This window comes from Camelus ferus, chromosome 4 (genome assembly GCF_009834535.1).
Source record: "Camelus ferus isolate YT-003-E chromosome 4, BCGSAC_Cfer_1.0, whole genome shotgun sequence".
Lineage (NCBI taxonomy): Eukaryota > Metazoa > Chordata > Mammalia > Artiodactyla > Camelidae > Camelus > Camelus ferus.
This window is the reverse complement of record NC_045699.1, coordinates 4,037,760-4,150,358: the sequence shown is the minus strand read 5'-3', so window position 1 is coordinate 4,150,358 and position 112,599 is coordinate 4,037,760. Positions and strand designations below refer to the sequence as shown.

Here is a 112,599-nt window from a genome sequence, read left to right as displayed (position 1 = left end):
GGTGAGGGGTGAGACCCCGGAGGACGTCCTTCCTGGTTCAGAAGCCGGAGGAGCAACTCCTTGGCTCTAACTTTCTTCAGACACAGCGGCAGGGAAGGGGGCAGCCAGGGGGGTTCCTCCTGTTCCCTCCTCCCTCCTACCTTCCCCGACCGAGTTTCTGGCTGGAATACAACTTCCCTTACCCCTCTTTCCTGCCTGGGGACAGCCCACCCTCCCTCACAGGATCTCTGGACTTCCCCTGATGCTCAGCCCACAGAGGAGGACGGAATTCAGGGGACCCAGGAGCGTGCTGGCACGGGTTAGCTCTGTAAGGAGAAAGCAGTTACCTGGAATCTGAGCTGCCCAGGGCCCTGGTCAGAGCCCCCAGGAGACCTAAGGTGCAGGGAGGGCAGCAGGCCCAGTCTCCTGTCTGTGTCCCAGATTGCTGAGCTCTGCTGGTGGCCACAGGGATGTAAGAGGAGGGGGGACCCGAAAGTGCGGTAGTGTTGCTCTGGGCCCTGCATCTTTTGCCCTGAAGTGGTCCCACTACCTCACTTGCGGTGGTCAGAGTCTTTGATGTGTGTGAGAGGGGGAGGGGGCCTGGCTCTGAGGGATCTTTCCCCAAGGCATTCTGTAGCAGGCTCTCCCCTGCCCCCTACCCAGCTGCTGAATTCTTTGAGCATCCATGATCATTTCATGATGCTGGAGCAGAGCTGACTCCTGTCTTGGAGTAAGGAACCTGTCTGTGCTCCCTCACTCTGTCTGTCTTCCCCACCCACTCTCAGCAAAATCTTCATGGAGATCCTGGCCACCACAAGCACAGAATTCCAGGCTTGGGGCAGGAAGCCTGGTCCAGCTCACCCCACAGAAGCATCCTCAACAGACCCTCAGCCGAGGCCTGCAGCTGCTAAGGGCCATTTGCTCCACTTACAGGCAGCTCAGTTGAGGTCTTCCTTCCTATTAAGTGAAAAATCTGCCCTCACATTATTGGCCACCTTCCCCCAATAGGTGACCCCTCAACCACAGCCTCGGCAGGGCCGAGGGCAGGACCTTAGCTGAGAGAGACAAGCTGAGGAAGGTGAGGATGGGGAAAAAAGAGTCTGGAGAAGAGGGAAGCAGGAAGAAAAGCGATTATCTCCCTCCCTGACCCTCTCACACCTTGGTGAGCGGCCCACCACCTGGAGTACCATCAGGCCTTCCCACCTGAACTCTAGCTGTCACCCTCCTCTCCAGAGTCCTTCCTCCTGGTGACAGCCTGGATGGCTCTGGGAACGGGGTATCTATTAAGCACTGTCCACCATTCCCACCCTGATGTGAATTAGTGCAGATAAGCAGTGCTCAGCCTGCAGATCAGAGGCTGCAAAGGGGCCCAAAGAGCCTGGCCTGGGCGCTGCCGAGTTCCCTCCCCCAACCGCAGTACCGAAGCACTTAAACCAGCAGTGTCCACGTCCCCCGATTCGTCATTCATCGAAGCCAGAAACTTCAGGAGCCCAACCTGACTGGTGCAGGGGAAGCCAGCCTGACTGTGAGCAGTCCTCATCTCTGAGACTTCCATTTCTTACTTTGCAAATAATGATAACAGGCCCCAGCATTTATCAGTTGCTTACCAGGTACGGTACACTGTGCTTAGTTCTTCACAGAGCTCAGAACTCACCCAGGTACTTGTGAAGCACTTAGCATACCTCCTGGGTGGTGATTATTACATTCTCAACACTCACACTGACACCTCAGGTGTTACTGCTGCCACTTTTAGAGATAGGTAGGCAGACAGGTGTCACAGAGAGGTGTCATGTTGGTACCATTTTCTAGAACTGAAAACTGAGGCTCGGAGCAGTTGAATGCCTCGTGAGGGAGGTCAGCTGGCTGGCAAGAGAAAGGAGCAAGCTAGGAATCCAGACTTCTCCAGGGCCTGAGTGGGCACTGCCACCCCTGGGTCGCTTCCCAGGAGGCCCTGAGCACACACGACGGGCATGGGAGCCCGTCCTCCCACCCCAGGTCTCACTGCTGACCTCTGTGATGGCTCTGGCCACCCTGCCCGACCCCCGTCCACTCCCTGCCCTCCAGGGCTCTCCTGTCTGCAGCCATGTCCACTTGCATCTGGAAGCACTGAGATACTTTCCTGTTATTCAAAGCTTTTCCAAGGCTGCCTGCCAAGTACAGACTAAAATAAGGCTCAGTGTGGGTCCCAGACTCTTTCCCTCTCTTTGCTTTGTCCCTGTGATTTCCCAGTTGTCCCCCATTGGGAAGCCTTCCTTTTCTCTATGTCCTCCCTTTCTCAGTCATTTACCTCAGCATATATTGAGCACCTGCTGTGTGTTTGCTGAGCAGTGTTGTAGTGATTGTGCACTTGGCAGCCCCAAGTCTTGTGGGCTCATATTGCAGTGAAGGGAGACAGCCACACACATAGTGGACTGGGCACCACAGTGCCCCGGGGAAACCGGCACAGGGTGGGGGGGTGGGCAGAGGTGGAGAGCTCCTGAGCTGACCCGGAAGCAGAAGCCTGGAAGGGGTGAGGCAGGGAAGGAGAGTGAAGGGAACTTACTCATCAGGACCCAGGAAGGTGGGGGATGGCCTTGGAACTCTGCTGCCCTGCCCTCAGTGGCCCCTGCACGTGGTCTGCGCCTTGCCTCAACACCCATCCCCCAAGTTCACCCCATTCCCCAGGATGCAGCACCCAGAAATCCATGCAAGCATCAAGACCTCACCACCCACCGCAAGCATCCTGGCATGCCGTAGGGGTGAGTGGGGTGGGCTCCCCAGCTACGCGGCCCACGTGCTGCCCCTCCACCCTGGTGCTCTGGCGAAGCATGACTGTAGCACTGCACACCCCGCAGTGAGTAGGTCTGAAGCCAAGACGTATTTTATTCACCTTATTACCCAATGGAAAAGCAGCGTCTCCCAGTATGTGTTTATTCACTCACCTATTCAGCAAAATGCAGGTGCGAGGTTTGTTTTTGTTTTTCTTTAACTGTGGTAACATGCACAACATAAAATTTACCATTTTAACCACTTTTAAGTGCACAGCTCTGTAGCATTTAGTACATTCACAGCGTTATGCAGCCATCACCATAACGTATCTCTGCAACTTTTTCCCCTCTTCCCAAACCGAAATGCTGACCCCACTAAACACTAACTCCCAGGTACCCTCTACCCCCAGCCCCTGGTGACCTCCATTCTACTTTCTGTCTTTATGAATTTGACTACTCTAATGGCATCATACCATATTTGTCCTTGTGTGATGTTTATTTCACTCAGCAGAATGTCCTCAGGCTTCATGTGTGGTGTAGCCTGTGTCAGAACTTCCTTCTTTTTTACGGCTGAATGACACCTCATTGTGTGGAGAGACCACATTGGGTTTATCTGTTTACTGTTGATGGTCACTTAGGTTGTCCCCACCTTTTGGCTGTGAGCATGGGTGTGCAAATATCTGTTCAAGTCCCTGCTTTCCCTTCTTTGGTGTGTATACCCAGAAGTGGAATTGCTGAATCATATGATAATTCTATTTTTAACTTTTTGAGGAACCACCATACTTTTTTCCAGAGCAGCTACACCATTTTACATTCCCACCAACAGTGCACAAGTGTTCTAATGTCTCCACGTCTTCATCAACACATTATTTTCTGGCTTGGGGTTTTATTTTTGGTGTTTTTAAAAAATTATTCTTTCCACCCTAATGCGTGTGAAGTGGCATCTTATTGTGTTTTCCTTTGAAGCAAAAAAATTTACTTTGATTTTTTAATGTATTGCCCAATATGATGCCAGGTTTTTTTGGCGGGGGTAATTTATTTATTTTATTTATTCATTTTACTTTTAGAGGAGGTGCTGGGGATTGAACCCAGGACCTTGCACATGCTAGGCATGCGCTCTACTGCTTGAGCTATACCCTCCCCCATAATGCCAGTTTTTAATGGCAAAATATTGGTTCCACTGAAGCTTCATGATCACTGTGATTTGCTTTGCATTTCCCAAATGATTAGTGATGTTGAACATCTTTTTTATGTGCTTATTTGCCATTAATATACCTTCTTTGGAGAAATGTCTATTCGAGTCCTTTCCTCATTTTGTATTTGGGTTGGTTGCTTTGAGTTGCTGAGCTGTAGAAGTTTTTTTATATATTCTGGATATTAATCCCTTATCAGATATATGATTTTCAAATGTCTTCTCCCATTCCGTGGGTTGTGTTTTCACTCTATTAATTGCTTGTGTCCTTTGATGCACACAAGGTTTTAATTTTGATGAAGCCCAGTTCATCCATGTTTTCTTTTGTGGCCTGTGCATTTGATGTCATATCCAGGAGATCACTGCCGAATCCAGTGTCATGAAGTTTTCTCCCCTATGTTTTCATCTAAGAGTTTTATAGTTTTAGTTCTTAAGTTAAGGACTTTGATCCATTTTCATATTAATTTGAGAGACTGCTTCTCCATTTCTGCAAAAAGCGCTATTTGATAGGGATTGCACTGAATCTGTACATCACTTTGGGTAGTCATGACAACTTAACAACAGTAAGTCTTCTGATCTATGAACATGGGATGTCTTTCCATTTATTTGTGCCTTCTTTAATTGCTTTCAGCAACGTTTTATAGTTTTCTGTGTACAAATATTTTGTCTTCTTGGTTAGGTCTATTCCTAGGTATTTTATTTATTTGATGCTATTGTACGTGAAATTATGTTTCTAATTTTCTTTTCGGATTGTTCATTCTTAGTGTATGGAAACAAAACTGATTTTTGTGTGGAGTTTGCTAAATTTGCTTTTTAGTTCTAACAGTTATTTGTGGAATCTTTAGAATTCTTAAATCTTGATGACTTTACATGACATAAGATCATGTTATCTATGAAGAGAGAGAATTCTTCCTTTCTAATTTGAATGCCTTTCATTTCTTTTTCTTGCCCAATTACTTTGGCTAGAGCTTCCAATAGTATGTTGAGTAGGAGTGGTTAAAGTGGCCATCTTTCTCTTGTTCCTGATCTTAGGGAAAAAGCTTTTTTAAAGTTCTTTCACCATTGAGTAGATGCTTGGTTTGGGCTTTTCATATATGCCTTTTACTATATTGAAGAGGTTTCTATTCCTAGTTTTTTGTTTGTTTGTTTATCATGAAAGGGTGTTGAATTTTGTCAACTGCGTTTTCTGCATCAGTTGAGATGATCATATTTTTTTCCCCCTTCATTCTGTTAATGTGGTCTGTATTACATTGATTTTTTTTTTTTAAGGATGCTGAATCATCCTTGCATCCCAGGAATAAATTCCACTTGGTCAGGGTGTATGATCCTTTTAATATGCTGTTGAATTTGGTTTCCTAGTATTTTGTTGAGGATTTGGCATCAATGTTTATAGGGGAGATTGTTTTGTTGTTTTCTTTTCTTGTAGAGTCTTTGGCTGGCTTTTGTATCAGGGTAATATTGGCTTCATAGAAAGGATTAGGAAGTGTTCTCTTCAGTTTTGGGGAAGAGTTTAAGAAGGATTGGTGTTTATTTGTCTTGCGTAGTAGTACTTACCAGTGAAGCCATCTGGTCCTGGCTGTTCTTTGTTGGAAGGTTTTTGAGTACTGACTCAACCTCCTTAATAATTATAGATCAGTTGAGATGTTCTATTTCTTTATGATTCAGTTTTGGTAGGTTGTATGTTTCTAGGAATTTGTCCATTTAATCTAGGTTATCCAGTGCGTCGGCACATAACTAGTGCAGATGTCATAGCAGTGAGCAAGGCAGACACCATTCCTACCCCCAAGGAACTCATATGCCAGAGCAAGAGACAGACAGTTAATAACTGTCGGAGGAGCGGGGTGAGATGTCAGAAGGGAAATACTACTTCAGAGTTGTATGTGTGCTTCTGTAGCAGATGAATCCATCTGGTGAATGCAAAGGGAGTTCTAAGAGAGGGTCCTCTTGGGGTTCCTGGACCAAGCTGATCTGATCCAGAACTGACTGAAATGAACAGTGACCCTGGGAATTTTAGAAGCTTTCTGGTTTTTTTCTGATAGGTATGAAAGTGTGCCCTTTCTTGTTGTCCATCTCTTGGATGGTCCTGTGATATTTGGAAGCAGTTGAGTTTGTAGACAAAAGCCCCTCAGCTGGGGTTTATCCAAAGGGATGCTGTCAATAAAACACCAGAACAGGGGCAAACCAGGCTCTTCGGTCAAACTGGGACCAGGGTGGCCCACCTATAGCCCACACTGGGGTGGGTCAGGTCTGCAGGGAGGGACATGCACGAATGCCAGGAGAGGATGTGGCATGATGGGGTCTGGCTAGGTCTGCCATGAATGCCAAGACCTGCCAGGCACAGTGGGCTAAGTCCATCCAGGGCACCCACCCTGAAGCAGCTGAAGCTTTGCCAGGGTAATTCCCATCTGGCCCCCCAGGCCATTCATCAGACAGACTCCTTTCCTCTGCGTTTTCCTTCACAGAGCCTATTACCATTGCTGTTGCATTTTGACGTGGATTTATTTTTTTCTCGTGTGCATTTTCACATGGCTGTCCGCACAGGTGAAAGGACGCAGCATGGAGAGCTCTGTATTCTGCTCTGGCTGTCTCCTCGGGAGTGAGCAGAACACCAGCCCCAGCAGACCCTCAGCGAGGTGACCCACAGGTAGACAAAAGGACTGATGGAGATGCAGGAGTCTCTCTATGCAGTGGAGCTCCAAGAACTTTCATTCCGGATGCACGCGTTTGGGAGCACTTGTGGAGGACCCGTCATGGCCACTGGGTTAAATACCAGGTGAGAACAAGACCCTCAGCCTGAAATCAGCCCCCACCTGTCCCAGAGACAGGATCGTAGTCCTTGCCACCAGGCCAGTTCATTCCACTTTGGAACCATTGGCATGCAGGCCACTTCCGGTCTCTGTTCTGGGTGTCAGGAAAAACGACGCAATGCAACCAGAGCTAAGTCCCATCCAGCTAAGGTGGTGGTGCCCCCCCCCCCCCGTGGTTTCAGAGACTCCCGCAGAGCACAGTCTGCACTTACCAGAATGGCGGCTTGCAAGGTGTCTCAGCTTCCTGGGGCTGTCACATCAAGGCACCACGGACTAGGTGACTTAGGACCAAAGAAATGTGCTGTCTCAAGAAGTCAGAAGTCTGAAACCAAGGTGTCAGCAGGGCCATGCTCCCTCTGAAGGCCCTAGGAAGGGTCTGTTCCAGGCCTCTCTCCAGCTTCTGGTAGTTCCTTGGCTATGGTAAGCATCACTCCAGTCTTCACATGGCCGTTTTCCTATGTGGGTATCTGTCCCTGTGTCCCTATTTCCCCTTTTTATAGGGACCACAGATTGGTTGGGTTAGGGCTCACCTCACCCCAGCATGACATCCTAACCTAACTAAATAGTTCTGCACCCACCCTATTTCCAAATAAGGTCCCACTCTGAGGGCCTGGGGTCAGGGACAGCAACATATGAATTTGAGGGGACACAATATAGTGCCTGCTTTGGCCCTGTCTGCTGGCCTTCCGATCACCTATGGCCTGAGCTGCGCTAGGGAAGCGAACATGGCAAGGAACAGAGGACAAGCCTTGGCTCACGTAGTGGGGCAAAGGCAGGACTCTAGGCAAAGTGGCTTCTGCAAGGTTCAGTCTACCAAGTGGGGATTAAGGAGAAAGGGGGCAATAAATCAGTCATTCTCAGGAAATTTGAAGGTAGAATAAGGTCACTGGAAGAGAGAGCTACTCTTGAGGACACAACATCAGGAAAGAACTGGTACCAGGTGTGGTGACAGGCTCCCTCTGGGGAGCGAAGAGGAGAGGGAGGGTGCGGAGGGAGGTGTCGGGAGCTCCCTTTGTCCTTGCAGGCGATTATATGGATGAGGGTACAAACAGTGAATTATTTCTTAACATTCTGGCTTTGGCCTGGGATTTTAGAATTATGAAAGAGCCAAGACGCTGGACATTCTCTACCACTTGGAAAATGGTAAGCTGAGGGCACAGTAAACCTAAGAAGGGATATATCACCCTTGCAGGCAATCAAAGCAATGAGATGAAAACCAGAAACCCATTTTCCCTACCATTTTTGGCCAAGAGTCAGGGTCTGGTCAGCACCTGGGACCAAGATAACCTTCCCTCACCTCCCACCTTGAGCTGTTCCTTCTCGTGAAATGCTAATTACCTATAGGGTGTCACCTGCCTCCCAGTCAGCGGCCACCTGGAGACTGGTCACAGCCTCCGAAGGGCCAGCAGCATGCCCTCACCCTGCAGTGCTGGCTTTTCCCCTCACTCAGGTATCCTCTTCATCCACTGCTTCCTGGCCCGGGGCCTAAGCCTGACCCCAGTCTGCTCAGACCACCATCCTTCTCATCCCCGTCCCAGAGGCCCTTCCTGTCAAGCACCCATCACCTCATTTTATTGTCATCTTCTTGTTTCTAGTAGTCTTATTTGTACACACGTGTACTTCCCCCAGCCCACAACTGTAAATGCCTTGAAGGCAGGGCCCTTGCTGCCCTCTGAGCCTAGGGGCCTCGAGCAATACCCAACACAGGTGCTCCATCAGCTCTGGAGGGGGCCCAAGTAAAGCCAGGTCCAGCCGCACTGGACAAGCAGGTACATCATGGTGCAGCCACCCGCGGAGTTGTGGGACCTATGACAGAAAGTAGAATGGCAGAGAAGGATAGCCCTAAAATGATGCTAGGTGGGGTAAAAATGTTACAAAGTAGGTTTGATGGCTTGATTATTTTCTGCAAAAAAGTTAAAAATTGCATAGGGAAAGGCAAGATAAAGACCAAATATTAACAACAGGTCACCAGGAGGGTGATTTTTCTTTTCCTTTTCGTTTACCTGTATTTTTTAAAGTTACTACAATAAACATATTACTTTTGAAACAAACAAACAAAAAAATCAGTAGAAGCTATTCTTTAAAAAGAAAAAGAAAAGAAGCCGACAGCCCGGGAGAGTGTGTGAGTTGTCCTAGGGGCCAGGCCGAGGTCAGAATTTGGTCCAGAACCTCAGCGCACCACGCAAGGCTGCTGGCACCTTGCTATCTCAGGATGCCACCGAGGCCGTCCCCTGAGATCCTAGTGCTGCGGGAGGGATGGCCAGCGTGTCCCCAAGCAAGCCTGGTGCCCTGGGCCTCCCTTTGCTTCCTGCCCAGGCCTGTGCCTCCGTCCCTCTTCCCTCTCTAAAACACCAGGCTCTTCTCTAAGAGGGTGGACCTGCCCGAGAGAGAGCAGAGAAATGGCAGGGTAGAAGGGGAGAGGGTTGCGGTTGTCTTGGTGGGGAGGCACTGCTGGCACCTGAGGTTAGAAGCTGGTGGCACTGAGCACACAGCCCTCCCCGCAGACTATCTCACGGAAGAACCCTAACAGGAGTTTGCAAGTGGACGCTGGATTAAACGCGCTCCCGGCACAAACCAGGTGAGCCGTATGGCGAGTCTTCACTGGAACTGTGATTTCTGTAAACTAGAAACCCACCCTGCTCCCAATGCCTCCCACAACGAGGGCAAGCAAGGGCTGGGGGCAACGGGGGCCCTTGGTACTGTGGCCCAGAACATGATATGAACGTACAGGAGCTCAAACCCACGTCCCTGAGGAACGGTGGGGCCAACAAGTGTCAGGAGAGGTATGGGTGAGGTTCCTTATTTCCTCCAAATTCGGAGCCACAGCCTGTAGGAGCAGAGGGCTAACCGCCCTTGGAGTCGGCACAGCTGCCAGAACCAGAAGAACTCTCAGGGCTTGCGTGGAACATACTGGCTCCGGACAGCGCCTGAGTCCTGGGCACTGGGGACCGTGGCCGGTCCCTCAGGGGCGCAGAGCTCCAGGTTAGAGGGTCGTGCGGTGCCGGAGCGCAGCCCAGAGCAGGCGGGGGTTTTCTGCGGTCGGGCTCCAGGAACCTTGAACTTGAGCGCTGACCGTTTGGGGAAGCCCCGGCCCGCCCTGCCCGGCCCTCGTCGTCCCTGAGGATCTGGTCTGAGTTCTGCAGCGCGGAATTCGGCTGCGGGCGCCATCGGTGTGAACCCCGAACCGGCCTCCGCCGACCTCCCGCGGCCGCCTCAGGGCCTGGCCCCGGTAGCAGTGGCGCAGAGCCGCGCGGGCCTCGCGGGCCTCGCGGGTGGGAGGGAAAGGGCGCGCGCGCACCGTCCGCGCAGGGAGGGAGTGGGGCGGCCCTGCGCTCGGCCCCGCCCCGCCCACGCCCTACGCAAGGCCCCGCCCACGCCCTCCGCAAGGCCCCGCCCTGCTCCACGCAAGGCCGGAAGCGCGCATCCCGGGCGCGTCCGCCTCCTACCAGGAAGCGGGGAGGGCGGGGCCCTCGCGGCGGCCCTCCCTCTCCGCTCCCGGGTTCCGAGTAGGCGGCCGGAGCGGCGGCCCGCAGACCTTTCCTCGGTGCTGCTGCGTCTTCTGGCCCTCTCCCCCATCCCGCCCACCCCGTGGCGGCCAGCACACAGCCCCACCCTCCGCTCCGACCGAAGACGCGGTTCCCGAGGAGCTGGGCGAGCCAGGCAAGGGGACCAACGGACCAAAGGGCGCCGCCAGGGCTCCGAGTGTGGGCTCCACGGCACGAACTCAGATGCTGTCTCCCCCGCTCGCTAGCCTCCGATGTGTGGCCTCCGATAAGTTAAAAATCTTCGGTGGTGAACTAGTGTCATCCAGATAGCATTGCGGTGAGCATTAAATGAGCTAAAACATCTAGAATAGCGCTTCTAAAAAAGCATGTCCTATTTTAGTATCATTACTGAAGTTGTTATTAGAACACGAGAGATTTACAGTGGAGGCTTACAAAACAAGAACCAATAAAATGTAGTAAGTACTGAGCGTTCACCCCTGTCCTGTGCTAAGCACTCAGAACTCAACGACGTAAAAACATGGGGAAATGGGGGAGAAGAGACGAAACTGCCATACACGAGAATTCTAAGTAATTTACTAGGGATAGATACTCAAGCATGACAGCCCACTTCCTGAGTGTGGGCTGCGTATGGTGACTTCGGAGGAAGGGGCTGGAACTTTACAGAGAAGAGACCTGGCCAACACACAGCCGTATGATCAAGGCCGCCATCAGTGGTGATAAGGCGTGCTCATTTTACGTAGCCTAACCCGAGTCTACTCATGAATAAAAAAAAAAAAAATCGGGCATCACAATTGAGGGGCAGTCAAAAAAACATGTGACCAGCACTCAAGACTGTCACAAGGTCACCAAATACAACGAAAGCCTGAGCAACTGTCACAATGGGGAGCCTAAGGAGCCGTGACAACTAAATGTAATGGGGTAATCCTAGAACAAAAAAGGACATTAGGTGAAAACTAAACCAATCTGAATACAGTATAGATCTGATTTTAAAAAATAAAAGTTATGTTTTGTCAAGATCAAGTGTATTTCATTCTTGGGCTTTTTTTAAAATTAAGTTTCTATTTCTAAGACTGCTCTATCAGAGAATGTCTTTTTTTTAACTATGAAACTCAGACATCAGTATCAGCATAACTTGCATATTAGCCATGTATGTTCCTTTAGAGCTGGAACCTGGAATTACTTGCAAGGGGCAAAACATTTCTAAATTTTGGTTATTTGACCAAAATAGCTGTTTCAATTTGAATTAAATCTCGGTAAAATGTATGTTTTTACAAGGAATGTAAAAGCCACACCATCTTTATACTAAAAGAATAAAGATTTTTATTAAGCATTGTAAGTTGCATTCAATAGCCTTCAGATACACCACACCACAACCCATCTACAATCAGTCAAACCCAACAGCAGTTCATTCTTGCACAATCCATGAGTTAGGGCAAAACTCCCTTCAACTTACAGTAAGATCCTACTCAGGTCTTGCGGGCAGGGATTGGGGAATTACATCTCATTTCTGATCACTAATGTGTGATGAAGAGCATCAGGAGAATTATATGAAAACGAATAAGAAGTGATTCTGATTTCAAAGTACATTGTTTGGAAACATTAACAAAAACATCAAAATGATATAAGTATACCTGCTTCTACTAAATTCTTGATGGGAAAGTTCTCAAGAACAAGCAATTTGTTTCCTGCTACAGAAGGGGGGGTTGTTTTTTTTTTTGTTTTTTTTTTAAAGATCAAAGGGATTTTTTTTTGTTTTTCACAGAATTTCATATTTTGCTAATATGAAGGCATAAAACAGCAACAAAGAACAATAATGCATACAGCAGTGAATACACCAGGGTAATGTTGATATTCGAAACAGCTAGATAATTTGGGGGGGTTTTAGAATAAATGCAACAGAGGTCAATAATCACAAAATTTTAAGGTTAGAGCAAGATCAGTCAATGACTAAACAGAGTTAACATCTTTTATAGGACTATTACTGATTATTAGCATTTTTGTTTTGCAAATGGGCACATACTGGTAAGAATGGAAGAAAGGACAATAACATGCATAATATTAACTACACACTTTAAAAATTATGAACCATGCAGAAGTTTAGCTCAAGTAGTAGCACTAATGGTCTACGTCCGATTCAAAACCACATAGTTCATTGATCACAGATGCATGGTATTAAGTCACGAAAAGTTTCAGAACACATTGTGTTGATTTTGAAAGGTCATTTGCATCTTCTATGATTTCAACTTTATCTCCATTTAACTTGCTTGTAAAGTATGTATGATGTACTGTATATTTAAAATCAGCAGAACGGCAATAATACTCTAATTTTTTTTAGTTTTGATAGTTGCACTTTTTTTTTAAACACAAAAAAAGAACCACATCAACAGTGATGAAATTTAAGTAAGAAAGAAAAACTGTGGTTGTGCCTTATTTCTTTCATAATCATAAAATCAAAGCCTTAGACAAAGCTTTCTTGTGAACAGTAATGCAAAATCAAAGATAATGGCATACATATGGTGCCAAATGCTAAAAATGATATTTTAAGCTATATATACTTAAAGACTGCCAAAATTTGTTTTCTTTATAGTTCAAGAAACACAACTGTAGGCTTTTGTCATAACCAGTTTAAACTTTGTGTGTACTTCATTTTAAGTGTGGGAGTCAAATGCTCTTCATTTTCTTTCTTTCTTTGTTTTATTGTAGCATTTTGACTACAACTGGTTAAAACTAAAAATGTGTTGTTTAAATCTCTGATATCAAAGAGGGATCCGAATTTCCAAAGTCCTCATTTTTCACTTACGGAAAGGAAAAAATGTACATAACTGTAGGCTCTCTTTCTCTCCAGATATTCCTAAATCCTTACCCTTCCAGCATCCTTCACCCTCTATAAAAAATAAGTTTACTCTTCTTTCTTTAAGACAGCCGCCTCCAGAGCATCGGCCCTGCGGCAAGCACTGTCTGTACTTAGTGCATTTAAGTGAGGATTTGTATTGCACGTCTTAGAGTCATTGTTCAAGGCACTTTCCGAGTGGCTGGGGGCCCTGGCGTCGCCCGCGCTCCCGTTCATCTGGGGAGCCGGCTTCTCCTCAGCCACCGCTCCGTTTTCAGCCAGGGACCCGTCTGAAGACACGGCGGAGGACTTCGATTCCCCGGATCTTGACTTCAGTTCTTTGGCCACTTCTTCTGCTGAAGCAGCATAAGGAGGCTTGCCCTGTTCGAAAGGAAAGACAGGCAAGCGGTAAGGCAGCTTTTGATTTAACAGCGGGAGAGAGGGGACACCAGCTGGGGCCTGATGACACTCGCTGCAGATTCAAGAACAGAACGCAGCGGGGGCGAGGCCGCGCCCCTGCTGCACGTACCCTCTGCTCTGCGCGTCCTCTTACATACGCTACACACGCTCTATACATTTGACCCTTGAACAACACGGATTTGAGCTGCACAAGTCCACTATTCTGGGGGCTTTTTTCAATAAATACGTACTATAGAATTACAGGATCCTCAGTTGGTTGAATCTGCGGATGCGGAACTGCAGACACGGAGAAGGGCTGACTGCAAAGCTGTACGTGGATTTCTGACTGCGCAGAGGGCAGGCGCTGTCCGCGGGAGAGCTGTACCCTCTACCCCCGCAGTCTGTGTGCATTCTATCATCTACACTCTCTCTGCATCCTGTTCTATCCCCTGTCCACCCTATAGTCACACCCAGAGTGGGGCTGGAGGTACCCATCCCCCTCGCTTTAGATGCACTCTCTTGTAACCCCAGGGGTTCGTGTTCCTCATCCAGGCTCAATGTCCCACAGTATCTTCTCATTTTGGTTTTTACTCCTACAGTTCAGAAACACTCATCTTTTCGGGAAGTCAATACTACTATCATCCTCTTGGAACCCTGAACAAAATAATTAATACAAAAATATAGCAGGGCCAAGAAGGGGAGAAAAAGCAATCATGAAGATTTCAAGTCCATGCTTCCCAACCTTAAAGCCCTCGCTCCCTCAGGGGAAGGGCCACTTACTAAACACACACCTGCAGCAGCGCTGCACTGGTCACGCAGTGGTTCCCCCGTGGGCGCCTGCTGCAGGCAACGTGTGCGGCGGCCTGTTCATCCTGGAACCTCGGGATAGTCACTCCCTAGGTAGCAATATGAGGGGTGTGCGTGAAGGATGCAGGAAGACTACGAAGGAAAGCCAGCCTGTACCTGTTTGGAGACAGACATTCCCTCTCTCTACAGCCACCTCCTCCCACAAGCCTGGGCCGCCAGGAGGAGCCCCCATCACCAGATGCACCACCAGCACAGGGCAGCACGGCCTCCTCGGCCCCGCTGACACATCCCCTCAGAACTGGTCCCACCAGGATGGCAACAACAGAGGCCGGAAGGTCAGAAATGCTCAGGAAACAAGCAGCCCTTTGTCACCTGTCTTTCTTAACGTGCCAGGACACTCATTCACTTAAAAACAAGTACCAGAAAGTACTAAGGTGAAACTACACATTATGCCATTATAAGAAAATAAAGGATGGAACAATGTCCCTAAGGACAATGAAATATGTCTGAAAGGCATGTCCACAGAAGACCAAGACTGCTTGCTCTGATCTCAAAACAGGCTGTGACAGGACAGGATGAGGAAGAGCAGCACAGATTACACCAGGGAAAGCTAGAAAGTGAGGTGGAAAACTTAGGGAAGAATTTAAAAGAAACATAAAAAAATAATTCCCAAAATGAACACTAAACTAGAAGAAATACAACACCAAATAAACATCATAAAACTTGAAGAAGGTAAAAGGAAAAAATTTTTTAAATCAGAAAGAGACAAAAAAAAAAGGGAAATGCAAATCAAAACCACAATGAGATACCACTTCACAGCCCCTAGGAGGGATAAACTCAATATAACACGCGTAGACAAGGATGTGGAGAATTGGAACCCTACACATTGCTGGTCAAAATGGAAAATGGTGCAGCCACCACGGAAAAGTTTGGTGGTTCAAATGCTTAAACACAGAATTACCATTTGAGCCAGAAATTCACTCCTACCTATATACCCAGGAGAACTGAAAATGTGTCACAAAACTTGTCCACAATGACTATAGTTAACAGTACTCTATTGTATATTTGAGAGTTGCTAAGAGAGTGTATCTTAAAAGTTCTTGGGGGGAGGGTATAGCTCAAACGGTAGAGCACACGCTTAGCATGCATAAAGTCCTGGGTTCAATCCCCAGTACCTCTTCCAAAAATAAATACATAAATAAGTAAATGTAATTACCTGCCCCTCAAAAATTAAAAAAAAAAAACTTAGAAAAAAAGGTTCTCATCACAAGAAAAAAAATTGTAACTATGTGTGGCGATGGATGTGAATTAGACTTACTGTGGTGATCATTTCACAATAAATGCAAATATTGAATCATTATGCTATACACATAAAACTAACGTAATGTTATATGTCAATTGTATCTCGATAAAGCTGGGGGGAAAACCAGACTTGGACATGTATGTTCACAGCAGCAGTATTCACGATAGCCAAAAAAATTGAAACAATCTAAATGTCCATCAGCTGATGAACAAATAAAGAAAATGTGGTGTATCCATCCAGCGGAGCATCACTCAGCAATAAGAAAGAATGACAACCTAGTATATGTCACAACACGTGCATTTACATGAAATGTACAGAGGACAAATCCAGACAGAAAGCAGATCCGTCAGGGACTAGGGGGGTGGGGTGTGTGGCTGCTCATGAGAGTAAGGAGTTTCTCTGGGGGTAATGAATGTTCTAGAAGAAGTGGTGACTGCTGTATGGCCTTGAGAACAGACTTGACTGCACACTTTGAACAGGCGAACTGCACAGTATATGAGTTACAGCTCAAAAAAGAAGGGAAGAGACAAAAAGGAATGAAGAGTATACAAACACGGAGGGACTGAACCAGAAGGACTAGCACAACAGCCGCACCAGAGACGAAAATAGAGCAAAGAAAAAGAGCTGAAATGAAAAACCAGTGACTCAAGAAAATTTCCGATGTAAAACAAGACTTGAAATTGCATTTGGAAAGAAGGCATCATATACCAAGTATGTTGACCAAGAATGACCAGCAGCTGGGCACGTCACTGAACTTTGATGGAAACACACACACAGTTTAGGCATTTAGGCCCAAACAGCAAATGACTTCAAAGGGAAAGACAATTCAATTATTATCATTCTTTGACGGCAAAGCTTTATGACAGAAGAAATCGCATAACACGTGTACGTTACTTGAGAAGGAGATGTGAACTGACATTTGCAATTACTAGGAAAATAAATTGTTTTCAAATTGAATGCTGTTTCCCTAAGTCCTCCCTGAGGAACCCATTAAAGAAGGAGCCTCAGAGGGACAAAATGGACCAGCAGACTCCAGGCTGGTGGGCCACGGGGCAGTCATCCACAGGCCCGGGACAAATATGGCTGAGCGTGTACCTCGGACAACGCCAACAATAAAAGCAGAGCTATTTTTTTTAAATGTGACAATGTTGGGGGAAAGATGGGGGACATATGCCAACATTTTCTTTTAACTGTTCCCCGTGATTGTGCTGATGGCAGTAGTATTAGCTATTCCTAGCGGACTGTGTACGCAATGTGAGAGGAAGTAAATGATGAGTTAGGGGACGTTCCGATTGGACCATCATCTGGGTTCTTGGGAACCAAGGTTCGAAGGATGGAAGAACGGACATACTGATATAAACATAAAAGTCAAGTTCAAGTCTTGAAGTCCTAAATTTCAATTGGAGGAGTCTATATAAACTCCTACGGTATTTAATTAGGGGAGGAAAAGGCGGCAGACTGCATGCGTGTGTCTGTGTGTGCCAAGTACATGTGAGTGAGCACATGCACATTTTGCCCCTCTAGCTCTGTTCATAGGAAAAATGAAGTGGTGATTTGGCATGGAAGAAAGGACGTATACAATTAACAGAGAAGAGGCTAAAGGGAAGCCTTAGAGTCCTCAGTTTGAATTGGAAACATCAGTGTGAATTCATGAGAATTGTTTCTTTAAAAAATGCAATAAAAAGCATATAGGTTGTGTGTATAACGAAAAAGGACTCTGTGTGTCCATGTACACAGAACACTAGGAATAGTGACTGACCCCGTGGAAGCCAGAGTGTATCAGTGCCCCTACTCTGGTCCTGAAACGCCGTTTCCCACTAAAGAAACCAAGAAACTAGAAAAAACGGCTGTCACAGGTCTGCTGGACTGGGTGATGCTCCGGACAGGAAGCTACTGAAGATCAGAGGTCACAGTACAGGGCCCAGTGGCCAAGGACGGGCAAGGGGAGCTACAAAGCCATGTGCTGACCTCGCTTTCCTGTAAGGGTTGTGATATTTGGGCACCAAAAGCGATAGGAAGAAACTTTTTATAAAGCACTCCAATAAATAAAGAAAAAGAAACGATGGAATGAGAGTATCTTTACTTTGCAATCCACAGTAAATGAATGGATCTCCTCACTGAGGCATCAGCAGGTCCTAACATGTAAAAATAGGGAAGCAGATACGAAAGCACACAGCTCCACTACATCCTGTCTCAGGGACAAACCCGAGTCCAAGCAGCATCCAGATCCAGCCACCACACGGTGCAAGAGAGACAAGGTCAGAGCCACACGGTGAAGAGCGCCATGAGTGTGCGCCTGGCAAAAGCCAGAAGTCTGCAGGTGAAACAGCCTGGGTTGTCCTTCACTAGATAAAGCGAAGGTAAATGAAGGGAGGGAGGGAAACCTGCAGAGAGACTCAGAAGACATAGCAAAGAAAAAGAAAATGAACAAAACTCAACCACGCTGTCTAGGAATGCACACATGAGAGATAAAACCAGAAAGAGACAAGGGAGAAATAACAGAGATGAGTGTAAAATTCCAGGGTGGTGGTTATTTCTGTGCAACTGGAAGACAGGAGGTTGGTATTGAGATCTGGCCCACGAGGGGCTCTTGGTACGGCTGAGAAGATATAAACCATCACATGGGTGATGGCTACATGGCTTTCTTCCTTTTAACTCATTAAGCTACACATTTTGTGTGTGTGTGGTTTGGGGTATCTAGGTTTTATATTAAAATAAAAGTGCTTAAGCAATGTGGGGACACATATTCCCCACCACCAGCTCAAGAAAGGCCCCTGCACCCACCAGGGATGACCATAACGCACAACCTGGGACACTTTTACAGAACGAGCTCTGGGCTGGAGAACCAGTAAGAACAGGAGTTCTCCTCCCTCTTGTAAACCTGCCAAGGGACTGAGAGTGTCAATGGCTCACAAGGATGTCTTTGTGAAGGCTGAGGAAGGTCAGGGTGGGGCCCCAAGGGGAGCCAGAATGAGCGGAGTACCTCCTCCTTGCTGGATGCTGGTTCCTGGGCCCGCTCTCAGGGACGGGACTGCCTCTGCGCTTGACTCGTTTGAGGTATTTCATCAAAAAAAAAAAAAAAAAAAAAAAAGGCTACCAAGATGCTAAGATCACCTGGTAAAGGCAGAAATTTTATTTCCTCTTGGCCAATTAACCTTTCAAATACAGATTATTAATAAATGAGTCACAAGAGTGTACTTTTAATGTTTACATGGATAGTATGGGGGAAGAAACTGTTTGCACTTTGATTAAATATCATAACTCAAGTGAGACAACACAATACGGTGTTAGGACTGATCGGTATTTTTAAAAGCTCGTTCTCAAGAAGTTCACCAAGATCCAGGTCCTAAAATGGAACATCCAAAGCAGAAGAAATCTCTGGCTATTTCATGAAGACAGGCACGTGACTTTATTTTCTCATGGGCTGATCCTTTCAGGGAAGACCTAGTCAAGATGGACCAGGAGGAGGAGAAAAAGATGCACTGCCCCTGTATGTAAATTTTCTTTTTCAATCCTACATGCAATTTACCTAAATCATGCTTTATAATACAAACAGCAGGAAGAGTTCCTGGAACATTCTCAGCTAACGTCCTACACACAGCACGTGGACGTGAGATCGAGCTCTCGTCACCACAAGCAACGCTCTAGCGATCTGGGTCGGAGGGAGCGTAAATTTGGTAAACACCACGTGCCACCACTGTGCTGGGCGCTCAGCCCGACAGCCCTCCTGTCTGGACACTGGCCCCGGAACACCGGCCTGGGCAGACCAGCACTTGGGAGTGAGCTGGCACTCACGCTACATCGTGTCATTACCTGAATCGCACCCTGGTTTTTATAGCCTCTGCCGTAGTACCTTCCACCTCTTCCAAATGTTCTGATCACTGGCGTGGAAATAACCCCTCTTGGGCGCCTAAACACGTAAAAGAGGACAAAAGCAGACAGACTTGAATTTGTTACAAACAACATTTAAAATAATATCAGATGGATTTAAAGGTGTCTAATCTGTGCTATAGAAGGCAGACTTTATTAAATCATGGTCATACCAAAGATTGATTTCAAGTAATCAGTCTTTTTTTTTGGGGGGGGGGGTCCCTATATCTAGTGGGTTCAATTTGAAAAATAATACACTTCAAAAATGTTCCTTTTTTTAAACATTAAAAAAATGGTTAATTGAATCATTTGTGGATAATTCTTTAATAATGGCTTAAATAATCACATAACGCTGTATGTAATGGAACCCTGTAAACTACTAAGAATAGTGTTAAAGAGGAATGTATTTAATGACATAAAAATGTTCCTAGTAAACTCATGATTAAAATAACAAGAAAGGCCTTTTTTTTTTTTTTCTTAAAAAAATACAAATATGCTTTCACTGTTCAAACTTACCCTCTTGCTGGTCCTCCGACAGAAACTACCTGCAGGGGGAAAGGCCCCCGGCCCCCCCGGCCCCGTCTGCTCCCAGCCCAGTGGCCGACCACGGTGCCAGCTATTTCTAGCTTCCCTCCCTGAGAAGGTATAGGTTGGATCCCTGCACAAAAATAGATGAAGAAAAAAAATCTTTACAATCACAGAATTAAGAATAGCAAACAGAAATAAGCAAGCTATTTCTTTTCAAATGTGGTTTCTATTATTTCCTCTGAAGCCCCTTTCTCTTGCTTTGTGGAGACTTCTTGTTTGTTATGTAAACTGTCTACGTACACACGATTGGATTTTAATGGCTTTAAGCTGTTCTTAAAAATACAGCTGAAAGTAAGAGGTGTTGACTATTCAAAGAACCCACGAGAACTAAAACAGGTTACAACCGCAAAATGAGTGTGGCTTTTAGGTGGAAATACAGCCGAAGTATTGGGTGCTTATGGCACCAGCATGGAAACCTGCAAACTCAGAATGTTTTTCTCTTCGGGTAATTATTTCCAAGCTTACTACCTCAACCAAACACTGCAGAAATGAATCAGTCAGTCTAGCCTGTTACTTCTTATTGTGTTATGAAATGAAAATTTCCTTAGGCAGGGTCACAAATATCCACTGTGCTCACTAACTTCTATTAATTGCTGGTACCCTGCATAAGGTCTTCTGACTTCCCTAAGAAAAATTTCTCAAAACTTCTGATAAAAACAAAATAGAACAGAACCTCAAGCATCTTATTTTCTGGCAGATGGAATGGATAATAAACTTTCTATCATCTTGATGTTAGCCGTGGTGATTAACAGCCAGACAGCGCTGTCCAACAAAATCTACAACAAGCCTTATGTTTCCTAGTAGCCACATTAAAAAAGTACAAAGAAACATGTGAAATAAGCATTAATAATATGTATTTTATTTAACCCAGTATATCCAAAATAATACTAATTTCAACAATGTAATAAATGCAAAAACTATGAATGAGACAGTTTGCACTCTTTTTTCTGTATTAAGTCAGCTCAGCTCGGATGAGCCACAGGTTCAAGTGCTCCAGAGCCACGTGTGGCCAGTGGCTACTATACTGGACAGCGCAGATCTGAGTTCCAGATACAATCTGGAGGTTCCTCTTGTCATTTCAGACTAAAAAACCCACTCTGACCCCACAATGTCCACAGTCCTGACTCCCCGACCACTGCCCCCCCCCACCGCAGTATTTTATCCCAACTACAGGCCAGCATGAGTTTCCAGGCAAGGGTTGCAAGAAGCTGAAGTTGACTGTGAAGCAGAGGGCACACGTTCCTGCGCGCTGCACAGGCGCAGGAACAGACGGGAGAGCGCCCCGGGCAGCCGGGAGAGCTGGGGCAGGCGGGACGGGGGCGAGCGAGTCCAGGAGGAGAGGAGGAACGGCTCCTGCAGCTCACTCATCTGCCAGTCTGACTGCTACAAAACACGTCTCTCAGTGGCTTCTGTAAGTACCCAAGTAGCTGAGCTGGAAAAATATTCCTGGTCAAGAAAGAGAGGCGTGCCTATGCTAAAAGTTCTTCCAAAAATGTACCTGAATAACCCTGTCATTCAGACTTGATGACCAGGTTGAGATTTGCAGGCCCCACACATGGATTTAATGACAAAGCCACAAGTCACGGGCTTCAAGTACAGCAAAATCACAAGACATTATTTCAAAACTAAACGTTAGGACTTCTTTTTGCTCCCTCGCAAGCCTAGTACAAATGAGAAGAGAAGCAATGGAAATTTAAAATAGACTACGTATACATCTGATGTTGGATACGTCTTTAAAGCTGTGATAAACTTTTCTATGCCAGGAACTCTGCGTTGGTCTTAGAATCTTCCACACCAGCATCATCCCCTTTACCTGCCAGGGGCTTGTTAGAGAATACGGAAGGAAAGGGACGACACTGAGCGCCCCTGGGCGGCCTGCTCTGTCGCAGGAGGCAGTGGTCAGGGGGCCGGGGGCAGAGAAGAGGGGCTGTGTGCGGACACGCGACGGCCCCCGCCGGGAGGCAGGGGCGGGCCACGGCGAAGCTGCTGGGAAGGCCTGGGGGCAGGCAGAGCCAGGAGGAGACCTAGCAGAAGGGACGTGGCGCTGGGGTGATGACAGCCGGGGAGAGGAGGCGGGAGGCGGGGAAGCTGCTGGCGGACAGAAGCCCCAGGAGGAGGTGTGGCATAATTACCGCCCTGCGACTTGCTAGTCCTGCTGCTGTCACTGCCTGAGAAGGCTCCGCAGTGTCCTGCCGCCGTCGCCACACGGAAGGCACGGTAAGCGCCTGTCGCTACAGTGTCCCCATAGGGGCCTCCAAAGCCACAGACTCCTGTGGGACCCGAGCGGGGAGAGACGGGAGAAGCCGTGAGGAGCCGGGTTCAGGGAGAGCCACCAGTGGGCTTGTGGGAAGAGCAACCCCCGTGTCCCTCCACCGCTGGTCTTACACCGCCAGTCGCCGGGGAGGGGACTCCCAGCCCCTGCTGTCACCAGCGATACTGAAACGTCACCCTGCCCGCTCTTGGAGGAGCCTCCTGAGACCAGATACTATTGCCAGGGGCTCTGCCACAGGCCTGGGGGGAGGCCTTAGAGCAGGAGAGCTCGGCAGGCTGCACACAGGAGAGGATCTCAAATCGCAAACGCGAGCAGGATTTCAGCTATACTGACCAATTTTAAAATCCTGTTTCTGCAACAACTTTTGCAGCTTCCTCTCCCTTTCCCATAATCTCTTCTAGGATCAAGTTTGCTCCCTTCTCACATAAGAGCTGTCGGTGCAAACTTCGGAACTAAGCGTGACAATCAATTACCTGGTCTCAACACGGCAAGACATGGCCCGCCAAGAAGGCCTGCCTGCTGGTCACACGCCTGCCTCCCCACACCGGCGCGTCCCGACACGCAGTGGGGGGCACGCTCACCTGCAAAGCCCCGCCCTCGGCCCTGAGCTGGAGGGATGGGCCCGAAGTGACGCGGGTACACGGAGGCAGGGTAGAAAGGCAGCGCCGCCGGCGGTGGGAAGGGGAGCGGGTGGCTCTGCCGGGAGAAGTTCAGCCCTTCCAGGATGCTCTGCCGCATCTTCTCTACCTTGGCAGCTTGCTCGGCCTGCAAGGCAAGGACTGGCATGTGACAACTTGACTCACTAGGTCTCCACTGAATTGGAATGAACAAGAAATAAGTATGACACACAGATCACTGTGCCAGGCCTGTTTGTTCTCCCGCAGATAAAACAGTCAAACTGCTCAGCAACACTTGTTTACAGCATGCAAACGTGCAAACAAAAATTAACAGGTGCCTCTCCATCTCATAATCTTAATCTTGTAAATCAAAAAGAATTTAAATTCCTACTTTCTCAGTATATCTTCAGGTGAGAACTATTTACTATGAAAGTTATTAACTAAAAATGAACTTGGTTCTCAGAATCCATGTCTAAATCCAGACAGGTCACTTCAGTCTTCCTTCCAACCGTGGACCACAGGGAAGATGATGTCTAGTTCACATCTTTAAAATTTACTTTCCTATCAATTTAATTTTAGGTCAGAAATTTACTGTATTTTATAGAGAAGGAACTGAAGCACAGAGTGATCAATGCTGCTTAAGGGAAGCCTGGGGCTCTCTGAGACAGGACGGGACAAGAGCCCTGCTGACCCGTCTGTGGGGCGACCTGCACAATGTGGACAATACAGCTTGTGTGTGTCCAACTCCACCGTGAAGTAACATCAGAAACGTTCAACCAGAGTGTCTTCTGTTAATAAACACATACATAATATATACACCAACAACCCATCTTTAATCAGAGAAATTAAAAATCCATTTACTCTGTAAGTCTGTCTTCAGACTGAGCTTGACTTAAGCAGCATGTGGGAAAATGTGTGTTTTATAGTCTAAGATTTAAAAGCTTGAAGCACATGTGAGCATCTTTTATGCAATGGGACAAGATAACCTGATAACCTACTTCACTTTATTTTTAAATTAAGGTTTTAAAATTACAGCCAGTCTTCATCATGCAGGAGTTTCACATTTGCAGAATCACCTACTTGCTAAAATTTATTTATAACCTCCAAAATCAACACTCATGGCATTTTCATAGTCATTTGAAGACATGCACTGAGCGGGATAAAGTTTGAGTTGCCACCTGAGGTTGCAGGAGGCACAGCGTGGCCTTCGTGTTTCAGCTTTCATACTGTAAACAGGTGTCCTGTTCACTGTGTCCCTAGTGTTGGGGTTTCCATGTTTTTGTGAATGACTTGTGTGAAATGTCCCCAAGCACAGTGTTGAGTTCTGGCTTGTGTTCCCAAATACTGGGCTGTAAGGTATCTCATGGAGAAAACATACGTGGCTAGTTAAACGAGCTTTGCTTAGGCTGAGTTACAGAGCTGCGGGCCGTAAGTGCAATATGAGTGAATTAACACTATATCTATGCATTAAGAAGTCTTTAAACAGAAACACATAAAGGAAGGTTATGTGCTGACTGGTTGATGAAGATGTTGTGACGGGAGGCTCACAGGAACCTAAGCCTGTACTTCCCCTAAGAGCAAAGGTTCACTATTTGCTAATTCAGTGTTCAAGGCATAGTTACAGAATATAATTACTGTGAATGAGAAGCAAGTGTCTATCCTGAGCACGGCTCATGTGGGCACTTAACTGACACCTGGTTACACAATGGGCTGAGCCTAACCTACATCAGAGTGCTGTCTCACATGCTCATTACAAATTCGGTCGGAAAGATGACAGATTAGCCAGTGAGCACGTTATTTCATTCCAGCCGGAAGTCGCCACCCGCTCCTCCCTGGCCCGCCCACCCTCTTCCCTGCAACTGACCTGACCATCACAGAGGTCGATGAGTGGGGTCTTTTCCCGGCTTGCTTTGAGGAGTTTGGACTGGAAGAGCTTCCCATCAAAATACATCCAAGGACAGCAGTGTTCCCAGGGCACTGGCTGGCCACACGCGTCGTTTGCAAACAGGGCCATGTCCACACCACTCATGAAGAGAGCTGACAGCTGAATGCCTCGGGGGTCGAGGTTCTCAATCTTTAAACGGAAAAGAGTGATTTCTATGGAGTAAGAGTACCACCGTATCTAACTCTTGCAATGTCTGACTACAGCTCTCCACAGTTATCGAGGACACCCCTCAACCAAACGCCCCCCTAAGCAGCCCTGTCCCTACTTCACAGTGACTCAGCACTGACCTGTCCAAACAGAAAGACCTTTTACGTTATTTAACAAATTTAAATTTAAGAGACTGTTTTATAAACATACTGAAATACTTCAATTCGGAATTTATAAAGAGTTACATAAGTGTAAAGTAAGTAATACTGTATTTAAGGTGGACAGTTGACAAAGTACCAAATTATTAAGTTTCCTTAGCAGTTAAGCCCACAATTCATTTATGAAATAAAATTTTCCATCTCAGATTCTAAACACTGGCAATACATCAACAGAAATGTTGTAAAAAGGAATATTCTATTCAGATTCTGCATTTTTTCAGGTAGTTATCTTAAAAAATGACTTGGTGTAAGTTCATTCTAAAGCGTATACTTTACGTTTACAGCATTTTATACGCTAATGTTTTAGATAGCAACTTATTAATGAGACTGTCAAAATGTTTTAGGAGAAATGGATAGCTTATAAATGAAAGAACACAACAGCAAAAACACTGTATCTGAACCATGCACACTATCAGCATCTAGAGGCTTGCATCTCTGGCGTCTTCTCACTCACACATTAGTGCTGTGAGCCTTCCTGGGCACACACAGCCCTCGCGTCTAGCATCTGAAGCAGCGGATAAGAAACACTGCCAAATACAGTCAACTCTTGATTATCTGTGAAGGACCTAGTTTGTGGATTATCCAGGACTGAGTCTTAACTGTCCTGGTTTCTGTCTTCCCATCTTGCACGCTCATTTTCAAAGGTGCTGGCATCCCAAGAATGCAGTCTTTACAGGTACCAACCTGAGTCGTGCCTAATGGTGGCAGGTAAACTGGCCTTTCATTAAAGAGAAAAAAGACAATTTCTGTGCCCAATATTAATGAATTTGTGATTATCTGACGTTTTGTGCTGTCAGTGTCAACACTCCCCGTTATCAGCCAACACTGTTTTTCAACTTTTTTTTAAATAAAGTTGAAGTCAATGCAGTGAAGAACTTAACCCGTAGAAGTCTGTCCACCCTTCCGAGCCCACCCTCCTGGCTCCTGCTTCTCCAGTGTAGCGTCAGAAAGCAGAACTAAACATGCTCAGTCGAGGGCAGGTAGGGATGGGGTGATGGAATTAGATGCAGTTTTATATTTCTAAGCAGAAAGTGGAGAAAGAGAGGGTCAAAACGGGAAAAAAAAAAAAAAATCACCTGACTTACTTAGCGCCTCACTGGCCCTGCCTTTCTGTGCACTGCAGAAAGGAAGTGGAAGTCCCTTCTCCGCTGAGAGTCTTGAGGCAGAAAGAGGGAGGTTCCCCTCCCGGAACACTGGCGCTGTGGGGAGGCGGCACCGCAGTGATGCCAGCCCGAGCCTGGGGGCTGCCTGCACAGATACCCCTCCCCTGGCCCTCTGCAGGGACAATGGCAGCCAGGTGTCTACTGCGCGCGCTGCGCCAGCCCCCAGCCTCCCAGGCCAGAGGACGGGAGACCTGGGCAAGGCTGAGGGGAAGGCAGTGATGGCGCTGATGCTGCCCTAAGGATGTAAGGATGTGTGCTTCGTAACAAAGCGCCAGCAGCGCGCTCCTGGGGAAGTCTGTACTGCTGTCATTTCTTAGTCCCCGGTGGTGTTGGTCACAGCCACGCCCAGCCCTTATTTCACCAATACAGCTCAAAACCAATGTGGGCAGTTGGCCGCATGAGTGCTGAGGTTAAGAAATAAGAGCCAGTGTGTGGGGCCCAGGAGCACCCCAGTTAGAACAAGTGACCCTCTAGTGAGCTGATGGGAGGAACGGACGAGTCTACGGTTCCCACACACATACATATTTATTTTAAATGGCCTCATCATTAGCTGAAGAACGGTGTATGGGTTTAAAAAACGATGTTCAAGTCAATTAGTTTTAGAAATGACAACTATCACTGATTTAACGGAGAAAAATTCTTCAAATCAAAGCTGGCTAAATAATGTGAATGAAATCTCAACTGCTGTGTGGATTTCGCTTCATTTGAAAAATGTTTTAAGTACTTTACATGGTGTTTTATATTTCTTTCCCTAAATGTGAATTATAAATGTAAATGGCTGCAATATTCCTATTCCAACCTCATCCTCTTATATACCAAGTAAGATAAAATATTCGCCTTTATTCAAAGTTCCTCAACTAGAGAAACGGTGACAAAACTTTCTGCCCTTACAGGAAATAAAAATATGGAATGCATCTCTGGCCAATGCGCTCAAGAACCAAATTCCAGTGAGGTCACTCTGTCCAACTCCTAATTACTGGGCAACAGATTCTTCACTTTGACTTGTCATATTTACCTATATGCACAATAATTCCTACAGGTATCACAGACATGCTGCAATCCCTAATACTGCCTTTAAAGCTCTTCATTTTCTATCTTTTATACTCTGCACTTGGCATGTGAAACTGTTAAAAGAATCTGAGGCAATTTCAGGGATGTCAAGAGCAAGGGAGAAAGAAACTGGACAAATACTAAAACTGTACGAAGGCCCTTCTCCTCATCCTTTACCAGCCCTCCTCCAAGCACAGTGTCACTGCTGATTTTCCCTCAGTCATTTCATTTGTGCTGGTGACCTAGGAGAAGGGTCTAAAAAATATACCAGGGAGAAAGTGAGGGCGGTCACTCAGTGTCACCCGTCCTCAAAGAGCCACACAGAACGCTCGACTGTTCAGGGTCGTGGCGGGTGGACAGAGAACGTACAGGATGAAACTCTTGCAAACTCGTTTAAAACAACGGTTTTAACATCTTTCCCCAGCAAACCTCCCGTCAGAATAGCTAACAGGAGGTCAAACTGCCAAAATTATTTTCTTTCTCTTCTCTTTATTCTCAAAGCGTATAATGGACAAAAATGGGAGGAGGAAAACAGGATCTGGGCAATCCACAAACTGGACAGTGGCCCCTAAAACAACAGCAAAAATCAAGAGTTGACTATATCCTAAACAGGGAAATGGTGTTTTGTAGGAAAGCACTGTCACTGCTTTTGAAATATCAAAACGACTTTAATGGTTAAATGAAAAAAGCAATGTCGAAATTTACTTTTCTATCACTGAATTTGGGGACCCTCAGCTCTGCGCTGGGATTTGTGTAGCACTGAAATAATGATTATTCCTGTCAGTTCTCAATCTGACAGCTGAGAGGCTCTTTAATCTTAAAAAAAAAAAAAAATAACCGACTACCTTCCCCCCGCACCCGCAGCGAATATGCTATTAGCTCCCCTTCCGGCTCGTTCAGAATTTATGGTGCTCGCGAATGAAGCACTGACGGTGCAGGCTGCCCTTGGTGGAGGGAATGCAGACCCCCCGACCAGCAAGACCCACAGGGACAGTGGTGGGCCTGAAGTAACTGCACATAAAACGGGTCCTTCTCAACGCCTGGCTTTAGATGAAGAAAAAGGAGAAAAATCATGAAAGCACTAAGACCTCAAAAGAACCAAAATGAAAGCTTAGAGTGTGACTGTCTTTCAAAAGCTATATCCTATGTGTTGATCCAAAAATGAAAAGGATATGGGAGAAGATGAACTTGGAGTAAAAGCAACTTGATGGTGAATAAGGCTTGGTGGGCATACCTGATACCTGGCGGTCTGATTTTCAGAACTGGGATGTCAATACTGATGTAATAATCTAAATAAGAGAAACAGGAAGTAGAGGTAGAGGGATGGCACCACACTCTGGTCAAAGTATTCACAACACCCCTGAGCACAGTTGCTGCTGAAGACGGTGGTGATGGCACCACGCTCTAGGACACAGGGAGGGAGGGCCTGCACTCAGTACCAGCCTCTCGGGGGACACCCAGCCAAACGTTCTAGAACGAAAACTTAAATTCAAAACCATTTAAAATAACCACAGTTTCTGTCTAACAAACAGAAAAGCTTAATCTACAAAGTAAAGAACACAGTTTGAGGTGGACTCTCCTAAGTTCGGTTGTCTTTAGTTTAGCTTGTTTCGAAGTCATCAGAAACCTAAGGTGACCACGAATGTGACATGGGTTCCACACAGCTGCGGGTTACTCAACACTGAAAAACTGAGTTTAACTCAATCATTTAGGGGAAATCAGAGATTTATTCAGCCCCAACTGCAGAATACTGAAAATCTCTCAAATGAGCCTAAAACTCTTCTGCGGGGAAAGAACGCCTTCATAAAGAATGGCCAAAAGATCTAAAAGTGAAGGCGATTTTGTCAAAAGAGATTACCTGATTACAAATCAAATTTTGTAAAAAAAACAAACTAACAAAAAAACCAAACCAATGGCAAAGAAAAACCCAAAACCCTGTACAATAAAAAGAAAAAGCAGATCCACTCATTTAGCTAACTCTGGAAAGTCTTGAACTTTCTAAAATTTAGTGTCGCAATCAGGAAGCAAGTACAGCTATGTGGACACAGTGACTAATAAAAGTGCACTGAAAAGATAAGCACACCAAAAAATCAGGTGACAACATGGAGAAAATTAATATTGTCAAAACAATTAAAGAACAAAAAGAACACTAGAAGGGAAAATTAAAAGAAATACGATGTTAAAGGCTGACTAAAAGGGCACAGGGATGATGACATAACATTGTTCTTCAAGTGGTTTTTTTTTAAAAGGGATTTATAATACCAGGAGGGCAAAGTTGTTTTGTTTTTGTTTTTGTTTTTTTAAAGAAAACGAATGTTGTAATTAGGAACAACAGAACGAAATAAGAAAAAGAATCCTGGCCAGATGTTAGTCAATTCTTAGGACCAAGCCCTCCCAGGGTTTGGGATCCCCATCTGAAATAAAAGGCAAGTTTATTTCCTGATATGAAAAACAAGAATAAACACCCACTGGTAAACAAGGGAAAAATCTTATCCAACAAAAGTAGGCTTGACTGTTTTCATAACTGGGAAGGAAATCCCTTTTGCCCTGAAGGCTCTCAAGTTCACCTCATTAGTACTACGAGTTTAGTGCACTGAGTGACTGCTTAGTGAGGTTAGCTTTGTCTCCAAGAACTCCAAAACAAGGCTTCCCAAGACACGACTTCCCAAGACAAGGAATGAGGCTTGCCAATTACCTTGAGCTCCTGCAGCTGATCAGGCTCATAGAGTTTGGGGGACAACGCCTGAGCCAGGAAGGCATCCAGCTCCTGCCGACGCAGTATCCGTGCTCCAGGCCACTGCACCATATACCTGCAGGGGGTGGACAGAGAGGGTTCTAGCGTCAGGATGCGGCCGTCACCGGTCAGGTGCACAACCTGGTGCTCCGGTGGTAAGTTCCGCTCAGGACGACACAAGCTAAGGAGGCCTATATGGATTTCTCACCCGGCTTTTCTATCTTCACTGGATGTTGCCAATTACAAGTACAAACCTCATCATCTGGACTCATCAGAATGATTTCAGAGGAATGAAAAATAGCACGCTAAGTCTGTACATACTGTAAGCCAGCTGGTAAGTGATTTTTGATATAACTTTACTCTTTTGAAGTGTTTAAACCCTGAAAATATATTTTAAGCACCAATGTATAAGATTTATCTATTTAAATTCAAGACAGGATACCTGGGAGGCAGGACTTAAGTCCAAACAAGAAAGATTAATCTCCCGATGAAGAGTGCGTGTGCGAACCGTCTGCACAGAAGGGGCCCTGGCGGTGGCAGGGGAGTGCCCCAGGATGGAGAGGGAAGGGACAGCAGGGACAATGCCTTAAGCTTCAGCCTTCAGAACTGCTGCAATCCCTGGGGACACACAGACTTCCTGGGGCCACCCTGGTATGGACAGCTGTAGGGAAATCCATTTCTAAGTCTTCAACTTCCATTTGTACTATCTGCCTATGGACCGTCAGGTGTCTGCATCCCCTCTTCTCTACAAATCCTTTGCCCTGTACTCACCTTGCGGACAGCACTGCTCCAGTGACAACCTCCAGGACGCTAAGCAAAAGCTCAACTACAAGGAGTATTTGGGTATGAGAGAGTGAAAGGCTAACCACTAAGAACTTGTCTCACCGCATGGCCAGTGGTTCCCGATTCTCTGCATTCAGCAAACCTGACCTAGCCAAGTTGCCAACTGATCACCATAAATAACTGCTGGCTTAAAAGGAGTCCGGAGAACCATGACATGCCTGACAAAGCTCTTTCCAGGCCTGTCTGCCGAGGAAGTTATCTCAGCGCTTCAAATTTAAGTTAATAAAACTCAGGATCAGAGTCGGTGTTGAGCCCTCTCTCCCTCTCTCATTTCTGTAATAATTAATATTCATCCACAGGAACATAAACTAATAGGTAAAGGAGGTTCCACCTAGCTGATTCAGAGAAGTATTTTCAATAAAAACCCCAGTAGAAAAATCTAAGTGCCCACTGGGTGCCAGGCACTGGTCTGAGCATTTACCACACATTAACATCTCGAGTGGCCACAGCAACTCTGAGGCCGGGACCACTACTGCCCCATTCTAGAGATGGGGAAGTGAAGGCACGGAGCTCATTTACTTCATGGTAAAGCTGTACAGTGAAAGTTGAAAGGAAATGCAATTTCAAAGTAAACCAACAGTGGATGTTAAATCTCCACGGTATTTAGATATAATCAGAAATATGTAAAAGAGTGATGCAAACGTTTTATTTCATTAAATTGTCAATGTTTGTGATGACAAAAAAAAAATAGCACCCTTTGTAATTGTTTGAGTGCCCAGAACCTTAAATAAAAGAGTCTTCGTGAGTTTTAACCAGGGCTTGATGCAAGAAACAGCAAATAGGAAGAAAGTACCCCTACTCTTGTCTGAAAAAAATTACTGTGGAAAAGTTGTGCTTGATATGTGCTTTGCCTAAGTACCCATGTTATACGTCCCTTTATCTTTATTTCTTATTTTTAAAAAACTGTGGTAAAATACACATAACATGAAATTTAGCATCTTAACCATTTCTAAGTGGACAGCACAATGGTATTTATTAGATTCACTCACGGCGGCTGAGCAGCCACCCCAACGACTGACCCCTACCACAGGTTTCATCCTGCAAAGCCATGAAACACTCACTCCCCTCCCTGGCCCGTCAGCCCAGACTAGATGCTCCTTTACAAACTGTGAATCAGAAAAAAGACTGTGTCGGGGACAGGCTGGTTTCCCCAGCAGCAAAGGCTCTCAGCGCTCGGTTTAGCTCTGACGACAAATAGTCTTACGGGCTTAGAAGACCTACTGTGTCCTCCATTTGGCTTCCTATTCACATTTTAACAAAGTTACCATTTACCTCTTGCTCAATGTACGTCCCCAGAAAGACTTTCTGGATGTAGAAGGAGTATGAAGTGTGTACATGGAGAGACGCACGCCCAGAGCAGCTGAAATCCCGGAGAGCCCCGGGAGATGTCAGATGGCACCAACGGCAGAGGTGAGAGCAGCAAGCATCTCCCCTTGACCATCTCGTGTGTTCGAGCTATTCCTGTCGGCGCACTGTCTGCGCACGGACAGTGTTTTCAATCCCTTCGGATTTCTCAGTTTTGTCTAGACATTCTTTTCCGTGACTTCTCCGCTGCCAGCCTTAAGTTTCCTGCCCCGGAAGTTGGAGGATCTCTGGGTTCTCCCTTTGTCACCTCCCCGCCCGCTGCCCTTCAGAAGCAGGTCTCCGTGACACTGGGACCCATGAGGTCTGCCCGCGACGGGCACAGGTAAGGAGCGAGACCCCGGCTGTGCTCCTCGGGGTGCTGGGACAGGCTGCGCTGACTGTGTGAGTCTTGTTTGGGGCCCTAAGCCCTCCAGTCCCCTTAGTTTATTCAAGTTCCTCCTTCTCAGGAGAATGTGAACTCTCTGGGCTAAGGACCTGCTGCTGCCTGCTCTCAGGAAGGCTGCTTTCTGTTCTGCTTTGGACGCTTGCTTCACCCTCACTGAACCTCTGCTCAGACGCAGGCCCCTCCTCATCCCCATTACAAGGGTTCTAGAAGTCTGGCTGCCGTCCTCCCCCCGTCCTCCTGATTGCTGCTGCAATGTCACACTTGGAACGCACGTCACATACGGGTGCTGACATCACTGTGAAAGCAGACCACCGCCTCCTGGCTGGCGCATGCCTGTCCCCAAAACAGAAACGCAATCTCATCACGAAGGGACACCAACAAATCGGGACTGACAGTCTGCCCAGAGGTGGCCGCCTGATTTTAAACACAACTTCCTGGAGCAGCCACACCTGTTAGTTCACATGCTGCCTAAAAGACAAACGATCTGCAGGTCTCTGGTCTGGGGAAAAAAAAAAAAAAAACCCAGTGTTTACTCTCTTCAGAAAAGTCCCTGCACCGACCCAAAGAAACCCGAGAAGTTGTCTTAGACTGGAGGAGACATGGCAACTAAACGCAAGCACAAGCCAAGATTCTGTTGCTAATAAAGGAGGTTACCGGGGCAGCAGGTGAAACCTGAGCAAGCTCTGCACATGAGATGCATCAGTGTCACTTTTCTGATTCTGATAATGTCCTTGTTTTTTAAGGAAACACAGACTAAAGAGCTTAGGGGTAAACGGCATCGCACCCACAACTTCCGTTCAAGGGATTCAGGACACACACACAGACACACGGAGAGAGAGGACAAAGCCGCTGCGGTACAGTGTTCACGTGTGGGGAACCTGGGGGCGGGACGGCCACCCACCAATCAAACAGGGTGCCCTCCTTTACCTGCTTGTCCCTATGGCCCCAGAACACCCACACAGGTAGAACACATGCTCTTAGTGGAGGCGCACCAACCCGTTTACTGGTGACCTGGCCTCAAATCCTTGGGACCTGTTCCGTCACTCTCCCTCATCTCTCCCCAACGACCTGGCCTCAACAGGCCCCTCCTCTGCAGGATCTGAAACTGTGTGAGTCTGTCCAAGCGGGAAACTCCACAGCTCCAAGCCCACCCCACACACGACAGTCTGCACAACCAGCCTGTCCTCTGGCCTCCACTGGGGTGCCAAGAAGCGGGGAACCCGCAATGAACTCACTGTAGCTTCTTGGCAACACAGACATGAGCCCAGGAGGTGGTTCCCTGAAACACAAGATCACTAGTTGCATTTATTAATCTTTTCAAGTTCTAAAATGAGTACGCTTTTTAGAAACAACCGTAAAGAAATCACAATAAAGACTGTCTGAGAAACAGGGACCAGCACAATCCTGAAATCTGGGAAGACTTACAAAGGCCATCTGAACAGTGCCTACCTCCTTCTGGGGTAGAAGTCGAGGAAGGGTCACAAAGACCAAGACAAAAAGTGGGGCCCAGTCACACTGTCCAGTCTGCACGTGCCCAGCATCCCAGTGCCCCACGGGGCCAAGCGCATGAACACACGAGACGCGAAGGCACCGCCATCCCAAGGAGCGTGAAATAACGTGAGCACCGTATTCACATCGAGACAACAGTGGCTGCTCCCACGCTAACATACAGCTGCTTCTGTCCAAGGGGAGCCAAACAAGCCTCAGGTGCAGCACACGCTGTCCTCCCTCAGGGCGCCGGGGGATCTTTGGGCCAGGTGTACGGTAGACAGCTAACTGAATTAGAGGCCACACATCATTTTAAACTTGGAAGAGAGACATATAAACAAATTCATTACTGCTGATTTGATCTCAGAGCCCTCAAAGTCTTAACCTTAAAGTGTTGGCTATTATAAGGCTTTTATCGATAAATGAATTCTCCATCAGAGGAAACTAGCCGAAGATTCTAAAACAAAAACAAAGAACTTTCCCTCCAGCTAACCCTCAACAGAGATAAAGATAGGAAACTGACACACTACGCTCATTTTCGTTAACCTCAGTTTAACTAAGGAAAGGCTTCTAAGTAAGTTATTGGCCTTAAAGTCTGTTATGAATTTACGAAACTTCAGGAAATAAACACCTGACTGAGGCTGTCTGCTGTTCTCAGTCAAGCAGATGAGATCCAGTGGGGATCAGGGGCCCATGGAGAAGGAGCTAGCCTGGGGGGACAGGACACACAGGGCTGGGGCAGGTGACGGCCTGGAAGACAGCTGTGCCCCAGGCTCTGTTTGTCACAGTCTGAGGCCACACACACGGGAAAAGAGAGTTAGGATGGGCAGGTTGAAGGCACCAGAAGCAGAAGTCCACACACGTGCAGGTGTCTGTGTCCATAAGCGCACTGGGAAGGCCTGGGAGCAGCGAAGAGCGTCGTGTCCAACACCAAACCCATCGCTAGAAACTAGGGCTTCTGGGAAAAAGGCGGCATCCAGAGTGAGGCCAGAACATCTCCAAAGAGAAGTAAGGAAGTGCTCACAGAATGACGAAGACACGTCAGAAGAACACAGAGGCCAGACTGACAAGGCCCCCACCTGGCCCAACACGTGATAGTGAAGCACCAAATTAAATGAGGGCAGTAGTGGGCCGCAAGCCACTGAAGCAGCCAGGAGCCCATGCTGACACGAATGCACTAAAGTTGGAGGTGGAACAGAATGTTTAAACTAAGTGCCTCGCATGAAATCGTATTAGTTACAAGGGGACAGAGTGGCCTCACTGGAGAAGCCAGGCAGACGCCCCCTCTGCCAAGTGGTCAGGTGCAGACACACAGCCTGGACGAGACACGGAGGAGAGGACAGCTCCGCGCTCCACCAGCACCTGCTGGAGACCAACAGGAGTTCATCTCCAAATACAAAGAGACGGTCTGCAACAAACCTCAAGTTTAGATAGAAACCAAGCCCCGATGCTGGTCGGTCCCGCTGGCTGTACTGTGATCGCACAGGACAGTGTACTTGTCTGTTGGCAGATCACACTCCAGTGTCTGTTTTTTAAAAGCTCTTTGTATTATACAACTTTTTCCTTAGTCTGAAATCGGTTTAAAAAACAAAAACAAAGCCCTCAATTTAAAATCATTATGTTTACATAAAGTGTAGGTTCATCAAACACACCTATTTATAAACATGCTATATTGCATCAATTCAAATCCAAATCAAATACAAGATGAGGACTAATTTCAATCGGCAAGATGATTCATCTGGCGTGACCCCCAGGAGCATCACACAGAACGCATCCTGGGGAGGCGTCCGCACAAGCACACGCCGGGGAGCCGGCAGCGGCCGGCTGCACCTACCGTAGGACGCAGCACAGCACCGTGAGATGAGTGGGCACGCTGGCTGGGTTGAGCATGGCTGGTGTGTCCGACCTCATGCAGGCCAGGAAGGCCCTCATCCTGCGGTTCTTGTCCTCCACCGCCTTCCCCAGCCAGAGTCTCTTCAGGTTGGGGCAGGTCCACTCCCTGAAGGCAAGGGCTTCCACCAGCTCCGGGGTCTGGGGAGACTTCCCTTTGTAAGCTGCCCACTCTTTAATGATCACTGGCGAGACTACAGGAAGGAAAAGCAGAGGAGAACCATTTACGCCCCATCGTAGCCGCCTTAAGCCTAACAAAACCCAAAAGCTCTAGTAATTATAATTTGAGGATGTCACCCCTTGTATAGCAACGCACTCTCTCATTAGCAAGCCCTTGGTGATCAGTCCTCCCTCTGAGACACTTTTGTTCCCTACTCCACGCACCTTAGTGACTCATTCGGATTTTCAGTCAGGCCACCAATAAATTTCTTCTCAATCAAATCAAATCAAACTGGATTTCTCCATATAACTATTATGTATAAGTCAACAATGTTAGACAAAATTTGTTTTAATATTTTAAATCCACTAATAGTCTTAGTAATAACAACTGGTAACATTTAGAAGTGTATGACTATCATGGAAACCAGACAGTGAAGCTTTTTCTATATAAATACTTTTACTAATCAGATTTGAGAAATAATTTGCAATTTGGCAGCCACTTTACTCTAGGACCTCCTACTTTAATAAATATAACTGTTAAACTCTATTTTAAAGATTAACAGGGACAAACTACCACACAATGAGACCCCCACAGCCCAGCAAGGCAGCAAGCGGAAGCAGTATTCCATGTTTCAAAAATCCCAGGTGAAGTCGGCACACAGTATTTCTATTCAGCAAGACTGAAGACAAACTGTAAAATTCCCCATTTCACCTCAAAAAAAAAAAAAAAATCAAGATGTTCTAAGTTGGTATCATACAAAACAATGACCTTTTATCCACAGTGGTTTTACCCCTATTAGCATCAATTAATTCTTAAAACACACACAAACATGCACATTTTCCCATGTAAATTCCAGATTACTTAAAGGAGACACTATGATGGGACACGGGGAGGGAGGACAGTGAAGATAAGGCATACTGCAGAGAAGTGCAGTAAAACTTCTCATCAAACTGCACTGATGTCAACAATCGGGCGGGAAAGTCTGGGTGTGCGTTTAGTAAGTTACAAAGAGCTCACTTTGATCAATAACCATCAGAACCGAAGCAGGGCGCCCCTGGCCCAGGGAGCCGCTCGCACGCCCTCCCGCCTCCCCACGTGGCTGACAGCTGGTACAGGAGCCAGGATGGTGCTGTGATTCTAATGTGACCTTGGATGTATCAATTTTATCCAAATAACAGTACCCCACCTGGGCTCATTTTCCCTAAAGTAACACCCAGGACAGACTGAGCAAATGGAGAGACGGTGAAGAACCCGAATCCTGACAAAGTTAAACGATTAACTGGCCCACCTCTAGCTCCACCCCAAGTCTGAACAGAGTCAGGCAAGACAACCATCTCTTCCAATGTCACGAAGAATTTCAGGAGTCAGATACTTGGATATATACACAGTGTGTCAGCGACAGGAAAAGCAAGCTTTGGCACATTCAGCCCCAGTCAAGTCAGGTGACAGTGAGCTGCAGAGGAGCGCCATGACCAGTCATTCTGCAGGGACCCCCCCCCCCCTATCTCCCAGGAGCAGGCTGCTTGAGCAGGGATGCAAGTCAAGACAGTTTCTGAAAATGTTCCTCTTACAAAAAAGTTACTGTTTCAGTCACTGGGAAAATCCCTTTAATTTACATTTGAATATATTAGTGTTTAAATGTTAAAGGCAAAATTTAAATACTTAAAATGTTCATTTTAAAGTCCACCAAGTCAAAACAGAGATATACATGTATATATAAATACATGCTTCTTGAAATTTATCTATTTTTATGTGCCAAACGCAAGCTCACAAAGTCCCCATTGTTCAGCAGACCCTGTCCGTGGACTCACAATCTAGCCACCCACCCCCCATGCCCACCCAGCTCCAGCACACACGGCTCCACACAGGGCCTGCCCATACACCGGGGGCGCAGGTCGCCACCGCGGGGTGCCCCTGGGTGCCCTGCCTGCCCTGCCTTTGCCCCAACTACAGTCTCAGAGGCTGGCACATTGTCAGTCCCAACAAAAGAGGTGAAAGGAGGTTACCAAATAACCCATTAACCAGTTCGCTGCATTTCTATCAGGTCACTCCACAAAGTGCATTTCCATGCCTCCAAGAGCAAAAACGCATGAATCTGTTTTTCTTAGGTAACATCTTTGTTTTGCTGGCAAAGATTTATTTAATGGAACTAATTATATTTTATCTTTGGTTGTTAATCTAGGCTCTCTTATTTTCTCCCCCCAAAACACACACACACACACCACACACACCATGCACGCATGCACACAGAGCATAAGTTTACTACATCTTAAAAAAACCTCAGGATACACCGTCAGAGACTCCTTTGAGCTTTCTCAAGAGAGGCACTCTTATTAAAGCTTCCTTCATCTCCATTTCTCCCCCTTTTGTCAGCTCTGTTCTTGCCTCTTTTAATAATTTTTAACAACCATTTTATTTTGTCTTCATTCTAGAAATAAATTTTTGGTGGAGGATCTTCATTCTGAAGCTCAGAATGCTTAGACCTCTACATGCTTTATGGTCTAAGATACAGCGCAGGTAAGTGGAGGCTGGAAGTGCCAGTGGCCCCTTCACAAGCGTCTGTTTACCCGAGTCTTCCCTGAAGCTGCCCTGGACAGCTGTCCACACTCGCGGGGGCTCCGAAGGACCCAAGTGTGCCCGAGTTTACCTGGCATGGTGCTGTGTGCTCGGCTCCCGTACAGCCCGCAAAGGCTGCAGATGAGCACACGCTCATGCCTGAGGACTGCCACCTGACGTCGTGAGCTCACGTCCCTGGGGAAAGGACTGCCCCAGTACTAGCAGGGACGTGCCGTCGGTTCCCACAAGGAGCGCAGCGCAGCGCAGCGGAGAGCGCAGCTGTCAAGGTGGTATCGGATGTCTTAGCTTCCTCTCATCCTTCCAAGCATTTTTGTTGCTTCTCTGCACTACTCAGAACAAGAATGGCTCAAAGGGGAGGGGTTCAGGGCGGCAGAACAGAAGGAGGCGGGGCTCACCCTCTCCCACAAATACATCCACGTGTAGAACATTCTCAAAGAATGGCCCCCAACTGAATTTAGGAAATACATGTCTTTTTTTTTTTTTAAGTTTTCCGCCACTAATCACTTAATTGCAAACATTGTCAGGATGATGGGAATATTCTACTCAGGCAAATTTGTGAAGCTCAAGAATTAGGAAATAAATGTCTTTATCAGAGAAAATCAATGTGCAGCAATGAAAAACTGTTCCAAAAGCAAAGATGCTCCTGATTGGCTTTATTTTTTAACACGTGTGTATCTGTTTTTGAACAACTGAACACTTGGAGACCTTCTGTGTACACTGCCACTCAGTAGCTGTGGAAACTTTGGCCAATCACCTAATAGATAGGTACTAAATACCTGCTATGTACCAGACTGGCTGGGGCACGGGTGAGGCAGGTGCCAACCCCCGCGTGCCCAAGCTATTAGCAAGGGTCTCAAATTCTGAGGACTGGGCCCCTCACCTGCCTCACCCCAGCCCAGCCCTGGGACTAGGCACTGAAAAAAGGAGGCCAGCCACTCACTCTGCAGCACAATCCAGATGAGGAAACTTACAAAGACGCCTCACACCCCTGTTATGTGTTCACGACTGTGTGAGACCAACCTATGTTGTACAGACTCATTACATTAGATTAATTAAAGATTCGTGTTATATAAAATAATGAATTCCAAGGGACATCCCATTCTGGGGTTGACACGTGGCAGCCTCTGCATTACAAGCTGCCTGACAGGGGTGGCTGAGGCACACGCAGCACCTTCCCTCCCTCTGGCTCCGGGCTCCTTCTGAAGTCGCTGCTGCCCAGGAGGGAAGGCTCAGTCTCTAACTCAGTGCACAGGAATAAGCAGGTGCAAAGTAGCCAGCTCTTAGCATTTTCTGCAAAAACCACCGGTTATACAGGGATTTTCCAGATGGCATGGGCAGCTGGATTACAGGAACACCCTGAGCGCATGTCTGAGTGCCCACAGACACGAGCACTGTGGGGTAAAACTCTGTGCAAAGGTACCATTTTAGAAAGACATGTTCCTGCTGCCTTGTTAAAACAATAAGAGAATTCCAGAAATCAGCTAACCCAGTTGCTGTCCATGAATAAATCTGTGTGTCACCATCAACAAATATTTAACTTGTCTTTTCTACCGACAGGAAAACTCCCAATTTCAAGTAAAGGTCTGAGAAAAAACTGAGTATCAGATTGTCTTTCTGACCTGAAACTAAACTGAATTTTCATGTTGGCAAAAGCAATTCTAAGGCATCAGTTTTCCGTATTCCTGGAGGCTAAATTTATAACGTACTTTCTTTACTAAAAGTACTTCTTCAAAACACAATTTCAGGACACAAAACACTATTATGCTTAAGCTGTCAGTAAAAACCCAATGTTTTCCACCAGACATTAGCCATGTTCTACTATCTTCACATTTAAATATGTGACAACCAGCTACCTTGGAAATCTGTTATAATGCTGATTTCGGGATCCATCCCAGACCAGGAACAATGAACACGTTTCACTGGGTCAGCCTATTCTAACTCACTGGTAGTGGCCGGCTCTAGTGCCATCTGCTGAAGTATATGCCTCTAAGCTCAGTGCCAGAACACCACCAGCACCGAGCAGTGCAGCACTTGGGCGATAAGGTTACAGGTAAGGAAAAAGATGGAGACAAAAAACCTCCAAGACTGCAGCCAACCGGACCTTTGGTCTACATCTCTGTGTGTGTCTATCTGGGCAGGAGCCACTGTTTTACTCACTGAGCTTTCCTGAGGTTATAGAAAAAAAAAAAAAACAAATAAATAGAAACAAAACTCTAGTTCCTTCGTATTAGGGCAGAAACAGAAAAATGGGTGCAATGACAGCTGGTCTACCCTTCCAATAGGAGAATGGCTGGTTAACTTTCGAGCAGCACAGTGTGCACCCTCCATGACTCTCAGAAGTAAAAGGCTATCAGTTCTTCCCTTAAACCTTTCATACCTGAGACTGGGGGCATCTTACTATCTACAAAAATATATACGCTCAGTAGGCCACAGGGTACACAGAAGAGCACGGTGTGACATGGTGTTCAAGGACCCATGACATAAATAAAAATCTGAAAGAGTGCCATCAAGCACTGGCCTGTCACACAACACTGCCTTCTTCCTCAGCTGACTCTTGAGCTTGGCTGCTCAAAGTTTTGTGAGGAAAAGGCAGTTTGCTAACGCTACTTCTGGAAAGCTTTGAAGGATAAAGAAAGTCAGATTAATACACAAACATCTTCCATGAAATCAAGAGAAAAAATGTTTATGGTAGCCAACTGTTACACAAATTAAAACAGCACACTTGTGTTGGTCATGTTGAAGTATTCTGTTTTATAACGTAATCCACAATGAGCAAATGTAATGTATTTATTTTCAGTTAGCAGTCCCAACTATTAGCACTAACAAAATTCCTAAAGCAAATTGGACCAAGAGGAGAAAAAAAAAAATCAATGTTCCTTTTGACTTTTCCTGATAGTTTAAAAAGTAGAGGAAATATGGGAAAATACAGATAAGCATAGTACATACTACACATAGTACATAAACGTGTTTCCTATTCCATAAATACAATTCAGTGTGTCTATAATTTATGTCTCATCTATTTTCTATAACTCTGTTTCTTTTACCTAATCTTGAGGTACCGGGAAGGCTTAGAGAAAACAGAAGCCAGTTTTATTAAGTGGATAGTAATTTTAAAATGTGCAAATCGCTTCCTGGATTTTTTTAACTCTTCAGGTATAGCTGAAGTGACTCATTACCCTTGTAGTCTTTTTAGAACCTGACCCCTTTCTTGCGGCCCCTCCCATTCATCCTGAGGGAGCACCTGGGGGGGACCCCAGTGCCTGGGTGATGGGGGAGCGCCTCCCCGCCCCAGGGCAGCAAAGGCCAGAGCTGCTTTCAGGGCTGGAGAGTGTCTGGAGTTCACACAAGGAGGCCTCAGGGCCAGGGCTGGCTCAGACCCAGGCACCTGTCTCCAGGCCCGGCCTGTATTCCAGCAGCTGCAGAGAAAGCTCCCCGGTCCTGCGTCTCCCCACAGCAACTGCCACTGTCACCATCTAGCACATCTGGGAGAATCTGCCTGTGCCGGGTCAACACCTTCTGCTTGCCCCACTGGCAGGACTTTGAATTCCACAGTAGTTCCCGCAATAAAACAAGTATTCTGATGAATTTACCAAAGTAAAATGATAGAACCTAGAGATGGACAAAAAGGAATAGAAAACAAACTGCCAGCATGTGATTCATCAGGACCTTCAGAGGCTGCTGTTTTTTTAAGGATCTGATTGTAGATATCCTACTGTAACCATATAATGACTTTAAAAAGAAACTCTGGTAAGTCCCACAAAAATCCATTGTTGCTCATGAACACTTTATCATGGGCCTTAATTAAGAGACGAGATTTCCAAATGGACACGTCTTACGTCTAGTAAAGGTCAAGTATTTTTGAACAACCCTTTAGACTTCAGTGCACCCTTTGACTCATTCGCTCGGACAATAAAGCCATCTTCAGGGAACTCCTGATTGTCCCAGTAACCACACCAGAATCATGCATCTGTACGCAGAGCGTTCTGAAGCCACGTTAGATCAGAGCCCTCACATTCAGAAGCGGCTGCATCACCCACCTGAGTAGGTGGGTTTACCCGGAGCCCACCCAGCTCGGTCCTGGTTACCGGACCACCAAAGTGCACGGCAAAGCCAGTGGGCGTCCGAAGGACAAACCTGTCCCAAGGACCGCGTGGTGCACTGTCACGTGGTTTACGAATCTCCGGCAAGGTGCCACTCGTTTCATTTCATCTATGTATGATCTAAAAGGAAGCATCAGTAAAACAAGATTTCAACATACTCTCAAGTCTTGGCAACCAAGAACTCCCAAGAGGCCGTTCAAGGTCAGCCTCTTTTCACATGACCCGACATTGTCATTGTCCCATCTCATCCAGGCCTTCAAGAAGCGTAGAGTATTTTCTTCACAAGAAGAGTAAAACGCATAGTCACTTAGTAGAAGCTGCAGGCATGGAAACCTAAATCAGTACCATCATTAGTCAGTGTTCCCCACTGGCCAAAAGTAACAGCAGTAACAGACAACTGTCTCCCATCCTTAAAAGTCAGAGGAGAGAGGAGTCAGTGGAGGCAGAAGGAAAGGAGAAAGACACGCCTGCTGAATTCTCTCTGAAGCTACGGCCTTCTCCCATCCACCTCACACGGGTACACCTTCCTCCTCCTTTCCTTAGTACTCCCTGGGGCCTTCCCCATCCAAATGAGGTCAAGCCACCTCCGTCCGGTCACCCCAGACCCTACCATCCTTCTTCTCTTTTCTTCCCTTGATCACGCCACTCCCCACGCCCTCCAGCCCCAGCTACAACTGGCCTGCCACAGGCAAGCTGACCCTGTCATTCCCCTTGGAGAGCAGCACCAGGCCCTACTGTGTGGTCTGCACACTCAGCCCTTCCTCACAGTTGGCCTCTCTCTGGCTTATGCTCAGAGGATGCTGGTCCATTTAGTCAATACCGTCCACTGGCTTCTGCTTTCCAATACTATTGTCTGCTAACAGGCCAGCCTCTCCCAGGCCAGCAGGACAAACTACAATTAGGCAATGAGGGAGTGAGCGTGCTGTGTGCTGACAACTGTGTGTTTGTCCGACAATGTTTTAAAACTGCAGACGTGCAGCAGGGCGGAAGAGACCAACACTCCTACTTCCCGAGAGCACCTGGCACCTGAAGCTCCCTGAACTGCAGGGGACACGAACAAGCACACCAGACCTGAGGGGTGCACACCACCCCCTGCGGAGAGCAGGAACGGAGCACACCAGCCATACTCACAAGTACGGCAATGGGCAGCCTGTCCTGGGAGCTACCTGAGGGCCCCCAGGATGGGCTCAGCGGAAAGTCTGAGGCGCCTGCTGCACAGCGCTACCCGCGCTTCTGCGACACACAAGCAGATGAAAGAGCAGCCTTTCGCCAGCAAAGCCACGGCGGCGTCACAGAGCTGAGGACACGGCAGGAAGCGGGGCTGCGCGCGGCCCCGCAGCACGCAGCGTCCTAGGCCCGACAGAGACCCAGCGGGGCCACGGGGACGAGGCTGGCCAGGGCCGGCGGCGGACTGAAGTCAGGGTCACAGCACAGAAGGCTGAGCAGCCCTGTGCAAAGTGCAAGAGGTCCCTCCTTCCTAGCGAATAAGCCACACGCTGTGAGAAAAGAGGACGTGTGCATCCGGAACACACCAGGCCTTTGAAAAGTGTGTCCACTGACAACACTCGTGTTGCACACGGCGTCCCGAGCCCTGATCAGGGCAGCCGACGCATCACCTCTACCAGCTGTGGTCACACTGACGGTTCGGCAGCCACTCTCAGTATGGCCACCTTCAAGCGAGGGTAGTACCAGACGCTTCATTTTAAAGGCTTACAGAATCACAATTTCGTCACGGTAATCGGAAACAGAAAACTTAAAATCTACTGAACCAAGCTTTTGGCATTGCCAGGATCTCTCTAGGTCTGAGTTCCAAGGGTAAGACCCACTCCCACACTTGTCCCTGAGCTGGTCAGCTTCACCCGGGTCAGCAGGCCTGCACTGACCTGCCACACAAGCAGGTGATGTGTCACTAAATATCCTTTGTTTAGAGGATGATCTAGTAGTCTACAATTTCCACAGTTCAAAATATTATTTTAGACTGCATGTTTTGGGAAACTTTTCTCTATTTCCTACTGAAGGCACAGTGACTGTTACATTCCCTACATTAGTAGATAAAATCACCGATAACAGAAAGGCATGATTTTCCCAAAATATTACACTGCCCACGAGGAGAGCGAAATACTCCGACTTCAACTTTTGCCAATGTTCAAACAACAGTTTCTGTCTTCCCACTTCCCCTTCCACCCCCAGAGTCGATCAGCTGGAGGCCTCCAAGGGGGATCATCATTACAAGTCCCCTCTCAGCTTCAGGGACTGTGCGCAGCGACACGCCAACAGCGCAGAGCGGCCCAGTGGACTGGCGGTGGGACCCTCCCAGGAACACTGGCTTCTGGAAAGAGCGAACCACATCTCGTGCACGCCAGAGCAGACCCTGCTACCGCTCTGCCTGCGACATGCTAACCACAGCAGGACAGCAATCGTCGGGGCTGTCTCCAGATCAACGTGCGGTTTAAAGCACAAACCTGCTGTTTTATCATTTTGCTGAATAACCATCACTGCTGGTATGTCACTGAGGAAAAAAAGCCCGTGGCGTGTCCTCCTTTCCTAAGAGCCCCAATGAAGCCCACCTCCTTAACGTGGGGGCACTCAGGGCGGACTCAGTCACGATCTTTCTAAGGCTTTAGAAAATGCACAAGCGATTACGAGGTACCGAGGAAAACAAACAATGGATTTTACAGTACATACATTCTGGTGGAAGTCTGTTCTTTCTAAAAGCAAGTCTCTCAGTTTTCTTTCTGCTTTCTGCCAAGCTAAACAGGACTCCGTAAACATACTGACGAACTGGCCTATAGAGCAGGGCGGCGGGAGGCAGGTCTTTGCTGGCTTCATCTTCAATAGAAACAGCAATTTTGATTTCACCCTTTGCATGGAAGAAAGCAGAATAATATTGCACATTTTTCATGTTGAATTTACAATAAACTCACAGAAATATACTGTATTATCTCCAGTTAATGAAATTGCAATTCTATTCCAAATCAATTGCTTAACAAGTTGCCTACATCGAGATGTTTAGGGAGAGTTCATTTAGCAGGTTGTAGTCAAAACATATGCTCAAAGAGTCAAAATAAAATCTACATTGTTTTAGTTTTAATCTGGAACCAAGAACAAAAGAAAACCATGTAGATGATCCCAAAGTCTTTGAAGCAATCTAGACAGATAACATCAGACGACAAAAAGAATAGAAAATGCTGAGAACGGGCAGATTTTATGTACAAGTCAGGATGGTCATACGTAATGAAACTCATCATTTTCAATGACCTATAATATGAAATTCACGAAATGAGCATCCTGAAAATAACACGGTCAAATTTATCTTTTTCCCTTCCATAAAAAATTACCATGCGCAAAAATGCTCTACCTAAGAGAACTCTCTTAAGTGTCACTCATTTTTAAAGTGTTCGTCATGTTTAAGGGCTCTGCCCTAGTGCAGCAAGTACCTGACAGACGCGTCTCACTGAATAAGAGGGCATGACAGCCCTCAGGGGCAGAAAATGAAGGAAGCCCTGCTCTGTTCACTCCCGCACCCCCTCTGCCAACATGGCAGGGGCTGTGCCATGGTGCAGGACCATGCTTCCAGGAGACAGATGACCGCAGCGACCACCTGCACTCGACACCGTTGAAAATGCAGTGGTCCTGTCTCAGATATTTCATGGCGTCAAGGTACGTCAAGAGATTTTACAAGGAATTTTATTTACGTATGTTCATAACATATAAATAAATTTATGACCTCCAATGTCTATTAAATTTATTGATATATATACTCTGAGTAATTTCGTTACATTTGCTTTTTCTTTCACGTAAATTTAATTTCAAAATTGGTCTTCTCCCTTAGCAGAACCTTCATACTCATTAATCTAGCAGCTGCATGTGGTTAACCAGCTCATCCCACAAATATTATCTCTCTCAATACTATGAGGATTTGACCTCTGCATTCTTACTATGAAGCTTCACTTTATTGCAAATGTCTCTGCCTGGACAATTTAATACTAGAGCTACTCAGCTCCCAGGAAACAGCAAACATTTTAATCTAAACTTTTCCCCTAGGATATCGAAAAATTTTAGGTGGCACTTTAAAATCTGAAGACAGTCAAGTTTACTTTTCTCAACCACAGTCATTTAATCATCATTTGCCCTTGAAATCGGTGAGTACAGAAGAGGTGGACAGGCAGTTTGCATCACTCAGACTGATCCCCAGGTCAGACCCACCAGCGTGGCAGGGCACAGCCAGCAGGGAGTCCAGGGACCTTATATTCCAAACAATCCCACAGAGCAAGGGCACAATCTTCCCAAACCTTGGTCCCTTTAAACTCAGCAAAATCCTTTTCCCGCAGTAGTAACTTTCACTTACCCTTATAATTTACGTTGGACCTGAAAAATAAAATGTTTACTTTATAACCATAATCTGAAAAGTGATACCATACATGCATACCCATATCAAATTACGGGTGAGACTTGGACGTAATTACAATTAAAAAATAAATTGAAGGACTTGAATAAATTCTACTCGTCTTCATGTCCTTTATTTTATAAAATACAATACTCTTCGTGTCCTTTAATTTATAAAATGTAAAAGTAAGCAGTTCAAATTAGTCAGTTAACAGTTCAAGTGCAGCTCAGGAGTGCTGTGGGATGCGAGTGACTTGTACTTAATGACTCCATTTTACAAACCACAGACAGACTGCAGAAAGTAGGGAGAAAAAAGCCTGATCACACGTGGTGGGATGGACACTAACGAAAACATGCTAAAAATACATAGAGTAATGAATTAATTCTGCATGAGAAATCTGGTCACCAAGGTAGCTTATTAAATTTGGGGTCTATGATTATAAACATGAAGACTGCAAACCACTGAGGAAATTTAAATACACATAGATCTACTCAAGACACCAAGATTTAGAAACAGTTAATGGCACACTGTGTGTCAATTTTAGCATACACTTGGTAAAATACTAGTAAAGTGAAATTTTATGTTGTGCTACAAAATCCTGTATTCCATTTTTGCTGTGTTATTCAGACTGTACTCGGTGAGACAGAGGAACAAGCGAAAGTACACGAAGCGCTATCAGCCACTCAGAAGTGGGGTATTTCTGGGACAGACGATAAGAAATCAGATAGCGTAGGTGACATCAGTTAAACCTGACACTACGGCATAAACATGGTGCAGGAAAAATTGAAATGAGAGGTAAAAAGAATAAAATTACAAGTCAGAAAATAACACGATGCGTCAGTAATTAGATGTTTCAAAATATTTTGCATTAAATTGAAGAGGAAAATAGGACTTTTCCCAAGTTCTTTTATTGTGTTCATGGACAGAAATATCCATCTTTTTTTCCTCACAGTTTAGAAAGGAGAAAATGCACTTCGTTTCAAATAGCTTGTCAGGTAAAAAACAGTTCCAAAAGGAACACGAGGACACACTCCGCAGGAATGAGCGCTGGGAGACGACGGCCACACCCCCAGCCCCTGCGCGTACCTTTGTCAGGACGTGGAAGATGTAGGGGTACATGAGCCCCTTCTTGTGCCGGTGCTCGGCCACTCTCAGCACCTCAGGCGCGACGGGGGGCAGGGGCGGGGTGGTGATGTCCATGTGGTTCCTGGTGGGCATGGACAGGAGGCATGGAATTGGCTGAACAGTGCCAATCTGGCTCCCCTTTCCTTCAGCAAGCTGGCTGCCAGAAGAGGCAGTGGACGAGCCTTCTGCCTACAGAGCAACGGGGGAGAGGGGAAGACGGGTTCATGGCACGTTTCCACTCCTCTAACCCGTCTATCCACGTGCGGCACAGCGCCCTGTCCAGAGAGCCGTGACTGCGACTTCACCACCGAGCACACGGCAGCTCCGACCCACTCCTCAGACGGGGGGACGCCCACTGTGCCTGTGTTGGGGGTGGGAGCCCGGAGGACCGCTGCAGCTTCTGCTGGGTGACCCCCACCCACGATTCCTCCCTTGGGCCCCCCAGGGGGTGAACGGCTTTCTGTAGTTGCGAATCCCTGGACAGCCTTCCCCATCCCATCTGGCTCCCCATGTGGCCAATTCCTGTGTTTCGCTTTCTGGGGAGACTGTTCCTAAACTAAATAAGCATCATCCTCTCTACAGATGAAGTAACCAGTGCTCCAAGAGGATATGTCACTTGTCCTCAGTAACGAGACCAGAAGCTTGTGGAACTGGGACTCAAACGTAGGTGCGGGTCAGGCCCGCTCTTCACCACCACCACCAGCTGGTATTTGAAGAAACAAAAATCCAACCTCAGGCATTCTCTTGGGTATTTTTGCTCACCAAAAATTAAAACTAAAGAGTAAGTTAATCCCATTAAAAATGATGAGTCAGATCAATGTATACTGACATAGAAATACATGCATGGTGAATCACCAATCACCAAAATACAGGCTCTATGTACATGAACAGGAAACAGTGTGGACACCAAATGACGACCTCAGTGCTGGATGGCTGCAGAGCAGCAGGACCAAGGGAAGGGAAGGCAGAGGGAGACCCTTAGTTTGTTCTTTATAAATTTTATTAATTTTAGCCAAGTCTGAATTGTTTACCAAAGCCGCCATTATTTTCACAATAAATTTTTTTCTCACAAAAATACTGGAAATAACAATTGCCTATTACGTGATTCTCTGGCACCTTAAAAAATAGACATTTTTCTATTTTGGAACAAAATGTATTTTTATAATAGTATGTAATGAGTGCTTAATTTTATCCTTTAAGACACAAAATGCCAAAATCAGTCTTAAGAATAACTCGTGGATAATTCATGAGTGTTTTCTATACTTTCCATTCCACAGAATGTAGACATAACTGAAAATAATTTGGAAGGTGTTTTGCAAACAGTAGGTATCCAGAAAGAGCCTCTGTTATTTATTTGCAGGATAGTCATTCAACAGTCGAATATTTCAGAGATTTACACAGATCTCTGATATTCTATTTATTCTATGGATTCCATTCTGTGGATGGAAGACAAGCCCTCTTCCCGGCAGAGACCAGCTCATCCTCAGTGATCACATGTGGGGACAGATGTCCTTTCGTAAGTTAAAAAGGTATTTCCAGAGATCGATATTGATAGGTAGAAATAGGGGAAAAAAGGGGAAGTAAAATTAGTTTACTTTTGTTTTTATTGTATACATCTCAGGTGCTTTCTCAATCATCACAAAACCCTACAAAAAATGAGGGCTCTGGAAGGCTCTAAGTTCTTGACAAGACTATGCAGTCAGCAGGTAGTGGAGGGTCACCACAGGCCACCACCCTGCCCTGTACAAGAAAGCTGGCTGATGGCAGCACAGCCCTGGGGCTCCTCCTCCCCTCTCACACCTGCCAGTGCCTGTGAGCCCCCTCCCCTCTCACCCCTGCCAGTGTCTGTGAGCCCCTTCCCCTCTCACCCTGGCCACTGTCTGTGAGCCCCTCCCCTCTCACCCCTGTCAGCGCCTGTGAGCCCCCTCCCCTCTCACCCCTGCCAGCGCCTGTGAGCCCCCTCCCCTCTCACCCCTGCCAGCGCCTGTGAGCCCCCTCCCCTCTCACCCCTGCCAGCGCCTGTGAGCCCCCTCCCCTCACACCTGCCAGTGCCTGTGAGCCCCCTCCCCTCTCACCCCGGCCAGCGCCTGTGAGCCCCCTCCCCTCTCACCCCTGCCAGCGCCTGTGAGCCCCCTCCCCTCTCACCCCTGCCAGCGCCTGTGAGCCCCCTCCCCTCACACCTGCCAGTGCCTGTGAGCCCCCTCCCCTCTCACCCCGGCCAGCGCCTGTGAGCCCCATCCCCTCTCACCCCTACCAGCGCCTGTGAGCCCCCTCCCCTCTCACCCCGGCCAGCGCCTGTGAGCCCCCTCCCCTCTCACCCCGGCCAGTGTCTGTGAGCCCCCTCCCCTCTCACCCCTGCCAATATATTAGTCATAATATGCTTAAAAAAAGACAGAGCATTTAACTTTAAACCAATCTCTAGTGTCACATGCTGAGAGAATGAGAATTTGAAAGAATAAAAGGCATAGACTTACTACCTTTGTTTGGTCTCCTGGGTCTCCCCGTGCTTGAGGCTCTGAATGGCTTCCTGTCTTCTCCCAGCCAATTTTGTTCCCACTGATATGGCTGAACATAAGATGAACAAAATTACTGACAGATGTCGACCACTTCCCACACACGCTCAGGACGACAAGTGCCGGGACCAAGCCTATAGGCTCAACGATGCCTGATGCTTTACTGATCTCCCCGCCCCCAGCAGCACGTCTCCAAAGGGAACCCTATCATGGGGACACTTTCTGCCTACTGCAAACAGGCGGGTGGTAACCACTCACTGTGGAGGAGAAATAAAGCACCTAACCTATGGCTCACCGCGCGGCTTGAAGGTGGCCCAGGACGTGCCAGCATTGTGGGGCTCAGTCAGCTTGGAGAAATAAGGAATCACGTTTAACTGAGAACTGCCCGGCACTTGAAGATTAAATGCTATCTGGATCACATATCACTCATAATTTATAAACAAATGCAAGGTATTATATGGCAAGTAACAACTGATGGGGGCATTCCAGCCTACGCGTGGAAGGGGGCAAGGGAGCTCAGGCTAGGGTAACTCACACAGACCAGGCTGAGATGGGAAGGCGCCTCCCAGACCCAAGAAGAGGGAACGGATTTGGTGAGCTCAGAAGACAGGGAGTTGACTGACTCTTATTGGGGGGATGATTTTACTCGGCAAAGTGAAAGTGGGGAAAAGAAATGGGGAAGATGATAGAGCATCTTAAATGCCAGAATGAGGTATTCAATCAGCATTCTTAAAAAAACGATGGGTTGTGTGACAATGAATATACGTATGTTCATGTGTGACTGAAAAACTGTGCTCTACACTGGAAATTGACACAACATTGTAGACTATAACTCAAAAAAAAAAAAAGTAAAACAAAAAAACACAAAACACTGCGGGTTGTGATCCACAAGTAGCCTGAGAAAACAATGTAATGGATTTAACAAGCTTTCAAAAAAATAAATGAAACGGAACAGTCCAAATGTAGTAAAAGTGATATGAATGGTTTAACTTCACAAATTCTTTGTTCCTTTGTGTGTTATGGGCCATAATGTAAAAGGAAGTTTACTGCAGTCCCAGGCAAATTTTGTGAAAAGCATTATCCTGGAGGGAGCCAAATCTAGAGGGAATTGAGCAGGGAGGGGATGCTGCCCCGCTGTGGGGACCGCTGAGGCCACATCAAGCAGCCACCCTTCGCTTGTCCTCCCCCTGCAGGGTTCCATGCCAAAAATCATCTTCTAAAACCAGTGCTGGCCAAAAGGCAAGCCAATGTAGAAAGTATTTATTTGTTTTGCCTTTCTAACTGACCCACGTGACAGAGTTTTAAGACCTGCAAATTCTGTCTTCCAATCGACTTCATTTTAGTTCTACTGAAAAAAAGAGCAGTTGCAAAAAGAAGAGGAGAGATGAGAAGGCTGTCCCATCTTAAACCAAGATTCGTGTCCCGCGATGTGGTATCCAGAGCCTCATTCTAGCACCATGATCCCAGTCATGGGATGGTAAACCCCAGTACCTCCACATGAAATAAGCAGCCCAGATGCCCAGTTATCCAGTATCCAGGCTCCCAGTCTTCGGCAGGGGAACTCAGAGAAACCACTGCTCTGTCCAAGTTTGCTACTCATGTGTGCAACCTCAGGCTACAACTTTGCAAAAGCAGAGGAAACCCCAGTGATGAGGAGGAGGCATCAAAATAAAGGCAAGTATTCCAAAAGCATAGTGATCCATCTGTTTAATCCGAGAGAGAGGAGCAGAGTGGCTATGACATGAGTGAGTAGATAAGAAGTTAGAGAAACTGATTAGTTGATCAATTTTCAATTGAGTGTCTGCCTGTCAGGACATGTTATGTGATAACTGCACCAGGACCTGTCAAATAGGGGGACAGAGGGTGGACGATCTTGTCATACACACATCCAAGGTGGGTATTCAAGTAATGGGGAGGAAAGGTTAGCGGCCCTGAAGTCATCTAGCATGGTCTAAACAGAGCTGCTTAACTACTTGTTCATAAAAAAGTTGGTGACAATTATGTGGTGAAATTTTAGAACAAATTACTTGGATACTTACAGGATATATGAAGAAATATGTTTATTACCTACAATTTTAAACATTTAAGTAAAACATACCTACAAAATGCACTAGTCACAAGTGAACAGCTGAATGAATGTACACAAACTGAACAGAGCATGTAAGCAACCAAATCAAGAGACAGAGCTGACACCCCAGAATTCCCTTCTTGATCTGCTCCAGAGACAAGGGTAACAGTTACTCTGACTCCTAAGAGCAAAGATTGCGTCTACCTGGTTTTGAACACCATATAAATAGAATCACGCAACTGCACACTTTTTTGGGTCCAGCAGTTTTGGCTCAACAACATTACCGCACACAGTGCTGGTGCGGTCTTGATGCTGCACACATTCCACTGTGGGGGCGTGCCACAGCTGGGTCTACAACCCAGCCCTGCAGGAGATCCCTGCCCTGATGCACTCAGTATCTTCTGTGGTTCTCGTGTCAGCCTTCCGGGAGGGAATGCTGTGAATGTCAGCATAGTCTTATGTGCACTTCTCTGACAGTGATGAAGATGAGCGTCTTTCCATGTGTGACATCTTCTTTTGTGACATGCCTGCTCAAATATTCTACAGTAAGTAGTGTGCAGAATATTATTCTTATGGACTTAAAAGAAGTTATTATGTGTTCTCAATGTAAGTTCTTTGCAGGTTAATGGATTGCAAATATTTCCTATGCCCTGCTGGACTGCCACCCCTCCCTCCTCGTGATAGACTGAAGCTTTTATATGTGATGCTTCAACTTGAAGACTTGGCTACAACTGGGTGCAGCCTTCCCTGACCAGAATGAAATGAAAATAGAAATGCTATTTTCATTTCTGTGTTTCCTTCATGGCATGCCTCATACTCAGCACCATTTCTAATTATTGTCTGTTTCCATCACGCAGTTATAAACTCCATGAAGATCTTATGGTCACTACAAACAGGTGCCCAATTGTTGAATGAATAAACCACGTAACTGTAGCCTAAAGGCATATGGCAAAGAAAGTATAAAATCTGGTTTCTCTTTTATACAGCACAACAAAGGAACGCTCCTTAAACATGCAGCCCCTCAAACACACAGCCCTAGTGACTGGCCCCAGGTCTGTAACGCAGACCCCGCCAGCAAGCACACGGGTACAGTGTCCGGCAGGGAGGCCATGCCATGCTACTGAAGTAGGAAGCTTGTCCCACCTAAGATCACACAGAATTTTTATTTATAAATCTGAGATTTGTTTTATACAGATTATCAAACTAAAAATGATGTCATAATCTAGAAGCTCATAAACCCCTCTGATACTGAACTAAAAAATCTAAAATTCTGCCTGAAGAGCATCTTGACAATGGCCAATTTTTTAAAAGTCCAGAATATTTCAATAGCATAACTACATTACTTTACAACTTAAGAAAAAGAGTATCTGAATACAACAAACTCCTTCTTGCCTTGAAGAACAAGATGGATGAGGGGTTTCAGACCCTTTCTGTACTGAGTCAGGTTCCATTCTGCACAACTGCTCCCACCTCATAATCGCACTTGGAACTGTTAACGTCAATGTGACGTTTCACCAGCTGTGCCCTGGGAAGCCCTCCTGAGACCCACACACAGGCCACAGGGAAGTGGACCGGCCCGGGGAAGGCCGCCTGCATGTGTTCTTGAGCTGAATTTTCCTGCACACCCTAAGGCATAACACCCTGCTGGGAAAATTGAGGTTCAGAGAAGAGGAATCCACTCGTAGTCATAGTGACAGTGACTGGATTCAAACCCAGAACCCCAACTCCAGACATCCCCGCAAGCTCTTACAAAAAGGCCATCCCAAGGGGTTTTACACAGATGCACTCATGACGCAGCAGACGATCGACAGTAGAGAACGACCCTCACACTCAGATCGGCGGCAAAGAGACAGGCCAGCATCACATCACCAGGCCCTGTGGACCCTCAGGAGGCGCCGCAAGGGCTCGCTTCACCCCAGGGCAGTGGGGCTTCTCCTGCACTAAAGCTGGTTCCAAGTAGCAAAATGTCCTAACCACTGAAATTCTCCCCCGCACGTTTCTGGAGTCAGCAGATTGGTGACGCTAGGCTGGAAACTGACTGGTGTCCATTTACACCAAGTGCAGAAGTGTCTGACCTGGCACAGTGACTTCCCGCTCATGCCCCCCTGCCATGGGTGCGATTTGCTTTTGTGCAACAGAAGAGGAAGACAGCATAGACCACAGGCTGACTTACTTGTCAATGGGGAAAAAAAGAAAAGGCAAATAAAAAACCAAAAGGGAAGCAGCAAAACAATGAATGAAAGGGAAAAGATCAAATCCTCAGCAGCAATATCTGGGGTGTGTGTTTCAGGTCACAGTTACAGTCAAACCGAGTGAAGCTTTTAACAAGCATGCATATGTGTTCATTTCTATCAGCTCCCCAACTCGGGAATGGAAGAGAGACTTGATCCACAGCCTGTTCTCATTCAACAGACCTCCCGGAGTTCCAGAGAGGGGGCCTGGTGGTCAGGTGCACCTACAACAGAGCGTGAAGATTTGAGCTCCCTGTGACAAGGGAGGCACATACAGACACCCTTGCAGGTACAGCCTCCTTATGCCCCAAACAACGAGCTACTGTCACACATTCAACTTCTTCATAAAAAATCAGTAACAGAAATGTTCTGGTCTCATTCCTGCGCAGCGGTCAGATGGGGCCCTTGTTCTGAATGCAGCTCTTACGTGCTTGTCAGGACTTCTCACGCTTTCCCCATCCCCAAGTGAAGGTTCAGAGACCTAACTGAGTTAGCTGAGCTCGACATAAAATGCCCACATGGGTCAGCGGGTGGCGGGAACATACAAAGACCCTCTCCCTGTGAGGGCAAGGTGATTACTAATTTTTGCCAACAATAAAAATAATTTAGAATAGTTTCCCTGAGAAGATACTAGAAATGTCACCTTACATTAAAAAGTCAAAATATAAAGTAGCCGTTTGTCTGGCACAACAGCCGAACAGTCTGAAAGGAAAAACCTGCAGCTGTATTTAGCCTGTCTGACACGGGGTGCCCTAGGGTGGAGTGAAATGTAGTTTGTCTCTGCAAACCACATGGTTTCTTTGGAAAGGGAGACGGTCAGGACTTGAAGTAGAAGAAAAACACCAGTAACTAAGTGTAAAGGAAAGAAGATCAGAAGAAGAGTGTTCCCAGGATGCCAGATCAAGGGCGCCAAATGAAATCCTTTGGATATTTACATGAAGGATGAAATCAATGTCCTGATTTCTAGTTGCACCCATAGTTGTCTTTTAAATAACAGCATTAGCTATAACTTACCGTGGCTACTCATCAGCTGATTCAGATCACAGACAGCCCAAAGGCCTCCCGTCTACACCGGGTGTACTGGGCCCACCCAGGGAGCTCCGGGTCACACAGCAGCACCTGGCAGGACCAGCTCAGGAGGCTGGGGAACAGCGCTGGGTCTCAGCACTGCTCAGCAGTCCCTCGGGCAGTGACAACAACGTTCCACAGCCCAGACCTGGTCCAGCAGGGGCCACGTGCGGCCCTGCTGATAAGCTTACGCAAAAATGCCCCCGTGACACGGTATCTCGAAATTGAGGTATATGTAAATGTGCAGGGAAAGAGAGCAAATCTATACAACGAAGCCACAAAGTGGGAAAAAAGAAGTCAGTCTCCTCTCCTAACAGGACTTTTAAATATCCATTTTAAAATGTCAGTCAGGATCGGTAAAAACACTGAAGCAATATTCAGTGTACAAATACACATGTGCATTTACACACACAAATAAGAATATACACTTAAGTGTAGAAAGTGTAAAAAGGAAGAAGAGGAAAAAAAGGAGAGTTGCTGTCCTTAAGGTCACGTTATTGTAAGAACCCAATGTTAGTATATGTGGCAAAAAATACGGTGCTTAAATATTCACCAATATTTTGAAAACAGCTGTATCTCTAGAGGTGGGACCATGAGCGATTTGCTATGGTGCAGTGTCTAATGTTTGAACTCTGTAACTTTGTATTGAGGTGGTAATTTTAAAAAGATATGAAACAACTGAAAACTGCAAATTAGCCACCTCAGACCAGATTCAAATTCTGAAAGCCAATGTATTTATGAAAATAACAAACACCTCCACAAAGATTCAATTGTAATTCTCAATTCAACCAGAAGAGAATTACAAAGATCTGACAAAGACTAGGAAGGAAGAGAAGAAAAACAAGAATACAGCCTGTGGGTTTTTTTTTTTTTTAATTTTAACCAAGAACATAAAAATAAATATATGCTGGTGACACCCTAAGAAATAGGAGGGAAAAAATTATTTAGTTAGAAGGTAGCACATTTCTTTCTTATTTTACTCCAAAATAACTTGTCTGAAATAGCTGCCCTGTGGCCTTTGTCCTTCGACACAGAGCCACAGCCAACAGCGGAAGGTGGCATTTCCAGCAGTGAAGGGCGATGTCACTGAGCAGACTCGGGACAGCTTCAGCAGGGGGCCACGCAGCTCATCTCAGGCCTGGTGGGACACCGGACTCACCACAGCTGTGCGCAGGGGGCCTCTCACAGCCCAAGACTCCTCGTCCAGCATAGACACATGTCAGCTTCAACAGGGCAACAACCCAGGAGGCCGTTCCAGGAGTGAGGTGGGAAAGACACCTGAACTCTCCCAGCTCAAGAGGTAAAATGCTAGGTAAGGTATTAAAACAAGGGAGGGAGATAAAGGACAGGGCCTGCAGTGTGCACACGTGTGCCGAGTGCGTGCAAACTTACAGATACACACATACACACATAGTGAAGGTGCCACCATCTGCGCCCGCAGACGAGCCAGGAGGCACTGTCACTCCCGGCAGCTCCTCCACGGGACACCTTAGCCTGAACTGCCTTTCACATCGGAATGCTCCTTGGAGTGGCTCCACGGTATTCTCTGGAAGGAATGTCTCTATTGTTGGCATCTGGGGCACTCACACATCTTTTGCTCTTAAACGCTCCCCCACCCCCACCTCTGCACACAGACGGCGCAGACCCTCCCAGGAGGAACACCCACAGCCCTCGGACACCTGTGTCCCACTGACCAAACGCCAAGGACCTGCCAGGAGAGTCGACACCTCACGCCCTACCAACTCCACCGATTTTCCCCACTGAACTTTATCTTTAAAATCCTCTGGGAGTTCGAGATTTGCAGATACTGACAGGTATATATAAAACAGATAAACGAGTTTATACTGTATAGCACAGGGAAATACATTCAAGATCTTGTAGAAGCTCATGGTGAAAAAGAATATGAAAATGAATATATGTATGTTCATGCTGGACTGAAGAATTGTGCTGTACACCAGAAATTGGCACAACATTGTAAACTAACTCAATAAAAAAAATTTTAAAGTTAGAAAAAGCAACAGTATTTGCCAATTTTATAGGTTAAAAAAAGTATCTTGAGATAAACAAGATTGCACTGTGTAGCACAGGGAAATATATACAGGATCTTGTGGTGGCTCACAGCGAAAGAGAATGTGACAATGAATATACATATGTTCGTGTATAACCGAAAAATTGTGCTCTACACTGGAATTTGACACAACATTGTAAAATGACTGTAACTCAATAAAAAACTGTTTATATACAAAAAAAAGTATCTTGTTATGTTTTAAGTTGCAGTCCTTTATGCTTTTTTAGTGAGAGTGAACAACATTCTTTCATGTTATTGACCATCTGTGTTTCCTCTGGGAACTGCGTGTTTATATTCTTTGCCGTAAAAAACAGTTGTTTGTTCGATTTGTGGGAAGTTGGGATTTTTATATGTGGGGGTGGGCAGTTAATTCTCTTTTATTCTGTAACAGTCCCCATCTCCTGTCAGCACCATCCTTTAAAAGAATCCCACTGCTCTTCCACTGGGGAAACGAGGTTACTTATTTTGTGGGTTCTCCCACATACAGGATCACTTACTGGTACTGTGAGGAAGACAGTGGAAGGAACGCCAATGCCTGAGGCAATCAAACAGGAAAGGGCACACCAGCCTGGGGTGGTGCAGGACCCCCTTCTCTGCTGTCGTACAAGTCGGTGACAAATGCTTCTACGGTCCATCTGAAGCTGGCGTGACCAGAGGCGCTTCAGTTCAACTGAGCAGTAACTTCCCGAGCTAAATAACGTGGCCACCTCGACACCTGTCCGTCCCCAAGGCAAGCAGACCGGAGCAAACTCATTTCCAAAGAAGCCGCTGGGATCTTTCTAGCCCCAGGGCCATTCTAAGCAAACACTGGAGGTTGCCCATCACACTCAGAACAGAATTCAGACTCCACCCCGCTTGACCTCCTGCTCATCGGGACCCCGCAGCCACACTGGCTTCCCCTTCTTTCACACCACACACTGGTCCAGCTCTCTCCTCGCTCAGTCACAGCTCAAACCTTGCCTCTCTGGAAGCAACCCCTCCTCCAGTCCCACTCTGGTGTGTTCTTCGCACACTCACCACCTGGGTCTATCTGTTCATTTTGTCTGTTCACTTCTTTGCAGAGCTCCCATCACCACACCCTGTCTGTGCTGCCTGCAGACAGCAAGTGCGCAAATGTTGCTTGGCTAAATGAATGGATGATTTCATTCCCTCAAGACCATCCTGAGAGCATGGTGTAGGTCCAGGGGTCCCAATTCAAGTCCAAACCAAAGGTAAACCAAATCGTGACTTAGTGCCCCTTAGTTTTGAACTAGGAGGGCAATCATCTGTCCTATGCATGGCCTCAAAAAGTGCACACACACAACGTATTCAACCAGAATCCTCAGCCTGAAATCACAAACACTGCCCTTCTTAACATCCTGCCATGAGCAAGGGACGCCCAGTTATCAGGGCTGACCCCAGGTCCTACTCTGCCTGGTTTATGACCCTGAAGCCTCTGGCACAGGCTCCCTGACCCCTCTTCCTTCCCTCCTTCCTCTCCACTGTAACATGCCTGTCTCTTATTTGTTATAATAAGTGGAAAAGCAGATTCCAGGAAATGAAGACATTGCGAGGCCACACAACCCGACCTTTTGAGCCCAGGCGGTGGCTGTGCTCTGTCTATTTCACCACAATTCACACCACAAGACGGTGAGACACCCATACCAACTCCACATACGGAGTTCGCCTTCTAGAGGCGCCTCCAGAAAACCAGAGTAAAATGCTCCCCCGTCGGGAGTACAGACAGCTCAGCGCTAGAGAGCTGAGAGGGTGGAGAGACGACTCAGACTGAGGAAGAAGCCCAGCGCAGGTGGCGCTGGTCGGGACCTTTGGGACCAGGGCAGAGCTGAATGAGCACAAGTGAAGGGAGGGGCTCTCAAGCAACCTTACTCACTCAAATTCAGCCTGTATCCTGGCAGGGCAGCTTGCCAAGCGGAGCAGGCAGCTCGCATGATCTCTGCATCCCTACCCAACAGAACAGGACTGCCGCCCAACCGCCCCAGACCACAGCCTCTCCCACGCTCGTCACAAGCACAGTCTCTGAGCCACAGAGCACATACTTCTGCTCCAGGTCTTATTTCTAGAAAGGATGCGTCTTACTAAGGTGAACCTGTACCACAGACACCTTCATCTTGCTGACATGAGTCCATTTTTAAAAGAAAGCTCAGAGTTCCTTAGAGTGAAAGGGCTCCTGAGACATCTATCAGCTGCCCTCCAACTTTCCTGTGCTAGGAACTATATGCGATTTCTTGTAATAACAGGAAAGGAAAAAATCTAAAAAAAAAAGAAAAAAATATATATATATATGTATGTATGTATGTATATGTACAACCGAGTCGCTTTGCTGTACACCTGAAACATTGTAAATCAGCTACATTTCAATAAAAATAAATAAATAAAACATGAAAGTATTAAAAAAAAAAAAAAAAGTTCCCTGTGCTGAAGAGTCACATGGGCTCCTTTACACATGCAGATTTCTGAGCCCAAACATGGCAATTCTCATTCAGTTGGACTTAAATAATTACCTTTCAAGCAGACTAGAAGTTGGAATGCTAAATGACAGCTCTTTACTTCATTTCAAAAGCTTAGGGTTGCACAGACAGCAAGTAAACGTTGGTGCATTTTATGCTTCTCTGCCCCACAAGCGCTCACACCCTTGGATGGCAGCAAACTCCTCAGTAACTGACGCCGAAAGTCAGCGGACTTAGTGCCCATTTTACAGATGGAGCAAAAGAAGACGAAAGAGGAAAAATCTCTGGCTTCAAGGGACACACCCGTACGAACCTCCAGGAAGACTGGAAACTATGTCTCAGATTTTCTTACAGCGGAAATCAACACAGGAGTAACCAGCCCTGGGCGTCTACCTGTGAATCAGAGCTCACACCCAGGAGAGAGAGACAAAGATGTGAAGGGAAGACTCTTGTTTTCTTCGTTTCTCTTTCTTTTTGTGAATCAGGTTTAGAAACGTAAGGCTACATAAAGGGAGGAGGAGGACTGTGTACTAAGACTTGCTCGATCAGATTCTAACAAATTACGCATTTGAAAATTGATTTGCTCAGGAACACACATTGTTGAAAACACATCTCTGCAGGGAGAATTCCAACCTGGGTCTGGCAGCTTCCCATGGGTTTTGGTTGGGTGAACAGTGTTATTTCAAGAACAGTCCTATGAGCTACTGAGCTTGGATTCAAGTTTTTGAATTCAGGGGGAAAGGAAATTCTGATTTCCTTTCAATCCAGGAGCCAAGAGACTGAAAGCCACAGGAGACTAACTTGAAATGCTTTCCAGGCTGTGTCTAGGGGAAATCACAGCCCAGGGGAGAGAAAGGTTCAGGCAGAAGTTGACTAGATACTCCACCACATTTGGTAGTCACACAAACACAAAAGTTTCCCAAGATTCCACCCCAAAAGGGGGGTGGGGGGTGGCGTGCAAGGCTTCTGGCTGGTGTAGTACAGGTTTTCAGCCTTGGAAGCCCTGAGGAAATGTGTGACCTCCTTTCTCTGTTTGAGGCGCCCTGGTCCAAGCACAGAGTAACTTGTCACCCACCCACAATGACCTGCATCTTTGGGCACAACAATCAGTGCCACGGGACTGCCAGACAGAAGGCGGCCTCTCCAGGGAACACAAGCTACTTAAGAAGCCTAGGGTGGCAGCTACACTGCTGGGAAGCACCACTCACTTTGCAGCTCCTCCACCGCCTTCGTCATTATCGGAAGACGACGACGTAGAAGAACCAGGAAAGTACGCGGAGTCCACGTGGTTGGGGCTGCCGCTGGGCGCTGGGTTGATCGGGGAGGACCGTTCATACAGCGGAGTATGTTTTCCTTCGTGAGGAATGTTACTGTAGTTCTGCTCAGTCAGATTCTTCCCGCTCGTGTCCAAGGTGAGAGCCGGCTCAGCGAGGCTGTACGGGTGTGGACCCTGGCCCGGAGCACCTGGGCTGGGGACCTGTGGGGCCTGAAACAGAGGGCACAGATCACACGTGTGTGCACACTGCCTGCACGGCCCGCACACGTCAACATTGCCTGGTCTTGGCTAAGTTTTAATTCAACAAACACTGGGATCTGCTGCACATTTCAGAAGTTTAAGAAATTATTTTACTGTTCATTAAGATTTGCTGCTTAGGGAGCTTTCAAGGCAGCTGTCCCCCACCAAGGCTGGGCAGGCCAGCTGCAGAAGGAAAGGAAAGGCCTTACCACAGGCTTGGCTTGCAGAGAGGTCTGTGGAATGTTGAGCATCTGGGGGGGGACATATGGTGGCACTATCCCAGGCATTCCAAATGGATTTGGTCTGGCTGTTTTATCAACATGGAAAGAAAACAATAAAACAACTGTGAGCAGAAGGGCACTTCCCCATGATACCACAGTTGCTAGCACATGTCCCCACGTGTCTCGTACCTCCTCAGGTGCCAGCACGCCACTGGCCCCACTTCCCAGAAACCTTTAGAAATTCATGTCGCTTAACATTAAAAAATACTTAATCTGGGGGGGAAGGTATAGCTCAGTGGTAAAGTGCTTGCTTAGCATCCATGAGGTCCTGGGTTCAATCCCCAATACGGCCATTAAAATAAAAAAATAAATTAAAAAATCTAATTACCTCCCTGCTAAAAATTTAAAAAAAAAAACTTAATCTTATGATGATCAATTTTATACACTGGGGTTAGAATTCTAACTTCCAAGAATTCTCAATTAATTCTGATAGTTTTTGCGCTCATTCCTCTCCGTGAATGCCTGGTTTGTCCCTGTCTTTAATGTTCTCCCTCTGCTCGCTGCTGACAGCGCTGGAAGCCCTGTAGTACATCCTGTAGGCACTAAAGGAACAAAGCAGGACAGAGTGCTTCCCCTTCCACATGGGAAGCAATGGAGTTTTTCTATTTAAACTGCAATTAGATTCTTAGCTACTGGCAAGATTTTAAATATAAAAAGTGAAATGTGATAGTTACTGCCTATACTTTGTTTGTTCTTCATTGTTAAGAAAACCGTGGTCAAGTTACACACGCACTGCAGGATCGATAATGTGGGATTCTGTGCTCTCTTAGAACATGACTTTGTAAACCCGTTCTGATATACACTGGCCAAACGTTTGCTCATCATTACCCTCATGTTAACACGTAACAGTCAGACACCGAATGGAAGCCACGTGGAGAAGCAGCTCCAAACACAACCTCAGGACTGGGTCCCAGGTCGGCTTAAAGACATGGCATAAAGCAGTGAACTCAGCCCAAGGTCCAGAAACCTCCAGACCCACAACACTCAGTCTCCTTGTGGATCTGAGGAGGGCAGGGGCTGGGGTGCAGCTGGCCAGCAAGGCAATGCCCCCAGCATGGGGTGACGGGAGATGAGTGTGGCCCTGATGTCAAAAATACTTTAAAATATCACTGTTTACTAATGTGACAGAAATGCGGCGACTCTTCAGGGCTCTGGTCACTCACTGAACAATCAGGTGTGGGGTGCTTGTGACATCGGGCTGCGAGGCAGGCCTAGGGGTGCGGTGAGATCCGACCATGAGTGTCATTAGGGCTCACACTGCAGGAGACACAGCGACAACCCACACCCTGTGAGAACACACCACAAGTCCTACGGTCTCTTCCAGAGGTTTCTTTTAACAACAGGACAAAACCAAGCGTAGAGATACCTCAACGCAAATGTCATCTATCAGGAAGAGTGTCTCTCTGACCTTGAAATCTGAGCAACAGCAGGTAAGAACCCCAGCCCACAAAGCACCACCTCTCACTCCACCAACTTGCTAAGATAAACAAACACATTCAAGTTAACGACAAAAATAAGGTGCCCAAACCCTCTTTCTCATTCTCTGAAAGGAAACTCCCACCGATGCCTTATCTGGGGTTCCCTGAGCCAATCCAGTCCAGGGTCGCACGGACACCGGGAGCACGAGGGCTGGGGCCATTGCTCACTTCTCACTTCCCCAGCAGACTCATGGGCCCCAGAGGCCACAATCTGTTGGAAGATCCCCTTTCCAAGTGTCTGGCACTCGAGCTGGAAATGCCACAGCCCTCTGATCTGGCTTGCATGAACAGAAGGCTTGGCCAGCTTCCAGTTGCACTGAACGGAGACGGCTGCAGGACGAGAAGCTGGGAACGGTAATGCTGGCCCGTGTGCAGATGGGGCTGGAGGCACATACACACACCCGCCCACGTGCTCACACACATGCGCACACGCGTCCAACACTCACACGAACACCACACATACACACGTGCACATTCACATGTGCTCACACACACACGACACACTCTTGATCAAACAGTAAGCCCATGAGTTCCAAAGCTCCGAGTGTGATACACGAGATCCTGTGACAGGTAAAGTCCCTTCGCAGGTGATTCTGAATGGTAACCAGATCTGGGGCAAAAGAATATTATGAAATCCATGCAAGCTCTAATGGTATAACTTAAATTACTGTGCAAAGCCCAGTTTACAACCTCCTGCAGCCGGCCTACCACACCTGATTTCACAGAGCACTAAAAGTGAGAGACTTCCTTCTTCAATTATGCAGCAGCATTCAAGTGAAGACATACATTTATGTTCCACTCTATGTTGGGCCATTATAATGCTATAAACTTCCCTTTAAAAAAAAAAAAAAAAAAAAGCAAAACAACTCCTGCCAAATAAAAACACACACAGAACTAAACTTAAAAGCAAAGATTTCCAAGGAAAGAACATTTTCTAAGATCGTATTTCAATACTGACCCCAAATAAACCTTTGAGAACCCTCAGAACTAGTTACTGTTCTATCCTAACTTCGTCTATTAAGTGAATTAATTGGCCTATATTCCTCTGAGGGCCTTGGAAATGGCCTCATAAGCAGCGGCCTGCCTCTGCAATCCGACCCCTTCCTGTGAATCGGTTCTTGTTCTTAATGCCCTCACGCGGCTACGCGGGGCCACTGTCTGCCTTCTGTGTGACAAGCACATCCTTCTCAGAACTGACACCAGTTCACAGAGTGGAGATTAACACCACCAGGTTCTCATTCTCTTCCTTTCACAAATACTTACTAAGAAAGGTAGGCTTTTGTTACAAAAGTAGGCAGACTGAAGACAGACAAAGGAGGAAAAAAAAAGTGTTTAATTACCATATGGAAAATATTGTCATAATTTAAACATATTTAAATATTAAAGGCTTTGAGAATAAAGAATCAAGCACTCGCAGCTGTGCTCAGTTAGCTGAACGCTGAGAGATGGAACAGGCTGTTCAGTGTCCACGCCTTTGAATTACCTACTATGCCTGTGCGAAGCTAACCAGCTTTTCTCTAAATTAAGATTTAAGAACGGGATGGTGTTAACCAAGAAGCTCTACTGACAACTAGTTGGCCCTACACCAACCTAACAAATGGTCATCTATTACTGGGCATATAACTGTGGAGATGTTACATTAAGCAAATAATTATAGCAAAGTAATATTTTTTTTAATTCTATAATTTAGATGGGTACTGATGTATGATTTGCAACTGCCACACAAAAAAACATAGCTCCGAAAATTCAAAGCTTAAATAAATCAATACGTTCCCTACCACACCACTAGTTTTCAATGCTTGCAAAGAACAATGCAAAATTTTCCAACTATGTTAACCACGTTGACATCTTTACTCAGTATCAACGTTATATGGATGTTAAGGCAACAGTTGTATGAAGGAGAATTTTACATAATCTGGTTTCATCCTCTCCCAGATGAATAAAGCTACAGTAGGGGACAGTGGAAACCAACAGGACGCTGCTGTGGCCTACGGAGTCTGGCAGACTGGAGCAGACTGAAGGCCAGCCTGAGGGCACAGCCAAGGAAGCCTGGGGCTTTAGGGAAGAAGGAGACAGAAGTCATCCCGGCTTTTAGAAAACTGAAGCTTGTCAGTTTCTGGTGAGTACCCACCGGCAAGAGCTCAGAGCCGGGGCAGCTGATGTCTGCCTGGAATCGTGGTGCCAGCAAGGCCCACAGGAAAGCCAGAGGCCACCGCCCAGGAGAGAAGCCCTCACGACGGAAGGTGAAGTTCAGGGCCAAGAAAAGTAAGATCATAACTAAAGCAAGTAGGTACCTGAAAGAATTATGAGCAAGGGAAAAAATTAACCTAGGGAAACACACTTCAGGTCAACATACATAAGAACTTTCAACAATGACAAGGGCTGCTCTGACTGCTTGCCTGTTGGTGTAGGAATATTCCACGGCTGGAAGGCAGCCTGGTGCTTGCACAGCATCCCTGGCTATCCAAGTCTTCTACCCTGAGTTTGGACAGCACATATGTGGACCTCAAAGGATACGGCATCGTTCAAAGCCATGTGGTACCTGAGTCTTAAAGAGCAAGAGTCTAGGTGGTGATGAACTTATTCCAAATTTTATCCAAATCTATTAGTTCCTGGGTTCACTTAACCAGGGTTTGAATCATAGGCAAACAGCAAAAGAAAAGAACATTTACATCTTGTTCAGCCACCTGTGAAGTTTTATAAGTCTATGATAAGACAAGACAAGTCAGTTTCTGTCCAACTGTAGATGTCAAAAAGCACAACCTAAAGAAAAGTCCTAAAGGCCTTTATATTGTAAGTCACTGGTAAGCTAGACCTGCAGTCCCCCCTTTTCACTGAATGCCACAAGCCACCCACAGACCTCACGACAAGCTGCGTTCGTCTCAGGAAGGCACACCTTGTAGTCTTTTAAACCAGACAGCAACTGAAAGGAGATGCAGTATTTTCAGTCGTTCTAAAGTGACTGATTTTCAGGTTTTTAAAAAAATGACACAAGACCAGACAGCCTATATCACTTCATACCATAACAACAAAAATAAACTCACTAAAAATTGAATGAAAGGTCACAGGAACAGACAGAGAATCCAATGATCTGCTTGGGAATCAAGGAGAAAGAAGGAGAGACAATCAGAGGACTTTTAACTTAACATAATAACATCTTAGCTTCCCTCTGGCATCAACTATTCTGTCAGACTCCCAGGGGCCTGACATTAATGTCATTTACATTAAAAAACTGAAAATCTTCTAGATGATGACCACAGGACACAGTTAAGTAGATTCCAGCACCTCCCCACTGTGGGACGTTACAAAAGCGTTAAAAATCCTAAGGCAAACCTTTGAGAAGTGACAGGGAAATTCCAAAGGTACCCTGTTGGGTGGGAAGAGGGCAAGTTACTTCCCAGTCTGCGCGCAGTCGGTCCCGCTGTAGGTCCCACAGCCTGGCCACACACACAGACAGCCCTTGGAGCAGGAGGCTGGCCGGGCCGCCCCTGCCGTGAGCCGGCTGCATGGGAGATGGCAGGGGGATGAGGTCCTGAGGGCCGTGTCCCCTGGCGGAGGGCGGCAGGGACAGCCGAAGAGGCACAGGAGCAGAGCACCCCAGGGGTGCTCAAAGGTGCTCTTGGGGGTCAAAAGGGTGCTAAAAAAACAAACAAACAGCCGGGGGAGCTCAAAAAGGTAGACTGTAATTCTGGGCCACCTTTTTGAGCTCCCCCGGCTGGTTTTTTTTCCAGCACCTTTTTGACCCCCAAGAGCACCTCTGAGCACCCCTGGTCCCAGCAGCTGGGGTGCAGGAGCACCAACTACACAGTCTGCTGTTCCTGGTAAGACAGCAGGCAGTTACGTCCTCTCGTAGATGGGTCACCAGCGCCTGACACTGAGGTCTGCCTTTCGGCATTTCGTGGATCAGGACTCTCTGACCCAGCCTGGCAGAATGTGGGCGGCCGTGGGGGCTTGTCAGGACACAGGCTGATGCAGGCTCCTGACTCAGGCAAGCCCATCCAGATGAAACACCCACGGGGCCTCTCCACCAGCACCCAGGAAGTCTCCACAGCCAGAGGTCCTTTCTTCGTGGTCACTATGTGGAGTCTGTTCTTTGCTTAGTGGCGACAGCTCCTATTTCTATATTGTCCTCTTTGCACAATTCTCTATTATTAGCGCATGTTGTCCTGCTGTGCTGCAGGCTCCCTGGGTCCTTCCAGAACCCCACTTCTATGCTCCAGGGGCCACTATCAGCTCCCACCTTCCATCCCCCTGCACAGGCCCCCATCAGCTTTCACTAGCTACCTATGAATTTAAGCATGTTCTATCCTCCCCCTCATTTCAAGCTCCACCCTTTATGGAAGCAACTGGAGGTGGATTTGGAGGACTGGTGCTGGCCACCTACCCCACCCTCTCCCATGTCTCTCACAGCACAGAAGAAGCTGCAAAGCTACAAACTTTTTCCTAAGATCCCTTGCACCTTGAGGACCACGCAGCCACACGCTCCTGCACGGGGTCCGGGAGCTGTGGGTGCCACAGGGGCCTCCTCCTCCCCTCTGCTGACAGCTGTTCTGGCCACAACTCCTACTCTGGCTGCTGCTCTGCCCTCTCTGTGCCCCCAGTCCCACTTCCTCTCCTTCATCTCAGGCACCCCATCTCAGGCCCTCTCTACAGAGTGCCCTCCACAGAAAACCTCCCCAGGGAATCCCACCCACTTCCATGGCTCCAATCAGTGCTCGGGATACACAAAATAAACGCAAAGGGACCGTTAATACAAAATTCAGGCTGCTGCAGTGCAGGGGAATGTGACCAGGGGGAGACAGGAAGAGGGCTCTGATGCGCATAATATTCAACTGATGTTTTTTGCTGTAAGAATATACAGTGCGTATGACAGTCTCAAAATAACTTGTTTTTACAATGAAAAATCTTTCAATGAGCTTCTGTGGTCCTAAGTGTTAAGTCTAAAATCTAAGGCCATGCTTAGTCACTGCACACCAGCCTGACGAGCATCACCTGGCCACTCCTTCCTTGCTTCCTGCGCTCCAGCCACAGTCTCCTGTTTCTTCTACATCCTGGCCTCGTACCTCAGGACCTTTACACATGCTGTCTCTTCTGCATATATACTTCCTCTCTGTCATCACCTGGCTAAACTCCTACTCTACACTCAAACCTCACCTGAGCATTAACTTAATCGAGCGGAACCAAACACTGGTTTAATCAAGGACGGTTTTAATCGGGTTGGTCTTCCTTGATATTCCTGTTCACATTCCTGTGTGGTTCCTTGTCTTACTCATCTACAAGGGCAAGGGGGACATCTGCCTTGCCTTCCACCTTGCCCAGCACTCAGCACAGTGCCTGGCCGACTAACACATCGAGGGGCTCATTTACTCTTTTTTAAAAAAATTAAATAGGTTATTTTTTTAGCAGTTTTAAGAAAACATAAGAAGAAAGTAAACCCCTTGTGGCACATTTGTTACAACTGATGATCCAATACAGATACACTATTATTAACTAAAATCTATAGTTTACATTAGGGTTCTGTCTTGGTGGTGTACATTCTAGAGGTGTGGACAAATTTACTAGGACATGTACCCAGCATTATAACAGTACAAGGAATATTTTCACTGCTCTCCAAATTCCCTGTGCTTTGCTTATTTATTCCTCTCTTATCCTCAAAACCCTGGCAACCTCTGATCTTCTTACTGTCCCCAGAGTTTTGTCTCTTCCAGAATGTCATATAGTTGGAATCATACAGTGTGTAGCCTTTTCAGACTGGCCTCTTTCACTTAGAATATGCAATTAAGGTGCCTCCATGTCTTTTCTGGAGATAGCACTCATTAAACTGTACAGATTCATGTAAAAATATTTTATTGGGTTTTTTTTTCTGGTAAGTATAAAGAGATACTTACCTCACTTGTAACTGACTTCAAAATCTACCTCATATCTGTATCTAACTTGAAGTAAACCTTCCTTCTCAATCCCATCCCAACCGTCCAGGCCACACACTGAACTCGGCACCGCCCCAAACTGCCTGCCCAGCTGTGACTCTGAGCCTGTGCCTGGTGGAGCCCCTTGCTGCGCAATTCAGATTTCTGCAACAGTCAGAAGCAACCGGAAACGCTTTACAGAAGGATTTACAGGTAGTTATCACCTACATTAACCTGCTGGAAAGTATCGTTCTAAATACCCCCAAATTCTTTACCAGTTACACCCCCGTTCTTCACAAACCACTTGGGAGCGAAAGAGAAAGTGAGTTCTAGGAGCATCAACGTCCTTTATAAAATACTCACCTCGTAATGCCCTTTGATGAATTAATACGAACATGAAAGCATTTTATAGAACAGTACATATTTTTGAGAAGCTCAAACTTAAACTAATTTAAAACTCATCTTGCCTTTTCAAAACATCTTCGAAATTGCTATCAGCTCAGGTGAATGCCGAATGCTACATCAAGCGTCTCTACCCTTTTCTCCTATGCTCCTCCTCTTTGATGAATGTGCTAGTCCCAAGTATACTGTCATGAATGTTTAAACCAGCTGTCAAACAAGGGCCAGAACATCACTACAGATACACGAGGTACCAGCTATGTCCCTGTGTGAACTCCTTTCAGGCTTTCTAACCATTCATTTCAACATTCACTGCTTTTTCTAGTCATTCTTCCTACAAGTAACAATGACAGTTATCTGTCACAAAGCAAGCATTCATTAAAGCATTTTACATATATTTTCTCTTCTAATAGTCATATAAGTATCCTATTTTAATAAAACAGGAAGCGTGAAGCCAGGAGGCAGTGGAATGGGGACGTCCACGACCTGGCATCAGCACCTTGCCTCTCACGTGTCTCAACAGCATCCACTAACATCCCCCTGGGCCCGGAGTAAAGCCAAGACGCCATGCTCTGCCCTCACTGCATCTCTCCTTAAGGGAAGTCATCCATGGTAGCGTGTCTACCCACTTCCAACACACCCTGTCCTTTCCAAGAGTAACCTTAAACTGTATTTCATCACTTCACTCGTCTCTTCGTGGAGTAAGTCATTCAGCCGCACATTTGCCTACTGTGGTACAAGAGTGGAGGAATAGGTAAGGTCCTGCTGCTGGACCTCTGAATATCTACCCCTGCATCCTGAGGGCGGGATGGGGGTGTGAGGAGGTGCACAGAGAATTAAATCAAGGTGATGTGACAGGATGGCCTGGAGGCTGATGTCACTTGGCTGGTCAAGAAAGGCCCCAAAGAAGTGATAGCAAAGCCTGGATCTCAGAAATGCCAGCGCCCCAGGCACAGGGAGTCGGGGAGAGAGCTCCAGACCCACGGCCAGCGCCGAGGCCCCAGCAGGAGCCAGCAGAGCAAATTTCAGGCAGGAAAGAAGGCAGGGCCTCTAGAGTGAGGGGCAGAGGCCAGCAGGAGGAGGAGCCAGGCCATGCGGGGAAGCTGGTGCACAGCTGGGAGCGTGTTCCAAGCGCGACAGGAATGGCATGGGCTGACTGACATTTTAAAACACTATTCTGGCTGCTGGCAAGGAAATGAACGGCACGGGGGCAGGAGGGTGGGTGGCGAGGGCAGCAGGAAAGCAAGCGCCCCACCCTGTCAAGAGGCCGTGCGACTACCCAAGTCACAACAGCGGGCTGGGCCAGCAGAGAAAATGGCCTGTCCCCTCCTCGGTCACACGACATCAGGACCATCCATGTTCATCTGTCTGTCACTCACCCACAGGGACAGCCATCAGAAGCCAGCACTTACCTTTTATCTCTGTGCCCCCCTCCACCCAGTACACAGCACACAGTGGCACTGTGTTGAAATAAGTGAATGAATACTCTGATGTACAGGACCACTGTTAGGGACATTTCCACCCACAGGATTAATCTTTAAACTAGTTAAAAGTCTCACTCCTCTGACAGTCCCAGGGACATGGTTATATGAACTAAAAGCACAGCTGAGAAACAACAGTTGACAGTATGATTTCGCAGAGCTTCACTGCTCCAGACCCTAAGAAAGACACAATCTGACTCAGGAAGGAGGTTGGTACTTATGGTTAGTGCTTTACAATGAGATATTCACAACCTAGCAGCCTTGAGGCAAACAGTTTATAATTGTTTTTATTCCCCAGTTCAAATCTCTGGGTGAAATCTGATCTTTTGCCAAAAAAAGACAAAAGAGGAGACATGAACCCAGTGCATTTATGAGGGCACTTGTGGAAAGATCCAGAGTCCCTGGTGCACTCTGCAAGAGGACACCTCGTAGACATCGAGGTCTCAGCGTCACTGTCACCTGCCCACCTTGGTCCTCACGGCTGCCTGCTCTTCTCCTCCACTCTCAAAAGTCCCTAAGTTTTCTCTCACTTTCCAACACTTTCAGGGATTACTACTGCGTCTGCCCGGGAAGTTCTGCTACACTTATAACTGCGGAAATCTCTTTCAAAAGAATGAACCTACAAGATTACTGGGTGAATATTTAAATCTCTTTGGTTACTGCATGGTCAGCATCCATTACAGACGCCTTGTCTTACTTACCTAAGTAATGTGGTGGGTGAAATGCCATAGGCTTACTAGTCGCTGAATAATATCCAATTGCTCTCTTAAATCGAATAACCTTGTCATCTGTTCTAGACTGAAATAAATGCAGGAAAACCTTTGTAAATTAGTATGCCACTGGTCATGTGTATTAACATATTCTTATAATTTAGCACACGTATAATCATCTGTAGCCTTTCAAGCTAGATGAGAGTTTAGAATGACATTAAAATCTTCAAGGAAAATCAACAGCTTAGTATTGAAGAAACAAATTGAACATTAATTCTCTTCGAGCAATGTACTTAACACAGAGTCTGACGCGGCAGTCAGGAGACCTGAGTTCTGGGGCACGGTCCCCCCAGCTTCTCCTTAGCCAGGTCTCTGGTGCTACTTGGAAAGGTTTGGCTCTCCATCTCCAGCAAGTGGGGCGGCAGTTTTAGCTCTTCAGAGAGTGCAGGAGGGGGCGGGAAGTGACACAAACTTCCCTTCTTCTACTAACCCTGACTCCCCTCACGTTCCGTACTTTCCAAAAAAAAGGAAGGAGAAATCTCTGACCACAAGTGAAGGAGGGATGCACAAGTCAGAGACCCTCAGTTCCATCTGACCCACTTCATGTCTGTCTTCTCAGTAGCGATCCCTGGCAGCAGAGGCTGGCAGCGGGGCCGGCGCCCCTGGACACGGCTGGCCTATGCCTCCCAAGCCCCTCCCGAGCCCAGGACACACCACAGCACAAGGCGCTACCCGGGAGCTTACACGTCTACCTGAGAGTGCTGGAAAACATCCTTCGCTATGGCATCCAAGTCCGAGGTGTCCTGGATATTGCGGACGTAGTCAGCCACGGCCTTGATCACCACGTCGCACGGCGGCAAGACCAGCTGGTGGGCCCGGACCTGAGAAAAAAGCGCACGTGTCAATACGCTAATTCCAAGCTCAGGGTCCAGAAACTGCAGGTGGTGTCTCCTTCTAAGGGCCTGCCTGACTGTTACCCGTTTGTGAGTTCCTGGCCCCAGGTCTCTGGCGGTCTGAGGTTCAAGTCCTGGATCTCCCTTTCAGCTGTTGAAGTACAACTCAGCTGTCTCAACTCCGCTAGGCTGAAGAGGGTCTGGCAGCCTTCCACGACTTCTGAGATGCCTGCAACGTGCTCGGGTGAGCAGAGCACAGAGGAGCCCTGGACCACGGAGGCTTCCCTTCTTTCAACACCAGCCACCAGGAGGCGGTGCTGGATATGCCGCCCCCAGGACCCGAGTCCACTGCGGAGAGCTTACGGTCAGCCCTGAACGAGGGGAAATGGCATCCCTGACTGCTGAGGGCCATGTCCGATGAAAGACACAGGCAATGAAGTACAGGAATAATTTACTATCCAGGAATAACTGATACCAGGAAACAGTAAGTCAGTCTATTTTTTTTTAAAGTTTGTTTTGGACTTTTTCATAAAAACTAAAAAATACATGAAAAAAAGATAACTGAACAAAACTATGTTATACAGCTATGCTCTTGCTCTTGGAAACAAAGATGAATCAGGTACTGTGTTTATAAAAAATTTTTTTAATTGAATGACACTGAGAAATTACACTTTATTTCCTGTTCAGTCACAAAGATCAAAAAGATAAAAAAAGATGACAAAAATATCTAAAGGAGTTGTGTTTGCGGATCTGTGAGCCCCTGCCCGCCACGCCTGTGAATGTGGTACGTTACACGGCAGGAGAGGGTATGCTGGCGGTCTCTCGGGCCCCGCCTGTTACCCTGGATTATTCGGATGGTCCTCTATGGCGGAAAAAGAGAAAGAGGAGGCGGTTTCCTACATGAGGCAGAGCAGGACTCCACCTGCCATTGCTGGCTTTGATGATGGAGGAAGGGCCATGAGCCACGAAATACAGCATCTTTCGAAGCTGGAAAAGGCAAGAAACGTTGTCCTCAGAGCTTCCAGAAAAAACGTGGCCCTGCCGACACCTTGATTTTAGCCCAGGGAGACCCACTTTGGTCGTGAACTCCAGAAGTATAAGATACTAAATGTGTACTGTTTTAAGACACCAAACATGAAAGAAGAAAAGAAAAGAAAAGAAAAGAAAAGAAAAGAAAAGAAAAGAAAAGAAAAGAGAAGAGAAGAGAAGAGAAGAGAAGAGAAAAGAGAAAGAGAAAAGAAAAGAAAGGAAAGGAAAGGAAGGAAGAAAGAAAGAAAGAAAGAAAAAATGAAGAAAGAGAAACTCAGCATAAGCAAACAGAATGAAAGAACCTATGGAAAAAATCAACATTTATACTTTTAAGTTATCATCGTGCAAATTTTCAGATGCACAAGAGTATATTCAACTTCTTTTTGGAGAAGCAATAATTTTTTTAAAAAATAATGTTTACCATGTTTGAGTAGCCGCTCTCTGTCTCCTAAAAAAGCATTGGTCCCCTTGCTCTGGTCAGTGTTTGGTGAAGGTAAATCCCATCACAGTGAACTCCAGGCAGCGTACCAGTAAAATGTCTGTGGCTACAGACCACAAACTCATCTCCAGAAACCTCATTCCTCCTCTGGAGAATGAAAAACCACGGACACACACGTACTTCACAGAGGGGCAGTCCCTGAACAGTGCATTCCAGCCAGTCTGGGAGAAACGGAACTTCTGTCCACTCCCTACCTTTTGCAGTGTTTAACAGTCCCACAGCCAGGGCAAGCAGGAGGGCCAGTGAGTGGCAGCCCCAGGATCAGGGAGTCAGGACAGAAACCCTAAGCTGTCCTGCCCTCAACATTGCCCCCCTGGTGCCCACACACCACAGGGATGGGGACAGCCTTGTCTGAGGAGGGTCTGCACTGGCCAGGAAAGGCCTGCCATTGTAGGATATTCAGAACAAATAAATAATAAATAACATGGTGAGAACAGAATTTACTGGATACAAAAATGGCAAAATATGAAAAGGGCTTTCCCTAGGAGTTGGGAGCGAAAGGCATGGTCCAGGCCACTGCGCCCAGGGGTGTGCGCCCTGGCACCAGGACACCACAGATGACTGGACAGCCGTGTACTGTCCCATCCCACTTCAAGTGAAAATGACCGTCTGTCGCCTTTGTTCTTGTGGACACCCTTGTCTTCAGTAACCCCACCCTCACAACACGAAGGCTAAAAAATCCCTGAAGTGAACCGATCGTATCACTAGAGGGCCCCTAAATCCTTTTGGGTGGCTAATTAACACCACTGACCACCATAAAACTGCGTCCTTTATAATTTCCCACGGCCCGACCCCTCCCTCACACCCTACTGCCCCCGGACCTCCCCTCCTCATTCCTAATCCAGCTTTCCCAATCCAGCTCACAACTTCCTCCAAGGCTGTTGCTCCCAAACTCTCTGTTGGCTGCTCTTTAAATGCAAGTGATGATGAACACGAGTTTCACATGATATCACTGCTGAAGCAGAAGAACCCGAACCACTTCACTGCCATTTGGAAAAGAGCAAAGTGGGGTGATTACGAACACTGTGAATCTTGTCGTTTCCAGGGAAGAAAACTAGAAACCTGATCTGATCAACATTCACTTGTGGGTAAGGCATGATTCCTGAAAACAAGAACACGGGGCAGCTCTCCAGCATCCTGACTTCAGGAGGGCTTACTGGAGAAAAAATGTTGACTAGACTCCAACGGGGCCCTCAGAGGACAGCCTGGAGGAAGGAAAATCACAGCCTGGCGGAGGAGGGAGAAAGGCTTCTGCATCCTCTGTGGTTGTCAAAGTGCAGGCCCTGAGATCTCACCCAGGGTAGTCTTGGCACCCCCTAGACCAAAAGATTTGTGTGCGGGGAGGGGGCTCTGGCGGTTTGTGGCGACAAGCCCTCCGACCACTGAATTGCTGAACACATCCTCAGGCCGAGTATTTTCTAAGAGTCAGGAGGAAGGAAACCATTTAAACACCACAGCTGGTAGGTATCCACCAATGGCTGTGCCTTGAGAGTCTTGAAAAGTCACGACGTGTGTCAGTGTCTTGTAAGTATCTGCCTAAATAAAGCTGCGGAAAGGCTGCTAACGTGCAATTGATCATAAATAATGCCAAACGTGAGCTCTGCAGGTGGAAACTCTTGTGCAGATATGCTGAAGAATTTAATGGATTTGAATTTAAAGTTTTTAAAGTACTAAAAGTGAATAAAGAAAAATCCGCATCACGTTTTCCACGCAAGGGTCACCAGCAGGCTCCGACGGAAAGGCGGGTGGGCCTGGGCTCCCTCCTACAGAAGCGTCTGCATCCAGTTGGGGCTGCACTGTGCTGTGAGGGAGTTCCTCTAGACTACATGCCAGACACTGCTCTCAGCACATATCACTTCATTTCATCCTCAGAACAATGCTGTGAGGTGTACTCGTAAATGTCCTCCCTGTCTGACAGAGGGGCCCATTAAGCCGCCCATAGGAGCCGACAAGGCGAGTGGCTGGACCACCATGCGAGCCCACAGACTTGGCCACCACACTCTTGTCTTCTTAATTGTGCCTCTTCTGGCACTGAAATGTCCTTTTCTATGAAATGATGGTAGAGAGTGAGTTCCTTTTTCTTTGAACATTATTATTTAGAACGATTAAAAGTTGGCAACACAACAGTAGCCCTCCCAACATTTTTTCCAACAGATTCATGAAACCCAAACCCCTGCTGTCGGTGAAAGGGGCTAACATAAGACTGCCAACAGGGGAGGTATGAGATCAGGTGTGAGTGCCAGACATGTGGAGAATGGACATGAGGGCAAAGGAACAAAGGAGGGACCATACTCAGCTCCTGCAGAAACCCAAGGAACAATAACACAGGTGGCCAAGAAGGATAGGATGGGCAAGTTGGAAATGGTCAGAACAGATGCAGGGAGGGGAAAAAAAGTTAATTCCCAATTTCTAACCTGATGATCGCAGGGACAGTGGTACCACTAGCTGAGAAACAAAATACAGGAGGACAAACCTATTTAGAGAAGATGATGACACCTGTAAGTCAGAAGCATGAAATCTGGTACACAGGCTGAGTGTCCAAGTAGAGACGACTTACTGGACAGTGGGATACACCCTGTTGTTCAGGGAAAGGGTCTCGCTGGGAGAAGCACAACACAGAGATGGTAGTCGAAACCTTAAGGGGGGATGAGATGCACCAGAAACTGTGGGGACTGCAGCAGGGCACAGATGCACCCTAGGTTGCACATGCAACCAGAGGACGCCAGCTCACCCAAGAGTCAAGGAAAGGACGAGGAAACAGGGAATACAGAACAACACTGGGGTGTGGGAGTCATGGGAGGGGTTTCCAGTGGGGTGATGAGAGCAGGATGACTGACAGTGTCAGGTGCTCCAAGGAGGCTGAAAACCATTCACCACCTCCATTAACCGAGTCATCAGCATCCTAGGACAAGGACTCGACTGTGCCTGCCAGAAATCGGTGGAGAGGCGCCAGGAGGTGAAGGTGGCTTAAGCTGTTGGGGACATTATGGGAGGCCACCCTCTGGAGATTCGAGAATGAAAAAGGGAGTTAGGAAAACATGGGAGACTAGACATTATGTACCATCTGAGGGCCAGGGGCCAAGAGACGGGCATCTATACAGGAGCAAGGAGCCAATGGGACGAGGGACACGGGGTGTCCCCGGATGTGTTCAGTGACAACGGCTCAAGAATGTGAGGAGAGTCTAGTCTCAGGCTGGAAAAAGAAGTGACAATGGGCCTGGATGAAGGAGAATGAGAAGCTAAGGACTCTCCCTGTCCTCATACAAAGGATCTGCTGTAAGAGAAAGCAGCGTGAAACTGAAGACAGGTCTCAAGAGATGATGAATGTTTAAGAGAAACATTAAGGAGGAGAAGAGGATTAGCTGCTGACACCGATAGCCTGGTTGAAGCTGGAGACCGTCATTTTTACCATCAGTTTTACTAAGATATTTTACTTGCAGTGAAATTCATCAGTTTTAAGGACATAATTCACTGAGTTCTGACAAATGTATACATTAGTGTAGCCATCACCACAATTATAAAATATGTTTCCGTCACCTCAGACAGTTCCCCTGTGCCCCTTTCCCATCACAGCCCCAGGCAACCACCCTTCTACTCTGCTTTCTATCACTATATATTTGCCTTTTCTAGGTTTTTACATAAAAGCAATCATATATTCTCGGTTTTTGACTTTTAACTTAAGATGATGCTTTTAGAAGTCACACATATTATCAAATGAATAGTCTGTTCCTTTCACCGCTATCAGCATTTCTCACACCGACATTTGGCATCATTCTCCTTCACTCGGCCCATTCCAGTGGTCGGTAGTGCATCTCACGGTGGTTTTAACTTGCAATCTCTAATGGCAAGGAGCATTTCCTTGCGTGCTTATTGAACACTCTGTAAAATATGTGTTCAGAATTTTGCCCATCTTTTCTTGGTGGGTTGTGTAACTTCTTTACATATTCTGGTTATGAGTCCTTTACCAGAGATAAATTCTTCAAATCGTTCCTCTCACTCTGTTGTTTGTTTTTCGTTCTCTTAACTAAGAAATCTTTGCCTAGCTCAAGATCATAAAGATCTTTTATCTTCTTCTAGAATAATTTTTACATTCTTTTCATTTTTACCTATGGATATCTTGCTATTATAAAAAAAAACTAACCCTTCTCCTGAAGGTGTGGAGAAAAGGGAAACCTCCTACACTGTTGGTGGGAATGTAGTTTGGTGCAGCCATTATGGAAAATAATATGAAGAGTTCTCAAAAAACTAAAAATAGACTTACCATATGATCCAGCAATCCCACTCCTGGGCATACATCTGGAGGGAACTCTAATTTGAAAAGATACATGCACCCCAATGTTCATAACAGCACTATATACAATAGCCAAGACATGGAAACAACCTAAATGTCCATTGACAGATGACTGGATAAAGAAGTTGTGGTATATTTATAAATGGAATACTACTCAGCGATAAAAAAAAAAAGAATAAAATAATGCTGCTTGCAACAACATGGATAGACCTGGAGATGGGTCATTCTAAGTGAAGTAAGCCAGAAAGAGAAAGAAAATTACCATATGATATCACTCATATGTGGAATCTAAAAAGGAAAAAAGAAAAAAGAGGACACTAATGAACTCATCTACAAAACAGAAACAGACTCGCAGACATAGTAAACAACCTTATGGTTACCAGGGGAAAGGGGGTGGGAAGGGATATACTTGGGAGTTTGGAATTTGCAAATGTTAACAACTATATATAAAAATAGATAGAAAACAAATTTCTTCTGTATAGCACAGGGAACTATATTCAATATCTTGTAGTAATCTACAATGAAAAAGAATATGAAAATGAATATATGTACATACAAAGAAAAAAAACATAAAAACCAACCCTTCTCCATTTAGTTACTTTGGGACTTTCGGCAAAAGTAACTAACCACGTATGTATAGGTGTATTTCTGGACTCTGTTCTGCTCCACTGATCTATATGATTACTGTTACATCAGTACCACAGCGAGCTGTTTATTATAGCTTTAAAGTGAGTCTTAAAATTAGGTAATATTGAATCCTCCAACTTTGTTCTTCCTTTTCAACATTTTTGTTGCTATTTTAGGTCCTTTGCAATTTGTTTCACATGAATTTTAAAATCAGTTTTTCAATTTCTATTTTAAAAAAAAGCTTGCTTGGATTTTGACTGGGATGTAGTAAGTCTGTAAAACAGTCTTTTGAGCCATAAACACACATATTTATCTACTTATTTAGCTCCTTCTTTAACTTAGACCATAAATTTGCAGTGTTATCCATCAGCTGTGTGGTTCCCATGATCTTCTCTAGACAGTACCTAACTAGGGTGAAGGGTTTGCTGGGCAGGTGAGGAGGAAGAAGGAGCAAGAGAAGGGAGATGCTGGAACAGCCAGTTCAAGACGCCCCCCCGAGAGGCCTTGGCCGGCTAGGGGAGGAGGAACCAGTGAGAAAATGGGCAGAAGGCCAAGGACGGTGAGAGAGCAAAGAGTCAGCTTGTGAGAACACTAATGGGAGAAGCAGCAGAGACAGAGCAGAGAGAGGGTATCAGAGGGTAAGACAGGTAAGCTCCTCTGCGAGGAGCCCCCGTCTATGACTCTGTGCCTGGAAGGCTGCAGTACAGTAGAGGGCAGACCACTTCAGTTACAAAGAATATGCAACCAAGTTCTGTGGGCAACCTCCAGGACACTGACTGCACTGAGGATTCTGAAATGTAGGAAAGGCTATGATTCTTAAGGCTGTAATATGTAATCAGCGACTAAGTGGAGCGACTAGGAGCAGTAGAAGGTTTAGATCGCCTGAGTCTCAAAAGAGTTATCAAAGGACACCATCAAGGAAGTAAAAAGACCACCCACTGGATGGGGGAAAATGTTTGCAAGTCATATATTTGGTAAGAGACCTATATCCAGAATATATTTTTTAAAAAACTTTTACATCTCAATAATTTAAAATAACCCAATTTAAACATGGACAAAGGATATGAATAGACATTTACCCAAAGAAGGTATACAAATGGCCAGCGAGCACAGAAGCAGATGCTCAACGTCATTAGTCATCAGAGAAATGCAAACCAAAACCACATCACACCCGGTGGGACAGCTAAAAATAAAACAACAGACAATAACAAGTGTTGGTGAGGATGTAGGAAAGTCGGAACCCTCACACATCGCTGGAAAGAAGAGTGTAAACAGTACAGCTGCTGTGGAAAATAGCCTGGTAGTTCCTCAGAAAGTTAAGCATTACCATATGACCAGCAATTCCAGCCCTAGGTACACATCCGACAGAAACGAAAACACATGTCGGCACAAAGACTTGCACTTGAATATTCATTACAGGAGCCAAAACTGGATGAACAACCTGAATGTCCACTGACTAACGAGTGGATCAAACGTGGCAGGTATAGCCACACAATGGAATATTATTTGGCCACAAAAAGAAATGAACTGCTGATACCTGTTACAAATGTGGATGAACCTGAAAAAATATGCTCGATGAAATAAGCCAGACACAAGAGGTCATATAATTCCACCTGTATGAAATGTCTAAAAGGGACGTAAGCCCACCGAGACGAGAAGTAGAATGCTTCAAAGTGCCTGTGCACGGTTTCAAAACTGAGACTATGCTGCTTATTTCACATAAAACTAGAAGATCCCAGGTCATGAGAAGAAACAGAAAGCAAAAGTACCCTAGTGAGCGTCCTTGAGTTCTCTTGGCCCCATCACTCGCCACCCCAGGCATCAGAAGTCGGACACTGTAAACACTGTATCTTCCGGACTGCATCCAGACCGCGCATCTCCCCTCCTCTGGCTGGGCCATACATTCCAGCTCACTGGGGAAGGCGTCCGCTGCCAGGCCCAGTCCCTGGAGGGAGGAGCTAAGCTGAAAGCGACCCTGTAACAACGAGGGAACACAAACCCCTCCCATGTCCCTGCTCCTCCTTCCCAGCAAAGTGACTTGTGATCCACCCACAATCTGTAAAATAAAGAAAAACTATTTCTTGAGTCCGAAAGATTTTAGCAGATTCCTCAAAACACCAAGCTTTCCGTCTTCACGTTTACAATCCCTGGGAACGGGGAAAGCTCTGATGGGAAGATATAAACTGGCAAAAAAATCTTTTGAGTTCAGTCCTGTTTGTTCCATTTAAGGATTCCATATATAAATTTGAAATGAGTCAAGAATAAAAGTTCTTACTAAAAGCGAGTTTCCATGACCTAGAAGCTTAGAGTCCAGTATGGAGGATCTGTGCACCGAAGTCCCACCCAGGCTGTAAAGAATGTGTAGGTCACTGAGTGCGTGGTGATGATGACACTGTAGTAATGACAATATTAGCAGGATACATATTTTAAAACAATTCTACAGGATCAAATATCAATCTGTTAAAAGTGGTTCTCTTCCAGAAGTGAAATTATAAATAAATAGCTCTCACTTCCATATTGCATAGTGGTTGAATTTTCAACCTTCAGGCCCCTAACATTATTTTCCCTAGAGCCCCAGAAGTCCTTAGATTTTAGGAAGTACTACTTAGCAATTATGAAACTACAGGATGACATATTGAGAAAGGAATATATTGAGTTAACTCCAATTAACACTAATATGTAAGCAGGAATTCCTCCTTTGGAAGGTCTCAGTGCCCAAACTGCCCCCTCTTACAATGCTTTAAAAGGTGGAACTCAGAATAAATGAAGCCTAGCCTTCTATCCATGTATAATTTACACCCAACTTACTTTCAAAAAGGAATCCAGAAAGGGTCTGATTACTGACCTCACTCTAATAAAGCTGCACAGTATGTCAGACACACCATACAGTATCAAAATGCCTGAAATTACGCCGCTCTTCTCTGGAAGCTGGCTCCGGGGTATGAAACCCACACAGGGGTCAGGTACAGAGGGTGTGAAGACATTGGGCAGCAGGCGGAGCCTCTTCAGGGAAGCCAAGATGGGGAGAACCTCGAGCCTGGGTTTCATCCCAAGGGCCCTCTGCAAGCCCTGGGCTGCACCCTGACCTTAGGAATGCTGGAGTTACGTGGACCGTAGCAGGGAGACATCTGGCAAAAAAATCTTAGATTTGGAAGTAAAGAACATTTCATTTGTGTTCAGGACAGCGGAAGATTGTTTTAAGCAATGTAAAATTCTATATCCAGGGGTGGGGGGCCCTCTGGGACGTCCACCTCCACGTTCCTGGGGACTGCGACGTGCTACTTTCCCAGAACCAGGCTCCCTCCTCCCTGGGGTTGACTGCCACATACTGTCCCCAAAGACATTTGTAAAAAAGACCGCTCGATGATTTTTGGTGGCAGACAGTAAGATGTGAAAAGTATAGTTAGAGATAACTTTTGGTAAAATTCTAGGTAAATTTAAAAAAAACTGTTTCTGAACTGACCTGATAGACTGCCCTGGTATCCAGCTGCCTCAGGGAAAAGATAATGCTCACAAAGAAAGGCAACTAAAAAAAGTGAACCCAGAAGCAGGGTTATAAATACTGAAGACTATTTAAATCAGAAAGAGAGATGGGCAAGGGCTAGGACTTAGATGGAGCTCTGAGCAGAGGCAGGAGCGAGTAACGGAGCTTTCCGGGCATCATTTTCACTAGACGCGCAGAGGAAGAGGGAATCCCAGTGGCACCCGCGCCGGCCTGGCCCGCGGCTGATGGGCAGAACTGGGCTGGGGAGGAGGGAGACAGTGTGAGCGGGGAAGGGCCTCTTCTGCCTGTTTGTCACAGTTGGGGCAGTGGTACAGAGAGACCAAAATACAGACTGAATAGCTGTACAGGACAATGACACTTGTATGAGGTCTGGGGAGAGGAAAGGCTGGCATATAACTTGCAAGGTGGCTTGTCCAATATCAAGGAAACGGCGAAAGAACTCTGTGGCAGGAAATACTTGGGGATCATGAATGACTGACAGGGATGAAAAACTCAAAATACACGAAACTGAATATAAAATTTAGGAACACAGAAGCCATTAAAATGAACACAATGACCTGCAACTAATGATTCAACTTAGAGTGTTCTTAATTAAAAAACTAAATGCCTACCCCAAATAAAAATTTCCACAGCTTACAAGGCCTCAAAGCCATAGAACAATTAAAAAACTCAAAAAGCACATTAAAACAAAAGAAAAGGGCACTCATTTAGCACACGCTTATGGCCAGAAGGTGCTTCCACCAGGGCTGACTGCATCACATCCCAAAGGGCCCCCCACTCCTGGATATAGAATTTTATATTGCTTAAAACAGTCTTCCGCCATCCTGAACATAAATGAAATATTCTTTATTTCCAAATCTAAGAAACTCGATGCTACCTTACTGGAAGTTCTTAACATGAGAACTGAAGTACTAAAAAGTTGAAAACCTGACCAGCCACCTTACTTCCTTTTTCCTACTGTTCTTAACTGATTTTAGGTTCTAAGTATGTCTAGCATTGCATTCCTGCCCTAGTGAGCACGGGCCCTGATTAATACAGCAGCACAAAACAGAATTCTGTTCCCTTCCTGGCCTCTGCTCTGGCTACCATCCCATGGTCTCAGTGTCTCAGCTGTTTATCATGACCACTCTGGGTTCTACTTTCGCTTCTCAACCCACAGAGCCCCAGGCAGGCACGCTCTTCTCTGAGCCCAACCAGCACTGTGGACAGTGATGTGGAAATGCTGAGAGGGTTAGGATTACGGTATTACACGTTAAGGGGCGATTCGAATTGATTAGACAGTGAGTTCACGTAACACCAGCCTTCTGTGAACAACCCTCCTGTAGATATGATTTTGGCAGAATGTTTTGGTAAAATATAGCAGGGTAAGAAGAATGCTTGAACTTGGAGATGCAAAATCAGATATCCTTAAAAGCTGTGTATACAACATACTGTGTTAAAAAGAAACTAATAAAAATCAAAAGAAAGTTTCATAATCACCAACGAATTGAACTTTCAAAAGATGTAGTTAATTAGTTTCATAACTGGGAAAAAGAGACAAAAGAAGTAGATGGGAGACAGACAACTGTATAGAGTAGCAACATTCATGAGAAAAAAAAATCTCACAGTCTTGGTTAAAATGATTAAAACGATGCTACACACCGGAAATATATATAAAAGGTCAAAACATAAAAGTTTTGTAATTTTTGCACTCAAAGTCAGACATGCTTGCTTTTCAGAATGTGACTTTAGAAATCCTACAACCCATCAAGTCACTGAAAAATGATTTTGGACTGTTCCTCTATTATGCCATAAAAACACCCAGCTATTGGGGGGAGGGTACAGCTCAAGTGGTAGAGCATATGCTTAGCATGCTTGAGGTCCTGGGTTCAAACCCCAGTACCTCCTCTAAAAAGAAAATAAAACCTAATTACCTCCTCCTGCTGATTAAAAATAATTTTTTTAATGATACAATAAATAAAATATTTTTTTAAAGTAGCCAGCTAATATTTAAAATACACCTGATGATAATGCACAAAATTAGACTGAATCGATTTTTTAAAAACAACAAACAATCTTATAAACGATTTTCAGGGAACAACTGAAAAATCTGAACATGGACTTAATATTAAATGACATTAGGGAACTATCAATTTAGTTGATATGCGAATAGTAATATAAGTAAGAGATTATTCTGAGGTGGTAGTGACATAAACCAAAGTTTTCACAAACTTTGAAGTGTTAAGTTATCTGTAACTTACTTCTAAATAGCTGAGTTAAAAAACAAACACACAGACACAAATATATTTTAGAGCAAAGTGTTAACTGTTGAACCAAGATGGTAGCTACATATCGATAAACATTTTCTATTTCAACTTTTTACATACTCAATATTTTTCTTAACAAACAATTAGGATAAATACATGATAGTGATGTTGTGACTTGTCAATAGATTAAGTTTGTTTTCCAGTAATTCCTCCTCACTTCTAACCTCTGACACATGAAGCAAAGCCAGCTCAATTCAGACATATGGAATATGGTCTGAGATCCTGGTGGCAGCCCCTCACCCCTGCTACTCAAAACTATACAAACCTTCAAAAAGCAAGCCTTCATTGTGTCTCAACTTGACAAATCTAATGAGCACGATGCTTTTGAGTCCATCTGATTTCAGACTGTATTTTTCCCGTTCTGCGTTTCACTAACGGTATCACCAGAAGTTCAGAATTAAGATTATACAAATTGCAGCACTTTGTAAATGAGAACACTCATAAAGAACACTCTGGCCAAATAGCAAAGAGAAAGCTGTTCTCCTTCAAGGACAAAAAAGCAAAAGAGAACAAGTGATTGCTAACAAAAGGAGAAAAACTTAACTTTCAAACAGAAGTTGAAAAGCCCCGTACCAAGCACTGTCAGAACGAAAAGGAAAACATGAGGCCCCATCGGTAAGAAATGGAAAAGAAAGGGGCTCTGGGCAGCAAGGAACAAGATGACAGGGGCAGGAAAGGAGTGCCACTGGGACTTGCAAGTATCACCAAAATGCTCTATAAGCTAAGAGACAAAAACTCCAATTTGAAACTAACCACCAATTAAGCTGATTTATGGAGAGAGGGTGATTCTGACAGAACTTTATAGGAAAAAGTGCATTCAGAAACCATTCCACGCAACCTCCCCATTGCCGTGAGGAACTGAGGCCCAGGCTGCCAGTCTATGTCCCAGCTTCCCAATTCCCCACCAAACAAAGAGCAGCAATGATCACAAAGCCAAAGCCGAGAATGCCAGAGCCAATTCACCCAGCAAAGGGAATGTGGAAAATCACAGGAAGCCGCTCACAAGTACAACTCCAAGATGCGCAGTGGCTCACACCAATTCCACTACTAGGCTCTCATCAAACCGTAAACGTTCCCACTTCAGAAAATTCAAATTTAAGTGCATGTTCTTGGATGTTTATTACTTTCACAAACAAGAAGTAGAAAAAAATAAGAAAGTAAGTATTAACAAAACAGTACAAAGGGACCATTTCTCTAGTGAACTTGGGATTCCTCTCCATCATTGAAAAGCTTTAAAACTGTAAATGGAGTCTTACAATTTCAGAAAATTAGTAAGAAAATTATGAAATTTATCAAACTTCACTGAGATGTGGATCTGAGTAACCAAAGATTGTGCTACCTGTTGGAAAATTAATATTTGTAAGTAAGAAAATTAATACATAAAAACTTTAGCTAAAAGATTTTCACCTATCTAGGTATATAAGGCATGAAGAATGTGTCTTAGAGAATTTTTAAGGACATTTATACATTTCCCTAAAATACAGGTGCTGGGAACAAGATACGGTGGGGTTGGTTGTTTTTTAAGACAGTTGCCAATTTTGCTGATTTTGTGGTACATTTCCTTCTAGAATAAAGAAACGTTATTTATACTATGAAAGTAATAGCAAAATCAAGAAATGTTGGAAATGAAATGAATCTGTACCTTAAGTGAGGCTAGTGGATGTTCTGGACCAAGTAAACTCCAATGGAAGGAAGCCAGATCTTCATCAGGTAGAATGTGATTTCCTGGAATACAAACAGGGATACCAGAAAAGCCATCATGAGTGACACACGGAAACTTGACATCACTGCATCTGTAGATTACCTTTCTTAGTTTTAGACTTTGCAGTAAGATTTCTTAGGACCATCTCACTTGATATACCACATAAATCTTTCACACAGAAATTGAGAGTATTTTTTCATCTTTTAACACAAAGCAACATACAGCAGGCAGATTTCTTGCAGCTGCCTCAAGTACACCATGAATTTCCAGGAGAGGCTAAATAGCATTTCAACTAAGTAAACTGCATGAAAACCTGAGTAACTTCCCAGAACAGCATTAAGATCAGTCTGATAATGCCAGATGCCAAATACCAACTCGATACACGTCTTCATTTGTTTATGAGAAACTATGGTTCAAACTGCATTCTGTGAACTATGTTCAACAGCAAAGGCAGAATCTACACAGTTATCAAATCTAAAGAAGGTCAAGTGACAATGTTTGCTGCCTGTGACACGGATCAACACCCTCCTCCCACAATTCCCACCCCACCCACAAATAGACATAACAAAGCACAGACTATCAGCACCAAGAAGTGCCTCTCCGCTGTGCACCCTATCACCAGGGCTGTGTCACAAATAAGAAGTGTATTCAGCTGAGAAACCGCATTTGGGGGGAAAACACTCTGCCTTTACTGTAATGCTTTGATGCCTGGTATACTGACATCTTTAGTGTGTTACTTATATTGATAAAATTTAAAAACAGAAACTTCCTAATAATTCTGTGGTTTTTATATCATGATTTTGTCACCTCCACGCGAAGTAACTGGTGATTCATTAATTAGTAATCAGTGAGTAATTCATTAAACAGCTGCTATGGAAAGCCAAACAAGGGGCGTTCATTTGCCAGTGCTAATCATAATGCTCTAAACACACAAACGCATGACACCGCCATGGACTGAACTGCCACGTCCAGAAGATGCAAAGCTAAGTACTAACCGTCCAGTTACTAAGTTTTGCACTGCTGTTCATGGACTGCAGAGAACTTCGCTGTGAAGTAAGTATAAAATGTCTGAGATTTGTTTTTGAAGCTTCTATCTGAAAAAATATTAAGCTGATTCCAACATCAGTGAAAGTCTGTTAAAGCTTGGGTCAAATACTTAAATGAGTATTTCACTCAACCTTTCTAAAACAAAACAACTTATATACCTATACTTTCTCTCACAAAAAGGAAAAATTATACTTCCTAGTAACAAAAGGAAAAATTATACTTTCTATTACAGAAAGGAAAAACTATTTTTCTCATTTTGATGAGACTGCAACTTTTACATAAAATATAAAATAAAAATGCTCACCCAAACAAGAGTTTATCTATAACTTATCAAAGTTTTTGGAAGAAATTCCAAGCCCTAAATTCATTCATTCCTAAATTATTCAAAATGTTACTACTGATTATTTTTCATTTAATATTTCACAAAATAATTTAGCTAGAAAAGTATGAGTTGGTATTATTATCTCCCTTGAAATTTATTCAATGTTTCTTAATTAAGATAAACAAATATCTTCACATCTCTAATTAGCTAAGGCAGCCATACTCTAAAGGTACTATAATTTTCCCATCCATTTAAAGTCAGTCCACATGTCCAAGTCATTTTGCCTAACATTTGCATAAATAATAAACTTTTCATAATGTGCCCATCCACATCATCACTTTTTAACATTAGAGGAAATATCCTTTTATACTTTAATATCTGAAAATATGAAAGTACTATATATATTTGGAAAATTAGCTTTAATCCTCCAAATCCCACGTCAGAAGAGTTCCCTAAGAAAACGCGCAGAAAATAGCGAAGTACTAACTTAAAGACATGTATCTGAGATTAAATCCAAATAAAGACAACTTGTAAAATCATTATTTTGTTGACAGACTTGTAGCTATAAAATTTGAAACGTCATCAAGAAATACTATACGACAAATTATGGCTCCCTCACTATAATTTCTAGTTGTACAGAACTTTTTGGGAATGTTTATTAAAAAATCTGATAATTGGGAATTTCTAAAAATAACCCACAATATAATTCCCCTCTTAACCGGATCAGGCTGCCGACCTCTACAGAATACAAATGGATAGAGTTGCAAAAGGTCTCCCTTTTCTGGAGACCACATGTCTTTCAAAAAGGGCCTATGTGTCCCAAACAGCCCCCAATCCTATCACCGAAGTTCATGGATTTTACTCCCAGGAAGGCTCTTGCTCGGAACATGTTTACTTATATTATGGACGGACTTTTTACAAACTCTCAGCAAACTACAGCTGGATATTCAAGTAGCTAGAGACCTGCAGGTTGCAAGCATAAGAAAGGGGAGCTGACAGAAAAGAAAAGAAAGAATACGACTATAAAATGCAGACAGGGTGATGGGTGAATATATTACTTACTGGCAAGTTATTTTCAAAAAAATGAACATATAAAACCTCAGTTAAAAAAAAAATTTCATCCTTTCTAGGTATTCAGCATAAGGAATTCCTCCAAGGGAGTTTTTAAAGACACTTAAACATTTACTTAAGATGTAGCCTTTGGAAACAAGGTGAAAATAGTTTATTTTTATTGTTTTCTTTTAAAGTAGTGAGTATCCCAAAAATGAGGGGGAAAACATGACAGCGCCAACTTCATAGCACATTTTCTTCTATAACAAACATAATTTGGGCAAAGGTTTAAATGTCTGATTTTCATGGTGAGAAGGTGTTAACCTTTGTCATTTTAAAATGTTATTTTCCTCCAACTTGAAATGAATTTACTCACAAAATTAGTCTCTCAGCCCAGATGGAACAATACATAAACAAACACTTAAGAACAAAAGAAGCACATTGTCAGTGACACCAGAAAATAATACTGAATAAGGAATGCTACTGAGAAGCCCGTTTCCTGGTTCTTTTCAATTTAAGAGACAATCGAAAACATTTCAGCACTGAAACTAAAAAAACCAAGAAATCAGCATGTTCCTAGTACAGAACCCCTTTATAAAACTAAAGACAGTTCTCACACTGCCCTCGTACCTAACAGAGCGGCAAAGATGGGGAAGCGGTTCGGGTTCAGGTCCAGCTGCTTGGCAACCTCGTGCATCAGGTACTGGCTTGTGGTGAGACTTTTCCCATTCCGGCTCAGCTTGAGGGCGTGGGCGCTGAAGTAATAAGGGATGTTGCACAGCGCGTAATCGGAGTCGTACGCGACCAAGCCGTGGAAGCCGTTTTCTCTGCAGAAACCGATCACTTCTTGATGATGGTCCTCGATGCTCTGCGCGACCTGGGTGAGAAAGGGGCGCTTTGTCAGAGGCCGGGCCCCGCTGCAGCACTTGCTCAATACGCAGGCGCTATCTGCACAGACTCTGCAAATTTCAGATATGGAAGATGCGCAACAGGGCCAAACGGTCAGAAAGGCCACGGCAAAGTGTGCAGCACATTGCTCAAATGAGAAATTTCAGTGGGAAAAAACCTCCTGGTCAGTAATCTCCATCCCGACTGTAAATTCATTTTCAGTTTCTTCTCAAGTTCAAAGATCACCCTACTTCAAAACATGCAATGCCAGCTGACCCCTGTGGCAGTATTTTGAAGGAAAAGAGGGAGACGTGGGGGAAAAAGAGAGAGAAAAGGAAAATAAAGAAGTGTGAAGGAAGGAGAAAGAATGCAGACACGCTCAGTGAAACCAAAATAACTTCCTTTTTTTATTTATTTTATTTTATTTATTATTTTATTATTTAATTATTTTATTCGTGGGGAGGTAATTAGGCTTATTTTTAGAGGAGGTACTGGGGATTGAACCCAGGACCTCACGAATGTTTAGCATGCCCTCTACCACTGAGCTATACCCTCCCCCACAAAATAATTTCTTCAAAGTAGATCCAATAGGTAAAATAATCAGAAGGATTTTTTTTTAATAAAATAAAAGCCAAGTATCACTCATCACCTACCTGTGCACTAATTACTACACACCTGAAGCAATCGGCATACGGGATAATAATCAGAATGAACATGTTTACCTCCAAATAATTGTCACATGCTTATTCTGTGCAAAGGACCAGGCCTGGTGGGGTAGTGCCAGGTTCAGGACAGCCGTGAAGACTAGCGCTAAATTTACTGCCTTTTCCGTGATGAAAACTACAAGCCGAACTTCTTTGCTGGTACTGGCTCTCCCCCTGTGAAAGGCCGGCTCCACCTCCCTCAGGTGTCGGGACATACTAAGGAGGGCAGAGAAGCAGCGCCCACAGAATGGTAAAAGGCCCCCGGGATCTCTCTATTCCTAAAAACATACCAAAAGGCACTGAAACACATCTTCCTAAAATATACAAAGTCAAAGACAATCGCGTCCTTTCCCGCTGTTTCCCAAACGCATTCATCCAACTAAAGTCTGGCAGGGTTTTTGTTTGTTTGTTTCTACAATGGATAAAAGTATTTTAGAAAACAGAATGTTAAACTTAATCAGGTGATTCGGCTATGGAAGGTTAACTCTCTATAGAGCCCTAAAGGTAAAACACATGTGCCCTTAAATATAAATTCCTAAAACTACACTGCCCAATGTATGGCTATACTGAATTAAAATTAAAAATAAAAATACTTTAAAAATGAAGTTCAAGTGTTCAATGGTCACCTGCTAGACATCACTGTAGAGTTACACTCATTTCTCACTGACTATCACCAAATTTTATTGGAAAGTTAGTTATAATGAAATCTCACTTGGAGGCAAAGCAACTCTTTTAAAGATGCATATTCAAAGGAAAAATAATTTTCTGCCTTCTCTTGATAAATATTTTGACAAAAGTATTTTACTTTATAAGAAAATAAAACAATATTCAATTAGTCAATATTCTGTCTTAGTATAGGAGGATTGTTTTACCTCTTAATCTAAAAAGCAGTGTACTTTCACTAAGATAGAAAAGTATAGTTTAAAAAAAAAAAAAAAACCTCTAAAATTAGGCCAGCTTCATCTAGAAGTGATAACTTTCAAGTCCAAGTTCTCTATCGCAAATCACTTTATTACACAGAACTTTACAGCAGTGTCTTAAGGCATTTAAAAATCACCAGCAATTCCTGTTTCCCAGGCATCTTTAATAGTAAGTCTGCACAATCTCCTAAGAGGCCCTGAAGTGACAAGAGATCGTGAGTCAGCACCCTCCTCGCTCCACACCCCTTGGAGGAGTTCTAGAAAAGGCAGCCTGGCTGCTTGCTCCAGAGCCAGGTATCCTGCAGAGATAGGGCAGAATTAAACGTCTAAGTCGAGTACTGTATACTCAATAGTTGTATTCTGCAGGAGAGTTTATTAACCTATTCTTCTGGGAAACTGAGGCTGAGAGCCGTTGAGAACCAGCTCCAGGACGAGAGCAGTTAAGAGATGACGTGGCTCATCCTCCCTGGGCACCTGTTCTCCGCCATCACTGGGCTGCGTGCCTCCTGGCGTGTTGCCTCATCTCCCTCACAACAGCCCTGGGTGGGGAAAGAAGGCGCCAGCCCTGAGCAGGTCACCCCGAAGGGTGCTCAAGCAGGGGAAGAGCAGGTACCCCGGGCCAGAGGTGAGTGTGATGTGTCTGCAGCCCCATCGCAGGGACCCACGGGAAAGCAGCAGGTGATGGAGTCAGAGCAGGCAGGGACAGGTCTAATTTGGCAGGTTTTCAAGGAAGGCTGTTGGCACTGGGAAACAATAGATAATGTATTTCCAGAGCTGTAAAGCACTCATAGTCGTTGACCCTGGAATAACCTTACTCCAGGAAATACCTAAGAAACCAACATACCCGATGAAAAACGCTGGGAGTATAAAAAGGGTAAGAGTAGGCTTCTACAGGAAAAAAAGGGTTAACATTAAGGAGCTGGGTAAATACAGCAACTACACAACATTGTGGCGAAACCTGCGAAAAGCTGAGGACAAAATACTAAACAAAACCATTTCAGAACATAACAACCAGTATACACAAACGTGTAAAAGTACGCCTGTGGGGACAACAACTGGAAAGGAAAAAGCAAAAACCAACATAGTTTTGTGCAGGGTGGTGCAATCAGTTTTAAAAAAAAAAAATACTTTTTAAAAGGAAAAATAGTCTAATGAAAAGCTGAAACAGCACTGGTATAAGCCATACCCCTCTGTGCCACTGCGCTGAGGGGCAGGTAGCCCTCCTTTCACACCTGTCAGACGAGGCATGCAACTTGCTCATCTACGTATCAAGGGTCTAGCTCGGTGCCTGGCACACAGTAAGCACTGTCTCTAAAATAAAAAAAACTCTGGGGGTCCCAGTTCGGAGGTCTACTAACAGTCTTAAAACTACTTACAGAGATGAATAAGATAAATTCTATCCAGTAGAAGCCAGCATCCAGTAGACTTACAGAGTGGTTTCATCTGTCTCTGGAGAGTGGGATGGTGGGCTTTCCACAATCACCTCCGTCCACTGCCCCTTCCCCAAACACAATTCCTGGTTCATTCAGAACACTTGGTTTCAGACTGGCATTAAAAAGCAAAGTGAGTGAACCATTAATAATTCACTACAATGCTACTTTGCAAATGATTAACAATACTTTAATCCTCCCCCAAAGCACACCTAACATTAAACAGTTGTCTGTTAGAATTAATCTCCTAAGACAAAGGAACCATGGCCTTAGGTAAGCGGAGACTTCAAATCTAAAGTAAGGTGGAGCAATCTGTGCCCTTTGTCCTGCTCATCTTTGCTATCTCAGGTACCGGCGTGATAGTGATGGGGAGGAGAGCTGTCTAGGTTCCAGTTCTGGCTTAATGCCCAGTCTGCCCAGCTAGGAATGTAAAATTAACGAATCTTTCAGATTCCTTCAACTTCTAAAATGCTAGTATTGTTCCCCACCAGTTAAAATCCATTATGCCTTTCTCTGAGGAAAGGCTACATGGCACTGAAAACCACAAGGGAACAGAGCTGCAATGCCTCCCAACAGGTGAAGAGCAGCAGGGTGGGGCAGCAGTTATGCAATGAGGGAAATGAAACACCTAAATGAGAGTCTGGGGGACCGATACAGCATGACTCTCTGCATCTGTACAAGCGCACCTGACTGTACATCTCATCAGAGAATCAACTTTAATAAACACAACTTAAAAAAAATAGCCAGCATATCAGTGGTGTCGGGACAGAATACAAACTGACAGATGTATGGAATTATATTATAAAATGTATAAAATAACCCCCCTGAGGGGTTGGGAGGACAGCCCTAGGTAACCTTGGAAAACAATGCTTTGAGGGGAAGCAGTGACCCAACAATGAGCTCCTGGTAACCAGCGTGTGGCAGGGGTGCGGGTGAACAACTCTGCAATCACCCTCGTGTGTACGGCTGGGGTAGATGGATGGTAGATGACCTGGGTGTCTCCCGGTCACAGAACGGAGTCACAAATGCGCAAAGGGAGGAAGCTAGCATGACCCTGTGGTGCTGGGTTAGCCATGCAGATGTCCGTAAGAACCGGTGTGTAGGTGACAACACAGACCTACAGGCACAGAAGTCATCAGAGGTGAGTGTGTACACGTGGGTTGGTCTACACACACATCTCCTAGCTATCAGCAGAGGGCCTAGAAGCAGCAACACCCCAGGAGAAAGGATACCTGCACCCCGATCTGGTTTCTAAATACCATTCTCCACTAAAAGGGACGAGAGCCTTTGAAAAAAATGGGTGAAGCTGGGGCGGGGAAATCCAAGATGAGTCCGGAGCATCTATGATGCCACAAACAAAGGATGGGGTTTGTCAGAGGCACACAAGGACCCACCTGAAAGATGGTGGAAAGATGTTCCACCAATGCTGGGAGAATTTGTGCAACAAAATAAATAACGTGGTACTGGCTTATAACCAAAGTACACAATGAATATGTGAGTCCAGACTGACAAAAACAAATAATGAAATAAAGGAGGAAGAAGAGACAAATATTCCTCAGAGAAGAATTAAAGAAGGTAATGTGGAGTTTAACCCCTACCCCTCCCCCTGAATGTAGGCTGCACTGGATGACCGCCTCCTAAGAACCGAACCAGCAAAGGGGACCACAGTCACGCCCAGTAGACACCACTGCGGCACAGAAGGGCACCGCATCTCTGGAGCATTCTCCCCAAATCACAAGAAAACATCAGACAGCCCAAATTGGAGGCCAGCCTACAAAATGCCTGATCAGTTCTCCAAAAGTATAGGTCACCAGAGGCAGGCAGAGGCTGAGGACCTGTCCCAGACCTAAGGTGACTAAGGAGACGAGACGCCGAAAGGCGACAGGGCATCCGAAAAAGATACGGGTGGAAAATGGATGAAACCTGAATGAAACACATAATGCAGTTAAGGGTACAGTAGCAATGCTAATTCTTAGTTTTCATAATTGCACTTGCTCAAAGGATGCTGACATGCGTGGAAGCTGAGAGAAGGATAGTCGGGAACTCTCTGTACCATCTTTACAACTCTTCTACAAACCTCAATTATTCCAAAGTAAGGAGTTTATTTTAAAAAGGAAATAGTCAATAGTGTACAACACACTAGCTGAAACAGTGTTTTAAGCATTTCCATCAGGTGAATAAAGCATTAAAAGGCCTGAAAGGCAAAGCGTCCGAGAGCTTACCACGTGAAAATACAAGTCTTCCCCAGACAGTGCAACTGCGGGACGGAGGAAAGCCGACCACAGATGGTATATATAACCTATGAATGAATGAATGGAGTCCAGCAACCAGCAATACTTGTAAGAGGCCCAGACTCGCGTCAAAGAGCCTAATGAAGAATTGGGTGCAGAGAACCGGATAGAGCAAAAAGAAGACTCGATGTAAGGTTTGGGTGGGCATAGGAAAAGGCCTAGGTTGCATTAAAATAGGACCAGAGAGGTAGCCATTTAATTAAAAATAAAAATGAAGTTCCAGAGGTGAAGCTTCCGAGAAGCAGGGCCTAACAGGGCATCAGCAGTTCTTTCTCCTTTGAATGTGTCTTTCTTCTGGTCTGAAAGCCTTTCGCTCCTGTCTCCCATCTCGTCTATTCCACCCTATCACCTGTGTTCTGTTTCTCTAATTCCCTGGCCTTCCAGCTCCTGGCTCAGACTGGGCACAGTATGATGAAAATGGTTATGTCTAGCTCTTAATTCTAATTTTAGAAGCGAGTAAAAACTATGAAGTACAATGTTGGGAAGATGATTTCTATTTGAACTCCCCAACAGTACAAAAGCAAGCTAAAAAAGCAAGCCCTGAGACCTACCTAACTTACAGATGGTAACAGAAGGGGTTAGGGCCTCCTCTGAACAAGAGCAAACCAGACTTGGAATTATCACCGCCTCCTTACAGAAAACCCCCGTAACCAAAGACCACCCGCCACCTTGACTGATTTTTGCCTTGGCTGCCATCACCACTGCATTAGAATGCAACTTCAGATCAAGGGAGTGAATTCAAGCGCTCCTGTGTACACAGCACAGGGCATTCAACGCTGACACCTGCTACATGCTTTGGTGGCTACAACCAGGCTGGGAATCACAGAACACCTCGCCTCACCTCTCCAACCCAATCAGTGCGGAAGGTCTTTAGTAGCTGACAAAATGCTCCATTTTTGGTCCAAATGAAGTATTTTGTACTTAGCTGGGATCATTTTAATGCTCCTATCTACTTGCCACAGAATCCTAGGGAAATCTTTTTCTCAACAGTTTTAAGTTTCATCATTAAAAAGGCAGATACATCAAAAGTCAGTATTTTTTACAAGGAATGATGACTAAAAAATTCCCAAGCTTACTTTGCATATAAATTATTCATTAATGTTCAAAGCAGCTATGGGGAAAGTCCCATAAGAATGAAAACGTAACACCGTTACTTACTCCTCGCCTCCAGGGAAGAAGCCCCTGCACAGCGAGGTTTTGTGTCTCCGGCGGGTGAACTCCTCTGCCTACTGTGATGGTTTCTGCACTTCCATTTCATCATCTGCAAAAATAATAGTGCTCTCCTACCTCACAGGATAGCTGTAGTAATTAACTGAGTTACTACATGCGAACAGCTCCGAATCTATTCATAAATAAAAAGCACTCGATAAACGTCAGCTACTATTCATTCTTAAGCCATGTGAGAAAGGGTCTGCTTCTTCATACTCTTCATGCAGGACGTAAGACACTGAGTTGTCAGAAACAGATTTTCTGATACAAAGGAAAAAAATAGGTGTGTTTTTCCTCAGAATAATTTTACAGAAGCTTGGGGCATAACGTGACATGCTCCAACCAGCTACCATATTTAAAAGGCATAAGTTAACCTGAACATAAGAGGACATGAGTTGACCTAAATTCTTTTGTTTAAAAAAAAAAAAAATCAGGCTCTGACCTTTATCCAGATGAATTCGAGTCAGTAGGTATTAAGTGGGTAGAACTTACTCAGAAGAGTTACTCCCTACTCAAGTAGAGCTAAAGAGTGAATACATGAAAGTCAATGCCGATTTGGTGTAGGATTTGTATTGCTGTTGTTTACTTTAAAAGGGAGATTTCAATGTTATGACACACATTAGCAATGTCTCTAAATGTAAATCTCTCCTCCTCGGGAAATCTGAAATCATCGTTGAATAAGCTTCTTACCTTATATAGCTCTTGGTTATCACTGGTTCTTACAGAATAAAGAATTAGTTGCAGTGATCTTATTAAAAAGCAAGGATAATTTCTTTTAAAATAAAGGAGTGCACATAAAGAGATTCTCAACTTCATTGATCATAGGGAAATGTAAATCAAAACCACAATGAAATACCATTTCACATATTAGGATGGATACTACATAAAAAAACAAAACAGAAATAAGCAAGTGTTGGTGAGGATGTGGAGAAACTGAAACCCTCACACATTGCTGATGGGAATGTAAAATGGGGCAGATGCTGTGAAAAACGGTTTAACAGTTCCTCAAAATACTAAACACAGAATCACCATATGACCCAGCAATTCCATTTCTGGAAATAGATCCTAAAGAATTGAAAGCAGGTACTCAAACAGATATTTGCATCCCCATCTTCATAGCAATATCGTTCACAATAGCCAAAAGGTAAAAGCAACCCAAGGGTCCACTGACTGATGAACAGATCAGCAAAATGTGGTCTATCCAACACGATAGAATATTATTCAGCCTTGAAACGGAAGGAAATTCTGACACATGCTACAACATGGATGAACCTCGAGGACACCATGCTCAGTGAAATAAGCCAGTTACAAAAAGAAATTATGTTTGATTCCATTCATAAAAAGTGCCTTGAGCAGTCAGACTGACAGAGACAATCAAGCAGAATGCTGGCTGCCAGAGGTCGGCAGAGGGGAATGGAGAGTTAGCATTCAGTGAGGACTGTTTCAGTTTGGGAAGAGAACTTTCCGGAGATAAATGGTAGTGATGGTTGCACAACGGCGTGAACGTGCAGTCAGCCCTCCACATCAGCAGATGCGAAACCACAGGTTTTACAGGGGGCCGACGACATCCACTGTACCACGCCATTTTACGTAAGAGATTTTACATCCTTAGATTCTGCTATCTAAAGGAGCTCCTAGAACCAGTCCCCTGCATATACCCAAGGAAAGACTGTACTTAATTTCACTAAACTGTACACTTAACAATGGTTAAAACAGTACAATTTTTGCTATGTACAGTTTGCCACAATTTTAAAAAATAAAAATATGTAACAATGAAAAGAGGTGGCACCCCATCTCCCTGTCTTTTTGGAAATCCTAGGCACTTGGCGCCAAGACATAACTTTCTACTTGTCCAAAAAACAGAAGTTTTACTTTTCCTTTGGATAATGACATTAGCATATTGTCGGGGATTGTATCTGCCAGCCTACATAAAAAGGTGGGATTTCTTTCTTTGCAATCTCTTTAGCAGGTTGCCTACGATGCAATTGTAATCTGGCTCAATGCTTATTCAATAATAAAACTGATTTCTTTCTCTGCTAAAGAAATAAAAAATAAGAGTGGATATCATAAAAGAAATGCAAATTAAACTTATTAATTTTTAAAATAAAAAAATAAAATGATCGGAGAGTAGAAACACCAACATTATTTGTATTCACTGTCCATTTAGCCTACTATATTAATTTCCTAGTGATTCAGCTAACTCCTAGCAATACTATTTTTGTTAAAAATCTAATTCCAAAATACATCAAAACTGTAAATTTCAGAATTTATAAAAAGTAATCTTAGACTAATGCAATTTATTTCGAAGTGGTGATACTTGCAAACTCTTTATTAAAATCTTTTATGGCCCACATAGGTTCGGGAGACTGAAAAACCATGGTACCTGTGCTCATCTAAGCAGTCAAGTGAGGCCCTCCCAGTCTGGACTGGCTGGCTCTCGTGCTCATGAAGACAGACAACACACTCCAGACCTATGAAAACGCAATCCCCCAACAACACTCCTTCCAGCACTGTCCTGCACTAATCAGCCAAATACCAACAGGGTAACTTCAGTTTTTCCAAAGAAATACATTTATTCCAGAGACGAGTGGGAAATGCCAAGTAAGCAGGGCACAAAAGGAGCACGCTTCTAGATCACAGACCCTTAGTTACTATGGATTTATCATCACCTTTGCAGGTAGGTCAGTGTGCCAAGTTCAACTCTATACTGGCCCTAAGAAGCCTAGAAACAAGGTTTGATAGAACGAGGAATAACAGGGGAGGAAAGATGGCTAAATTCAGCTGATTTCCCTAAGCAGTCACCCCTTTTATGTCGTCAACACGGCTCCTAAATTTAGAAGCATGAAGGGCTCACTCAGAGACAAAGCCTCTGTACCAGGTGGCCAAGCTGAGACTACTTATCTGTGGAAATGACTAGACTCTGGGTTTGAATAAACTTTCTGCCATCTTTCTGCCATCACACTGCCATGCACAGGAGACTGAGTAACTGGTGAGTCTGAAATCGATTTATTTGTCCATTTATCAAATATATTTTGAATTTCTACTACATGCCAAGTGATGTTCTAAGAGGTGGACACCACAGGACTTACTTTCTAGAGAAAACATAAACATAAGTAAAAAATAAAATAAATGATGCCAGCTATATAGACACATTTAGAGAATTTTTGAATATTTCCTTCTGAACTCTGATTCATTCACGTCTAATTGTTCAATTTATAAAATTTTGTCCATAAACCCCCTGGGAAATAAATCTAATTTTTCCAATTCTAAAGTATCTCTTCTTCAGGATGGGGAGGGGTGGGGAAAATTGGTGAAGAAGGTCAAAAGATGCAAAGTTCCAGTTACAGGTGACCCTTGAACAATGTAGGGGGAGGGCAGGGGAACCAACCCTCCAGGCAGTTGAAAAATCTGTATATAACTTTACAGTCAGCCCTCCATATCCATGGTTCCGTATCCACAGACTCAACCAACCACAGACTGCAGTACTGCAGTATTTACTATTGAAAAAAAATCCATGTATAAGTGGACCCGCATAGTTCAAACCCATGTTGTTCAAGAGTCAACTGTATAAAATAAGTCAGTCATGGGGATGTAATGTACATCACGAAGGGTGTAATAAACAACACTGTACTGAATATTTGAAAGCTGCTACGAGAGATCTTAAAAATTCTCATCACAAGAAAAAAAATTCTAACTATGTATGGTGATGGATGTTAACTGGACTTAATGTGATCATTTCTCAATATGTACATATATTGAATCATTACACTGTACACCCAAAACTAATATAATGTTGTGTGTCCATTATATCTCATTTAAAAAAAAAATCAAGTAACTCCTCTTCATTTTACATAGTACTTACTTCAATGGTCAATTTCTTACTAAGGCTGGAATGTGCAGTATGTATTAATCAGTTTCTTTCCATTGTATAAATTCCCATTGTTTAAAACAAAACAAAGAGCAATATGGGTCCAGAAGTATACAGAGATAAGGTGTAACGTATGTATTTTAATTTAGAAAACTAAGGTGTATTTTTCTTTTATTACTTCTCTTCCTGGTATACTTAGAAATCTCTATTTCAAACACTTACATGGCTTTACTAAGGCCCAAAACTTAGAATTCTTTGATGTGTTCACACCAGGACTTCCTAGGCTTGGCACCACTGATACTTGCGAATGGGTCATTCTTTAATGTGCATTGTAGAATGTTCAACAGCGTCCCTTGCCTCCACCTCTAGATGGCTGTGGTCAGATGCCCTCAGTGTGACAATTAAAAATGTCTCTAGACATTGCCAAAACCACCAGCCCCCAGCCCCTATTGAGAACCACTCACTGCTCTTCACCGACAGTCCTATGGCATCAAAGAAGGCTCCAAACATTGGGGGCAAGGAAAATGACGTAAGCAAACCCCTGTCCCCACTAGACTAAACTCTTTAAAGGATCCCATTCTTCCCTGTTATATTCATTCCTCCACAGCTGGCCAATAACAGACACTCGATGTTTGCTAAAGGGGTAATGACTCATCACTGGGAACCAGTCAGAAAAGAGTGCAAGAAATTTAAGGTAAGAAAATAAATCTTTACTTAATGGCCATTGATCAAGGTGTTGAAAGAAAATTATGAAATTTGTCTGCCTATATAAATAGAACAAAGCAAATATCTGATTGAAAAGTTGAGATCCTATACTGAACATACAGGAGATACAAGAGGAGTAAAATTAGTCCCTGGCCTTAAGTAGCTTAGTTTAGCGGAGAAGATACATATGCAGGTAGCTTAACTAAAGCTTTTGTGATGGGCTTTGAGGTTGGGGTAAAATCCTGACAAGCAGAAGTGGGGTACCTCAATAAGAGGGAGCAGCATCAGCAAAGCTGGGTAGCTGGGAAACGGACATTTCTTGGGGAAGCAGCGAACAGTCTGGTTGAGAGCATTTAAAAAATAGAGAAGAACTGTGAAACTGATGGAAGGTACAACGGGTTCAGACTGCAGGAGGGTCTAAAAGCCCGAATGAGGAGTCTGGATGAGCGGTTTGGTTCAAGTCCCTCACCTAATGACCCTGCAGGCTGCTCTGGCAATGTGTGCAAGGTGAGCTCCGCTGGTGACACCAGGCGTGGGGGCCCAGTCCTCCCCAGAGGCAATTCCGACAACCGTCCACTGTAAGGCAGTTTAATGGAATGGTATTTACCTTCAACATGTCTTGCATTCGACTTTTTCTTCTATTTTATTCTGTGTCAATTGTTCTAAATGCTGATGAACACCCAGGAATTTGGTTTCAAAAGCCACCGATGGGTTTGCAAGGCACTTGGTAGGCCTTTTTGGTCAACCTGGCGAGCTCACGTGTTGGGGATATTAGAAATGAGGAAGAGAGGTGGAGGTGAGAGACCGCTGGGCTCAAACTGATGAGACATTTTGCAGGGACTGGCAGGATGGGATAATAAAAAGGCCAAGGATGACTCAGGTGGTAATGAGTGTATCTCTGAAGTGGGTAACCACTAGGCTCAAACCAATTAGGGCTAAAAGTGAAATCAGAGCTGGCTGGGCGAACAGAGGATGGTGGAAAGTAAGAAGAGAATGAAGGGTGTATCCGTAGGGGTCAGGATGCAGAGGGGCTACACAGTCTGAAATCTTAAAAGGTGGTGTCAATCTCCCTGCTGATTATAGGGAACAAAGTCTAGGGTAGCTAAAGTGAAATTACAAGTCACTAGAGGTGAGTAATCTGAGGCCAGATTAGAGACGAGAATAGTCAGTTTGGGTGCTGAATGGGATATGGTAAAAATAATCTCTCAGTACGTAAAACCAGCTGCTCAAGTCTTTGAGAAGAGTAAAACTGTGTGCTGGGAATTGTCAGATGTTGAAAGAACATATGCGTGGTATTAACCTCAAAAGAGGTAATATTGGGGATTACGAGAAGAAAGAGTATGTGACGGAAAAGGTCCGGGGAACTGTGGCGTTTATGAAAAATTGCATTTCAGTAACCCCAGAAAATGGAAGCGCTTTGATAATCGAAAAGGGTTCAACAAGGAAGATGGGAAGAGAAAGAGTGGGCATTTATACGTCTAACTATAAACCTGAAAAAGAGTGGACGGGGAGTAAGATTTAGAAATGGGTTACAATTGTTGATAAATATCAGCACTGAAATCACAAATCAGTGGCTCAAGAGCTGAATCTAGGCTGAAGCCCGTTTTGCTTGGCTTAGAGGTGTTTTTTAAATGGGATAATTTCAAATAAAAATCTGGGTCTCTGGCATTCTTCAAAGATCTGAAGATTTGGCAATGTTGGCTCTATAGTATTTTTAGGCTTTAGAATGTGTATACTCTTGGATCTACCAAGTTTATATGTGTGTATATCATTTGGAGGGGGTGGGAAATTATGGAACACTATGCAGTCATTAAAAAGAATTAGTACTATAAGTTCTATAAGAACAATAAGACATGAAAGGATTTTTTTTACATACTTATAAAAATAAGCAAATTGCAGAATGATGTGTTGTGTGATCACATTAATGTTAAAAACTAGAACCATTATAATATATTGTATAAAAAATATACACAGGCAGCTGCTGTGGAAAATAGTATGGCGATTCCTCAAGAAATTACACACAGAGTTACCAAGTGATCCAGCAATTCCACTCCTGGGCATGTATACACCCCAAAGAACTGAAAGCTGGGACACCAACAGATTTTTGTACACCCATGTTCACAGCAGCATTATGCATTATCCACAACAGCCAAAAGGGGAAAGCAACCCAAGTATCCATAAACCAAATGTGGTCCAGCCATACACTAGAGTATCATTCAGCCTTAAAAAGGAAGGAAATTATTACACAATGTTACAATATGGGTGAACTTTGAAGACATTAGGCTAAGTGAAATAAGCCAGCCGCAAAACTGGTACACTTACAGGAAAATACATGTTTTTAAATAGTATTTTAAATGTATGGCTGGCTTGAGTTATAAGGTGGTCAGTTTTGAATTCTGAGTATTTCTTTATCAATTTGAGGGCTTTATGAATCAAAGCATATTGCTAGGTTTCGGTGCCTCCTGGCTAAAAACCGTGGAGCTCCCATTCTACCTGGAAACAGTGGTAGAGGCATTTTGCTATCAGATCTGACCTGAGAGTGAACTGTGGCAGGCACACCCCCATGGCATTCTTACACAATGAAACTGAACTTTGATTTCAGCACAGCACTTCCCTCTTGAAGAGGTTACTGGTGACTTGTCTCCGGATATCGCTCAATCAGCAATCCCGTTTCTTCCCATATAAATTGAGTGACAAAAACACTGAGGGCTAAGTGAGACAGCACCGTGAGAGACGACCTGGCAAGGGACCCATACCCGACAAATTAGTCCCCCATCAAGGACACAAAGAAAGAGATCATCATCCCAAAATCTCGGGATGTCTATCTCACATTCTTCCAGGGAGTTAAAACATGAGCTCTGCTTTATGTAAGATCCGAGTAAATTCACCAGAGCACTGATTCAGGATAAGACTGGAAGGACTTCCATCATAAATCTGTACACCAACGCCACAAGTCTCGTGTCAAGAACACTGAGGAAAGCTCCAGGGATTTAATGCCACCAAGATTTTTAAATAAACAGCAGGCCTTCACCAAGTTTCAAAGGTTATGATGACTCAAGGCACACAAGAGGAAATGCTCCTAGTAACAAAGCAGAAGCCAAGTTCAGACCAGGCAGTTTAATGGCCTGAACAAAATTAGCTGATACATGGGCCAACTTCTAATGGTTAGAGAAATACAATTATTACTCTAGCAAAGACATACTCTTCTAAGTCAAAGATTTCTCTAAACAAAGCTGACAGGAAATTAAGCCTTTCAGCCAGTTTACAGAACCCTAGAGAAAGCCAATACAATGGCGTATTTTTCTGAGAGATGCCTCATGTGCCCAACATTATATACAGTGAGGCTTTCGTGTCAATTCCTTCCCCAATTTTTATTTAACCTTTAAAAAATATTAATTATCATACAGTAAAATTAACTTTTATTTACTTTTGATGTAGTTCTGTGATTTTAAAACATGCTACCACATCAAGTTACAGACAGTTCCATCACCCCCAAAAGCTCCCTCCTGCTGTCCCTTCATATTCACACCCTCTGGCAACCACTCATCTGGTCCCCATCACTATATTCTTATCTTCAAAAGAATGTCATATAAATAGAATCGTACCTTTTGAGCCTGACTTTCACTCAACATAAAGCTGTAAAGACTCAAGCAAGTTGTTTTATGCATCAGTAGCGTCTCCCTTTTTATGGCTTAGTGGTACGGAGGTACCACAGCGTACCTATTACCCAGTGAAGGATATTTTGGTTGTTTCCAGTTTGGGCTATTATGCATAAAACTGCTATGAACATTCATGTATGGTTTTTGTGTGAACAGCAGCTTCATTAGGAAAATACCAAGGAGTACAACTGGTGGATCACATGGTAAAGGGATCTTTATAGGAAACCAAGGAGCTGTCTTCCACAGTGGCGTGCCATCTTGCATTCCCACCAGCCATGTGGGACAATCCCAGTTGCTCAGCATTCTTGCCAGGACTTGGTTTTGCCAGTACTGTTTATTTGAGCCACTCTAAGAAGTGTGTAGTGATATGCCATCCTGGTTTTACTTCCCATAACCATTTTAATGGGCATCTTTTAAAAACAGTTCATACTGCTTCACTCCCTTAAAGAATGCTGACCATAAATTTTTCTGGCTTTAAATCATCCTTAAAGAATAAACCATACACACCCTCAGGGGTTACTGAAGTACAAAGGGTTGTTTTCCTTTTTCTAAAGAAGCCCCAGAATTATGTGTGCTTTTTATAGCTTTTTCTATCTTCTCCCTTGTGAAGTGTCACTTCTTGCTATTAATGGTGCTCCTGTCTCTGGCAGACTTTCCTCTGCACCCTTTTCTCAAGCTGAGTTTAGAAACAGATAACTAAGCTTATCAGAACTACATCTGAAAAGGAAAGGGCAGTCTACAAGGGAGAGAACTTGATTCTTCAATGAGGAAACAGCTTTTTTTTATTTTTTGGGTCACTGTATCAAAACTTCCTGACCTCTCATTTGACTGCTGAGAAACTTTCAGTAGCTAAATTTCTTAGGTGTTTTCCAAAAAGGTGAGGCTGCCAGGTATTTGTCCACCAGGGAACTGAGTCATCACTGTATTAATCTGTACAATTAACACTATATTGTGATTCTACGTCAGGAGTTAAAGCAAACTGATTATAGACAAAATTATCTTGTGTCTAGAAACCTAAGTGAAAGAAATGATCTTAAATCTAGTTTCCAAACACTTACTCAGACATTGGTTTAAGATTCTGAGCACCCAAGTAGGTAAATGAGACATTCACAGGGGCGCAAAGATAAATATTAAGAAATTTTACAACCAAAAAAGAATTCAGCAGCAGTTCTTTCAAAAAGATACAGTGACCGTGTATGCACACTGACTCTAATCCTCAGTAAGGTTTATTTGAAAGCTACTTGACCAGAAAGCTCATTCTGTCTTTTCCATCATCTCTGAACAAGATAAAACTGTTAACACTCCTGAAGGCATCTTCTGGAGGTGGAGCACATCTGGCAGCTGGCACTGCCTTACTTCTCTGAGAGCCCAGGCTCCAGGGCAGAAAATGCCAGCAGCAGTCCCTAGCTCTCACCCGAACTTCTCCGGGGACGCAGGCCAGGTCTTTGCCATACTCACAGACCAATCGCCGCTCTTCCAGCAGCCTCGACCCGCAGACTTAGAAACCCTGTCACCAATTGCAACAGGATCGGGGTGGGACTTCCGCTATCACTTTCGGCTTAACCACCACCATCTCAGCACAGGCAGGCAGAGCAGTCAGGAAGTTTGAATTTCACAAACTTTGGGATCAAGCACAGTTGCAAGCAGAAATAAAGGAATGACAAACATGCTGGAAGGCAGAGTGGCGAAAGCCAGAAAACCCAAACAGCCCCCTCCTAAAAATGTTAAAAGAACAGTGAAAAAGGAAGCACTCAAAACTTAAGTCAAGGGTCACGGATTTGCATGTTATCTCCGCCTCGGCTACAGGGTGGTGGAACACGCCTTGGCCAAAGGGACAGCACAGTGCCGGGCAGTCAAAGCTCTGATTACCTGAGTGCACAGCCCAAAGCGGCCAAGTCCTCACTGTGCAGAAAGAAAGAAATCCCGGAAACTCTGGTTCACATTCTCTTTGCCCTGACTCTGAACTCTTTTCACATCAGATACACAGAACCACTTTTTCACACAGACTCAGAAGTCACAGAACTGACAAACTTCCATCACGTCAAATTCTGAGTCTTTGAAATCTAAGACACAAAAAAGTCAGACAATTTCTCTAAACCTATCATCTTACAGAGAACCTGGACCCAGTCCTGCGTTCTCAAGAGGCCAACTCCGCCGGCCTTGCCCGGGCTCACTGCCCCCAGGTGAGTCGGGGTGACAGCAGTAGGCAGACCTTACTGGCTGGGGACCCCCTCCTGTTGCTATCTGGCCCACTTGCTCCCACAAAAAAAAAAAAAAAAAACCCAAAAAAAAAAAACAAAACAGAACAAAAACCTGTTGCTGTTCAAGCCCTACTGAATTCGAAAACGAGTGTCTCATAAAAGTTCAGGTTAGTAATCTGCCAGCTTCAAGCAGGCATCTCAGGGAGGATGGCACTGCACCCTCCAAGCCTGCAGCTATCCAGCTGGTCCTGAGCTTCTAGCACGGACTGGGGCAGCCGAGGTCTCCAGACCCCGGGAAACTCGTAGATGCCGGCCGGGCTTCAGGCCGCGCGTCCATCTTGCAGCAGGTCACACAGACCCGGAGCAGAGAGGCGCCTGGGCCCCCGGGCCCACATCCCTACCCGGACCCCGGCCAACTCCAACTCCAGATCCCGGCCTGCCCAGACCCCAGACCCGGACCCAGGCCCAGACCCCAGACCCCTGGCCCGCTCCCTCCCTGGCCCCGCAGACTCCAGATCGTAGCCCACCCTCAGCCTGAATTCGAGCAACCCCGGCCCACGCCCACGCAGACCCCCGCCCCGCCCCGGGCCCAACCCCGCCCCCGGCCCCCCGGCCCACGCCGACCGCGGCCAGCCCGCCCGCCCGGCGGGCCGCACCTTGACGTGGAAGCGGATGAGCGCCAGGCGGATGCAGTGCGCCATGCAGACTGGTGGCAGGAACCAGACCTTGGGCGGCGGGGTGCCCTTGTTCTGGACATGGCTGACGATCTGCTGCGCCGTCTGGCGCTCGTTGCCCTGCCGCTTGACCCACTCGTGCAGCCGCGCTTTCTCGAGCGCGCCGTTGAAGAAGACGAAGAGCTCGATGTTGCCGCCGAAGCAGGCCTTGGCTAGCGCGGCCAGGTACCCGAGCATGTGGTTCCACTGGCCGCCGCTCACCCAGTCGGTGTAGAAGCCGCCGTAGAGGCGGTGCAGGCAGTTGTCGGCGTCCACCAGCAGGCGCAGCGGCGTGTGCGGGGGCCGCTGCCGCCCGCCGCCCACCAGGCTGCCCCGGGCCAGCTTCTGCAGCTCCACCGGCACCACGGCGCTCGGGCAGTGCTTCTCGATGTAGTCCTGGAAGCCCTGCACGCCCATGGCGGCGGCGGCGGTGGCGGGCGCGGGGCGGCGGGGCGGCGGGGCCGGGGGCGGCGGGGCCGTGGCGCGGGCCGGGGCCGGGGCGGCGGGCTCTAGGGGGGGCCGGGCCGGGCCGCGGGCGCGCTCATGGCCGCTGCGGCCGCCATGTGCTGCCGCCTCCCAGGGCCATGGCGGGGAGGGACCTGCGCCGTGCGCCGCTCCAGGCCCAGGCCAGGCTAAGGCGGCCTCGCGCGGGCGGGCGGCGGCGGGGCGGGGCGGCGCCAGCTGACGTACGCGGGCCGGCGGAAGGGGCGGAAGAGGCGGTGCCGCGGGCTGAGGGGCCGGTACGCGGAGGCCCGGGACCCCCGACCCGGAGCCACAGTCCCAGGCCGAGGAAGGCAAGCCGGCGAGGGGCCCCGAGCCCCAGGCCAGGGGATGGGGAGCCCGGGCCCAGGCGGCGCCTCTGGGGCTGCGCGAGCTCCCAGGGGATCTCGTGGCAGCAGCCTCATCCCATCCCCTTCCCGGTCCCCCGGAGCTGGTCATCGGATGAGGGCCCATCCCGGTTCCCGGATCTGGTCACCCCGAGGCGGTCTTATCCCCGGAAGCCAGCGAGGCGGTCCTGTCTTAATCCCCGCCTGGGAGCCGGTCGCCCTGCGGAGGCCCCGTCCTGTCGCTGGTCACCCTAAGGAAGCCCCATCTTCGTTCCTGGGACTGGTCATTCCAAGGAGGCCTCGTGCCCCGGAGCCGGTCATTTCAGAATGCCTCATCACACTTCGGGGTCTCAAAGGAGGCTCATCTGGTCCCTTCAGAGCTGGTCACCCGAGGAAGCCTAATCCCTGGGGTCCGGTCACCCCAAAGACGTTCCGTCCCGGGGAGCCAGTCGCGCCAAGATGGAGTCAGTGCCCGGGCTGGGGTGGCTGCATGGGGAAGGTGGGCAGGCTGGTCAGGACCTGGAAGTCGGGGTGCATCTGGGGGGGGGGGGAGGAGCGGGCAGACGCCACTGTCCCAAATGGAGAAAGGAGTCAGTCGCTGCGCTGTGTCCCCAGGTCTAGTTACCAAGTTTGAGAAGTGATCGCCTGCTCTCTCAACCTTAATCGCGTGGGTATCTTAATTAACTTAGGAAATAACTCTCCAGACTTTCACAAGGCGTGGTGTCCTGATTCTGAGGAAGGTGGAAAGGTGACAAATTGACCCCGCTACCCCTGTGCTTATAGTTCTGGGAGAAATAGGGCGGCGGTGTGAGCGGAGACCCTCACTGGCGCTCCCTTTTAGGGAGCAGGGTTCCCTACAGATAGTTCTAATTCTGAGCCCAAAGTGGTGTCAACTGCCTGACGGAGCCTGAGGCTCCCCTTTATCATTTTCACACCAATAACAAGCTTCACGGCCCAGACACTGAAATGGCGGACATTTTATAATGTAGTTTACAAGTAGCCTTAGGGTCAGATAATCACTGAAGAGACTTTAAAAACAATAGGTCTGTTAGCATGTGAAATGCCTCCTTTCTATTTAGTTCCAAATGTGAAATGGCCATCTTCCCTAACGCTTTTCTGCTGGGGTGCATCCAGCAGAAATTGATTTAAAGGAAATTGATTTAAATCCTTGGTGCGTCTTCTGGAAGGAGGTCCTTTTATGACTTCTGTCCTGGAGCTCTTCAGTGACTGCGTTTTTAAATGAAGTTAATATTGTTAGGTATGTTACGCTTCAATAAAAATTTTTTAAAGAGATTAATGTCTTGCAGAATGAAGCATTTATAAACTCAGAACTTTGAGGCGTTTGGGAGTGGTGTCTTTACTTACCTCCACCCCTCCTGTCTGGTTTTTGTTTTTGTTTTTGTTTTTGTTTTTGTTTTTTTCTGGAGAAACCTCTGTAGAAGAGCAGGCCCAGATAGCAGGTGCAAAGCAAGTGGAGCCTGTACCCATGTAGGCTCCAAGAAGCCCGCATACTTTCTGTCCCTGAAAAGGCAAGTTGCATTTTCTCGTTTCTGATAACTTCACCTCAAGTATAGGCCAGTATGATACATACATAAGTAAAATACTCTTAGTATTTTGATAAGTTTGTTAAATTTTTAAAGAACAGACCATGGCAAATTAAGCCACTTAGACCCATGCACAAAAATTAGTAATGAAGCCAGGATTATGTTATGTAGAAATACAGTTAGCCATTTAAAGCCACTTTAAATAGTAACACTCCCAAATATCCAAATTTCCTTCTATAATCCACTGCTGGTTCACAAGATTAGTAGTAGTTTTAAAACTACTACTCATTGTAATTTAACTGATAGCATTGCGTTCCATATTCACTTTTCCAATGCACTGTTGTTCTTTTCAACGTGCTTGCTTTTAATATTTTAAATGCTTTAATGTCTGGGGTTCTGAGAATAAATTTGTTTTCGCCTTAAGCCTAGTGGAGACGACTAAGGGTCTGGAAAGGACGTCCTTCCAGAAGATGCACCAAGGATTTAAATCTGTGTGTTCCTACCTCTGTGCCCTTGCAAAACTTACTTAAACTTTTTAAACCTTGGTTTCAATCATCTGCACAATGAGGATATTAATAGTTCTTACTTCCCAGATTGTTATAAGGATTAAATGAGATAATTTGCTTACCACCCAGCAAATGCTCAATAAATGTTGACTTTTGTAACTATTACTTCCATGTACTCTTATTGTATAGACTTTATCCTTGAGAACATGGACCGGTTATCTTAAATTCATTTTCATAAGTATAAAACATAAAAGTTATGCCTACTTTCCCTGTGTAACTCTGTGTTCACATTTTGAAAAATTAATTTTCTTATTTTTGAGTAACATTATGAGTGGCTGGCAAAAGATTTGGCCGACAAGTATTTTGTATAACCTGTATCCTCAGCTCAAATTCAGCGGTTGGTTGAAGTTAAATTTTTTAAATATCAAGGTGAGATCAAACATCCATATTTAAAGTTTACTAAAAAATTATATCTTTGTGGTTTCACAATATATAATAGCTAATGGTTGTGGACTTTTATTTCCAACTACCTTTATCTCAGGACAATTCACTTACAGCATATGAGAAAACTTTTAATTTCACTAAGAGATTGCCACACATGCAAGAAAAAAAAAAACCTGAAAAATTTACAGAAATGCTAAAAAGGACATAGGCCAATGCTTTATAGAAATCACAAAAAGAAATTTCGGGAAAAAATTACGATTAATAGACAAAGAGAGCAAGCCCGTGGTGTGCAAAAATTACCAGTGTGTGGAAAACCAATGACAGAATACTTATTTTCAGCTCTTTCCCATTTCAACCAATTTTTGATCAATTCATCTACAGCTCAAAGTAGGAAAATATTGCCAGCCTTATTCACACGATTTTTTTCCCCAAACTCAAGTGTTTTATAATAGATTGATACCTTTACTTAATATTCTATCCACCAGCAATAAAAGGTTAAGTTTTCAGTGTTTCAAGTAAGGTGATAGAGACTCACATTAACCATCAGCATAATTAGGGCATATATTAGGAGAACAGCAGGCTGGAGCTAAGCGTGCAATCTGTGACCCTGGAAGAGGGCAAATTAATCTCTGCTTGGGATTTGAACATGTAATGTTTACCTAGCACTAGGCTCTAATCTGTTAATTGATTGTCAACTTAAATTACCTGGAAGAGCACACAGGTATCTCTATAGTCTGAGGATTTTGTTGCTGTTTT

General features: G+C 45.4%; 1 protein-coding gene across 5 annotated transcripts; it reads right to left on the bottom strand.

The window, feature by feature from the left end:
- Positions 1-11,527: 11,527 nt before the first annotated feature.
- On the bottom strand, positions 11,528-109,455 carry FAM120A (family with sequence similarity 120A). 5 transcript variants are annotated; one of them, XM_032477422.1, is made up of 19 exons: positions 108,466-109,451; positions 90,565-90,811; positions 87,456-87,538; positions 73,416-73,544; positions 72,655-72,751; positions 62,618-62,715; positions 62,101-62,378; positions 50,972-51,059; positions 48,456-48,683; positions 45,668-45,842; positions 36,090-36,339; positions 30,136-30,250; positions 24,782-24,991; positions 22,882-23,065; positions 22,161-22,298; positions 19,957-20,098; positions 19,384-19,480; positions 14,252-14,356; positions 11,528-13,442 (listed from the first exon to the last, which is right to left on the bottom strand). In XM_032477422.1, exons 1-19 carry the CDS (start codon positions 108,937-108,939, stop codon positions 13,131-13,133), a joined length of 3,450 nt encoding a protein of 1,149 aa, XP_032333313.1. In that variant the 5' UTR covers positions 108,940-109,451; the 3' UTR covers positions 11,528-13,130. The 5 variants fall into 5 exon arrangements, with proteins under 5 accessions (XP_032333313.1, XP_032333315.1, XP_032333316.1 ...); XM_032477425.1 differs by having other exon boundaries at positions 13,306-13,442; positions 14,241-14,356; positions 108,466-109,452; XM_032477424.1 differs by lacking the exon at positions 14,252-14,356 and having other exon boundaries at positions 108,466-109,450.
- Positions 109,456-112,599: the final 3,144 nt, after the last annotated feature.

Excerpts from the sequence above, each read along its gene's own strand:
- FAM120A (XM_032477422.1), bottom strand. The coding sequence starts at position 108,939 with ATGGGCGTGCAGGGCTTCCAGGACTACATCGAGAAGCACTGCCCGAGC. Across the intron at positions 73,545-87,455 it reads ATCCACTAGCCTCACTTAAG|GTCCGGGCCCACCAGCTGGT; the intron begins GTACAGATTCAT and ends CTTTTTTCTCAG. Across the intron at positions 62,379-62,617 it reads CTCTGCAAGCCAAGCCTGTG|GCCCCACAGGTCCCCAGCCC; the intron begins GTAAGGCCTTTC and ends CCTCTGTTTCAG.